This window comes from Vipera ursinii (genome assembly GCF_947247035.1).
Source record: "Vipera ursinii genome assembly, chromosome: Z".
NCBI lineage: Eukaryota > Metazoa > Chordata > Lepidosauria > Squamata > Viperidae > Vipera > Vipera ursinii.
Genome location: NC_139517.1, coordinates 79,893,922 through 80,038,100, shown reverse-complemented (window position 1 = coordinate 80,038,100; position 144,179 = coordinate 79,893,922). Strand labels below are relative to the sequence as shown.

The 144,179-nt window shown below is 37.8% G+C and overlaps 1 protein-coding gene across 3 annotated transcripts; it reads left to right on the top strand.

The window, feature by feature from the left end:
• Positions 1 to 80,460: 80,460 nt before the first annotated feature.
• STT3B (STT3 oligosaccharyltransferase complex catalytic subunit B) lies at positions 80,461 to 143,277 on the top strand. Of its 3 annotated transcripts, none has more exons than XM_083376135.1 (16): positions 80,463 to 81,053; positions 101,169 to 101,277; positions 114,279 to 114,566; positions 114,889 to 114,954; positions 119,828 to 119,927; positions 126,096 to 126,194; positions 129,510 to 129,656; positions 130,826 to 130,874; positions 131,626 to 131,780; positions 135,297 to 135,508; positions 136,195 to 136,382; positions 136,503 to 136,674; positions 139,281 to 139,454; positions 140,428 to 140,541; positions 141,363 to 141,575; positions 142,848 to 143,277. In XM_083376135.1, the coding sequence occupies exons 1-16, from the start codon at positions 80,767 to 80,769 to the stop codon at positions 142,926 to 142,928; spliced, it is 2,454 nt and encodes an 817-aa protein (XP_083232261.1). In that variant the 5' UTR covers positions 80,463 to 80,766; the 3' UTR covers positions 142,929 to 143,277. The 3 variants fall into 3 exon arrangements, with proteins under 3 accessions (XP_083232262.1, XP_083232261.1, XP_083232263.1); XM_083376137.1 differs by lacking the exon at positions 80,463 to 81,053 and adding an exon at positions 92,322 to 92,583; XM_083376136.1 differs by lacking the exon at positions 139,281 to 139,454 and having other exon boundaries at positions 80,461 to 81,053.
• The last annotated feature ends 902 nt before the right edge of the window (positions 143,278 to 144,179 follow it).

Here is a 144,179-nt window from a genome sequence, read left to right as displayed (position 1 = left end):
TTGGAAAAAGGAAATTTGTCTAAGGCATCGTATGTCAAGTATAATGCAACACTCAATCCAATGTCATAATTCTGATCAGTTTCAGGTAGATGGGAGGAATTACTGCTAAGCTTGTAAGCTGCCCTGAGTCTTCGGAGAAGGGCGGGATATAAATGGAATTAAAATAAATAAAATAAATAAATAAATTTCTTTCCTATGAAACTGTACACAGAAGAATTACAGAGGAAATAACATAATTATAAGAATAATGTCCTTTCATAAGCTTTTCTTCTTTTTTTCTAAATGAAAAAGACATCTTAAAATAAAACTATCCTTTTCTTAGAGATGGAAGCAATGTGCATAATATTGAAGGATAAAGCACGTCAATTATTCTTATTCTTATGTCTAGTACTGCAATTCTCCCTTAATTATTGTCCTTGGTGTTCTGATGGTATCATTATTTTAAATGAGAACTTTATCTGGAAATTCAGCAATTTGCTATTATAGAACATGACTATAATTTCAGCAAATATACCATCATGAGGCTCGTGTTCAAAGTCCGAGTCCACCTCTCATTCCAAATCCTATGTATTTCTGAGGAGACAATGATTGTTGGCTGTTGAGAAAGAAAGCAGTGCCAAGAGCCAGATGAAAAAAGAATGAGATAAAAAGGCAATTTCAGATATTGTGAGAATATTCTTGTTAATGCAGTAATGACTTCTCTGCATCTATTAAATGGAGACTACAACAAGGATTGCTGTTAAAGCCCTAGGACAGGGGTAGGCAACCTCGGCTCTTTTATGACTCATGGACTTCAACTCCCAGAATTCCTGAGCCAGCATGGCTGGCTCAGGAATTCTGGGAGTTGAAATCCATGAGTCATAAAAGAGCCGCAGCTGCCTACCTCTGCCCTAGGAGCTTAAATCAATTCTAAGGTCATGAAACTGGAAAGAACACTGGAGTTTTTGGAATTATAAACATTTGTACAGTGTTAAAATTAACATATCTGGGCTGTACTAATCTGTATAACTACTATGAGGCAGAAAATGGAATGTCTAAGTATATATACATTACCATCACATTTTTCTCTTTTGGACTAAGCAATTTATGTAAAGCACCAAAAAGGAGTGTGAGATGATAAACCAAAGAAACCAGGACATTTCCTGGTGTTGCTGGTCCAAAAGCATTGTGCTGTCTTTTCCTCCTTAAAAAAATACTCTATAAAGAAAAAGACAGGCTAATAGCATCACCTGTACCTTTGTAAAATTCTTTGAATGATGAAATTTAATTGTGCTTAAAGGCTACATCTAGAAGCATTCTGGGTGCAAAATCTTTCTTAGACATAGCTTAGAAAGCAATAGCTATTACAACCCCAGATTAGTAACTCTCTTTTATAGTAAGGAAAAGCATGGTCTCTTCTGTAACTTGTTCCCCTAATACTCTTAAATGACAATCTGCAGAGGAGCATGAAAGAATCTTTTTCAAATCTTTCTGTTTAATTTATCTAGTAATCCTATATTAAGTTTCATCATTCTTGTAATACTTCAGACATGAAGCACCTGCTAAAAGACAACCATGGAATAGTATTGCCACAACATTATAGCACTCCCGTGGAGAATAATAGAAATACTGCAGTGTGAGGAATAATAATGAAAGTGCTGCTGCTTAAAAGGAGAAATTGTATTAATCTGCAAGCCAAGCAATTGCTAAATGCAAAGACCACCTACAAAAACCAACCTAACATTTCTTAAAGATTAGAGCTTTCTGTTTGCACTATTGGTTCTTTTTAGTGTCAAAATGCAATAATAAATTGACAACTACTCTAAACGCAACCCTAACAAATTTTGTTCAACCATCAGGCTTCCTTCTACTAAGGTACAAATAATTAATTGATTATAACTGTGCAAAACACTAAATATTGGACAATGTTTAAGGTATATTCATGGAGAATTGGTCAGAAAGCATGATATTTAACAGAATCTCAGTGTTTAAAAGAATTCAGCTGGAGACACCCTGCAAGGAAGAATAAGCCTTATAAGCCTTTTTTGCCACATATATGAAGGTTTGGAAATAGCTTATAAACTGGGTGGACTTTTTTCACTATAAACTTTTTTAAAAAACAACACAATATTTAATCTTAAAGAAAAAACAAAATTAAAGGTACAAACTAAAAATGCAAAGTAAAAAGAGAAAAATGGGAAATAATCATATTATATTTATCAATAGTCATTAATTAATTCACTGCTATAATATGAACAATGCAAGGTATTATTGCAAGATATCATGGAATCTGTACCATAGTAACACATATTGCTGCATCCTTTGATTAGTAGTGAATACTGTCTTTCAAAACAGATAAACCATTCCTTGACATCACAATTTCTTAATATAATTCTTTTGGCAATCCCCATGCTTGATACAACCATAATTCCTGAAAAATTCCAAAGCTTTGGTATATAATTCAAAATTTCCCTAACATCTTCAACATGTAAAGTTTTTTCCCATAAATCTGCAAATACACATTAGCATACTAATAAAGATATTAAAAGATTGCAGGACTTTTCCTTCTAGTTGCCATCCTTATCCAGGCAGGCTTTTGTGTTCTTCTGCTTTCAGATCAAGTCCCAGTCATGCTGTCTGGTAAGAGCCCAATGCTGGCCTTAACCATATGGTTCCTATCTGTCAGTTCTTTAGTGCTTACCATTCTCTTGATTTTTTTTTCGCCAGGGAATGACACTGAAAATTGATAGTGGGTGAATGAAAGTGCAGACATTAATTTGGAAATTATAAGTTAGTTATAAGCGAACCAAATTCCATATTTAAGTTCAGCAGATATGGTAACTGGCTTAGCAGTTCCTTAGCTTTTGCCTACTGCAAAACTTACTTTCAATAGAGAGAAGGAAAATCAATAGCAGAGAAGAGTGAGGATAACAAAAGGCATATCTTGGGTTGCCAAAGTTCTGATAATATGAAACCATTTCTGAGCATGCAGTCAATTCTGTCCACATTGTCTTCCATATTGCTTCAGTGTGAATCTACTTCCTACGCTTCGCATGCATGGATGCCAAAAGTCCAGGACGGACAGTCAAAGACTGCAGATCCTAAAGCATCCGTCACAGTGGCAATTTCCTGCTCTGAAAGACCAGAGAGAGAACCAAAGGTATCACTCTTGTAATGATGAGCACAAAGAATTGAAATGAGGCAAAATGTGTAAAAATAATTGAAAATCAGAATCCAATTGAAAGTAACTTTTAAAATCATACATGTTTCTTATTCTGAACAAAATAGCTTAATGATTAAATATTACAGCCTTAAACACAAAATACTTAAAATTCGTTAAATTTTCATCTGACTTAAATGACATTCAGTGTTGTTTCCAGGATTATGGTTACGTCCTATTAACTGCAGTGCCAAATGCTTTGTTAATCCTTTTTAGAAGACACCCTCATAGATCCAACACTGGACAAGCAATGGTTTTTATTTTATTTTATTTTTTAAAAAGGGTTTTACAGTATTTTAAAAGAGCATTAGAATGTTCTTTAAAAAATAAGACTGAACCTGTAATCTATTGCAATCAAGACAGGCGCCAGATTCTTTCATTAGTGACTTCAAAAGAGTTTGCTGTTTCCTCTGCTGACAAGTGGTTTCATGTGCCTACATGTTTTGTATCTATTACTTTGCAGAGTTACTAGTTTGCCTACTTCTGTGCAATTCTGCATACTGCACGGGTTACTTCCCTGTGCTGCCAGCCACTGCCAACAGTGCCATTCTCTTTCAGAATTTTCTGATTGTTCCCACCCATATCAGCTAATTAATTAATTAATAGATTGCACATTTTATACAGGAAGTGAAGAAGTGGAGGGACAGAGTGAACAGAGACAACTAGGTTCAGGCACCTGGTCAACTCCATCCTCTTTGGGGCCTCTCCCTTTAGCACATCTGCAACCTTTCAGTTGGGCTAAATTTGAAGTAGGTTTCCTGCTATACTCTTTCAAAAATAACTTAATTGATAGGTCCCTAGTATAGAGCAATTCTATACCTGTGACTCATGCTATGGCAAGTGGCTAAACCTTCATTCCAGATACTGTGCTACTTTCATTCAAACCTGCACATCCTTTAGAGAGAGAAAATAGTGATTATTTTTTCTCCAACTCATTAAAAGGAAAAGCAAGAGTAGGAAATTTATCCTATTGCTTTTCTTAAATTGTCCTACATTAAAATTCTGGGACAATACCACTCATTGGTCTTGTTACTGAGGCAGATTGGTGGTCAGCCATTAAAGCAGCACAATTTATACTTTTGTGTCTAGCAAATGTAAATTAACATGGCCACGAGGAAGAGTGCTTTTGGTCTCTCCCCATTACTCAGTGAAATACTATCCACCTATCTTTGAATGAGAGGAAAACAGCATCAGGATGAAATTTCCTGTTCATGCTTCTGATTCCTATCCTTCTCTCTTGGTTCTATTTTAAATCCCCAAAGTCACCAGATTTCTCCTTAGAGATAAAACTGATAAGCTTTGGAGTAGCCCTTGAATGATGTCAGAATAAAGGGGGAAAACATTACCTTAACATCAATTCTGCTAAAGAAAATGTGAGTCAGTCTCATTCATGAACTTGGTGTGAAATGCTGATGTCATGGGGACATGGCAGGGGGGGGGAAACACAAGTTGCTATGATACATATGTGCTATGATTATGTACAAGTGGAAAAAGTCCTTCTGTGAATATAAAAGGCAAATCTGCTTCAGGAAAGCAATGCATACTCCCAAAACGTACAGTTTTATCCCTGAGGAAATTTTTCTTGGAATGTATTTACCATATATGCTTACAAATAAGCATTTTACAACTAAGATTTTATGTGTCAAAATATACCAGCTCAAAATAGGTTAGGCTTATTCATCAGTATATATGATAATTTTTTACAGTGCCAGTAAAACCCATATATACTTCCTTATAAGCCCATCCACCTATATGCTGACTCTTATTTTTTTAACCAAAACAAGCCAGTTGTGAAAACTAAAATATACAACCATTTTGAAGGTCAGTGTATCCAGCAATGAACCTATACTCAAGCATGTGTGATAAAATAATTATTGATATCAGAGTTTCAGATCACAAAAATTCTCCTTAACTGATTAAGTCTAACAATAGATAAAAAGAATAGTATTTAGAATTGAGAAAAATCTGAACACAAAGAGCAGTGAAAGTTAAAAGCTAAGTTACAGCTCTGCGTCCTTGAGAAACTGAACAATGCCACAATACTGCAAATATTTCATGAGAAGCCTATTGTATGTTGTTGTTGTTGTTACTATTAACTTCTCTGTTTTAAAACAGAAAGTTTTTTCTTTGCTGCTTGCATTTCAGTTCTCCTTACTTTTCTATTGCTTATTCTTTGAACACCTACTTCATCCTATTTTAGAACAGAACTTTTTTTTTCAATTATAGTCATTGATCCAAATACAATTTTATGAGTTTCAACCTGGTTTCTGGTAGATTTATAATCTTCTTAAGGACTGATTGCTCTTTCTTAAATGGAAATTCTGAAGCCATGACATCATGAGGAAACTGTGGTTTGAGTTGCAATACCAACCGTCATAAAGGAAAAACAGCATATATTAATGTGAGTGGGAAAGTTCTTTATTATCAAGTCTTACAGGAGGGCTAGATTCCATGCTGAAGAAAATTACTTCAAAATAGTTTTGGCTTCACTGCCCACAGCATTCATTAAATTCACTGAGCACTGCTCCAATGCTAAATTTAGTGAAATGGTGCTTTCAGTCAGCCTAATAAACATCGCAGCTCTGAAGAAGGTGCGTGCTGACGTTTCTTTTCTTTGATATTCCTTTTTTTTTTTTGCTCTTCCATTCACTTAGACTCAGTCAAAACTTCCAAGCTTATTGCTAGGAATTTGAACAGGATTAATTGAAGATATTGCAGTGCCTGAGGTAAAGGACAAACAGACTTCAGGGCAGATTGACTAATATCTACACATCTGTTTCCCCCCCCCCCCACACACACACACATGAGTAAATTTGTTTTAACCTGATTACTCAGAGAACTAGACTTCAATCTAGTCTGAAATTTGCCTACTTTATGTATGAGGACAGCTAGATAGAACTGCAAGACTGGAATAGATCTTTCACAGACCCTGGTGCAAGAGATACTGTTATTCTTGATTCCAACTATCCTGACTAGTCTCTATTCTTTACCTCATAGTACAGTACAGCACTCTTATTTTTTGTTTTTTGGTTCTTATCTTCTGTATTAGGAACATTCTCATATGAGAACTTTTATAAAGTTTAGTTGGTATCAAAGCACTGCTATGCAACTTGCAGCCAAAAATGTTAGTGCAGAAGGCCCCTAATCAAGTTTCTAACCAAGCAACAATACTATTGTTCAGAATTCTCCATTCTATCTATTCTGCCCCTCCCCAATTTTCTAGTAACAATTAGCACCCCATAATTGTGAAAATATTCAGCCCTTAATCAGTTGGTCTCTGAGTTTTTCCTCTTTTTTCAGTTTCCCTTAGTTTGTATGCACCTCTGCCTGAGATGAAGGGCATGTTTACACACACATGGGTACCCACAGATAGATGTCCCTCTTGAACCAGATAGTGCTGTCTGGCTACATGAGAACTGGTACACAGATAACTGTTAGCAGATTTCTAGATTAGCAATAGTTCAGTTTGGGATAGTAAGCATTTCAGTGAGCATTTTATCTGCTGCATGTGAAAACAAAATGCTTTTTCTATGGCAGTTTTTCAGCCTCAGGATTTCAAGACTCCTGGGCATCTTCAAGCTGCTAAGTTTGAGAAACAGTGCTTTAGAGGCTCTGCTTAAGGGTTTTTCCACAACACCTATACTGGTTAACTGAAATCATACAAAATATTTTCTTACTCGTTAATCTTCTATTTTTGTACATTAAGAAATGTACAAAATGTAGAATGGGTGGGCATGACCTGCATGTGATGCATCCAGCCCATGGACCACCAGTTTGACACACCTGTTCTAGAATATACAATGTTAATGGTTATATTGCTTTAGTCACTTACGTTTATACTGTATAGACAGTAAAGAGGTACCAAGATGCAGAACTCATTTACTATATTTCTCGTGAAGGATTTGAATACTATCACACTGTAACACTTTAGAATACATATAGGTCCTGAAAGAGCTGCACGTAGTTTATATTCACTCTTTTAACCCTTTTCTAATTAGACTAGCATAAATATAGTTATTAATAGTTTTAATTTCACTATGAAAAATGTTTTCTGATTCAATTACTCCTAAATATTTGTAGCTTTCTTCTAAGGCAAAGATTTTATGACATAAACATTTTTAATTGTAAAACTTTATCTTGTTCCATTTTTCCTTTCTTTATCCTGAATTATATAAATCCGTCAAATCTAAATTCCATTTTTATGTTATCACTACATATCTCTACGATAAGGATTCAGTTTCAGTTTTTGTTTTTTCATAAACATATATTTTACCACTTTGTTTTCATAGATCACATCCTTTTTATTCAAGATATGTGTGAAGTACATCAGTGAAATAGTAAAAAGCAACTGAATCAATGAGTCCTCTTGATTTAAATCGCCTGATGCTTACATATCAAATTTCTTCACTATTTACTAACAAGTTATTTTCCATTTTTATATCTTCTTTTTTGGTAGTATTTGGCCTTCCTGCCAAATACTACTAAACATTTCTGTATCCAATTGTGTGGAAGAGATTCAAATACCCTTTTATACCAGCCCATTTATAAGATAGGTTTTTCTGCTTGGATGATGATGACGATGATGATGATGATGACGACGATGACAATGATGATAACTTTATTTCCAGGGAGCTTCAAAAAGCCTGTCCGACTACCTAATTTGAGGATGACCAAAACTTTACTCTGACACTTTAGTTCATGAATTCCCTGCATATCAGAAAAATATTTTTAAAAAGAAAAAAAATATTGACTTCATGCTAGTTGGGTTATTGAGCCAAATAAACTAAATCTATTAGTTTACCTTATTGACCTTCTTCAGGTTTGCCATTCAAAACATATTTTTTTAAAAAAAAACTCATATTTTTATTGTGATGTATAACAATTCTGAGCAGCTTTCAGGGCTTCCAGAAAATAAATGGCAGACCACCCCATAAAAAGTAGAGCTAATAACTGCAGTAAAGAATGAGTAGTCTGGATCTTTGATCCTCTCAGGACAAGGAGAGGATGGAAAATTAACCTTCACATGGTTGTTTCCTCATGAGCAGATTGCAAGTCAGTGGTGTCTGGCAGGTTTTAAGCCTTGGGAAAGAAGGGTTGCTACAACTTGCTCAAACTGTGGTTTTACTTTAAAAAGGACACTCAGTTTGCATATTTCCTTTTCAAATCACATTTGAAAATAGCTTGCTAGTTATTTTTCAACTATTTAAGATTTTGATTCAGCAAGTCTGCAAACACTAGGTGAGTCTGCCCTCAATCCTTAATGAAAATTTTAATTAAAGGATAAACCTGATTAACAGGCTGCCATCCAGTCAATTGGCTTGAGATGGACAGTTATAGAAATTAATTAATTAATTAAATGCTACAGAACTACAATGCCTTTACAATACAATGCCTACAATGCCTTTACAATAGCATTGAAATCTCCAATCATACATATGCTTTTGAATTCCAATTCTATTATTTTCTGGTGTAATTTTGAATAGAAGTTTTCTTGGTTTTCATTTGGGGCATAAATCACTAACAATAAAGTTTTTTTTACAATTCATAATTACTTCCACCATTAAAATTTGCCCTTCTTCATCTGAATATAACAATTTGGTTTGTATCGCTTTTTGAATATATAATACCACACCTCGTTTACTCTGATCTGTGAGTGAGGTATATAATTCTCCCAATTTTGGATATTCTTATAGATTTTTATGTTGTTTCCTAATGTGAACTTCTTGTAAGCAAATTATGTCCATTTTTAATTTCCCCAATTTATTTAGTGTTCTTTTTCTTTTTATAGCCAAATTTAGTCCATTTACATTTATCGAAATTGCTTTTATCTTTTCTTCCATGATTATTTATTTGAAGTTTTAGTTGCTCTCGTTATTCTCATCTCTCTTTGCTCTTTTGCCTCTTTTGCTCTTGTCCCTTCTCTCAACACCCTTTCTTCCTGTTCTGTGCTATACTTACTCCGTTGCTTCTCTGTCTCATCTCCTTGCTGTCTGATTACTCTTTCACCTTGTCAGCCTTTCTTCTTCTTGCTGCCCAAAGTATTGATCATAGAAAAGTTCTGCTTTCTCTAATGTGTCCAGTCTATGTCTCTGTTCTTGCCAGTTTATCATTACTCCTTCTGGTATTAACCATCTAAAATTTATCCCTTTTTTAATTAAGCATTTCGTCAGAAATTGATACTCCTTTCTCAGGTCTCTCACTCTTCTTGGGATCTGTTTTAACATCACTATCTCTCTTCCTTTGTATTTTATTTTAACATTTCTCAGCTTCTGTAGTATATCTGCCCTTAATGCTTTTTTTTAGTAAATCTTATATGCACCTCTCTGGAGAGAGTATTTCTCATTGCATATCTAGTATGTATTTTAAATATCTCATCTATATCATTCATTACCTTTTCCTTGCTTTCCTCCAATGTTTCTGCTAATATTCCCGCCATTACATCTACTAGGTTCTCTCCCTTTTCTTATTCAACATTTTGGGATCTTAAATAATAATCAGATCTATCCATCTCTAAAGCAATAATCATTTTTTCCTGATTCCTGTCTGTTAATGTAAGTCGGTTATCAATCTCCTCTAGTCTCTTATCTGTTAATTCAATTCTTTCTTCAGCTTGTTGCAGTCTTTGTTCATTTTTTCCATTCTTTGACCTCTTTTAGGTCCTCTTCTAGTTTGCCAGTCCCTTCTTTGAAGTCTGTGTGTAGAGCCAGTATCATATTTTTCAATTCCATGTTAGATCTATCTTGCTGCGTTATAGTGTCCAGTGTTTTTTATGCCACCGGACTCTGTGATATTGTTGCTGGGTGTGTTGTAGTCTTCTTCATTTCCTCCAGTAGTTTGTAATCCAAATATCGATAGGATATTATAATCCAAATGTGCTCCAACGAAAGATAAATCAATAAATAATAATAATAATAAAAAGTACAAAAAATTTCAGTGACAAGAAAAGGTGAGAACAAAGGGAAAAGGAATGAAAAAGAGAAGGAAAAAGCCAAATATCCTTATATCTAAAAAAAAGAGAAAAAAAAATAATCCATACAAGTTACACTCTTTGTTCATTTCAGAATCTCCGTGCCTTAGTCCAAAGGAAGAGAAAATCAAAAATATGGTCTCCAAAGTAGAAAAACAATCCACCGTTCTGCAAACTAAAAAACAGACTCTGTAAACTTCTTATCAGTGAGTCCAGCAGATGTCATTCAAGGTCACTTACTCTCCCTTATTTTTTTTCATAAGCTTCAAGAGTATTTTCATCCAAGATACTTGATTCATTGCCTTCTTTTGCCTTCCATTGTTGTCCGCCCCTGCAGTTCTGGAAGAGGAGCTTAAAAGTCTGGTCCCCCCCCACTTCTCCACAGCTTCAAATTCTTCTTATTCCCCCCACACACACTCACACACACACAATTTCCAGCATTTAAGGTCTCTCAATCATCTCACCCAGGCAGTCCTCCAAACTTACTTTCCAGATCTTCCAAGTGGCTGCCCTGGTTTGTGACAGCTCGCAATGGCCGTCTGACAGCTGCTGGTCCGGGAAGCTTCTGTTGGCTCTCCAGGAGGTTGCGATCCCTCCTGTGCTGCCAAACTGTACCTCCCCTCTTCACCACTCAAATTTGAAATGCAGTTGGTGCTAGAAAACATTGGCTTGTTTATTAAATGGAAATCCTCTAGCTATTTAGAACAAACACGTCATTTTGCTCAAGCAATGCACAGTGCTGTAGATCTTTGACAAGCCATAAAGTGCTCTTCCTTGAATATCTTAACTCATGGTCTAACTTTGTATATTATCCTTGGTTTAACAATGCCATCAGTAGTGTACAAGGCAAAGCATGTTTTGGTACCACTACTAAAATAAATAGGATTTAAGTCTATTGATTTTGGTTTGATTGGATTTCACTCTTTAACTCTTTAAATTTTAAAGTATCACAGTTCAATGAGTTGTTCTAACCATCAGCCAAATTCATTTATGAAGCAGTAGTTAGGATCCCCATTACCCATTTTAAGGTATATCATTCGTGATAAATTCTATATCATTCATACCTGAAAGTAGCTCACACTTTATCAAGTTCTAATTATAATTTCATTTTACAAGATTTTTTTAATGTGAGTGTCAGTATGTCATTAAACAGGTGGTAATTTGACATGATGAAGACCAATTGGTTTGCTGTTTTTAGTAGATCGAAACTGATTAACAATTTGAAGCCTGCAAATGTTGATGCTTCTTAATTACAATTTGCTATCAACTGCAGATTCAGTTTCTGCTTAATGATGAGCTGCAATTTAATTCTTGTCTTCTCAGTCTTAATAGTGGTCAGATCTGCGTAGGTCCTATATTCTATCAGTATCTTGGCTGCTTCATTCTTGGAACACACGACCCGACCCGTTGTATTATTGACTATATTATATGTTTCAAGGCTGCACTGATGTCAGTTTGTCTTGTGGGATAGTCCCCAGAACAGATGTATATTAAAAGGAAAAAAAGAAAAGAAACCCTAATATTTTCTTTAGGCATTATGAAACTGATAAGAAAGGCTTACAATCCACTTCATTGATAAAACTGGCTTTTGAAGTTCACTACAGAACACTAAGGAAAGAATAAAACAAAAAGAAACATTACCATCAGAGAAAATGAAATTCTCATGATCCCTGGAATGCATTACTACTACAAATCCCAGCAGACATCATGTTAAGTATTTTGACACCTCCACTATTCCCCACCTGCAGGTACTACTGTTTTGGTATCTGAGATAGCCTAATTTCCCCTAAGTCTTGGGTTTGATTGAGTTCAAGGAGAAAAATAATTCTTCTGAACCTGCACCTTTGAACACTTGATTTCCTAAATCTCTCAAGCTGCCAAAATGGTAACATGAAAAACAGCAAAGAAGAGCATAGGATGGGCTTCTTGGCAGTAAAGAATTACTCAGAAATCAGATGAATTTAACTGAATTTCTCTGTGTTCAATGCATTAAGCATGTCGGAAAATTACTGAGGGTAATTCCCAATAATTTCCCAATTTAGTCTGCACTCAGTAGACTCCCAGTTAATCCCTATACCCACTTCAGAATAAGCTAGCAAATATATGAATTAAATATATTTGAATACATTAAATATAACCTAAACATTAGGCACTATAAAAAACTAGCAAAATGAGATAAAATGCAGGGAGGGAGGGAAAGAATGGGAAAATACAGAAGTATTTACATTATATTTATTTATTTATTTATTTATTTATTTATTTATTTATTTATTTATTTATTTATTTATTTATTTGGTTTCTTTACCGCCCTATTCCCGAAGGACTCAGGGCGGTTTACAGGGCAATATTTAAAAGGCAATATAAATTAAGATAAAAATAGAATTAAAAAGAATTAAATTAATAATAGCCCAACAATAAAACAATGTTAAAATTTAAAACTAAACCCCCCCTCAGTCCAGGCCGGATAAATCAAAAAGCCAGGTTTTCAGGTCCCGGCAAAATGAGCGCAGGTCGGGGGCAGTCCGGAGTTCCACAGGTAAATCATTCCAAAGGGCAGGCGCGCCCACAGAGAATGCCCTCCCTCTGGGGATCACCCGCCGGCATTCTCTGACCAGTGGCACCCTAAGGAGGCCCTCTCTATGGGAGCGCACAGGATGATGGGAAGTTGATGCCAGCAGCAGGTGTTCCTTTAGATATATAACTATATCTGTGTTAAAAGAATACAAAATGTATAAGTTGGAAGGTGGGGACTACCAAACTTTTTGGAACCATAAACTCACAGCTCTTCTCCTACAATGCCAGCCGGATATCAAATATCTCTATTTTTAAAAATTTTATTGCTAAGCTTGTGTACAGTAGAAACCTTGAATTGACAATGCTTCCTGTTCTGTCTATTGAATGTTGACTACTAATAAAGAATTTTGTGTATTCTAAAGCTTAAATTTGGACTAAGACTTTGCCAATAAATTCCACTGTGTCTCTTCTATTGTTGACCATGTTAATGATTTTGTTAAACCCTTCAGATCAGAATGTTCTTTTCCTGATTTATGTATGTAGATATTTTTCTTTTTTGTTTTCACATCTCAGCAGATATTACATTTTGTTAATGCTTCTTCCACAAAAAAGTTCTAATATAAATTCTATCAAGTACATATTCAACTAGGAACCACAGATGTTCTATTTGTGATCCATTTTGAAAGCTCCTGGAGTGCTTTTTCATAAAAAGAAAACTATAACCAAGATGTTAGGAAAGATCTTTGTCATAACAATTAATTTTCTCATATAATTGGGCTTGGATTAAAATATTTCTTATGGTTATGTTTCCTTGTTTTTTGTTTCAAGAAAGAACATATTCCATGTATGCTTAAAATAACCAGATACTAATGACTTGTAATTATTTATTAATTCCACACTCTTCATCTTGGTATTGATTCTGTACTTGAAACTTCATGATGGAAGTTCACAACTCCTGCTTTTTGTAATTTATTTTTGAATGAAAAGTTCCTGAAAATTTAATTTTAATTTAATTTATTAATATTTCTATACCGCCCTTCTCCCGAAGGACTCAGGGCGGTGTACAGGGCAAGAATAAAACACAAAGTTACAAAAATTAAAAAGTAATTAAATACATGCCCATAAAAACAATAAATACATTAATAAAACCCCAATAAAATGATAATAAAAAACCCCACCAATCCCCCCTCAGGCCAGGCCAGCTTGTTCGAACAGGTATGTTTTCAGATCGCAGCGAAAGAAGCGAAGATCGGGCGCCATCCGGAGCTCAACCGGTAACTCAATAGATTTCTTTGTACATTTTTTTGTTCCTAGGAAATCAGTTATGAATTTTGGATTGGGAGGAGGGCTCTGAAGAGATGGACATTGCATGTTTTGAATTACCTGGATTTGTGGTACACTTTTATGTTTCCCAAAAATTATGAATATTTAATACATAGAAAATTTTGTAATTATAATTTTTGATGAGGGAAACAAAACTTTACCAAAATAGGGAGGGATGAAAGGGATATGTACCTACAATAATAACATTTTTTTTCTTGTGGATTAACTCTTATGTCTGGGTTAAATGAATAGTATTGATGTATGCATACCTCCCACCCTTCCCCAAAAATATTCTTAACGGAATTGCGTTATTGTTGTCCCAAAAAGCTTAGATCCTTATACCTGGCATGCAAGCCCAATGAATTGCATCATATAGATGGAAAGTAAAATAAAACTTTTATTTGCAAATAAAAGAATTATCTGGAAGGAAGTTCCAAATGGCCATTCTTCCCCCAGCTTTGAGTGGACCATCTTTTATGCAGTTTTGAACAGCATACATTGTCATGAGCCGATTATGGAAACTTACATTACAAACCAATCATTAACAGTAACATCATGCATACATCGTTAGTAGCTATAAAACACAATTCAGCCAGAGATTACAGAGTAGGTTAAGACTTTTGTCTTATTAATTAACATTCCCTTTTACTAAAAAAAAAAATTCCTAAGCAACCTTGTATCAGATTGCAGATGATTTTGCTCAAGTTGGTGTCATTTCTGTTATCAAAGCAGTTCAGCCTTATACCGATAGATATAAGGCACCATGGCTTATTCCATGTGCTAAATAATGTGCTAAATAATAAGTAATACTTCAATATATGAGCAACAACTAGTTTATCAATACACAAATAAAACTGGGTAAGGGGAAATGACTCACAATGACATAATTGCTGGATCTGAAGCAAAAATGTTTGAATTACTGATGACTCAGTATTGAATTTCAAAGCAAAGTGAAGTTTGTGATTTTTGCATTTTGAGAGCCTGGAGCCAGCAAGGATGGAAGCAAGAGCCTGACAAGAGCCAAGAGGGTTATCAAAACACAGTGCAGGTGCCCTCCATATTCAAGGCCAAGAGAGGAGAAGCTGGAAATTTTCTTGCCACATAAGGGTGGGAGAGAGGCTCAAGATTTACACTGTGGAACTGTTATAGAAAGATTGGTGCTATAATACTGATTGCCTTGATTAAGAAGGTTGTGTCTCTTTGCAGTAAAAGCAACATATCTCTAATTCTTGATTTTTGACACTTTGCTGTTCCTAAGTGTAGAATTCAGTAAGGAATTTACTGAATTTACTGAAGAGCCTGACAGTAATGCCTTTCTTTTTTTGGTACACTAATTTTATTAAAGTTTAAAAATAGAAAGAAAAACAACTAATGCAAGCCAAGAAAAATATTTAAAAAAAAAGAAAAAAGAAAAAGAAATATAAAGAAATGACTTCATTCATTTTAATCAAAAACATGTACACGCAATTTCATAACTTATCTTCTCCAACATTTCAAGAAAAGATCTTTTCTTCCCACATCTCATCTCTTATCTATTCTATGAGCAAATTATAAGGCCTCCTCATTCAGTCCCAATGAGCAGAAGTCCACTAAAAGTTATCAGAAATAACAATGTACAGTATGTTTTAATCTTAATGAATAAATCACTTTCATTGTCCTTTACTTCACTTTTAACACAGTAACTTACCATTTTCTCTAAAAATACAACCCAAACATCTTCTTCCCATATTTTATCTTTTATCTATTATTTGTTGTTGTTGTTGTTGTTAGTTGCGAAATCGTGTCCGATGCATCGCGACCCCATGTACAACTTTCCTCCAAGCCTTCCTGTTCTCTACCATCTTCTGGAGTCCATTTAAGCTCACACCTACTGCTTCAGTGAGTCCATCCCGCCACCTCATTCTCTGTCATCCCCTTCTTCGCTTGCCCTCAACCTTTCATAGCATTAGGCTCTTCTCCAGTGAGTCCTTCCTTCTCATTAGGTGGCCAAAGTATTTGAGTTTCAACTTCAGGATTTGGCCTTCTAAAGAGCAGTCAGGGTTGATCTCCTGTAGGACTGACCGGTTTGATTGCCTTGCACTCCAAGGGACTCATAGGAGTCTTCTCCAGAACCATAGTTCAAAGTCCTCAATTCTTATGGTTCAACTTTCACAGCCATATATTGCAACTGGGAAGACCATAGCCTTGACTATACGCACTTTTGTTGGAAGGGTGATGTCTCTGCTTTTTTAGTGTGCTGTCTAGATTTGCCATGGCTTTCCTCCCAAGGAGCAAGCATCTTTTAATTTGTTGGCTGCAGTCCCTATCTGCGGTGATTTTGGAGCCCAGGAAAATAAAATCTGTCACTACCTCCATTTCTTCCCCATCTATTTGCCAGGAATTGAGAGGGCCAGATGCCATGATCTTGGTTTTCTTAATGTTAAATTTCAACCCAACTTTTGCATTCTCCTTCTTCACCCGCAACAAGAGGCTCTTTGGTTCCTCTTCACTTTCTGCCATTAGAGTGGTATTATCTGCATATCTTAGGTTGTTGATATTTCTCCTGGCAATCTTAATTCCAACTTTTGATTCATCTAGCCCTGCCTTTCTCATGATGTGCTCTGCATATAAGTTAAATAGGCAGGGCAACAGTATACAGCCTTGCCGGACTCCTTTCCCAATTTTGAACCAATCAGTGGTTCCATGTCCAGTTCTCACTGTTGCTTCTTGACCCACATATAGATTTCTCAAGAAACAAATAAGATGGTCTGGTACTTCCATCTCTTTAAGAACTTGCTACAGTTTGTTGTGATCCACACAATAAAATGCTTTAGCATAGTCAATGAAGCAGAAGTAGATGTTTTTCTGGAACTCCCTAGCTTTCTCCATGATCCAGCATATGTTGGCAATTTGATCTCTAGTTCCTCTGCCTCTTCAAAAACCTGCCTGTACTTCTGGTAGTTCTCGATTCACATATTGCTTGAGTCTAGCTTGTAGGATTTTAAGCATCATTTTACTAGCATGTGAAATGAGTGCAATAGTACGATAGTTTGAACTTTATTGGCACTGCCTTTCTTTGGAATTGGAATGTAAACTGATCTTTTCCAATCCTATGGCCACTGTTGAGTTTTCCAAATTTGCTGGCAAATTGAGTGTAGCACTTTTACTGCATCATCTTTTAACATTTTGAATAGCTCAGCTGGAAAACTGTCACCTCCACTAGCTTTGTTGTTACTCAAATTTCCTAAGCCCACTTCACTTCACATTCTAGGATGTCTGGCTCGAGGTCAGTAACCACCTCATCATGGTTATCAGGGACGTTAAGCTCGTTCTTGTATAGTTCTTCTGTGTAGTTTTGCCACCTCTTCTTAATCTCTTCTGCCTCTGTTAGGTCCCTGCCATTTTGGTTCTTTATCATGCCCAATTTTGCATGAAACGTTCCCTTCATCTCTCCAATTTTCTTGAAGAGATCTCTAGTCCTCCCTATTCTATTGTTTTCTTCTATTTATTTGCACTGTTCATTTAAGAAGGCTTTCTTATCTCTTCTAGCTATTCTCTGGAATTCTGCATTCAACTGGGTGTATCTTTTTCTCCCTTGCCTTTCACTTCCCTCCTTTCCTCAGCTATTTGCAAAGCTTCCTCAGACAGCCATTTTGCTTTCTTCCATTTCTTTTTCTTTGGGATGGTTTTAGTTGCTGCCTCTTGTACAGTGTTGTGAACCTCTGTCCATAGTTCTTCAGGCACTCTATCAGATCTAATTCCTTAAATCTATTTGTCACCTCTACTGTATATTCATCAGGGATATGATTTAGTTCATATCTGAGTGGCCTAGTGCTTTTCCCTACTTTCTTCAGTTTAAGCCTACATTTTGCAATGAGAAGCTCATGGTCTGAGCCAAAGTCAGCTCCTGGTCTTGTTTTTACTGACTGTATAGAGCTTCTCCATCTTTGGCTGCAGAGCACATAGTCAATCTGATTTCTGTGTTGACCGTCTGGTGATGTCCATGTGTAGAGCTGTCTCTTGGGTTGTTGGAAAAGAGTGTTTGCTATGACCATCATATTCTCTTGACAAAATTCTATCGGCCTTTGCCCTGCTTCATTTTGTACTCCAAGGCCAAACTTGCCTGTTATTTTGGTTATCTTTTGGCTTCCTACTTTAGCATTCCAATCCCCCATGATGATAAGGACGTCATTTTTTGGTGTTAGTTCTATAAGGTGCTGTAGAACTGGTCGTTTTCATTCTCTTCAGCACTGGTGGTTGGGGCATAGATCTGGACTACTGTGATATTGAATGGTTTGCCTTAGATTCGAACTGAGATCATTCTGTCATTTTGGGGATTGTATCCCAGTATTGCTTTTCCTATTCTTTTATTGACTATGAAGACTACTCCATTTCTTCTGAGGATTCTTGCCCGCAGTTGTATATCTTATGGTCATCTGAATTAAATTCACCCATTCCTGTCCATTTTAGTTCACTAATTCCTAAAATGTCAATGTTCAGCCTTGTCATCTCTTGTTTGACCACGTCCAGCTTGCCTTGATTCATGGATCTTACATTCCAGGTTCCTATGGAGAAAAAATCTTTACAGCATCGGACTTTCCTTTCACCACCAGATACATCCATAGCTGAGCGTCCTTTCGGCTTTGGCCCAGTCGCTTCATTCTTTCTGGCGCTACTAGTACTAGCCCTCTGCTCTTCCCCAGTAGCATATTGGATGCCTTCTGACCCGAGGGGCTCATCTTCCAGTGTCATATCTTTTTTTTCTTTTGGTACTGTCCATGGGGTTTTCATGGCAAAGATACTGGAGTGGGTTGCCATTTCCTTCTCCAGTGGATCACGTTTTGTCAGTACTCTCTGCTATGACCTGTGTGTCTTCGGTGGCCCTGCATAGCATAGCTCATAGCTTCATTGAATTACGAAAGCCCCTTCACCACGACAAGGCAGTAATCCATGAATGGGTCTTATCTATAAACAAATATAAAGGCTTGTCATTAAGACTCAGTCAAAAAAATCCATTAAGAATTACCAGAAACAATAATATATTAATAGTCTTGATTTTTAATCCCTTCAAAGAAATGCTCACAGTGCAAAGATGTCTGCATGTCTATTAATGCACCTAATTATAAGGATTTTCTTATAATGTGCATGTTTCATTTAAGCATTCTCAAGAGGGTTGGTTAGCACACAAAAATATATCCTTTTCTCAATTTAAATAAATCTGCACATATTTCTAAAAAGACAGCTTGACTGGATCTTGATAGGATATCTACATTGAAATTAACTCTGGGAAAGAAGAACATTTCAAAAGAAATCTTAAACTGCACAAGAGAAATTGCCAGGTTTTCCCCCCCCCCCCAATTATTTTGCTCAAATTACTTGCCCAGCAGTAAACTGAAAACAAGAAGCAGGTTTTGTTTAAAAAAAAAGAAAAATAGTTGTATTACTGAATGTACTATATATTGTGATCCATTTACAAAAATAACAAAACATTTTCCTGTACTTGATGCCCTCCTCCTATTTCAATGCTAGTTGGGAAATCTAAGTGGTATAGTGCCAACATCTCTGGAACGTGTCAGCAGGGGGGTGTTTCCAGAGGCCATCAAAGGACATATTAATATGGGATGATGGATTGGCTGCACTGCCACCTTCACTACTTACTCCAGACCCTGCCAATGTGTCTGCATGTAACTGTTCAAACATAGAAAAAAAAGATGTTCATGAATATATGCATTCTATAATATTTGTTCTGGAATCATTTTTTAAGAATGACAACTGTTGTTATTTCAGGGATGCAGTTGTCCTGTACTAAATTTCTGTTGAATTAGCTGCTTTAGAATACAGGTACAGTACAGATTCAGATCACAGTCGTCAAAAAAGTTACCTAGTGGAACTATCTAATATACATGCTAGCCTGCCAATTGAGCCATTCTTCCAGATATAGAATAAGAAAATGAAAAGATATATTTAAAGAACTCACTTATATTAGGAGAAATGCAATTCTTTTTTTAATACAAACCCATGTAGACATAGAATAACATGGAAAAGTTAAAAGAATATTCTCCATCTTTAAAAAATATAAAAGAATATTCTTCATCTTTGAAAAATATCAAGGAATATTCTCCATCTTTAATTCTACCTCTCAAACCAAATAGTCAGAAGAGCCATGGTGGCTCAGTGGTTAGAATGCAGGACTGCAGGCTAACTCACTGCTCACTCCAGGAGTTGGATCCTGACTGGCTCAAGGTTGACTCAGCCTTCCATCCTTCCAAGGTCAGTAAAATGAGGACCCAGGTTGTTGGGGCCATTTGCTGACTCTGTAAACTGCTTAGAGAGTGCTGTAAAGCACCATGAAGCAGTATATAAGTCTAAGTGCTATTGCAATTGTGGGAGGAGTCCACAATATCAGGCACATCACATCTCATTTCCAAACCTGGAAATAAAAAGCTATCCATATGAATAGCTAGTGTGGAGGTGGGTAAGAGGAGTTGAGGAGAAGGAAACATGATATCCCTTCTGCACTATGATGAGCATATGAAAGGCAACTAACTCATCATGAAGAAAAGGGCAAAAAGGGTGCTTTACATATAGACAGAGAACTTTACAAAAATAATCTGTTTTCCACCTCTATAGGTGAACCTGGGGACATTCCTAACATATCTCTGCTGACCAAGTGTTTCTGTCTCAGAACTCTAGCCTCAGGCTGAAAGGTCATAAGACATATTGTTCAAAGGAGAAAAGAAAGTTGGTAGCAGATGCTGCAAAGTGTTCCTGTTTGTTACTGTTCAGTGTCATACTGTGGTATATTAAAAATGGATCAGCCTTGTACTAAGACCGGAATGGGTAATCATTTAATACCATATGCCTTTCTTGTCTACGTCTTTTTCCTTTAATTAATGAAGCAATGATATAACAGTAGGTGAGGCTGGTTGTGGTGTGCCGGGGGGTGTCACTGTTTTCCTATTTAAATGTTATACCTATTGTTGGGTTCTGCAACAATTCTATGTGATTTTATGTTCTCTTTGCCAAGAAATGATTTTAAAATGCTATTAGTTTTCAGCAATTATATATGAGATTCTAGGGGCTGCAAAGAAGAGGTTGCAAAAACCAGCATTTAAGATTTCTCCTTGTGCTTGCTTTCATTTAGACATTCCCTTGATTTCTGTTTCTCAGTTTTTGCCATTGTGCTGAATGACAATAGCTGAAAAGGAGAAATAAATGTTAATTCTTGGCTGGATATATGAGCCATAATATGGGCATTCATTTGTTCATTTTCCAGCTTTACTGCTCATTTTCAGATCTTAAGATTTCCTTACTTTTTATATAAATTCATTTACTGATGATTATTGGAGCAGGGAAGCTGTGTGAAAATCTGATCTACTTATTCTATGAATATACCGGTATATGTTATGTTTTACCAATATATGCCTCTGCATTCTTGGCTTTAGGAGCTGCCAGTGCTCCATAAAGAAAAGTCGTAGCATTATAATGGGCATCCATTCTTCTCCTTTCATAAATTTGTTCATAGTATCATCAGTCACAGCCAAATATTGGCCCATGAAGCAAAGGATGATAATACCTCTCTTCCGCCGCTACTTCCTAGCACACAATTTTGGAGGTAACAAATGGTTATGAAGTTTAGGAGCCACAATCAATTCCTCCTGAATTTGTCCTAGCTTTTCTGAGTTGGTGTACATTCCCACATTAGGTTGTAGCAAATCCTTTGTTCAACTATGTACTGAATGAAGTGTTTTCTTTTATTAGTCCTTAGTTGACCCACATTTAATTTTAATGAATCAATGTATGTTCATTCAAGGCTCTATCCGCAGCACTCTTGATATATGAGTGGTTGCTGTGGTTTTGTTTTGTTTTGTTTCAACAATGTCCTGTGATTATCTGCCTTTTCCCATCCCTTTTCCTGACTCCTGGGCTAAGCATGTATCAGACATATTGCCACTTTTCTATTGGTATAGCAGTGGTATATAATGTAAAACTGAATGCTGGGTGGTTCTTTACCTCTTCCAGTATTCTAGGATTTATTCATAAGTAAACCTGAGCAGAACTGAACTGTCAAGCAAATAAAGTTTGCTGCACATTTTTTAAAAAAATATCCCTGGTTCTCTTTCATTTTACCTGTATGGTGTTTCTCCGAAGGAAACTCACTCTATAGTAGCTGTTTCAAATTTCACACTGCGTGAAGAAGGAAGATCATTATAAGCATCTTTATTTTCTGGTTTCTTGACTCTTGAAATCAAGCTTCATTTTTGCTAATTCACAGAGTATGGTTTCTTGATGTTTCTAAAGTCCCTAGAGAGATGCCAAGTATGTTAAAAGCTGATATTCTTGAAAATAAATGTCTCTCCAGTGTTAGGGTGGTGGGCATGCAGCAAAAAATTGAAGTAGATATGTCTTGATTGCTTTCGTGTTAAATGAACTGAATATTGGACTGATTTCCCAACAGCCAGAAGATTTCCCAGTAAGCTTGATTTGTCCTTTGCTATGACAATTTTCATTTATGAGTCCCCGGAGAAAAGAAATCAACAATTGATAATTCTCAAAGAGCTGAAGTAATATTTTATTATAGTATTTGGTCCTTCCAAGCTTCAGGTTCAGTCCAACTAAAGTTAGTGATGATTGTTCTATTGAAACCAACAGAAGTTAATAACTCAGACCTTCTGCTTTCCAGTAAGGAATTCAGTATGAAATTCTGCTATGTGCTGCTTGTTATGAATTGTCATTCATATGTCATCCTGTTATGAATGTTTCCTTTCGTAACAAGAACCTATCCAAACATCTCCTGTCAATTTTGTAATTTTGTTTCAGGGTTTTCCAAATTTTTCAGCACTTGCACCAAAGGGAAGACTACGCTTCCGTGAAAGCTAGCCTATTGCTTTTGTGTTTTTAACTTTTTGGTACTTTAGTATTATTCTTAGGTACTAAGAAGGTACCCAATATCACACAATATTTGGAAAGGGAAGCTATTTTTCATAGATATTTAACTATTGTTATTAATGTCTTCACTGAGCAACTTCTTCAATAAAAACTATCTTAGGAACCTTATTAAGAATTTAAAAAAAAACCTAACAGGAAAATTAGGAAGATTACCCTACTATACCATCTCCAGTTGAAAAACCTTTACATTTTATTTTCTTTGTTTAGAGATGAGAGATACATAGCTCCTATCTAATATTGGAGCTCCTAGATCAGACATGTCAAACACAAGGCCCGGGGGCCGGATGCGGCCCGCGAAGTGGTTTCATGTGGCCCGCGAAACCATCCTGGAAACAGTGAGGGAACAGCCCCCACTGCCTTGGCCCTGGCCCTGAGACCCTCCTTCCGCCAGGGACCCTCAGATCTGTCCGCTCCTGCCCAGGCCCCCATAGGCACCCTTGATGCGAACGATGTAGAGCTGGCCACGCCCACCCAGTAGGCCATACACACTCTAGCCACACCCACCCAGTAGGCCACGCCCACCCAGGCCACGCCCACCCGGCCCCCTGAGGGCAACCGCAATGCTGATGCGGCCCTCAATGAAATTGAGTTTGACACCCCTGTCCTAGATGCACTTGGTTTACATTACCAAAAATTCAAGAACAATCAACAGAGTGCAGTTTCTGGTTCTTGTTTTTTTAATAATGAGTAAAACAGATGCATTAAATCTCAAATACTGCGGCATACCTATTTTAGTCAAAGGAATCTTATCAAATCCCCCAGTCGCCCAGTTAATAAAGGAACCAAAGATTTTAGTTAGTGATATCATTATATCACAATAATATCTCCTACAGCTCCTGGAGAGAGAGAGAAATAGGCAAAGCATTCAGTGTATAGTTTCTGGAATTGATTTTGACCTTTTTACTAGCATTGGCCTTAAGACTTACCTATATTTTCTACTGTCTGACAAAGTAACATGTTGTATATGTGTATCTCTGTACTTTCTCTCAAGAACTAATCAGGGTGTTTCTATACATTGCCCATATCTGGGTGTCTGTGTCTTTGTACATATAGCTAATCAAGAGGGTATTCTCTGCTTTCCTAAAAGGCAACTCATGTTATTTCTGGGTGTATTTCTGTTCTACTCTATTATTTATTTATTTGTTAAATTTATTTGACTCCCATCTTGCCATGGAGCAGCTTACAACAGTAAAACAGGAAAAAAAATGATAACAGTGTAAACAAAACAATACTAAAGAAACAAGCAATAAAAATAAACAGTGGAAATGCAACAACGTGAAATTTTTTAAAATGAGCAGAGGGAGGTCAAGACGTGCAGCCGAGAGATGGAGGTAGTTAGTCCAGAAGGCACCTCCAGTGACATACTTCCCTTTTGAGTCCCCAGGCCAACCAACAAAGCCAGATCTTCAAGCCCTTGTGGAAGGATAGCAGGGTGGGAGCAAATCTTACCCCAAGGGTAAGCAGAATGTTCCGGAAGACGGGCACTACAGTAGAGAAGGCTCATCTTTAGTGGATCCTGTCAGCCAGAGTTCCATGACCAGTGTGATTTGAAGTAGGCCCCCTCTACCAGCATGAGTAGTATTGTGTAGCTGATTCTTTGCAGACAATAAGCGAGATGGAAACTTGCAAACAGGAACATGCTTTATTGAGGCAAACAGGAACAGAACTGAAACAGGGGCTGCTGCGCAGCTACTTTTAAGGTTGACCACTAGGCAGCGGCCAATAGGTTTAAAGGAACCCATTCCCGCCCCAAATCAACCAATGATCTTCTTGGAGACAGCAAGTCTGGCTTAGTCATTGAACATTACACAGACACACCATTGAGCAACCTTTAAGCAGCATTCAAACAGACACGTGAATCAGTACAAGTAAAAATCCCAATACATTACCCCCTTCCCCCCCAGAATGTACACACATTATTTAATAACATAATCTTGAAGATATTTTGGTGGTCTATGCAACCACTCAGAACACCTGCGGGTCCCGGGCAACTCCCGGTCTACCAGTTTGCCCGCTGGGCTGGGTAGACCAGGACTCTTGGGTTCACGTGAGTCAAATTGACTTGAGTCCCTTTGGCTGGTCATTCCTGGTCGGCCCAAATCAAAGTCCAATGTGGTTGCTGGGTCAGTGGAGCTGCTGCCTTGTTTGGGTTGTCCTTCCCTGCCTGGAGACCCATATTGTACTCCCAGACTGTGTCCATCTACGACCACCTCCCCGTTGTAATGACTGAATGAGTGAACTGCTCTGTTAGGCTGCCGGCTAATGGCTCTTGTTGTGGACCCGCTGAAAGGTCCTTGTTTAGTGGCTGTTCCGCAAAATGCCGTCGCAGCTGATCAATATGTCAGTGAATGATTCGCCTCCCCCCCCATCCAGGACCACCTCGTAGGACAGGCATCCTGAGACCTTAACAATTTTACCTGTCACTCACAAGATCCCATGCCCGTAGTTCCGGGCCCACACCCAATCACCCACTTGCAATCCCCTTGGAATCAGTTGCCGGTTGAGCTCCGGACGGCGCCTGACCTTCGCTCCTTCCAACGCGATCTGAAGACCTATTTATTTGAACAAGCCGGCCTGGCCTGATGGGGGATGTGTTGGGGTTTTTATTGCGGTTTTTTATACTATTATTTATTGTTTTAGCTCGGGCTTATATTTAATTCTCTTTTAACTTTTGTACTTTGTATTTTATATGTGCCCTGCTCACCGCCCTGAGTCCTTCGGGAGAAGGGTGGTACACAAATATAATAAACTTAAACTTAAACTTACTTGGGCCTCGATAGCCTTATCTAAACCTGGCCACCAAAGGTAGCTCCGTGCCAGTGCCTTCATCCAGACTATGCCTGGATGGCCCTCATGCAGAGACTGGAGCACACATTGCCTTAATGAACTGGGGACAATAACCCTACTCTCTCATAGAATGCAGCCTTTGTGAGCTGAAAGCTCATGTCTACTTGTGAAGTAGGTCTGGAACTCTGGTCCCGGGCTATTTTCCAGCCACCCTGTGTGAACCCATGACAACACCCTGCTTAAAATTCTGTCTGCGGCAGTTTCCACAGCTACATCCCCAGCATGGAGGGGAAGTTCAGGCAAATCTTGAATTGACAAGATGCATGCTGCTGGAGCCGGATCTACTGCTAAGCTTGTAAGCCGCCCTGAGTCTTCGGAGAAGGGCGGGATATAAATGGAATTAAAATAAAATAAAAATAAAAATCTACGTGTGGCAATGGCAACCTGCTAAGGCCGTCTGCGTGGCCCATGTCTTTGCCAGGTTTGTGAATCAGCCTGTAACTGTAGGCTGACATAAAAATGGACCACCTTGACATTCTGGGGGAAAGTATTTGAGGCATCTGCCTATCTGTGGTAAATAACCCCAACAAAGGCTTGTGGTTGGTGAAGACCGTGAATTTCCGGCCATACAAATAATCATGGAATTTTTTAACCCTTGCCCTTGATGGCCACTCGTGAATTCTGGAAGTCAGTTAGAATGATGTCGGACAGCCTAAGCTTGGCCCATCTCTTGCTGCAGTTGCACATGAACCAGAAAGTCTCAAGTGAAATAATGGATACAGCTGAACCAATGTCCAGTTCCATCCTGCAAGGAACACCTTGCAGCTCAACTTGAAGCCGAAGTTTTTGTTTAAGGGGATGGTGAGCTCCCATGCGCAGACACTCCTGAGGCTGGAGCAGAACCCTACTCTATGCTGCCCCGGGGCCCCAGTACCTCTCCTGAATGGCTCATCTGGTTGACGGTCCTTCTGGCGACCTCTACAGATGGTTGCGATGTGGCCAGATTTTCCACAGGCCCGACACGTGGCTCTCCTGAATCTGCAGTCTGCTCATTGGTGGCAGCTGCCACAGCCCAAGCACGAAAGGAAGGGAACTGCCTTATAAGGGGCCTCTGTTCCTTGTCTTGGTGTCGTTGTATCTTGTCAACTTCATGGACAGAGTCAACATCTTCTCATTGTTTGGTGTCCTCGTGGTGGATGGCTTCTTTGTGTGGAGTGCTTTTAGCAGGCGGCAATGCCTTTACGGCCCCGCCAGCAGCTTTTTCTGCCATAACTTCTTTTAAAGCTTCTTGGAGCAAGAGAGTCTCCTTCGTGAAAAATTTTGTTGGGGCTCGCTACTCCTGAGTCCACAGATGAGACAATCTCAAAGCCTTTCTTCCAAGTCCGTGAACTGGCAAAGACATAATGCTTATCTCAATGCCGCAATGAACTCTGTGGCCATCTCACTGGGTTGTTCTCGCTGTTCGAAAGCATGCTTCCATGCGATCACCGACAACTTCAGTTGAACATGGTCACCATTTCTTCAGGTCCACATAAGTGACGGACTCCAGCTGTGCCAGTGTGACTAAGTTCTCAGAGATGTCGAACGTCGCAGGCCTGCAGACACAAAGAAGTGTTGCGGCCTTCAGGCCATCTTTGGCAACTTGATTTGCTCGGAGGTAGTTCTCCACTCTTGAGATGTAGGACAGCCATCTTTCCGGGTGCGTGACATCGAATTCTTCAAGCTTTCCAACCTTCGACATGGTGAGAAGTCTTCGCAGCTAGTGTCTTGTGTTGCCTCATGCTGCTTGCTTCTTTGTAGGCCCTGGGACTGGTCCTCAGGGCTGGGTGGTCTCCAGAATGGCTTGCTAGGCAGACCGAGGGGGTGGAACGCTGTCCCTACCAGGCACTGTGCTGGTCTCATTCCCTAGTGACTTCCGGCTCTTACAAAGAAGCAACATCCCACCTTCGTTGCCAGTGTTGTGTAGCCGGTTCTTTGCAGGCAATAAGTGAGATGGAAGGTTACAAACAGGAACATGCTTTATTGAGGCAAACAGGAACAGAACTGAAACAGTGGCTGCTGCGCAGCTAGTTATACAATTGGTCACTAGGCGGTGGTCAATAGGTTTAAAGGAACCCATTCCTGCCCCAAATCAACCAATGATCTTCTTGGAGACAGCAAGTCTGTCTTAGTCATTGACTGTTACACAGACACACCATTGAGCAACCTTTAAGCAGCATTCAAACAGACACGTGAATCACCTTAAGTAAAAATCCCAATACATTACAAGTAGGATGGGCTTTTCCTGGTGGGATGAGGCAGTTCATAAGGTACTCTGGATCTACACCACAGAACCCTTTAAAGGTCATAAATCAACACCTTGAATTGCATCTGGAAGCAAACCTGCAGCCAATGCAGCTCACTAAGCAGTGATGTAACATGGGCCATTCTATGGGCCCCAAAGACTGCTTGTGCTGCCACACCTTATACCAGTTGAAGCTTCCAAATGCATTTCAAGGCTATCCCCATATAAAGCTCATTGCAGTAATCCAGATGAGAAATTATTAGGGCTTGTGTAACTGAGCAAAGGGAGTTCTAACCCAGGAAAAACAGCAGCTGGTATACTAACTGAAGCTCTGCAAAAGCTCCTAGACACAACCGCCACCTGATCTTTGAACAAAAGTTGCAAGTCCTGGATAATCCCTAAGTTGTGAACTGGATCTGAACAGGGTAGTGCAACTCTTCCCAGAACTAAAGATGTCAAAGACCTAGATCTTGAAGCTCCATGCACCCAAAGCCACTTGGTCTTGCCAGGGTTCAGTCATAGCCCCTTGTTCCCATCCTGGCCCCTATAGCCTCCAGGCATTGTCAGATGATAGTGACAGCATCACTCAGGTCATCAAATATGGAGATTTAAGTTCAATATCACCATCGTAATGATGATATTTCAACTCATGATGACAGATGTTCTCACCCAACAGCTTCATGTAGCTATTAAACAGGAGTGGAGATAGTACCAAGCTCTGTAGTACACCATAAGAGAGTGGCCAGGGGCTGGATCTCTCACACTCATTCAACACCAATTGGAAACAGGAGCTAAACCAACACAGAACTGTGCTGCTCAGTCCTAAACTCCATAGCTGGTGCAAAAGGATACCATTGTCAATGGTATTGAAAGCTGCTAAGAGGTCAAGGAGATCCGTAACAGTTGCACTATCCCCATCCCATTCTCACCAGAGATCATCCATAAGTGCGACCAATGTCATTTCTGTTTAATAGCTAGGCCTGAAACCTGACTGATAGGGGTTTAGGAAATTTGTTTTATCCAGGATCCTCTGAAGCTGGCAAGCAAACACTTTTATTTTATTTATTTATTTATTTTATTTATTAATGGGACTTATATCCCGCCCTATCTCCCGAAGGACTCAGGGCGGCTAACAACAACAAAAATTAAAGGTCTCTGTACAGTAAATTAAAATTAAAAATTGAAATAAATTAAAGATTAGAGTTAAAATTGTAAACATAATTAAAATCCCTGTCAGTCCAGGTCAGCCAGGTGGAAAAGGAGTGTTTTGAGGCCGCGGCGAAAGGACTGGAGATCTTGGGCCATCCGAAGCTCAAGGGGGAGCTGGTTCCACAGGGCTGGCGCTCCCACAGAGAAGGCTCTTCCCCTGGGGGTCGCAAGCCGACATTGTCTAGCCGATGGTACCCTGAGGAGGCCTTCTCTGTGTGAGCGTACTGGGTGATGGGAATTCGTTCCCGGCAGCAGATAATCCTGCAAGTATCCCGGGCCTAAGCCATGTAGGGCTTTAAAGGTAAGTACCAGCACCTTAAATCTCACCTGGAGGGCAACCGGTAGCCAATGCAGCTCACGCAGGAGGGGTGTAATATGGGAGTATCGGGGTGCTCCCATCACTACCCGTGCAGCTGCACTCTGCACCAGTCGAAGCCTCCAGGTGGTCTTCAAGGGCAGCCCCATGTAGAGAGCATTGCAGTAGTCTATACAGGAGGTAACGAGTGCATGGGTGACTGTACGTAGGGCATCTCGGTCCAGAAATGGGCGCAACTGGTGTACCAGGTGAATCTGGGCAAATGCCCCCTTAGCCACGACTCCAATATGATCTTCAAAACTGAGTCGTGAATCCAGGAGGACACCCAGATTGCGTGCTCTATCAATAGGAGGTAACATCTCTCCTCCTGTACTCAAAGATGGAACCTCTTGGACTAAACGAGATGTCGGTACGTAAAGCCACTCAGTCTTGGCCGGATTTTTTTTACAACTGCCTAATGTACACAAATATGAGCTGTCACTACTGTGACCACTGCCTGTGGATGGCCTTGGGTTAGGCTGAAATAGGAAATAAGATTTGTCCCATGTTTGGGGCCTAGCAAGGTAATCTAAATACTTAACAAACATTTAACACATATCCCCCTTGCTTCTCAGCTAACAAAGTGAGAAAGAGCCTGTGGCCTAGAGGTTAAAACAACTGCCTAATGTGCCATCAGCCCAGGTTCAAATCTCAGAAGGGTATGGCTGACTGATGAGAACAAATAAGTTTGAAATGCATATCAGTCTCCCTTAATTCTTTGTTAGCAATCCAAAAAAAATTTTTTTTTACACAAATATGAGCTGTCACTACTGTGACCACTGCCTGTGGATGGCTTTGGGTTAGGCTGAAACAGGAAATAAGATTTGTCCCATGTTTGGGGCCTAGCAAGGTAATCTAAATATTTAACAAACATTTTCTTTTCCTGAGGGAATGGGGCAGAAATTCCCCTTCCCTCTCTCATTGGGGGGAGTGCTTTGCCCCCCCTGCAAACAACAAGGGTGCTTTGCCCCAACTGCAAATAACAAGGGTCCCCTTCTTGCTTGCCGCCTCTATGGGACAACTTTCGATCCTTTCCAGGGTCCCCCAGCGGGGTGAAATCAAACACGGAAGTCAGAGTCCTGTCTTCCTGCATCCATTCTGACGTGATGTCAAAACCGGAAGCCGCTGTGTTTCTATTATGTTCTCTCCTCAGCAATTATCCAGATGATCAACAGGTAAGTCCTATGTTTCTCAGCCTTGATAACTTGAAGATGCATACTGGGTGGGGAATTTTGGGAGTTAAAGTCTACGCATCTTCAAGTTGACAAATTTGAATAACACTGAAGTAAACAAATAGACTCTCTCCATTTCACAATTTCTTTCCTACAACTTGTTAAGTGGGAATATATAAGCAAGGAACTAATACAATTCCTTCACCCCAACCCCCGGGCCACAAAAAATGTATGTGCTTCTATTTTAATCTATTTCAGTACCTAATGTCTCTGTTAATTCTTTTTGTAGTTGTAGTCTTAAAAAAAAATAATAAAAAGAAAGGAAAGGTGGGGGAAGGCAGGAGTATAATTATTTCCATGAAGCAAGGCAATCCCTCAGCTTCTGAACAATGATGAGAATGAATTTAAATGTAACTGCTGCTCATATTAATTGATTATCTTGTTAATCCTTTATTCTGTTTGCCCATGCCTCCCCTCCCCCCAATTAATTTAAGAATATTTTTACACCAATGCTAGAATCAGTTTAGAGACATTATGTGGATGTCTTTTTAATTCCCTTTTTCAGAAATGTTGGCTCATAACCTGATAGCGAAGTAATATTCAAAGCCAAATATACATTCCAATGGTTGCCTCACTTGATTTTTCTAGCTAATATAGAATAGCCTTGTTGTAGTACTCAAGATGTTTCCTCTGGGGTTTTATTTTTCAAAGATAATCACCCAGATCAGAAAATTGCCTAAAAACTGATTCTCTTACTACTTAATAACTGTTAGGCTCTTTTCTTCTGTTTTCTCTTATGTTCTTTACTTTTTGTTTCTTTCCTTCCTATGAGTTGTTCCTCTGCTTTTTTTTCTTCTCCTAAGGCAAAACATAACCAATGTTGTTTCTAGCCTTGTTACAATTTGGGAAATCTAGAGAAAAGATTAGCAACAATATTTATGGGTGTCCAATTCTACAGACACATTTAAATATTCATTTGATTCATTTGAGCACTTGTAAGCAGCAATTTCTCTGTACTTGCAAAGACAGCTGCAAATCCTGAACCCTTAACCCTGGTTTTAAGCCAGCAGTTCAATTTTCCATGGAATTTGGTCTTCTTTTGGTGCTGATCTTTCTAGCAGAAGTAACATAAGACACTTTGGTATCTGAGGCAAAAAAACAATGCTCAGAAGCTGACTGGTCTACAGCTGAAAGTATGCATGACATTCCCCACCACGTGTGAGACAGTACCCTAATTTAGAGACCTTCATCCAGGACAATAGGCTGCAACAACAAAAAAGTTAGGATGGCAGCCTTGGCTGTGTGATTGAAGTCTTGTTTTAAAGAAGGAACGGGCCTTGGATTGTACTGCCACACTTGCCATCTTTTTTTTAATAATATTTTATTAATTTTCCAATTTTACATTTGAGTATTTAAAAAGCAACATGGTGACTGGGTTAATCAATAGTTCAATAACAAAATCTTTAGTGCAAATCTCAGGTTACATGCTGGTCATCTTGAGCCCATCCCACCTTTCATAGATACCCTTGGGCTCCAGAGAAATCATGTGGCATAGATAGTTTTGCCTTCAAACAAACAAAAAGCTCAGGGCAAATTAGTTATTGAGACAATCATTTTACTCTGTCTAGTAATAGGGCTGTTCCTGCCTATTAGTACATTTAGATTACAAATAGTCCTCACTTAATGGCCACAACTGGGGCAGGCTACTCCATCACTAAGCAATATAGTCAGTAAGTGAAATATCACAAGACTGTCATAAGTTCAAACAATAACTGAATGAGGCAATCACTAACCAAAGATTACCGTGTAGAGGTAATCTAGAAAGGAAACATTGTAATGAATTTCTGACTTATTTACAGCCTTCAAAGGCATTAGAAATGCTGGGGAAAATGTCAAATTTAAAATTTCCAAGGCATAGTTGTGATAATATTTTCAGTAAAGACTTTCTTCCTTGTATGTGTTTCAGGTAGAGAAATGGGAATTTTAAGAATAGCAGAACCTATGCTAAAATAGAAAGAGTGGAATGTCCATCACCATTAGCTTGCTTTTGGTGTATCTTTGACTTTCTTTTGCAATTTGTTTTTTTAGTCATTAGTGTTCTGTGTTCCTCAATTACTGAATCCATTGTTTAAATACTTAACTGTTCATAAAACAGGGTAATTATTTATTTGTTTATTTGTTCGCTCCCATCTTCGTCCCAGGAGTTGAAGGTGATGTACATAGTACTCCCTTGTTTTTTTATCTCTGCTACAACAAACTATGAAATTATTGGACTGAGCAAATAATTAGTTCAATGTAATCCATGAAATTCTGTTGTTTAGGATGGACTTAAACCTGGCTCTCCCCAGCCCTAGTCCAACACCATAAAATCCCTGTATCACAACAGCATCTCATTTGTTCCTGCACACCCTTCTTACTCTTTTCCATAGCACCTTTTCTAAAGAATCAGAAGGCAAGACAACAAGCAATGGATGGGAAATAGTGAAGGAGAGAAACAACCTAGAACTAAGGAGAAATTTCCAAACACTGAGAATAATAAACCAGTAGAACAGCTTACTTTCAGAAGTTGTGGATGCTCCAGCACTGGAGGCTTTTAAGAAGACACTGGACAGCCATTTGTCTGAAGTGGTATAGGGCCTCCAGCTTGAGCAGGGGGTTGCAATAAAAGATGTCCAGGTCCCTTCCAACTCTATTATTCTATGTTAAAAACTCTAATTTCTGAGAAATATTGCAAAATCCAGTAGCAGTAAGTAAACAAATACTTCCCTTTAGATTGATGTAGATTGTAATAATATCTTAAGCAAATCATTCATATATTCTAATATGTAGAATGAGTTTCACCAGTTTAACAATATAGGTAACTTGTGTTATATGTAGTTCTGTCTGATGATTGAAGCAACACTGAAATTGCAAGAAAAACAAATATCCAGATGATAAGATGTGCAGGTTATTATTAGCTTCACATTTGGTTTGGATTCCTTCCAATGTGGGTTGGCATTGATTGAATGGATTGGGGGGAAAATCAGTTTCCCATAATGTTAGTTATTGCATTTGTAAAAGAAAAAGAAAAAAGCTCTGAAAGCATTTCTAAAAAATTTGCTTAATAAGGACAATAAAGAATGTTGTGTGTCAATTTTTTTTCTAATGTGTGTTTGCACTGAATACAATACATTCCATATTTACTTATTCTTCTCCAGGAATAAGGACACCTGGAATATAGGCTGTATATAAATGACAAGATTATTTCAAATTCACATTTAAACAATTAACATAAAGTTCTGGGACTATAAATTAAGCACACTGACTGGATCTGTCCAAAAATCTAGGCTAAAATGTTGTTGGCTAGCTTGTAGTTTGGTATAATATTTAATAAAGCAGTCAGATGCAATTCTGAAAAAAATCTACACAAAATTGAACAGTTAAAAAAATATTGAGAATAGTTATTCTCAAAGGAATTTATCCCCTTCATGGATTACTGCCTTGTCGTGGCAAAGAGGCTTGCGTAATTCAATGAAGCTATGAGCTATGCCGTGCAGGGCCACCTAAGACACACAGGTCATAGCAGAGAGTTCTGACAAAATGTGATCCACTGGAGAAGGAAATGGCAACCCACTCCAGTATCTTTCCCATGAAAACCCCATGGACAGTACCAAAAGGCAAAACAATATGACACTGGAAGATGAGCCCCTCAGGTCGGAAGGTATCCAATATGCTACTGGGGAAGAGCAGAGGACTAGTACTAGTAGTGCCAGAAAGAATGAAGTGACTGGGCCAAAGCGGAAAGGACGCTCAGCTGTGGATGTATCTGGTGGTGAAAGGAAAGTCCGATGCTGTAAAGATTTTTTCTCCATAGGAACCTGGAATGTAAGATCCATGAATCAAGGAAAGCTGGACGTGGTCAAAACAGAGATGACAAGGCTGAACATCGACATCTTAGGAATCAGCGAACTAAAATGGACAGGAATGAGTGAATTTAATTCAGATGACCATCAGGTATACTACTGCGGGCAAGAATCCCTCAGAAGAAATGTAGTAGCCTTCATAGTCAATAAAAGAGTAGGAAAAGCAATACTGGGATACAATACCCAAAATAACAGAATGATCTCAGTTCGAATCCAAGGCAAACCATTCAATATGACAGTAGTCCAAGTCCATTCCCCAACCACCAGTGCTGAAGAGGATGAAATTGACCGGTTCTATGAAGCCCTACAGCATCTTATAGAACTAACACCAAAAAATGATGTCCTTATCATCATGGGGGATTGGAATCATAAAGTAGGAAGCCAAAAGATAACCAGAATAACAGGTAAGTTTGGCCTTGGAGTACAAAATGAAGCAGAGCATAGGCTGATAGAATTTTGTCAAGAGAATACGATGGTCATAGCAAACACTCTTTTCCAACAACCCAAGAGATGGCTCTACACATGGACATCAACAGAGGGTCAACACAGAAATCAGATTGACTATATGCTCTGCAGCCAAAGATGGAGAAGCTCTATACAGTCGGTAAAAACAAGACCAAAAGCTGATTGTGGCTCAGACCATGAGCTTCTCGTTGCAAAATTTAAGCTTAAACTGAAGAAAGTAGGGGAAAGCACTAGGCCAGTCAGGTATGAGTTAAATCATATCCCTGATGAATATACAGTACAGGTGACAAATAGATTTAAGGAATTAGATCTGATAGACACAGTCCCTGAAGAACTATGGACGGAGGTTTGCAACATTGTAGAACACGTAGCAACCAAAACCATCCCAAAGAAAAAGAAATGCAAGAAAGCAAAATGGCTGTCTGAGGAAGCTTTGCAAATAGCTGGGAACAGGAGAGAAGTAAAAGGCAAGGGAGAAAAAGAAAGATACACCCAATTGAATGCAGAATTCCAGAGAATAGCTAGAAGAGATAAGAATGCCATCTTAAATGAACACTGCAAAGAAATAGAAGAAAACAATAGAATAGGGTGGACTAGAGATCTTTTCAAGAAAATTGGAGAGATGAGGGGAACGTTTTATGCAAAAATGGGCATGATAAAGGACCAAAATGGCAGGGACCTAACAGAGGCAGAAGAGATTAAGAAGAGATGGCAAAATTACACAGAAGAACTATACAAGAACGAGCTTAACATCCCTGATATTCACAATGAGGTGGTCACTGACCTCGAGCCAGACATCCTAGAATGTGAAGTGAAGTGGGCCTTAGAAAAGCTGAGCAACAACAAAGCTAGTGGAGGTGACAGTATTCCAGCTGAGCTATTCAAAATCTTAAAAGACGATGCAGTAAAAGTGCTACACTCAATTTGCCAGCAAATTTGGAAAACTCAACAGTGGCCACAGGATTGGAAAAGATCAGTTTACATTCCAATTCCAAAGAAAGGCAGTGCCAAAGAATGTTCAAACTATCGCACCATTGCACTCATTTCTCATGCTAGTAAAGTTATGCTTAAAATCCTACAAGCTAGACTTCAGCAGTATGTGGATCGAGAACTACCAGAAGTGCAGGCAGGATTTCGAAGAGGCAGAGGAACTAGAGATCAAATTGCCAACATACGCTGGATCATGGAGAAAGCTAGAGAGTTCCAGAAAAACATCTACTTCTGCTTCATTGACTATGCTAAAGCCTTTGATTGTGTGGATCATAACAAACTGACAAGTCCTTAAAGAGATGGGCATACCTGATCATCTTATTTGTCTCTTGAGAAACCTATATGCGGGCCAAGAAGCAACAGTGAGAACTGGACATGGAACCACTGATTGGTTCAAAATTGGGAAAGGGGTCCGGCAAGGCTGTATACTGTCGCCTTGCCTATTTAACTTATATGCAGAGCACATCATGAGAAAGGCAGGGCTAGATGAATCAAAACTTGGAATTAAGATTGCTGGAAGAAATATCAACAACCTAAGATATGCAGATGATACCACTCTTATGGCAGAAAGTGAAGAGGAACTGAAGAGCCTCTTGTTGCAAGTGAAGAAGGAGAGTGCAAAAGTTGGGTTGAAACTAAATATTAAGAAAACCAAGATCATGGCATCTGGCCCTCTCAATTCCTGGCAAATAGATGGGGAAGAAATGGAGGTAGTGACAGATTTTATTTTCCTGGGCTCCAAGATCACTGCAGATGGGGACTGTAGCCAAGAAATTAAAAGACACTTGCTCCTCAGGAGGAAAGCCATGGCAAATCTAGACAGCAGACAAAAAAGCAGAGACATCACCCTGTCAACAAAAGTGTGTATAGTCAAGGCTATGGTCTTCCCAGTTGCAATGTATGGCAGTGAAAGTTGGACCATAAAAAAGGCTGAGCACCAAAGAATTGAGGCCTTTGAACTCTGGTGCTGGAGAAGACTCCTGCGAGTCCCTTGGACTGCAAGGTGATCAAACCAGTCAGTCCTAGAGGAGATCAACCCTGACTGCTCTTTAGAAGGCCAGATCCTGAAGCTAAAACTCAAATACTTTGGCCACCTAGTGTTAAGGAAGGACTCACTGGAGAAGAGCCTAATGCTGGGAAAGATTGAGGGCAATAGAAGAAGGGGACGACAGAGAATGAGGTGGCTGGATGGAGTTACTGAAGCAGTAGGCGTGAGCTTAAATGGACTCCAGAAGATGGTAGAGGACAGGAAAGCCTGGAGGAACGTTGTCCATAGGGTCGCGATGGGTCGGACACGACTTTGCAACTAACAACAACATTCATTTCAATAATATCTTTTTAAAGCAATCCATTTCTACAATTAATAGTGATTAGATAAAATAATTTGACAGGGAATGTAATGTTTCTAAATATAAAATAATTTAAAGTTGCATTCTAAGTAGTATTTCAGAAATGTGCATCCATGTAATTTTTAAGTATTTTTTCTAGTGACTAGAAACGATCAAAATAATTTATTTTCCTGCCTAGATAAGGAGAATGCTTAACACTTAACAGAAACACAAAGGACAAATTAGGAAATTGTATAATTGGTTAAATATATTCATTCTTCATCAACAACAAAATTCTGAACAGAATACTCCAAATGTGGTTGAAGATTTTTGGCACAAGTGTTAATTCATAAATTAAAGAGGTTTGCCACATACAAATGGAGAAGTGCAACTTCATTAAAACCAAGGCAGTGAGAAACAATCTATTACTTCATATAGCATGTTCGTTCATGTGAATCTTGTTCAAATAATTTAGTACTCTTCTGATATTGCAATGACAATTGCACAACATTAAAGTGTCTTTTATCCCTTTTTGTAATAAAATAGACACCTGATTTAGAGATGATATATGCAATATTAAAATATATCTTTTATTTCAGTCACAACTGCACTTTTCCCACATGCTTATTCATGTTATGAAAGCAGGCTTGGATGCTGTTAGTATGAAATGGTATGAAAGGCCTTATACATTTCACAGAAGTATTTTAGTAAAAATTATGAGCTACATTTTTAAATATTCAGAGGAATAATTCCAATAGGACTTTTTAGAGATAGAAAGTTGTCAGTCCTTAAGGATAAGTCAGATTAGGAGTTCAATGTCATGTGAATTACTTTTGCTTTAAAGCAATGCCAACAGAATCCTGAATATGCTTTCCCCAAAACAGGAAGCATCTTGCCTTAGAGATTAACATTCCTGCCCCAGACTCAAGACTGTTTTATTTAATTATTATCTTGGTAATAGCTACTTGTCCTCAAGGATATTCATAATTTATAAAATTCCTTGACATCTTTTGAGGAAGGGCTCTACTTTAATCCATCCACTTAATCCTACCCAACAAGGAAGATGATTCAAATTTTACGTTTTTAATTGGTATATAAGACCACAAGATGCATTTCAACCAATTTAAATATTCATTAAGTGTAATATTGCAAAACCTCCTCTCACATTCCATTTCCCAATTAAGAAATACATAAATGTGATTTACATAATAGTATATCAGTGAAATGAAGCATAAGTCTGGTTAATTTATTAAAATACAGCAAGGTAGGACAAAAGTCGAGAATGTGAGTCCCAGAAGTTGTGATCAGAGGTGGTGGTTTACAAGCTCAGATAGGCAATAAAAATATTTTCTGATGTGAGCTTGATGGATGTTGCTGTTTCAGCACCATTGAGAATTTGGCTCTTGACCTTGAGACCAATGCAAAGAGTTGCTAAGGAGTAGCACTTATTGTACCATATCAAATGATAGAGTAAAATGAGGAACTGAAATATTGAAATCATTTTAATCTTAATAACAGATATAGTCTTTAGGACTCCTCTAACTAACAGGGGGGGAAGCTAGAGAGGAAGGGAGAAGCAGCGAATCTAGTCCTCAAAAGTTAATGGGTTTCTGAAAACTCCACAGGTTTGACCTTGTCTTTCACAATTTTTTTGGAGTCCCTCTGATACTCCACAATGTAATTGTGTTGAGTTTGCAACAAACACTTATAATACTCCTGAGATTGTGGCTGATCTTTAGTAATGTACTTCTATCTCAACTAAAATAAAAAAGACCTTACATGAAAGACACAGCAGCTCACTCCTATTCTCACCATTTAATATTCTGCTTTCACGGTATACTGAATTTGATGACCACTAGCAATAGCTTAAAGAAATAGCTGCTCATCTGTGACTGGGTTAATAATAATTTCCCTCTCTTGCATTAGAAAAAAGTGCATTAGTTAAATGTGTGAGAATGTAGGGCTGCTGGAACTTATGCTACACACTGGAACTTATGCTACACACTCTTTCGAAGGATAGCATACTTTTCCTTCCCTATCTAAAATTCATGGCTTTCTCTAATTATCAGCAAGGAAAATCCAAAAATTCACATTTGTATGGCTACTAATTTGGCATAGTTTGTCTGTTTGGTGATCCTTCTGACTCCTTTATGAGGTGGGTATGTATTAATTAGGCAGGTCCAGCTTGCTGCTAGGAATGAGTATAAGACCTATGTGGGAAGTACATTATGTACAGATTGTGTTCTAAATTTTTCCTAAGAATATTAGCCTTCCTTGTGGAGACTGAACTGAAAAACTAGAATGATATTATAATAGACATACTCTTGCTTAACTGTAAACAAACAAAAACTGATGACAATAAGAAAATGCATTTATTACTGCCATTTTATAAGATCATGCGATCCTGGGAGGTGTTTTTTCTGTTGTAAAGTAGATAACTGGTTTTTACTACTTTCCTTTATGTCATATCATCTTTCTATATGGTTAAAGATTATGACTTTGTTTGCTTTCAAATAAACATTCTTGACACCTTTCTTCAAGGACTATAAAACAATTCCATGCAGGGATTGTACCACATAGATTCCCCATTTTCAAGTATGAAAATATATTAGAATATATTAGGCACTTTAACATTATACTAATACTCTAAGCAGTAACTGAACCAAACACAGAAAATATTTAATGAAATCATCTCCTAATCAAGTCATGTGCTATTAGCCAAAATGGAAACATGAGTAAGGCAGAAAAATACCATTTATGTCATCATATGCATTACTTGGGAAAAAGTAGAAAACCAGTGTTAATCAAATATTAACTTCTTAAATTATGCATTTTATAAGTCCAAATATTAACTTCTTAAATTATGCATTTTATAAGTCCAAGAATGCAAAACTATGCAGTTAAGAATTTCATTTTTTTAATGGATTAACACATTGTGTTGTAGATCATAAAGGACACTAATCAAAAAGTGAATTATTGCTGTTGGATTCTTTCAAAAATACAGGATACAACAAATTGAATTATATCATGTCTGAAGGAGTTGTGACATGCTAAAAATATTTTTGCTTTAGCCATTGAAATAAAAACAACTGAACTTTATGTGTCAACATTGATACATGATGTTGCATACTAAGTAATTGCAACTGGAAAATCTAAGGAGATTGCAAGTTTGGGCATTTCATTACAAATCTTTTATAATACCTACAATTATTAATAGTCACTGATCATTTAAACAATAGGACAGACTACTAAAATTAGCACATAAAGAGATGGAATTCTTTTCTTCTTCTGCAAAAGATATGATATAGAAAGAGACATAACATATAGAGATGTTACTCAGTACAGCACATAGAGAGACCCAGAATAGTGTAATATCAAAAGATGTTGGTCTAGGAATTAGTAGACTTCAGAATAAACCTTTCCTTGGGCAGAGAAACTAGTTGGGTGTCTTAGGCTAGCTAGTAAGTCCTAGAATTTTTTTCTAAGTCCTAGAATGGAAAGGTGAAAAACATCTTGAAACTGTCAAATTGTTTCTTTAAAAAAATGCCAAGAAAACTGTTCAAAGTGAACAAACCTGTTTATATAATCACCAGGAGCCAATGTTAACCTAAAGTATTAAATCACATATGACATACCCATATTGCATAATAAAATTATAGAAATTTTTAAAAAGAAACATGGGTAGTCCTCAAATTATGAGCATAATTGAGTCTAAAATTTCTCTTGCTAAGTATTGCCACAGTTCTTCAGTGAATCACAGCAGTTGTTAAGTTAGTAACAGGGTTGTTAAGTGGATCTGGATTCGCCATTGACTTTGTTTTTCAGAAGGCTGCAAAAGGAGATCACATGATCCTGGAACACTGTAATCATCATAAATATGAACCAGTAGCCAAACATCCAAATTGTAATCACATGACTGTGCAAATGCTGCAATGGTCATTAAGTGTGAAAAACAGCCCTAAGTCATCTTTTTCAATGCTGTTACAACTTTGAATGGTTACTAAATAAATAATTTTAAGTCGAGAACTACTTGTATACTATCTAATTAGTATATATAAGGAAAAGGTGGAGTTGGTCTGGTAATGATGGTTAGCAATGTATTTCCATAAAATGTTATGTCTGTAAAATGTGACAAATGGCAAGAACCCAGTAAATTAAGACAGATAATTAAACTGCTAATGCCTTTCTTAGTATCACTGGGCAATAATCTGGAACTTTTATGTTGATATTGTAAAAGTATTTTCCAAAGGAAAAAAGTCCAGTAACATATTGATTCTTGCTTTTACAATTGATGATAACAAATGAAGAAGTCTAAAGAGACAATACCCCCCCCCCCACACACACACATCATTGTAGCATGGTATTAACACTTCGCATGATCTTGATTAATGCAGCCTAGCACTGTGTTGGCTTTTTTGGCAGCTGCAACACATTGCTGGCTCATATTTAAGTGATTGTCCACTAGGAATCCAAGATCCCTCTCACAGTTGTTACTATTAAGCAAGGTACCACCTATATTATACCTGTGCATTTGGTTTTTCTTGCCTAAATGTAGAACCTTACTTTTTCCACCATTGAATTTCATTTTATTAGATAGTGCCCAATGTTCACGTCTGTCAAGATCCTTCTGTATCTTAAGCCTATATTCTGGAGTGTTGGCTATTCCTGCCAGGTTGGTGTTATCTGAAAATTTGATGAGTTCCCCATCTATCCCTTCATCCAAATCATTCATGAAGATGTTGAAGACCACTGGACCCAGAACAGAGCCCTTGGGCACCCCATTACACACTTCCCTCCATGTAGATGCAGTTCCATTGAGGACCACACACTGAGTACAGCCGGTCAGCCAGCTATGAATCCACGTGGTGGTGATGCTGTCTAACCCACACTTTCTATCTTATCAAGTAGTAGGCTGTGATCTACTTTATCAAATGCCTTACTGAAGTCCAAGTAAATTATATCCATAGCATTCCTCTGGTCCACTAATTTTGTCACCTGGTCAAAGAATGCAATAAGATTTGTCTGGCATGATCTATTTTTGACAAACCCATGTTGGCTTCTGACTATGACTTTGTTTGCCTCTAGGTTTTCACAGATTTGTTGCTTTTCCAGATTCTTCACAGGTATTGAGGTCAGGCTGATAGGTCTGTAGTTTCTGGGATCCATTTTTTTTCCTTTTTTGAAGATGGGAGCTACATCAGCTCTTTTCCAGTCCTTTGGTAGTTCCCCAGTGCTCCAGGATCTTTAAAATATATAGTTCAGTGGTTCTGAGATCACATCTACCACTTCCTTCAGAACCTTGGGATGTAGTCCATCTGGTTCTGGTGATTTGAACTCAGCTATGGTGGACAGATGCTCACTTACCATTTTCTTGCCTATCTTAACTTGTGTTTCTAATCTGTTTTTTATGGTACTGTTTTTGATAGGTTGGACTGTTTTTCCCCTTTGTGTAAATACAGATGCAAAAAATGAGTTGAGTAGTTCTGCTTTCTTCCTGTTGCTTGTCACCTTCTTGCCACTTTCTCCCACTAATCTACCAATCATTTCCTTAACTTTTTTCTTGTTTTTTACATGTTGAAAGGAATCAAACTGAAATAACCATTTAAGATTAACTTTAACAACAAAAATTGAATAATTACTAGCCATTTACTGAATAACTACTATTTAAACCATTTCCTCTTCGTGTCTCCTTCACTCTTTAGAATTTCCTCTATAAGAAAGCAAGGAAAAAAAGTGTAATGCCAATCCAAAATGCAGTCAGGTATGTAGAAGTCAGGATTTCAATGGTTAACTGTTTTCAGTATACCTCTGAAAAAAAATTCTAGGTTGTCTGTTGGTCTGTCTTGGTCTGCATGTCAGGGATTCATAAAAGGTACAGCTGCAAAACTTTCAGCTCTGCATTCCCAAGCAGATATAAGATTAGATAAGTACTTTTATTACAAATAATTATGAAGCCTTGCATACAGTATTATGTTTCTAACAGCACACAAGAAACCTGAAATGTATATGGGTACTATGGGTATCAGTCCCAAGACTTTCTTCTGTGTTTTTACATAATAGATTTCTAGACTAAATAAACTTTTTTTGGCCTTCTGAGTCTCTGCCATCTCCCTCTTGTTTACCTGACTCTTTCTATATGAGAAGAAGGAGTTGCTACGTCTCCAACTTCAGTTATTACATTGTATTCTGTAATTCTGATCATAGACCTGGTCTAGACAATTTGATTCTTTACTATGTGCTCTTTGCCAGAAATGCTCTGTTCAAAATCTAAGAGATCTGAAACTTCCCTCCCACATAACTGCTATTTATGGATCTTGTACTTCCCATGAACCTTTATAGCATCTGCAATAATTAATACTTTCTCCAGTATCTATGGTATTCCTTTGTGACAGGTGTAAATAGCCATCCATCCCTCATAGCTTGCTGCTTTCTCTAGCAATTTCATTAAGCCTAGCTAGAATTGGTTGATTTCCCAATGCAGATGTAGCTGAGAACTTCCTCCGGTGACCATCTTATACTTGACGCACTACAACAACCATTTTTAACTACAGAATTCTCCTTCTAAATGTCATCATGTCAGCTTTGTCTGCTAATGAAAGGAAAAAGAAAAGAGAAGGAAGGGAAAGGGAAAGGGAAATGAAAAGGGAAAGGGAAAGGAAGAATGCACTGTGCATAATATGTATCCTCTCTTCGAATGAAATCCTTCATAGGTAGACATTCATTAAAATGTTGCCTTGCATTTGGCTGTTAACAAAGCAATCCTATCCTTGGCCAATGCTTTCCATTTATTGTACAGCTTATTGGGTCCTTTGTGGAAAGTGGCATTGGGGACCCCAATTTTTGTTGTTGTTAGTTGCAAAGTCGTGTCCGACTCATCACGACCCTATGGACAATATTCCTCCAGGCCTTCCTGTCCTCTACCATCTTCTGGAGTCCATTTAAGCTCACACCTACTGCTTCAGTGACTCCATCCAGCCACCTCATTCTCTGTCATCCCCTTCTTCTCTTGCCCTCAATCTTTCCCAGCATTAGGCTCTTCTCCAGTGAGTCCTTCCTTCTCATTAGGTGGCCAAAGTATTTGAGTTTTAGCTTCAGGATCTGGCCTTCTAAAGAGCAGTCAGGGTTGATCTCCTCTAGGACTGACCGGTTTGATCGCCTTGCAGTCCAAGGGACTCGCAGGAGTCTTCTCCAGCACCAGAGTTCAAAGGCCTCAATTCTTTGGCGCTCAGCCTTTCTTATGGTCCAACTTTCACTGCCATACATTGCAACTGGGAAGACCATAGCCTTGACTATACACACTTTTGTTGACAGGGTGATGTCTCTGCTTTTTAGTGTGCTGTCTAGATTTGCCATGGCTTTCCTCCCAAGGAGCAAGCGTCTTTTAATTTCTTGGCTACAGTCCCCATCTGCAGTGATCTTGGAGCCCAGGAAAATAAAATCTGTCACTACCTCCATTTCTTCCCCATCTATTTGCCAGGAATTGAGAGGGCCGGATGCCATGATCTTGGTTTTCTTAATGTTTAGTTTCAACCCAACTTTTGCACTCTCCTTCTTCACTCGCAACAAGAGACTCTTCAGTTCCTCTTCACTTTCTGCCATAAGAGTGGTATCATCTGCATATCTTAGGTTGTTGATATTTCTTCCAGCAATCTTAATTCCAAGTTTTGATTCATCTAGCCCTGCCTTTCTCATGATGTGCTCTGCATATAAGTTAAATAGGCAAGGCGACAGTATACAGCCTTGCCGGACTCCTTTCCCAAATTTGAACCAATCAGTGGTTCCGTGTCCAGTTCTCACTGTTGCTTCTTGGCCCGCATATAGGTTTCTCAAGAGACAAATAAGATGGTCTGGTACTCCCATCTCTTTAAGGACTTGCCACAGTTTGTTATAATCCACACAATCAAAGGCTTTAGCATAGTCAATGAAGCAGAAGTAGATGTTTTTCTGGAACTCTCTAGCTTTCTCCATGAATCAGCATATGTTAGCAATTTGATCTCTAGTTCCTCTGCCTCTTCGAAATCCTGCCTGTACTTCTGGTAGTTCTCGATCCACATACTGCTGGAGTCAAGCTTGTAGAATTTTAAGCATAACTTTACTAGCGTGAGAAATGAGTGCAATGGTGTGATAGTTTGAACATTCTTTGGCACTGCCTTTCTTTGGAATTGGAATGTAAACTGATCTTTTCCAATCCTGTGGCCACTGTTGAGTTTTCCAAATTTGCTGGCAAATGAAGTGTAGCAATTTTACTGCATCGTCTTTTAAGATTTTGAATAGCTCAGCTGGAATACTGTCACCTCCACTAGCTTTGTTGTTGCTCAGCTTTTCTAAGGCCCACTTCACTTCACATTCTAGGATGTCTGGCTCGAGGTCAGTTACCAACTCATTGTGATTATCAGGGACATTAAGCTCATTCTTGTATAGTTCTTCTGTGTAATTTTGCCACCTCTTCTTAATCTCTTCTGCCTCTGTTAGGTCCCTGCCATTTTGGTCCTTTATCATGCCCATTTTTGCATGAAACATTCCCTTCATCTCTCCAATTTTCTTGAAAAGATCTCTGGTCCTCCCTATTCTATTGTTTTCTTCTATTTCTTTGCATTGTTCATTTAAGATGGCATACTTATCTCTTCTAGCTATTCTTTGGAATTCTGCATTTAATTGGGCATATCTTTCTTTTTCTCCCTTGCCTTTCGCTTCCCTCCTTTCCTCAGCTATTTGCAAAGCTTCCTCAGACAGCCATTTTGCTTTCTTGCATTTCTTTTTCTTTGGGATGGTTTTGGTTGCTACCTGTTGTACAATGTTGTGAACCTCTGTCCATAGTTCTTCAGGCACTCTGTCTATCAGATCTAATTCCTTAAATCTATTTGTCACCTCTACTGTATATTGAACAGGGATATGATTTAATTCATACCTGACTGGCCTAGCGCTTTTCCCTACTTTCTTTAATTTAAGCCTAAACTTTGCAACAAGAAGCTCATGGTCTGAGCCACAGTCAGCTCCTGGTCTTGTTTTTACTGACTGTATAGAGCTTCTCCATCTTTGGCTGTAGAGCATATAGTCAATCTGATTTCTGTGTTGACCGTCTGGTGATGTCCATGTGTAAAGCCGTCTCTTGGGTTGTTGGAAAAGAGTGTTTGCTATGACCATCGTATTCTCTTGACAAAATTCTATCAGCCTATGCTCTGCTTCATTTTGTACTCCAAGGCCAAACTTGCCTGTTATTCCAGTTATCTTTTGGCTTCCTACTTTAGCATTCCAATCTCCCATGATGATAAGGACATCATTTTTGGGTGTTAGTTCTATAAGGTGCTGTAGGGCTTCATAGAACCGGTCAATTTCATCCTCTTCAGCACTGGTGGTTGAGGCATAGACTTGGACTACTGTGATATTGAATGGTTTGCCTTGGATTCGAACTGACATCATTCTGTCATTTTGGGGATTGTATCCCAGTATTGCTTTTCCTACTCTTTTATTGACTATGAAGGCTACTCCATTTCTTCTGAGGGATTCTTGCCCGCAGTAGTATACCTGATGGTCATCTGAATTAAATTCACCCATTCCTGTCCATTTTAGTTCGCTGATACCTAAGATGTCGATGTTTAGTCTTGTCATCTCTTGTTTGACCACGTCCAGCTTTCCTTGATTCATGGATCTTACATTCCAGGTTCCTATGGAGAAAAAATCTTTACAGCATTGGACTTTCCTTCCCTCCTTTCCTCAGCTATTTGCAAAGCTTCCTCAGACAGCCATTTTGTTTTCTTGCATTTCTTTTTTTTTTGAATGGTTTTAGTTGCTATTTCTTGTACAATATTGCGAACCTCTGTCCATCGTTCTTCAGGCACTCTGTCTATCAGATATAATTCCTTAAATCTATTTGTTACTCTACTGTATATTCATCAGGGATATGATTCAGTTCATACCTGCGTGCCCTAGTGCTTTTCCCTACTTTCTTCAGTTTAAGCCTAAATTTTGCAACAAGAAGCTCATGGTCTGAGCCACAGTCAGCTCCTGGTCTTGTTTTTACTGACTGTATAGAGCTTCTCCATCTTTGGCTGCAGAGCACATAATCAATCTGATTTCTGTGTTGACCATCTGGTGATGTCCATGTGTAGAGCCGTCTCTTGGGTTGTTGGAAAAGAGTGTTTGCTATCACCATCGTATTCTCTTGACAAAATTCTATCACCCATTCCTGTCCATTTTAATTTGCTGATTCCTAAGATGTCAATGTTCAGTCTTGTCATCTCTTGTTTGACCACATCCAGCTTTCCTTGATTCATGGATCTTACATTCCAGGTTCCTAAGGAGAAAAAATCTTTACAGCATCAGACTTTCCTTTCACCACCAGACACACCCACAGCTGAGCGTCCTTTTGGCTTTGGCCCAGTCGCTTCATTCTTTCTGGCGCTACTAGTACTAGCCCTCTGCTCTTCCCCAGTAGCATATTGGACGCCTTCCGACCTGAGGGGCTCATCTTCCAGCGTCATATCGTTTTGCCTTTTGGTACTGTCCATAGGGTTTTCATGGCAAAGATACTGGAGTGGGTTGCCATTTCTTTTTCCAGTGGATCACATTTTGTCAGAACTCTCTGCTATGACCTGTGTGTCTTGGGTGGCCCTGCACGGCATAGCTCATAGCTTCATTGAATTACGCAAGCCCCTTCGCCACGACAAGGCAGCAATCCATGAAGGGGTAGCAACCTATATGGAGCTCCAAATAGATTCCTGCCCAGAACTTTCCGTCCCAGAGAAAATAATATCTAGATCTATGCTATCAACAATTCTTTATACTGCTTTGATCTTTGATCTCATCATTGGGACCAAGAGAATTATATACTATTTTTAATATTCAGTCACATACAAGTTGACCTCTGTAATATCTTATTCTCTTTGTTCACAAGGAAATCCAAATAGCTTTATACTGCTGTGTTTCATATTTGCAGAACAGAGAATTGTGTAACTTTATTGAATACCTGTTCATGTCAATAAAGAATCAAGGAATCAATTTGTTATAAAATAAAACAACACAATATAGAAAATATTGGTCACATCAGTTCAAAAGAAACATTCTTATTTCATGATTTCATCAATTCTTGAGTTGAAGAAGGGTGTGGAATGGAATCTCAATGCCAGGCAAGAAAAAAAATCTGATTGCACAAGCTATGTATATCACAGAATGAGAGAGTGAAGGACTCCCCACTACTTCTTCCCTAAATCTGATCAGAAGTAAAATAAATTCTCTGCAACCATAACATCCAGACAAAATATCTGCTTCCAGAATTGATGTTACTGTTAAGTCCTATTGTTGTTTACTTGCCACTTTTTGTAGGTTAGACGCATATTCCATTTGGGAATGACATATTATGTTCTAGGACACAGGTCTGCAACCCGCGGCTCCAGAGCCGCATGCGGCTCTTTCAGCCGTCTCCTGCGGCTCCCAGTCCTCTGCCATGTGCAGTCCTAAAAAAAAAGTGAGACTAAAAAAGTTCAACCAATCAATTCAAATATGCAGGGTAGGTGCATATCTCGCCTTGGCTCCACTCTTCAGTCAAACCCTGTTCTGCGCATGTGCGCATGCGCACACATTTTTTGCGGCTCCCAGCTTTTCCTTTTGTGAGGGAACCAGTTCCGAGTGGCTCTTTCACTGTTTCAGGTTGCTGACCCCTGTTCTAGGACAACATGTGAAAGATAAGCTTTACAAAATATTTGGATATAGCTATAACAGTCATCTCCTCAGCAATAAGAAATCATTGGTTGAGGTTTATTCATTTGTGTGTGTGATATGATTCAGTTCTTCTGCATAGATTTTTAGTTTTAGTTGAGGTTCAAAGTTAGAAGCTAAATGAAAGTTCATATTACATCAAGTTTTAGTTTCAAGCTGAATCATATCTGAATTCATTTTCTGTATAGTTAAGCAATTCTTATATTTTTATTTATTGTAAATTAAAATTATATTTTCTTGGCACCTAATTTTCAGATTTCTATTCTAGTTAATAATTATTTATATACAAGTGATATTTCATACAGCTTTGATGCATTCATTAATATGGCAGAGTTCATTAGTGGAATGTCAAAAAGTAGCTAGAAAACCCCAAGACAGTCCATACTATTCCAAATTGCTAGTTACTAAATGCTTTGAAAATAATATCAGGTACAATAAATTTGCATTGCAAACATTTAGTCTACAAAATTCTTAGGGAAAGAATTGAAGAAAGCTTGAAGATGTATTTTTCAGGCATGAACAATTTTTTTACTAACATTAACTATGCATGATATTCTGAATTTTTTTCTTCCTGAGTTACTTACTGTTCTAAAGATATTCTGCCAGTGAGCTAGTAAATTTTGCTAAGCTAGCAGGCCATGTTTTATCAACCAAAGTAAAATAAAAGTTTTACATTTTGACAAGTTTAGTTCTATATGTATTTAAGAGTTACCTGATTTCTGTGGCAATCTATGAAGTGTGCATTCACAGTAGCATTCTGGATAATTCAGTAGAACAGAATCCTGACTAAGCCAGCCTTTTCTAATCCGTGATTACATATCATCATTATTCCAGTCAGCTTAGTATATATTAAATAAAAAGAAATGTAGGGCACCTAGCAAGAACAACTGTATGGATTCTTTTGCTCATATATGTTTACCTCATATATGTTTACCTAAAACTGCCCTGCTAAAGTTTCTGTGTTATTATTCCAAAATTTGATAGGATTGAGCATTCAACAATTAGCATGCCAATTTGTTCTGTATCTGAATTAATTTCAATCTTTTTAGTTAAACTGCCCTAAGACCCAGTCTGAATAGTTAACTGATACTCATAAACCAAAATATCAGGTCATCTAGGTTGTATATCATTGACAGGTATTTCTTGGTCAAAATCAATGCAGTGTAATAGACTCAGGTACTGAAGGTATATTAGCTAAGTTCCAGATGTAGGCAGAGCAAATTCAATGAAATCAGTTGGATTCAAGTTTAGTACATTAGCAGGTATTAATTCAATTGATAGTTCATACAGTGAGATCAATGAAAGAAGAGAAAGTACAATATATGGGGTAAGATGTTGCTCAGTCCAAAACATATATGGACTACTGCAATGTGCATTACATATGTTGCCTGGAGGTGGTCCAGGTTTGGATGGGGAGAAACAGGCTTCGTCTCAATCCTGCCAAGACTGAGTGGCTGTGCATACCGGCATCTCGGGTTAGCCAGGCTGTTCCATCATTAATGATGGGGGGTGAGGTGTTACCCCCTGTTGATAGGGCTCGCAATTTGGGCGTCCTCTTGGATTCACGGCTCAGTTTTGAAGACCATATAGGAGCCGTGACCAGGGGGGCTTTTGCCTAGGTTCGCCTGGTGTGCCAGTTGCGTCCCTATCTGGACCGAAATGCCCTACGCACAGTAACCCATGCGCTCGTGACCTCCCAGCTAGACTACTGCAACGCTTTCTACATGGGGCTGCCCTTGAGGATCACTCGGAGGCTTCAACTGGTGCAGAAGGTAGCCGTGCGAGTTGTGATGGGAGTTTCCCCATACTCCCGTGTAACACCTCTTCTCCGCGAGCTGCATTGGCTTCCAGTTGCCCTCTGGATGAGATTCAAGGTGCTGGTAATGACCTATGAAGCCCTAAGTGGCTTGGGTCCAGATTATCTAAGGGAACACCTGCTGCCGGCATCAACTTCCCATTGTCCTGTGCGCTCCCACAGGGAGGGCCTTCTCAGGATACCGCCGGTTAAGGAATGCCGGCGGGTTATTCCCAGGGGAAGAGCGTTCTCTGTGGGCGCACCGGCCCTATGGGACCAACTTCCCACGAAACTTAGGACTGCCCCCAACCTTTGTTCATTTCGCCAGGACCTTAAAACTTGGCTCTTTGAGCTGTCTGGCCCAGACTGAGGGGTTTAATTTTAATTGGGTTTTAGTTTTAAATTTCGGGGACTTGAATTAATTAATTGTTTTAACTGATTTTAATTTTTGTATGTTATGCTTTTAATTTTCCCTGTAAACCGCCCTGAGTCCTACAGGAATAGGACGGTATATAAATTTAATAAAATAAATAAATAAAATAGAGCTATCCTTGAAAAGTACCTGGAAGCTTCAGCTGGTACAGGATGTGGCTGCACAAGCCATCTTGGATGCCCAAAGAATAGTGCATGTAACACCTTTGCTTTCCAAGCTACTTTGGATGCCAGTTTGCTTCTAGGTCCAATTCAAGGATGGTTATGACCTTTAAAGCTCTAAATGGCATGGGGCCACGTTACCTATGAAATTATCTTCATCCCAGGCAGGGAAGGCATTTTGCAGACCCTCCTCCTCTGGTGGAGTCCAAGAAGACAGCCTTCTCTGCCATTGCCCCCACCCTTGAAAACATTCTCTCCCCCAAAAGCGAGGGGGGGCATCACTCTCTTGGCCTTTCATAAAGGTTAGAAAACATGGTTCTTCCATCTTGCTTGGAACCCAAACAGGAGCATGCAGCCATTCTAATGGTACAGCTGATGAAAACTCTCCACCTTTTAATTAACTTTTAACATTGAATTTCTAATTGTCCTTGCCTGTTTTTGAATTTTATATAATATTGTTTGGTTAGTATTTGAAAGATCTTCAATATAGAAACTGGCTAATAATATACAGATTTCTAATGTGTATTTTGTTCAGAGATCCTTATCTTACAGCTTCCAAGCTTTGTTTGGGTAGAGTTGAAGTCTAATTTTTTTATGCCAAAGATGAAAAAGATATCCATTCAGAAAGGTATACTATTAACTGTTTAATTAACTCAAATGTTTCATTTGGAATATTGTTCTTAAGAAGCTACTCTGAGCTTAAGGGTGAGCCTTTATCTAAAAAGGTTGTGCAGTCCTGTGTTGTGTAAACATTCAACCTTCACATGAGAAAGTTAAAAAGCTAATGAGTATGCATAGAAGCGTTCTCTAATATTCATGTACAAACTACTTCAGTTTCCTATTTACTGTATGCACAGTGAGCAATAGCATCTGAAATGAGACTCATGATCAAGCAAAGGGTTGGGTTATAATGAATAGATTAGATTGGAACCAGAGAGACTGAAGTTCAAATACTCACTTGACTATGAAACACTATAGGTCCCCACTGAAACTCAAAAAGTCAAGTTGATTGTGACCACACAAATAAAAGCCCCACCCATTTACTATGTGTGTATCAATCCACACACCAAAGTTACAGGGTTTCAATTGTATAGTTGAGACTGCCATCCTGACTTCTTCTGTTCTTTTTTTATTCTTTTTCTTTTATACTCACCAAATCTACCCATGACTGGGCAAATCATTCTTTCTGAGACCTATTAAATTCATTAGTTAACTGTTCTAAAGAAGTAATGAGGAGAGATTTCCCAATAGAGGTTATAATTGAGATAAGACTGTAATGGAGCCTGCCCATTTTGTTTGCATGTTGTAATGGCTGTTAACTGAAATGACTTTGCTTAACGATCCCCACCTCCTGTTCTCCCTGATACAACCATTAAACAAATATGCAAGTCATTAAATGTAGAGTGACTTGGGGAGGCCCTGGGAGGCCTAGCACAGACCCAGGCCCACCTGCCCTGGGCCACTTAAGGCCTCCCCCACCCCACCTAAGGCACCCTGGGCTCCACCTCCTACAGCGTGAGTTCTCACAGACTTTTTTCTGGGTTCCTCACAGGCCGTAGGCCTGATTGTCATTCCACGGGAATGGATCACTTCATTGTGCAGATATGTATTGTGATTCCAGAAGCAGTAATATTTACAACTACTAGGATGCAGTTCGATTGCTGAAAACATGGTGGCCACTTCTGGAATCATGCCATGTAGTCAAAGGACAAACTCTTCCATTTTGCTACCTTAACACAGTGTGCATAGCACTTGAGAAAGCTGCTGAAAGCTTCTTCATTGCTGTGAAAACCACGTTAAAGTTAGCAAAACAGAGCAGATTTTGTCCCATGCACAAAATATTAGTCATTTTAGGTCACTGCCATGTGGTGCAGGGATACATGGCCTGCATACATGGCCTGGATACATGTTCTGCAAGGAGAGGAGCAGGCCATGTATGAGATCTTCAGATCTTCCAAACATAAGTGTATGATTGTCACTGGTGTGTGGGGGGGCAGATGAAGTGCTGTGAGTGGGATGGAGGAGAGAGGAGGGCCACTGCAGTTTTCCTGTGGTCAGTCATAAGGCCAAAGGGCTGTAAGGGTGCTACAGAAGGCATCATTTCAAAACAGAGTTGTATGTAGCTTTTGGGGGAGAGATGTGTCATAATTTTGGATGGTTTTTAAGTGACCATTCATATCTTGAGACCAACCTGCATATGCTGCCTTAAGTTCACTGGGAAAAGGCAGGATCTGACTACAATACACAAATCAAATTTCCCTTCAGACCATGCTGCTCAAAATGTAGCAAAAGTACTGTCTCCTGATAAATACATATATAAAACTGGTTTGCTGCTGCCTTCTTTCAGGGTTTATTTATACTTCACAATCTAATGTATATCCATGGGATTTGCTTTTACTCTCCTATTCAAATCTGATCTGACACAGCTATGTTTTTTCAAACTAGACCAAGCTTAGTTATGGGCTACCAGCTACTGTGAGCTGCTCAGCTTTCCTTAGGATGTAAATACAGACATTAGGAATATAATTTGTGCTTGCGTGCTTCCTACTTTTATGCTCATGAATTTTATATCTCAGTCAATTAATTAACAAACAAATATATGCAGACTAGGTTTTATAAAATCCATAATATTACAGGATTATATTTTTAAATACAGAGTAATAAAAACACAAAACTGAACCTTTGATCTACACATTATGATAAAAATTGAGAAGCAGGTTCCCACCACAAGTATATATTATTAGTACCAATTCAGATCAATGCACTGCAGGATGAAAGGCTCTTTTCTTTAAAGTTACAGACCCAAATTTAGCACACTGGTACAATACAGGTTAATAGATGTTCCATTTTCCCAGTCTAGTGCTAAATAACAGAGATTGAACCAAAGTCATCCAGCTGGCTTCCATGCATGTATAAAGGAAGACTAGTACCTACTTCTTCTTGCTCCCATTTCAGTGTCTTAACTGCTATACTAGACCAGTTCTCTTTCTATAATATTTTAACATATATCTGTTAATATATATTGCAGTATTTAAAACATCTAAAAAGAGCGTAATAGAAACATTTCAGAATTCCACAGTTTTCCTATCCAGTTTTGTTCTCAATTGAAAAACACAGTAACACATTCATTTTCAAGTCATATCTGTCAACAGAAATATATATTTCACTTGCTAAAGGATGGTCTCAATGAACCTATCAGTATTTTTCAGTTGTAACTACTTCACTCCAAGAAATCTGCTACATTTCCAGATTGAAACGTGATCAATCACATGGTTTATAAAGTCTAATATAATCAGGGCTTTTTTTCTAAAAAAAAAAGGTGCCTGAACTCTCATCTTGTTAATCTTTTATTTATGTAATTTTATTTATATATTTATTTATATAATTAAACTGAACACTCCAGAAGGTAGAGATCAAGCAGTAATTTATTGTGATCTAATGTGCTGGGCAGCGGCTCTTTGTGGTCAAGTAAAAGGCTGTGTGAGGAACAGAAGGGTGGGACGATGGAAAGGGATCAACCTGCACTGCTGAGCAAGGCAAGAACTAGTTTGTTTTTCACTGTCTTCTTGACCTTGGAAAGTAGAAATTGGGACCCACATTCTGCGGCTCACTTGCTGCCAGCTGCTCCATCCGAGGGACCTCTAGAGGCTCTCTAGTCAGGCCCTCCCCGACGAGCGGGAAGATGTTTGTGGGCTTCTATACCCCAGAGGCGCCTGCCAGCGGGTGGTTAGCAGGCCCATTCCTGCCAGCCATAGCCCCGCCACCGCCCTGGACAGCCCAGCCAGAGAAGGTGAAGCGGCCCATGAATGCCTTCATGGTCTCATTGTGTGTGCAGCAGTGGCAGATCATGCAAGAGCAGTCCCAGCTGCACAACTCAGAGCTCTCCAAGTGGCTGGGCGTCACCTGGCAGCACCTCGACGATGCCCAGAAGCAGCCCTTCATCGACGACGCCAAGCGGCTCCGGGTGCACCACATGCTCAATTACCCGGACTACAAGTAGCGGCCAGGGTGGAAGAGCCGGGCCAGTGGGGAGCCCAGTGGACACTCCCCCGCTTGCCTGCCAGGGCCGTCAGCACCCCTCGGATGGACACCCGCCTGTGCTGGGTAGACCAATGCACTCCACGGGACCACCAGCTGGGCGGGGCTGGCCCTGGGCAGCAGCTGCATGATAGGGGATGCGGCAGCACCCTGCAGCAGCCTGGTCTACAGCACACCAATCCCCCTGCCTTCGCCACCATGCCAAGGAAGCTGGACAATGGCTTTCACACCCGCTGGGGGACTTCCCGGACATTGTGGCTATTTATGGGCTGCAGGGCTGCAAGGTGTCTGACACAGCCACCCTGGGCTGCCTCCCTGAGCCCCCTCCCCAGCCCCTGGGGTTCAGCTGCACTGCCCACTTGGCTCCCCTCTAGCAACAATGCCAGCTGCAGTTCCATGTCTGGGTTTCATTACACAAGGAAGGCACAGCGGGGAAAGACCAATGTGGATGTAGTTCGGAGACGCATGCTAACCACCCCCAGGTCCAGCACTGGGTAGGCTACCAGCCTGGCTGACAGGTGAACCCACCTCCCACTCCTTGCCCTCTCTTACTTACCTAGTTGAAATGGTGTAGTTGGGCAGAAGGGAGAGTGCAAAGTTCCTGACAAGTAGCCTTTGCTGCAGACAACTTGCCTGTGCAAAGTTTCCTGGCTGGGTCTTTTGGTGGGCTCAACAGCAATTCTGGGAGAGGTGCAAAGTTCCTGACAACTAGCTTTCACTGCAGACAACTTGCCTGTGCAAAGTTTGTTGACCGGGTCTTTTGGTGGGCTCAGCAGCAATTCCTATTGGCTTTCAAAAGCCAATAGAGCTCCCTCTATTGCCTTTCAAAAGCCAATAGAAATTGCTGCACAGCTTGTTGAAAAGCTTCTTCCCCCCCGCCCCCCAAAAAGGTGCCGGAACGCCATTCTGAGCGTTCTATGAGGAAAAAAGCCCTGAATATAATATATAATATAATATAATTAATCTCAGAACAAAATTTGAACAGCATACAGATCCTACCAAATTTTACAGTAAATGTTAAAGATGTAAAAGAAGATTTGTATAAACTAAACCAAAGACCTTTCTTTGCCAACATTTTCTTTCTAAAGAGATAAACTTTTAGGTAAGTCCACAATGAGGACAAGAAGACAACAGCATCTTAAAAATTATGTCGCTAATAACTAGTAACATAGACATTGCTTAAAAGATATATAGCTTTGGCCTGCACTAAAATCTCTTCCTTTAAAGTTCTCCAAGATGGTAATAATACTTACTTGATGTAACTTATGGACACTTAACTTGCTAAATTCCAGTTGCTTATTATTTGGTTTTTAGATCAGCGTGAAAGAGAATTGTGATGGGAATGCAATTTTAGTTCAATTAAAATAGTCCTATTACTTAAGAGAATCAAAAGCCTGATGATTAAGCAATGTCAAAGAAGTAACAGTTAATTTTCCCCCCAAACATTGACAAGAATAAAGTACTATATTTGTCAGGTCTCAAAATATCAAAATAATTATTACGTTGCTTGTAAAATGAGTTAAACTTACAAACAAAAATTCTTCTTGGCTTTTTGTTGATCAGAGGTACACTGTTAAGGTTTACTGCAATAGTTTTGCTTCTGTTTTAAAGGACTACATTTTTTTCTTTCAATTCCATTATAGTTTGGAAAGCTACTATAACTGATCAATATGAAACATCATTTTTAAGAATTGAGCATCTCATGAGGAACATGGCAGCTAGATGTTCAAACTATTTCACTATAACAGCAATAAGGAGGAAGATATTTGGGCAGAGCATCAGTGAAGAAAAGATACCTGATATAGATAAGTACATTATCATTTATAATAAGCCTTTAATAGGGTTTACTTTTCAGGATGTTCCCAAATTTAGATATGACTTTATTTTCTTCCACTTAATCTCAGAATAAACTCATACTCTAGGAACTAAATTAAAAATATTCTGCCTATATCAACAACCTCCAATTTATTTTAGCTATGTGAAGCACCTAGCTTCTGAAAGATATGGTTCCTTCTGAATCTATGTTAATGGATCCGGTAATTAAAAATTAAACTGGAACTTTAGTGGCATATCTAATATGCCTTTTTCTATTAAAATTATCTTTAACACCTAATATAAAATCATTATTATTATAAAGATAAAATTTTGACATGAACTGGAAAATTACATGCTAAATTCCTTAAAGTAGGGTTTTGTTTAAGGAGTTCTTTAAATGTTCCTAGGATTTGAAGAAAACTCTTTAGCAACTATAGACAGATAGTACCACCAAATGTCTTTTAACCTGCATTATTTACTTTGTGAGAAGAGGACATTCCACATTATATGTTCTGTTATTTATAAAAATAATTAAAATAAATTGTGACAGTACATTCTGCAAGATTAAGTGCACTGATCCAAAAGCAGAAATTAGTTTCTCTTACAAATTGGAATAAGGAGACTTCTTGTACAGTGACTCTTTTGCCTTCTATGCAGATTGTTGCTTAGTGCTGGTTAATATCATACATTTGGTAATTTATGGAATTCTTTTGGATGTATTTGTTTACTGCCCAATTGTCTTATTTCTTTGTTGTTGTTGTTATTTGAGTTGATTGATTGGTCCAAGGTCAAAATAAACTGATTTAGGTTGTGTAACTACTATTATCATCTGTAGACAAAAAGGTCTTTCTTCTCTCTCTCATTAATGTATTGAAGAATGCTGACATGTGAAATATTTTTTTTCTGTACACGCATGTCAAAATACACAGCAACTGTCAGACTTGCTGGATGAGATCTTGGTGCAAATGTTGTGGTTCCGATAGATGAAACCCATCAAAAGAATTTCAAGGCAAAAATTCTTCCTCAAAGAACATTTTATTCAGGAAACAAAGTATTGAACCCATCTGGAGCCTTCTGTAGTCCAAATGGCATAACTTTGAACTGATAGATACCCATGGGACAGTTAAAAGCTGTCTTCCATTCATCTCTTTTTGTTATTCTCACTTGGTAATATACCTCTCTTAGATCCAATGTAGTGAAGATGCACCCCTTTGCTAGATGGGTTAGTAGGTCCTTCAGGAGGGGGAAGAGGTACTTATTTTCTATACTCAGAGCATTTAACCGCTTATAGTCCATGCAGAGACAAAGCAACCCATCTTTTTTCTCTTTAAATAACACTGGAGCCCCCACCTGAGATTTTGCCGGCTGAATGAATCCTCTTGCTATGTTCTTTTTTAAAAAATTTTTATTAAATATACGTTTAAAAACAAAAGTGGACATGATTCAACTTCCCTAGCTACAACACTACTATTAGTATTATCTTATCTTACAGAAAGAAATAGCAAAAACCTAAAATACAATCTATAACAGGACAGAGTATAAAAAACTGTACATATAAGATCAATCCTCAGTGTTATATTTACATATCTTTCAGTTATGCCCATTATATAGATGCTAATAAAAAATCCTTACATTATCAACCAATCAAACAATGTTCATCTCAGCGATCCTCCTTAACTCTAACCAATTGTACAAATTTTGCCAAATTTCTTTTTTTTATTAAGTTTATTGTTTAAAAACATTGGACACAGTACCAGCGGGCTGACAAGCCTTCTTGTCTACAATGTTCAAATATATATATATACATGTATATATGTACATCAAAAATACACTTAAATACACTTAAATTACAAATCAGTGAAATAACACAATATTTAAAACAATGAGCTAGTCTGTAAAACCTAATAGAGACCTTTCTTTTTATCCCTCCAAAGATACAATTTGTTCCAAATTCTATAATAATCTGATTGATCTTTATTCTTTAGTTCCAAAGTTAGTTTGTCCATTTCTGCGCAATCCCAAATTTTCCTAATAACCTCTTTTTCTCCTGGGATCTCATTCTTTTTCCATTTTTGCGCAAATGACATTCTAGCTGCTGTGATAATATGGATCATCAAATATAGCACATCTTTAGGATATTTCTCTTTCGTAATTCCCAACAAGAAAAGTTCTGGACTAAACTCAATATCTTGTTTTAGTATTTCTTTCAGCCAAATCCAAATCATTTTCCAAAATTTTTGTGTTTTACTGCAAGACCACCACGTATGGAAATATGTGCCTATCTCTTCAGAGCACTTCCAACATTTGGGAGATGCTGTTGTATACATTTTTGCTAGACGGGCTGGGGGAAGATGCCATCGATAAAACATTTTAAATAAATTTTCTTTATAAGATGAGGCCAGTGTTATCCTTTTATTTCTGTCCCAAATTGTTTGCCAAGTACCTAAATCAATGTTATGTCCTAAATTGTTAGCCCAAATCAACATGGGATCCTTCACTTGCTCTTCAAACAGCTTATATTCCAAAAGCAATTTGTATAATTTCTTTATCTGTTTGGAGTCTGGGCCCAATAATATTTTATCCAATGCTGTTTCAGAGGTATATATCCCCCATTCTTTTTTATCCTTCCTAAATCTTGATTGGATTTGTAAGTAGGCCCACCAATCGAGTTTTATACCTTGTGATTCTAGTTCATTCCTAAGTTTCAATTCCCCCTCCTCATTCATAATATCCTTGTATGAAATTATGCTACCCACATCAAATAGATTTGGGTAAACAATCTCTTCAAGGGTGGATAGCCAGACCGGTACTTTAGTGTAATTGTGAGATCTAATTTTTTTCCAGGTATTAAGTAACGCTTGCCTAATCCGATGTTTTTGAAAGTGTGAGAAAAGACCTTGTTTCTCCGTCCATAGAAAAGCATGCCAGCCATATTGCAAATCGTGACCCTCTAGAGTTAATAGTTTTCTATTTTTCAAAATTACCCATTCTCTAATCCAACTCAGAGCCGCGGCGTGGTAATATAATTCCCAGTCTGGCAATCCAAAACCCCCATTTTCCTTTGTGTCCTGTAAATATTTCAATTTAATTCTTGATTTTTTCCCCTGCCAAACAAAATTTAATGATAATTTATTCAAATTTCGAAAAAACTTAGAATCGAGTTGTATTGGGATATTCTGGAACAGAAACAGAATTTTGGGCAGGATATTCATCTTGATGACAGCGATTCTTCCCAATAATGAGAGTTTTAGGTTTCCCCATCTTTCCAGATCAGCTTTTATTTGATTCACTACATTATCATAATTATCTTTTTTGAGTGAGGTGCATCTAGCCATAATATTGATCCCTAGATATTTTATTTTCTTGACTATTTCTATATCCATGATTCCAGCCAAATTTTCTTTTTGTTTATTAGTCATGTTTTTAACAATCATCTTGGTCTTATTTCTGTTTATTCGCAGTCCGGCAACCTCACCATATTTAGATAGTTCTTCCAATAGATTTGGTCCCGTCTGATATGGATCCTCCATAATAAAAACCAGATCGTCCGCAAATGCTTGAAGTTTAAAGGTTTCCTTTTTAATAGTTAATCCTTTTATCTTTGGGTCATTTCTTATAATTCTCGTTAATACTTCAAGTGTCAATATAAACAGCAATGGTGATAAGGGGCAACCTTGCCGTGTTCCTTTTTGAATTTGAAACTTCCTAGAAGCTTCCCCATTAATAATTATTTTTGCTTCCTGGTTATCATAAATTGCCCTAATTATATTTATAAATTTTTCACCCATATCCATGAAGCTAAGTTGTTGATGCAAAAATGACCATTTAACATTGTCAAATGCCTTTTGGGCGTCTAAAAAAAGTAATGCCATCTGTTGTCCACTATGCAATTCATAATACTCCAACGTATCCAATATTATTCTAATGTTGTGCTTGGTGTGTCTCTTAGCGAGAAAGCCATTCTGGTCTACGTGTATGAAATCATTCAGAAATCGTTTCAGTCGTTCCGCTATAATTGATGTAAATATCTTATAGTCCGAATTAAGAAGTGATATGGGTCTATAATTTTGGATTAATGTATGGTCCGTATTATCTTTCGGGATGAGGGCTATGTTTGCCTCAGACCAAGATTTAGGCGTTCTTGCGCCTTCTAATACTGCGTTAAATACCTCCACTAGGGGTTGTGCTAAGATATTTTGTAGTTCTTTATAGATTTCTGACGGAAGACCGTCAGGGCCCGATGCTTTATTATTCTTTTGTGCATTAATAGCTTTTATCACCTCAGATAGCCGAATTTCCTCGTTTAGCATATTTCTGGTATCTTCTGTAACCTTGGGTAGTTTGGCTTTTTGAAAATATTCCTCCATTTTCTCCACACTTGCCTGACTATCTTCTTTGTATAAACGCTCATAAAATTCCTGGGCTATAATTTTTTTCTCCTCTTCCTGGTGGAATATTCTCCCTTCCTCATCTCATAGTTCACGAATCCAGTTTTTTTCCTTTTGTTTTTTCAATTTATATGCAAGCCAACGGCCCGGTTTGTTTGCATTTTCAAAAAAGTTTTGTTTCGTGCTTCTCAATTGTTGTGCTAATTTCTCTTTGTCTAAGATATTAAGCTTGTGTTTAATCAAGTCCATAGATTGTTTGATATTCTCTTTTTGTGGATCTTGTTGGAGTATAACTTCTAAACTCTTATATTCCCCTTCTAAACTTTCCCGTTGTTGTCTTTTCCCCTTGTTCTTGTTTATCATATATGCCCTCGCTACCCCTCTCATTATTGCCTTGGCTGTATCCCAATTATTTTGTACTGAGGTGTCTATAGCTTTATTTTCCTTAAAGAAAAGACTTAGTTCTCTCTCCATCTTGGATTTAAATTCGTCTTCTTTTAAAATTGCTCTTTGTAACGTCCATCTGGATATTTTTTTGGAGCCTTTCCAGCTAAATTTAATAGGATTGTGGTCTGCCCAAGTACCTGTCGCTATATGCACCTCGTCTATTTCAGAACTAATTTCTTTCGTCATCCATACCATGTCTATTCTAGACCATGAGTTGTGTCGATTGGAGTAGTATGTATATTGTCTAGCCTTACGATTTCTTTCCCTCCAGACATCTTGAATATTTAGGTCATTAGCCAAGTTGAGAAAAGATCTCGGTAGAGTTCTTCTTTTCTTTTTCCTAATCGTCTTACCCATATAATCCAAATTTATATCTAGGATAGCATTAAAATCTCCTATTAAGCAGATCTCCTCATAATCAATGCTACATATCTTATTGTGAAGTGTTTTGAAAAACTGTTCTTGGTTATGATTTGGAGCATATATCTCTACCATCATGACCTTCCTATGATTTATTACAACCTCAACTATCAGTATTCTACCCTCTTTGTCGTTATAGATTTGTTTTGCTATCAATTTTGGGTTTACATATAATGCCACTCCTCTCTTTTTCTTGTGTCGGTCTAAGGAAACGAATAAATTCCCTATTTTTGGTTGTACTAACAAATATTTTTGTTGTTCCTTTATGTGGACTTCTTGTATTGCAACGATATCCAATTGTTGATGAATAAGCCTATTAAAAAATTTCCGCCTTTTCACTGGCGAGTTCAGTCCATTAATATTTACAGACATAATACTACACTCACCTCCCTTCGTCTTACTTATTTCTGGTTTTTGTAGATCTCATGATTCGGGGCTCTCTCTCTTCCTTGTCTCTGGCTCCATGTTTTTCTGTTAACTCTCCAGATTTATTCCTTCTATCCTCTGTTGCTAAGACCTTCCCATCCATTGCTACTCGTATTGTATCTCTTTCTCTTACCTCCCTTCCATCTTGATCTTCTGATTCTGCTTCCTCTTGGCTATGAAAGTGGAGTTTGTAAAAATCTTCTGCCTTCTCTATCGTGTCCAGTCTATGCCTTCTATCCTGCCATGTGACTAGAATACCCTCTGGAGTTAGCCATCTAAAGTTTATATTTTCCCTAATTAATTTAGATGTTAAGAATTGGTAGCCACGTCTCAGATCCCTCATCCTTTTAGGTATCTGTTTAAGGATAGTAATTGGTTGACCCCGAAATTCTAATGGTTCCTCTCTAGATCTATGCAAAAGCTCATCCCGAATTGATTTTTTAACTAGCCTTACATGTACTTCTTTTGGGAGGTTGTGCCTTCTCGCATAATTAGTTTGAACCCTTTATGTTTCATCAATTTCCGCCAACATTTCCTCCTTCCCTACACCGAGTGCCTTTGCCATTAGTTCTGCCATCATAACCAACAAATCTTCCCCTCTTTTTTCTTGAACATTTTGGAAGCGTAGATAATGAGCAGCCTTTTCTGCTTCCAGAAAAATGACTGTTGTCTCTAACTCCTTATTAGCCTGAAGAAGTGTTTCATTTAAATCATCTACTCTCTTTTCCTCTTTTTCCATTCTAGCTTCCATATCTTGAAGTCATTGTTCATTTTTAACTAATTGTTGTTGAATCCCTTCAAATTTATCATCTATCGCTTGGATTTTCCCCTTAAGTTCACCAGTATCGTTTCTTATTTGGCCTATTTCTCTCTTCATCTCCTCATGGTTTTTGGCCATTGCCTCGTGTAAGTTTTGCAAAAGGGCATGTAGGTCTTTAAAAGAATTTGAGTTAGATCTTTCCCTTTGCAGCATATCCTCTATAGATTTCTGATTGGAGGGACTTGAGGACATCCCTTGTCCCTGTGTTGCCGCCTTTTTGCCAGCGCTAGGCTTAGTTACTCCCGAAATACTTGTCATGTTTTCCCGGTTGTAACACGCATTTTATCAATATGCTTATATGAACCTTTTAACTCTATGACAAAAAGTATGTATAACAGTTACAACCAGATACTTATTACCAACTAAGCAATTTATATAATAGAATTCTATAATATATATGTCTGAATATATTCAAAGTCACGTCCTTTTTTTTTTACCCCGTTTCCGGCGCAGAAATTAACACCTTTTCCGTCTTCCTCTACTGTCAAAGACCAGTAGGTGTCCCACTAAACAGACCTCCAATTACTAAATTGCTATGTCAAATGGCCACCCGCAACATGTAGAGTAAAATTTCAAAAGTTTCAAAAGTTCAAAATTTACCAGGATAGACCAGGATAAACCAGGCTGATCACTTTTCACGCCCGATATTCAAGAGTTCAGTCTCCAAGGCTCCAAGATCAGACTTTGACCTGTTGTATTTTATCCCCAGCTAGAATGCAGTCATATGGTCTTCGGGTTTCCTTTTCTTTCTGTTCTTGCCAAACGCCTCCCTCGGGGCTTCTATCGCCGCTTGTACCCTCTCCGTGAGGCACCCACTTCAAACCAGTACCTCTTTCTCAAGCGCTTCCTATTGTTTCCAAATGTAAATATTCGGATATACTCTCCGTCAGCTCCGCTCTACCGTTATCCCGCTAAGTTCGTGCTAGCTCCGTCCCTCTGTCAGATCTTCATGTCGGCCATTACTGGCCTCCTCCTCCCCGGTTCGCTCGCATCAGACTTTCTCTGGATCTCCAACACGAACCGCCGCTCATGAAGGTTCTCCGGGCTGCCTGCAACTTCGGATGTCCCTACAGGACCTCCTGAAGCTCCGAAAAGCCCCCACGAACACTGGATGAGAGGTTGTGCGTGGAGAGAACTCCGTTCACACAGCCGCCCGCTCTGACAGCTGGCTCCGCCCCCCCAGCAGGCTCAGTTCTTGATAGCACTGGACCAAATTTTGCCAAATTTCATAATACTCCGTTTTGTTCTTATTTTTGATCTCCTGTCCATTTCAGCGCAGGATAAAATTTTATCTATTATTTCTTCTTCAGTGGGTGTTTCCTTTCTTTTCCATTTTTGGGCATATGCCAATCTTGCTGCGGTTAAGATATGTACTAATAAGTAGAGAGATGGTTTACTGAGATTATCGTTAATAGTCCCTAATAAAAAGATTTCTGGTTTTAAATCAATTTTTTGTCGTAATATTTCTTCCAACCGATTTTTAATCGACTGCCCAAAAATTTTCGCTTCTGAACATTCCCACCACATGTGATAATAAGTCCCTGGAAGCCTTCTGCATTTCCAGAATATTGGTGAGATTTTTTAATCTATTTTTGCTAACCTTGTAGGGGAAGATGCCATCTATAAAACATCTTGTAGAAGTTCTCTTTATAGGAGGTGGCTAGCGTTAACCTCCTATTTCTATCCCATAATAGTTGCCAATTATCTAAGTCAGACATGTCAAACACAAGGCCCGAGGGCCGGATCTGGCCCGCGAAGTGGTTTCATGTGGCCCGCAAAGCCATCCTGGAAACAGTGAGGGAATGGCCCCCACTGCCTTGGCCCTGGCCCAGAGACCCTCAGATCTGTCCCACTCCTGCCCAGGCTCCCATAGGCACCCTTGATGTGAATGATGTAGAGTTGGCCATGCCCACCCAGTAGGCCATACGCACCTGTAGCCACGCCCACCCAGTAGGCCAGGCCCACCCGGCCCCCTGAGGGCAACCGCAATGCTGATGCGGCCCTCAATGAAATTGAGTTTGACACCCCTGATCTAAGTCAATATTATAACCAAAATTTTTACTCCAGGTTAACATTGTTTCTTTTACCTGTTCTAATAAATCCTGTTCTAATAAATATTGATATATCTTTTTTATCAATCGATCTTCTGTTCCTAGAAGAATTTTATCTAATTGTGTATGCTCTAATTTTATCCCTGGTTCTTTTTTATCTTCTCTGTATCGTGACTGTATTTGTAAGTATGCCCACCATTCCAACTCTACACCATCTTCTGATAATCTTTTTCTTGTTTTCAGGTCTCCATTTTCATCTAAGAGATCTTTATATGTAATTACACTTCCTAGATTTATAAATTTGGGGTGCACAAAAATCTCTAATATAGATAGCCAATTGGGAATTTCTATATAGTTATTTTTTTTAATTTTTATCCACACATCTAATAGTGCCCGTCTAATATGATGATTCTGAAAATACTGATGAGCCCTATATTTTCCATCCCACATTACAGCATGCCACCCAATTTGCATGTCATGACCTTCTAAGGCTAGTAGTCTTCTATTCCTTAAATGTATCCAATCCTTTATCCATACCACTATTGCTGCTTGATAATATTTTTCCCAATCTGGGAGGCCGAGCCCTCCTCTTTCCTTTGCATCCTGTAATAATTTTAACTTGATTCTCGGTTTTTTACCTTGCCAAATAAATTTAGATGTAACTCTATTTAAATTTAAAAAAAAATCCTTAACTAATTTAATTGGTACACATTGGAATAAAGAGTAATTTGGGCAGTATATTCATCTTGATTGTCACTATTTTTCCCATAAAAGAGAGCTGCAAGTTTTTCCATCTATCTAGGTCTACTATAATTTGGTCCATTGACTTATCATAATTTTCTCTTTTAAGTGTAGTGCATCTTGCTGATAGTTGGATCCCCAAATACTTTACTCTTTTAGATGTCTGGATGTCAATTTTTTCTACTAACTCAGTCTCTTGTAAGTTGGACATATTTTTAACGAGCATTTTAGTTTTTTCTTTGTTCATTTTTAATCCCGCAACATCTCCATAATTTTCCAGCACCTGTAATAATCTTGTTCCAGATTCTAAAGGGTCTTCCAAGATGAAAACTAAATCATCCGCATAAGCCTGTAGTTTAAATGTCTCTTTTCTGATTTCTAATCCTTTAATCATCTTATCTTTTCGGATTATTCTTGTGAGTACTTCTAAAGAAAGAATGAATAATAAAAGAGATAGTGGGCAGCCTTGTCTCGTACCTTTTTGTATTTGAATGCTATTTGTTAATTCTCTGTTTATGACTACTTTTGCCTCTTGCTTAGAATATATTGCTTTAAACATATTTATAAATTTTTCTCCGAATTCCATCTGTTTGAGTTGAGTCAACATAAAATTCCATTTGACATTATCAAAGGCTTTCTGAGCATCAACAAAAATTAATGCCACTTGTTTTTCGCTATGAAATTCATAGTATTCTAAGATGTCTAGTATGATCCTGACATTATGTCTAATTTGTCTTTTAGGCAAGAAGCTCTTTTCGTCAGTATGAATAAATTCCGCTAAATATTTTTTTAATCTTTCTGCCATTATAGTCGTGAAAATCTTGTAATCCATGATCAGTAAAGAAATGGGTCTATAATTTTTAATACAGGTCAAATCAGAGTTTTCTTTAGGGATTAGTGAGATGATTGCTTCTTTCCATGAGTTTGGAATTTTTGCTGTGTTTAGTACCTCATTAAATAAATCCAATAGTGTTGGGACCAAAAGTTCTTGGAGGTTTTTATATATTTCGGACGGTAGTCCATCAGGGCCAGGTGTTTTATTACTTTTTTGTTTTTTAATAGCTTCCATAATTTCCTGAACTGTTATATCTTTATTTAATATATTTTGAAATTCTTCTGAAACCTTCGGTAGGTCTGCTTTCATAAGATATTGTGATATTCTTTCCTCAGTGATCATTTCCTCCTCTTTATAAAGATTTTTATAAAATTCATACATCACCCATTTTTTCCCATCATTTTGATATACTATCTCCCCTGCTTGATTACATAATTTACTAATCCATATATTATCTTTTTGTTTTTTCAATCTTTAGGCCAGCCATCTCCCAGGTTTATTTGCCTGCTCAAAAAATTTTTGTCTAATGTTTTTTATTTTTTTGTGCCAATTCTCCCTTTTCTATAATATTCAATTTATGCTTTTTTAAATTCAACTGTTGTTTTAAATCTCTACATTGTGGGGTTTTTTTGTAGTTCCAATTCTAATTTTTTATGTTCATCCTCTAAACTTTTTCGATATTGCCTTTTCTTTTTATATTCATTGGCCATATACGCAATTGCAGTTCCTCTCATAACTGCTTTGGCCGTATCCCATAAATTTTGAATGCTAGTCTCCTCTTTCTTATTTATCTGGAAGAATGTCCGTATTTGTTCCTCCATCTTATGCTTAAATTCTGTTTGGTTTAGGATTGCCTTTTTAAGAGTCCACCTCCTTGTTGTTGTCTTCTGTTCTTTCCATTTAATTACAATGGGATTATGATCTGCCCAAGTATTAATATCTATTATTATATCATCAATATCTGAATTTAGTTCTTTCATTGTCCAGACCATATCAATTCTAGACCATGTTTGATGCTGCCCTGAATAGTATGTAAACTGCTTTTAATTCAAATTTCTCTCCCTCCAACTATCTTGAACATTTAATTCCTCTACCATTTTAAAAAAAGTACCGGGTAATATTTTCCTGGTTCGTTTCCTAACTTCCTCACTCTTATAATCTAATTCTCTGTCTATAATTGCATTAAAATTGCCAATTATACAAATGTTTTCATAATCCATATCAGCAATATGCCCTTGAAGACCACCTGGAGGCTCCAGCTGGTGCAGAATGCAGCCGCGCGGGTTGTGATGGGAGCATCCCGATACTCCTATATTACACCCCTCCATTGGTTACCGGTTGTCCTCCGGGTGAGATTTAAGGTGCTGGTTCTTACCTATAAAGCCCTACATGGCTTAGGCCGGGGATGTTTGCAGGACCGTCTGCTGCCAGGAACGACCTCCCATCACCCGGTGCGCCTACACAGGGAGGGCCTCCTCAGGATGCCGTCGGCTAGACAATGTCGGCTGGCGACCCCCAGGGGAGGGCCTTCTCTGTGGAAGCGCCAGCCCTGTGGAATCAACTTCCCCTTGAGCTCCGGATGGCCCCGGATCTCCGGTCCTTTCGTCGCGACCTTAAAACATTTCTCTTCCATCAGGCTGACCTGGACTGACAATAGGAATTTTTTAAATAGAATATTTTTAATATTTTATCATTTTATCATTGGGGCTTGTTAGTTTAATCTTTTTTAACATTTGTATTATTGTGTTTTATTGTTGTTAGCCGCCCTGAGTCCTTCGGGAGATAGGGCGGCATATAAGTCCCAAAAATAAATAAATAACCTTATGCAATTTCTTATAAAATTGTCTTTGTTTTTCATTGGAGGCATAAATTCCTACCAGGGTGACTTTTTTTTGTTCAAGGAAATTTCAATAATCAATATTCTACCTTCCTCATCAAAATAAATTTGTCTTGCTGGGATTCTTTCTTTAACATATATCACAATTCCTCCTTTCTTCTGTTGTGAAAGCGATACAAATTTAATTCCTAACTTAGGTTAGTTTAATAGATCCTGATCTTGAGTCTTTATATGTGTTTCTTGTAGAATTGTTATATCTAAATTTTTCTTACTGAGCTTATTCAAAATTATATTTCTCTTAGCTGGGGAGTTTAGTCCATTCACATTTAATGATAATACTGTTAATATTTCTATATTACTGCCTCTGTTTTGATCTTGTTGCCCTTGTCAGTCTATCTTTCTTACTTCTTTGTGTCTACACTCATCATTGTTGTCATGGTGGAGCAGTGGGCTAATGCCTCCTTAAGTAACACCAGCTGCCTGCAATTAATGCAGGTTCGCATCCCACCAGGCTCAAGGTTGACTCAGCCTTCCATCCTTCCGAGATAGGTAAAATGAGGACCCAGATTGTTGGGGGCAATTAAGCTGACTTTGTAAATAATGCCGCTGGGGTGTGTGTGAAAGCCCTAATAAGCAGGCATATACATAGAATGAAGGCTACTGCTAAGCTTGTAAGCCGCCCTGAGTCTTCGGAGAAGGGCGGCATATAAATGGAATTAAAATAAAAAATAAAAAATGGTGCATTCTCATTTTTTTCTCTTCTCTCTGTTTCTTGTTCTTTGTCTTGTGATTCCCGTGTCTTTCTATTATATCTCTCTGCATTGTTCCCTTCTTTTAACTCTCTTTCTTCTAGTTCATCTTATCCAAGGAGGTACATATCAGATTTGTGAAGAAGTCAATTAGGGATGAGATTTTGCACAGAACAAGGGACGATCCAATAGAATATAGAGGTAAACAACTAATTGTCCTCAAATAAGTCCCTAAGAGGGTAAGAGATCTGAGAAGGCCCTACCAACATATTACATCAAAATTAATAAGACAAAATATTAATTTTAGGTGGCTGATGCCGGAAGGGATTGTGATGACCTGGCAAGAAAAAAGATATAGGTTAGATTCGATTGATAAAGCAGAAGAGTTTTTCCAGCAGCATCTAGGCAATGAAGATGAACTCTTGCTAGGTTCTTGTTCTCATATTGCTGTAGTTCATCCATTTTGAGGGGGGCCATGGCGTACATCCTCGGCTGTGGGAGTTTAGCTCCCAGTAACAGTTCAATGATGCAGTAATTGGGTGGCAGGATGTCACATTCTTTCTCACTAAATGCCTCTGCTAGATCCCGGTACTCACTGGGGATAAGTGGCTCACCTGGATGTGGCAAAATAGCTAGCTCTCTTTTCTAACTCAGTAGATGGCCTAGTCTCTCTAGTAATGTCGGATGAATTAAGAGGGGGTTTGGGTCCTATAGGTAATCGCACAATCCTCATCCCCTTTTCTCACCAAATGAAAGGTTTCCCTTTGTCTAACTAGGCTAGACCTAGAATCACAGCCTCAGTCATCCTCGGAGCCACCATGAAGGGAATCAACTCCCAATGTTCACCTATTTCTAAGCGTATTGCCTCTGTCAATTGTGTGACTAAAGTTTTTCCTGTTAAAGAGCCATTGGTTTCACGGGCTTGAAGAGCAACCTTGCCTGTATGCCCATTCTAAGGGCAAGTGGCAAGCTAATAATACACCAGGAGCACCCTGAGTTCACTAGCACTTTGAAATCCACTTGTACACCCGTCTTAGGGACTATGAGTTTGGCAGTGAGAGAAAAAGATGGAACAGGTCAACTCACCATCGGGCTGTTCTCTCCTTCATCGTTGCTGTTGTAGGAGGGCAGAGTGGTGGGAAGCCCAGCTTGGGACTCGGTGCTCTCCTGCGTGGGTGACGTGACCTGGGCAATGGGTTCTTATGTGATCCAGTTTGATTTTTTCTTTCGCCGGCTGCTGGGTTGGTTTCTTCCTCACCAGTGGCCCCGATCTACTTCCCTGTTGGGGGTACGGGATCAGGCAACTCACTGCTTGGTGCCCCTGTTGTCCACACCTGAAGCATTTGATTGGTGGACTGGCAGGTGGCTTGGGGGATTCCATGGCCACGCTGGCTGGGAATTTTCGGGGAGGAGTCCGCCTGGTTTGCTCTGGTTTTGGCCCGGCTTCTGGAGTTGGTGGCTTCTTGTAGCAAGAAAGCTCAGCATCCAACCATACTGCCACCTGATACCACTCCTGCAATTGATTAGGGACAGCCCAATAGACACAGGCCTGGGAAAGATGAACATCTAGCCCCTTCTTGAAGTGATGCACCAGGGACTGCTCAGGCCACCTTTCTATCTGACCTGCCATCTTGTGAAACTCTCATACATATTCCAGTGCAGGTCTACTGTCTTGCTTTATCTTGTGAATTTATTTCTCCGCTTTGAGGGCTATGGATGGGTCCTTGAACCTGGCTTTTAACCCAAGGAGGAAGAGATGGAGATCCCCCAGTTTTGGCACTTGCACATTGTACAGGTTGTTTAGCCACTCAGATGCTTCCTCTTCCAGATGGCTGCAACGTTGACCGTAGCAGCTGGATTTGGGTAGAAATAAGCATTGTGATTCATGCAGGAACATACTTGATTAAGGAAGAAGATCAGCTTCTCCACATCATCATCAAAAGTCACTCTAAGGGGTGGAGCCATCATGGGCTGCTGCCCCCCCATTGCAGCTGCATTCCCAGCGGTTGTTGGCCTCCCAATGTCTGCTGACCTCTCAATGGTGGCTGCAGCATCCCCAATTGCTGCAGACCCCCCCTGTGGTTGTTGCACATTCAGGGGCTGTTGCCACCTCCACTACTGCTGTGTTCCCACTGTCTGCTGACCTCCCAGCAGTGGTGGCCATGGCATACACAATTGCTGCAGGGTCCCCAATGGTTGTGGCACTCTGACCTATTGCTGCTTGGCCAACAGGTCACACAGCTGTTGTACTAAACCTTGTTGAACGCTCACATCTGGGTCTCTTCCCTGTTTAGGCCTCAGGCTTGGGTGGTGCCAATGGTGATGCCCCAGGCTGTGTGACTGATAGTAGAGACAGTCGGGGCTCTCACAGTACTGGTGACGATCTGGACTTTGGCTGCCCCGGTGTTGGCTCGGGCTTCAGTAGTGTGTGTGCCTGTCAAGGGATCGCGACAACTGATGCTGACCAGGGCTTCTCTGGTGGCTGGGGCTCTTGTGATTGGCGCTCTGGAGTCTTGGAGGAATGGCAACGACTCAGACTGCCATTTTTAGAGTGGCAGCTGGGACTCTCCTTTCCCGCAGGGCTGGAGGTCAATGCTGGTGGTTTTGAGGCCAGAGAAACCACCCGTGCTCCATTGGCAGGGCTGGGGCTTCTCTTAGGCACAGTGTGATGTCAGCCCCACTGATCATCATGTTCACTGACATGCAAAGTGAGAAAGTTGTTCCCCGCTCCTCACCTCCAGCCCTTCAAATCTCTCCACCAACTTCTCCACCGATTGGCTACAGACTGCAGACAGGGTCCTCAGTGGTCACCAATTTTTTGGCTCCCCTATGGTCTGGGGAAGGAAATGGCAACCCACTCCAGTATCTTTGCCATGAAAACCCTATGGACAGTACCAAAAGGCAAAACGATATGACGCTGGAAGATGAGCCCCTCAGGTCGGAAGGCGTCCAACATGCTACTGGGGAAGAGCAGAGGGCTAGTACTAGTAGCGCCAGAAAGAATGAAGCGACTGGGCCAAAGCCGAAAGGACGCTCAGCTGTGGATATGTCTGGTGGTGAAAGGAAAGTCCGATGCTGTAAAGATTTTTTCTCCATAGGAACCTGGAATGTAAGATCCATGAATCAAGGAAAGCTGGACGTGGTCAAACAAGAGATGACAACACTAAACATTGACATCTTAGGTATCAGCGAACTAAAATGGACAGGAATGGGTGAATTTAATTCAGATGACCATCAGGTATACTACTGTGGGCAAGAATCCCTCAGAAGAAATGGAGTAGCCTTCATAGTCAATAAAAGAGTAGGAAAAGCAATACTGGGATACAATCCTCAAAATGACAGAATGATCTCAGTTCGAATCCAAGGCAAACCATTCAATATCACAGTAGTCCAAGTCTATGCCCCAACCACCAGTGCTGAAGAGGAAGAAATTGACCGGTTCTATGAAGCCCTACAGCACCTTATAGAACTAACACCCAGAAATGATGTCCTTATCATCATGGGGGATTGGAATGCTAAAGTAGGAAGCCAAAAGATAACTGGAATAACAGGCAAGTTTGGCCTTGGAGTACAAAATGAAGCAGGGCACAGGCTGATAGAATTTTGTCAACAGAATACGATGGTCATAGCAAACACTCTTTTCCAACAACCCAAGAGACGGCTTTACACATGGACATCACCAGACGGTCAACACAGAAATCAGATTGACTATATGCTCTGCAGCCAAAGATGGAGAAGCTCTATACAGTCAGTAAAAACAAGACCAGGAGCTGACTGTGGCTCAGACCATGAGCTTCTCCTTGCAAAGTTTAGGCTTAAATTAAAGAAAGTAGGGAAAAGCGCTAGGCCAGTCAGGTATGAATTAAATCATATTCCTGTTGAATATACAGTAGAGGTGACAAATAGATTTAAGGAATTAGATCTGATAGACAGAGTGCCTGAAGAACTATGGACAGAGGTTCGCAACATTGTACAACAGGTAGCAACCAAAACCATCCCAAAGAAAAAGAAATGCAAGAAAGCAAAATGGCTGTCTGAGGAAGCTTTGCAAATAGCTGAGGAAAGGAGGGAAGTGAAAGACAAGGGAGAAAAAGAAAGATATGCCCAATTGAATGCAGAATTCCAAAGAATAGCTAGAAGAGATAAGAATGCCTTCTTAAATGAACAATGCAAAGAAATAGAAGAAAACAATAGAATAGGGAGGACCAGAGATCTTTTCAAGAAAATTGGAGAGATGAAAGGAACGTTTCATGCAAAAATGGGCATGATAAAGGACCAAAATGGCAGGGACCTAACAGAGGCAGAAGAGATTAAGAAGAGGTGGCAAAATTACACAGAAGAATTATACAAGAATGAGCTTAACATCCCTGATAATCACAATGAGGTGGTCACTGACCTCGAGCCAGACATCCTAGAATGTGAAGTGAAGTGGGCCTTAGAAAAGCTGAGCAACAACAAAGCTAGTGGAGGTGACAGTATTCCAGCTGAGCTATTCAAAATCTTAAAAGACGATGCAGTAAAAGTGCTACACTCAATTTGCCAGCAAATTTGGAAAACTCAACAGTGGCCACAGGATTGGAAAAGATCAGTTTACATTCCAATTCCAAAGAAAGGCAGTGCCAAAGAATGTTCAAACTATCGCACCATTGCACTCATTTCTCATGCTAGTAAAGTTATGCTTAAAATTCTACAAGCTAGACTCCAGCAGTATGTGGATCGAGAACTACCAGAAGTACAGGCAGGATTTCGAAGAGGCAGAGGAACTAGAGATCAAATTGCTAACATACGCTGGATCATGGAGAAAGCTAGAGAGTTCCAGAAAAACATCTACTTCTGCTTCATTGACTATGCTAAAGCCTTTGATTGTGTGGATCATAACAAACTGTGGCAAGTCCTTAAAGAGATGGGCATACCAGACCATCTTATTTGTCTCTTGAGAAATCTATATGCGGGCCAAGAAGCAACAGTGAGAACTGGACACGGAACCACTGATTGGTTCAAAATTGGGAAAGGAGTCCGGCAAGGCTGTATACTGTCGCCTTGCCTATTTAACTTATATGCAGAGCACATCATGAGAAAGGCAGGGCTAGATGAATCAAAAGTTGGAATTAAGATTGCCGGAAGAAACATCAACAACCTAAGATATGCAGATGATACCACTCTAATGGCAGAAAGTGAAGAAGAACTAAAGAGCCTGGTGTTGCGGGTGAAGAAGGAGAGTGCAAAACTTGGGTTGAAACTAAACATTAAGAAAACCAAGATCATGGCATCTGGCCCTCTCAATTCCTGGCAAATAGATGGGGAAGAAATGGAGGTAGTGACAGATTTTATTTTCCTTGGCTCCAAGATCACTGCAGATGGGGACTGTAGCCAAGAAATTAAAAGACGCTTGCTCCTTGGGAGGAAAGCCATGGCAAATCTAGACAGCACACTAAAAAGCAGAGACATCACCCTGTCAACAAAAATCCGTATAGTCAAGGCTATTGTCTTCCCAGTTGCAATGTATGGCAGTGAAAGCTGGACCATAAGAAAGGCTGAGCGCCAAAGAATTGAAGCCTTTGAACTATGGTGCTGGAGAAGACTCCTGCGAGTTCCTTGGACTGCAAGGCGATCAAACCGGTCAGTCCTAGAGGAGATCAACCCTGACTGCTCTTTAGAAGGCCAGATCCTGAAGCTAAAACTCAAATACTTTGGCCACCTAATGAGAAGGAAGGACTCACTGGAGAAGAGCCTAATGCTGGGAAAGATTGAGGGCAATAGAAGAAGGGGACGACAGAGAATGAGGTGGCTGGATGGAGTCACTGAAGCAGTAGGCGTGAGCTTAGATGGACTCCAGAAGATGGTAGAGGACAGGAAGGCCTGGAGGAACATTGTCCATAGGGTCGCGATGGGTCGGACACGACTTCGCAACTAACAACAACAACAACATGGTCTGGGGAGCATGATCAAGAGGCTCCTGCCTGCAAGTCGGCTTCAGACGCTTTTGAAGAACTTGCCTTTGGCAGGGTTGCCTCGAGGTGCTTGGAGTCTCCACTGGGCAGGGTCCACTCCAATGACCATATCAGGTGTCGCATCTTTGGTCTCGCCCCCTGCTTTAAGGCATCAAATGTTTCTTTCTCTGCCGTTGTACTGGCTTGCGCTCCCACTGCTGAAGCAGCAGCCATGGCTGGGGTGCTGGTTACAGGTGCTTCTTCCTTCTCCATGCTGAGATCTTCCCTGAGTCTTTGTCAGCCTATTCCCCGACTTAGGGAAGGTAACTGGAGCTCAGGACCCCAAGGGGGTTAGGGTAGAAAGGTGAGTTTTTGGGTTAATGTCATGGTTCTGATAGATGAAACCCATCAAAAGAACTTTGAGGCAAAAATTCTTCCTCAAAGAACATTTTATTCAGGAAATAAAGTATTGGCACTACATAGTTGAATCCAAAAACTAAATTCCCTTCCCCCAGATACAAAGTAACAAAGTGCAATTCCCACCCCAAATAAGCTGTCATAAATCACATTCTCCAATTAGCCTAAAACGTGGCCTTTCTCCCTAGCTTCTCAGCCCGCCAAAACGTTATCAGCTCATCCTTGGGTTCCCACAAAGCAGCATTATTGTTATGGCTAACTGAGCTCAAGCTTTCATCCCATCCATCCACCCACCTCTTCTGCACCTGATTTCTAAATATTGGAAAAAGCATGTAAAAATCAAAGAGAAAATGGCTGTAATTTTCATCAGTTGTCAGAGCGGGGACATCCAATGTTTGCAGCATTGACAGAATATTTTTAGTTAGTATTATTACTCTCTGTACACAACAATATCAAGTCACAGCGGTTAGTTCATTAGCTGTTACTGACCTTCATACACATCAAGTTTTTTCCTAGAACCTAGCATATCATAATGTATCACATAGCATATGTGTGGATTCAGGCACTGTGGCCTTTTGTAACTGACTGATAAACATTTTGTCAAAATGCAGATTTCCTAAATACTATCCAAAATGTTTTGGAATGCCACAATATGCCAATAATCACTGGGACTACCACAGCCCTAATTTTTCAATTTCAATTTTCAGATTTTGATACTTTATGATCAAGTATTTGTCTTCTACTCTATTATCTCCTAAGGTATTGTCACATAAATTATCCATGCTTTCTCCTTATCAACTACAGTTATATCTGGTATCTTATGAGTCAAAACTTTATCCATTTTTGTTTGGAAATCCAACAATATTTTAACTTGCTCACTTTTTACTTCTTTTTCAACTATACGATCTCAGCAATTTTTTATTACCAGTACATGAAAATTTGTGCAGTAGTAACAGTGGATCATTTTGTAAACTGTGTTATGCTGTTTATAATCAACTTGTGACTTTCTTGAATGAGCTGAGTATGAGGAGATGTAGACTGTCAGACCTTCCATTTAGGAAATAAAATCCTCCTGGGAAGAATAACACAATTCAATTAATATTAATGGGTGTTGTGACTATCCAAAATGTGAAATGTGTTATCTTTGATCTTGATAACCTGAAACAATGTTCATCTACACCTTAAACTGGAATAGAGTTTTAATACTATAGGGGTGAAATGCTGCATCCCTATTACTAAATCTTTCAAAAACCTCTGAACCCAATATCATGTGTAAGTTATTTGTATAAATTGTTGCCTTATTTGAAATCTGCAGTTCTGATCCCTGCTACCATGCTTCTATTTCTCTTTTCTAATTTACCAGATTTGCTGTGAGTGCACTTTAAACCTCTCCCTCAAAAAATAAACTCTATAGGAAAGAATAAAAATGACTTTGCTGTTTATACAGACACCTGTCTTATTTGCAATTATATTTTCACCTACCCCCATCAGCTAAGTTGGAGGCTATAGCTTTCTACTTACTCCTTCCAGATATACTACCCACCAGTCATAATAACTGCTTTGCTTTTGCCAAGTATGCCAATTGGTAAACTTCAGTTCAAGGTAGAATGAAAGATTTGAGCCAGCCAGCTTATCTGGCAGCAATTCTGTAATCACAGGAAAGTTCATACGATGTAGTGTTGTGTATGCATCTGACTTCATAACATGAGTTGGGTTGTTTCCAAAATAAGATCTTGAAAATCTTATATGGGTATAAAATATATGTTTCACAAGACACAAGTGAGTCTCAGGAAACTATCATTTTGTAGAATTTGGCAAGATAACAACAGAGGTTATGGTGGAAAAAGTTATAAACAATACATTAGTTTGGAGAAATTAGGCCAATATAACATTTTATTAAAAAAAATGGCTTTACCTTGGATTTATCTTTATTGCACATAGGAAGTTAGGAATTCAGTTTGATTCCAATAATATTAGAATAAAAAAATTCAGGAAGCCTTTATGTTACTCATTAGCAAGAAGATTTAAGATTACATTAAGATTTCCATTGATATCTGATGCCACTACTAGTCATTATTACCAATTTTGCTGAAAATCACTTATTGTGCCCACTTTGTACTGCACCTATCAGGGCAAACTCTTCCTTTGTCATTATAAAATAGGTAATTTCAAGCTAGTGAACATTTTACAGATACAGATTTCTCCCTCACCTACCCCCCACCCTCACCCCCAATTCTGAGAATGGCATTATTGTCATTTCTGTGCTATGTCCAAAAGATATTACCAGCCAAGGCTTAACTTACACCAGTCGCAGCTGAGAGAAAAACAGATTGGTTATAATCTGGTTATACTGTATCCTATTTAGGTTACCAGTATGTGTTTAATGCACAGCTATTATTGAAAAGTATTTGAAAATATTAATGGCAGCAGCTGTCACTAAGGTTTCATGAGCTTTACATTCTGCTTTGGGTATTTATGTAATTCTAACCACAATTCAAAGTTTTAGTTCTATCTTAAAAGCCCTTGAATGGCATATGGTCTGGCCATTTTAAGATGTCCAGAGAAAAGGCTTTGTATGATTTGTTACCTAGTTACAGAATCCTTTCTCAATCTTCCAGAGAAAATTGTCAGACACCAAAGTACTTATCTTCCTTCCTAGCAAAGATATGTGATTAGTTCATACTCACCAGCTGTATGTCTTTAATTCAACTACTGGTATAAGCAACCACTGATTTAAATATTCCTTAATGTTTCATTTATTAGAATTAATTTCTATGGTATTCTTTTCTCTTAAGAATAGAATATTGTCTTACTAAATGAACAGCTACATACTGGGTGAATGGGAAACTATTATTGTAGTGTAAGAATAAAACAGCTGTCTGTCAGTACTTCCTGTACACTGAAAAGAATCCTATGCCTCAGTTTAAATATTAAATATTAAATATTATTACATGGGCAGCAGCTATTGTATCCAGTCTCATTTTTTTCTTTATCCTTCGAGGTGGCTGTTTAGAATAGTGCTTCCCATTTTAACAAATCTGGGATACAATGTGGATTTCTATTCCCAGAATTCTCAGCAACAATCCTGCCAAGAAGTTGACAGGATTTGGAAAGATCAGTATTAGTTACCCAAGCTTTCTGTCTCTAGCTCTAGTTGCCCTAAATATCTATGTACCTGCAAGTGTGTGATTCGGTGTGATTTTTTAAAAGTTGCATTATGCATTGAGCATGGCAGTACTATTAGCGTTATAATAACTTCTGTGTAGTATTTCAGGGTTTTTTATAGCCTTAGAAAACAAATGTGCAGATTTTGATGGGTGTATCCTCAAAGTTTACCATAACAACGGGGGTAAGCAGAACGTTTGACAGATCCAAAGCAACAATGCCTAGAAACTACAAGCCCCAATATGCCTCGGGCTTCCTAACTGGGAATACAGTATTGCATCTACCGCAGCTCCGTCAACTCAAGGGGCTGGCTCAAAACGTCAGCGCTTAATTTATCTCACGTGACAAAGAAAAAAAAAGGCAACTTTACTCTGTCACCGGTAAACGTGTCAGCCAATCAAACGATTCCACTTAGCACAGCTTTTTATAATTTGTGAAAAATGATAAAGTCACCGCCCTGCTGTAGCCGCGCCCTACGGTTGTCGATCCTAATTGGCTACCGCTTTGTCCTTTTGAAGTACCTGTCGCTCTCTGACAGGTTAATAGGATGATCTTGACGAAAACGGGAGGAGAAGGCTCGTCGCCGGCTCCTCCCCACTGAGTGTCACAGCGATCACTCGGGCCTCAAGCCTTAATTAGCCGTCTTAGCTTCTTCCCCGCCTCTTCTCACGCGCCGCCCAACGGCTGTCCACAGTCCCGCGCTTTATTTCTCCTCCCATTTCATTTTTCCTCGACCTCAATCTTGAGCCAATTCATTTTCACGCGGAAGCAACTTTCACTATCTTCGTTTCGAATCTCCGCCTCTTCTCTGTCTGTCGCTCCTCTTATTCTCATATCCACGCCTTATTTCTCTGCTTCCCCCCCCCACACACACACACACCATCTCTCGTGCGCGCGCTGCTTCAGTCTCGCGCCCGTTCTCTGGCGCCGCATTGGGATGTTGGCGGCGGCCGCATCGGGCAGTATTTCCTGGGTCGCTCGAGAAGAGGCGGCGGCAGGGAAGTGCTTCCCCAGCCAGTGAAAAGGAGCGCGGAAGAAGACAGTGATTTCAGCCGCTTTCCCCGTCTTCTTTTGCAAAGCGTGCTGAGGGAACGAGGCAGATTCTGCTCCTCCTTCGCCGCGCGTTAGGCGGAGGAAAAGCGAGGAGCCCGGGGACCAACATGGCGGAACACTCAGCCCCCGATCAGAAGCACAAGTCCGGTGCCGCTGCCTCGTCGTCATCTTCAAATTCCCAAGCGCTGGCTAACACCCGAGGAGGTTCACTGGCGGCGACCGGCCCCGGCGCCCCAGCGGGAGGAGGCGGCCTGTCGGGGGGCCTGTCGCAACCGGCAGGCTGGCAGTCGCTGCTCTCCTTCACAATCCTTTTCCTGGCCTGGCTGGCTGGTTTCAGTTCCAGGCTCTTCGCCGTCATCCGCTTCGAGAGCATCATACACGAGTTCGACCCTTGGTAAGAATTAGAGACGCCTGAAACGGACTCAGGTGCTGCTCCATGCGGCGGTGGACGACCAAGCGACCGGGGTTAAACCGAGGAATAGGGAAGCGGGTTAATGAGAGAGCTGCCTGTGGTCCTTGAGAAGATGGGAAACCCAGACCAAACGAGAGTTTTTGAAATGCAGATGAGGGAAAATTATGGGAGTATTTGGTGAGAGACAGATGTGGTGCAAATGGAAGGGGGCAGGGAGGGAGAGGTGACATGTGGAAAAGGTGACCCGGAGTTGTTTGTGAGGGTGCCAGGTGAGAGAGTGGAAAAGCTAACGAATACTATGATAGCGATAGGCGTTTTAGTCTTAAACTGTCTTGCAACTCCGTGCCAAAACACCCGAGAAAGTCTTGCTCTAAGCTTACGACTTGAATGCGATCTGGTGTTGGATCAAGAGGCCCCAATTCGTTTTCATTTGTTCATTGGTTAAAACTTGTGCAGCGTTGTTGTAATCCTCGCTGCGGCATAGTCGAGCGTGCGTTTGCGTTTCTGTATGGAAGAGAGAACGGAAAGGGCAAAAGAACACTGGTTAAAAAAGCATTGGACGCTGAAGGAGCGGGACCTTTTGCAATAAACTATCGGGAGGTGAGCAGAGGAACCTGTGGGGGGCATACTATGTACAAATGGATCCTGTTCATATGAGGTTTAGTAGTTATGCACTCGACAGCCAAATTTCTAAAGCAATTGGGTAATGAAGTCAGTATAATTTCTTACAGAAGCTGTCAGGCTTTAACTTTATTCTTCACCACCCTGCATATTGTAAACCGTACTGTATCAGCAACATAAGATTGGGGACAGAAAGGTAATTGGCAAGTTGTAGTTACATCTTGCTACTAATAATATTGCAGTGAATTTGAAAAGAAAATGAGTAGGACTTTCATTTTAAGTAGATACATGTTTTTTTATTCATTATTTTTGTGATCATGTCCTTTATGTAACTGAATTTAAAGGTACAATTTCCATTTTATGTAGTATGATTTTACATGCCCTTATGACAGTTATAGAAAATATTACTTCGATGCACAAAGATGGAAAGGTCTGGCCTTATCTGCAAGGGAAGAATGGTAGGTGAAAATGATGGAACTTGTTAAGATAACTAAGTTAACTTACATAATAAGAGAAAAGACAATATCTACATTTATAGCTAACTGGAAACCCCTTATAGACTTCTTATGTGAAACACGATGAAAAGAATTTGATTAATAGTTTTGAGGAATAGGCAGAAAGGATTATAGAAAGATATGTTGTAACCATAGAGTAAGAGGTAAAGTTATAATTGGCCTTATAACTGCCATAAATAAAATGGGAAACTATTTCTCTATATTTTTCTTTTCTATTTATCTTTTACATTTAGCTTTCTCTGATTTTATTTCTTTTTCTTACTTTATATTAATTTGTATTTTCTTTTTAAAAAAACCTTTGATAAAATTTGATTCATTGTACGTCAGATCTTGGCCATAGTAGATTACACCAATTTTATGTAACTTTCTCCAGTAATGTTGTTATATATGAGGATACTATTCTGCATTATTTGCCCAAGACATTTTCTTGACACAGATCAGAATTTAATTTTTGAATGTTATGAGCTGCAAGCTTATAGGATTATTTCTTATAAATAAGTTTCTGTTTTTCTGATTCTGTAGTTTAATTACCAAACTGGAAATAGTTGCTCCATTTTCCCCATCTTGCCCCTATAATAGATTGCATCATTATTTTTTATCGCATTATTCACCTGCCATATGGACTGTACATTAGGGCAGACTGCATTGAATTTGAAGTATTGAAACTGCTGCAGCATTATTGTACATACATGTAAAAATATACTTTTTACTTACATTTTACAAAAACTGTAATGTAGTTTTTGCTGGTTTGGGGGGTCCAAAATCTTTGAATTTTGTACTTGGATGGGAATCAGTGTTTGTATCTTTACTCCTGGGACTATTCCAGTTAGATCAGTGTGGAAAATGGCCTGTAGAAAAATATTTTTGAGAATAGGTGTAATGTTAGAAGAGTTGGCTGAGGTGAGAAATTATTTATTACCATTCTGTTCAAACAAATTATGCTGCAGCAAACTTTAAACTCCCATTTTAACATTATAGCATAATAAAGTTGACAATCCTGTTCTTGGTTTAATTTGGCATTTCAATTGAAAGGCAGTTATCTTACATCTTACAAAGCTGTTAATCAGAGTTTTCACTATTAAAGAGGTGTGTAATTGCTTTATTATTTTTCAGAAAATACTTTCTACAGATCTATAATATTTCAAGTAAGTATGTCAAAGTAAATATGTCAAATAGTTCCCTGAGTACTGAGGATTACAAGCAGGAAAGATAGTACTGAATAAATTAAAGGATACAAGTCATTGCATTAATTTATTTCCAAATACTTTGATGTCTTTTTTTTTCTCCCAGCCTACTGCTTTGGTTGGAAGCATTAAAGTTTGGGTGCTATTTCTCAACATGCTAAAATAATTAGTGACATGAAAATTCTAATTCTGAGTTGTATGGGGAAAGATTTATAGGATTTTTTAAAAAAAATATTTGACAAAATGTTATTACATTATATTATTATGTAATCAAATATTTGATGTTTGACAATATTTTAATAGGCAAGAACAGTTGAAACAGAAGATGATACAGAGCTTATTTACAGAGATAAACAAATTACATTTCAAAGCAAGCAGTTACTATGCCTGCTTTTTGCCATAAGATTCTTCACATATTAGACAAATAATTAGCAAAGTTCCTCACAGAAAATAAGGTATTTCAGAAGTCATATATGATATGATATGATATGATATGATATGATATAATATAATATGGCAGTGGAACTTCACAGTGCTTTACAGCCCTCTCTAAGCAGTTTATAAAGTCAGCATATGGCCTCCAAAAATCTCAGTCCTCCTCATTTTACCAACCTCAGAAGGATGGAAGGCTGAATCAACCTTGAGCTGTTGGCAGTCAGCAGAATTAGCCTGCAATACTGTATTCTAACCACTGCTCTTGTAATATCCTTTTTTACAACCCTGTAATCCCTTAATTTGGGATAGAGTCAGGGCAACTGGCTAGAGCTGGGCATTTATTGGCTGGGTATTCTTCCTGATGCTACACAATTCACAGCAGATATTTTTTCTTTGCGCCCTAGGAGAGAAACATCTGCTGCTACCTAGGATTGAACTCACAACCTTCCACAATGTTCCCTTTGGGAGGTGAGAGTCTTCACCACCAGGCCACCAAGTTGCATATAACAATACAATACCATACCATACCATACCATACTCAATCTGACTATGCCACAAACCATAGTAATATAGGAGACATGCTAATAAATTGGTATGACATGCCCATAAGAGACTTGGTATGGTATAATGTGAAAATATTTAAACTAGGATGACCATCTTTAGCTTCACTGGGCATTTTTGAACAAACCACACACTCAGTTTACCCAGGTTCAAGTTCACCCTTAGCTTCAGTGGGGATCTTTGGACCTGTCACATTGTCAGTTCCACTTATCTCAATTTTTTTTCCTTTGGAGGAGGAAGTATTTACTACTATGAGTAGTATATTACATTCATATAATTGAATTATTTAGATATATTGCCTGAATGATTCAGTTGCTCAATAGTTTAGGGTTCCATAACTAAAATGTGGATTATCAAAATTAGAAGGTAAAAAAGCTAAGGACCTTCACTAATTAAAATATAGCCATTGTACAGTACCGTATTTTCCGGCGTATAAGACAACCCCCTACATTTCCTGTTAAATTATACGGTTTGGGCTATACTCGTCGTATAAGACTACCCCTCTTCCAACGCACACCAAATAAAAATTAAAAAACATCAGATTTGATTTTAATATGGTAATTTTAATTCAAATGCTTATGACATGCAGGTGCTTAGTAGGAAAACTCACTTATAAACATAAGGCTGTTTGTCATCAAACATGTAAACATAAAACAGTGCAAGTGGATTAAACTGTAATAATAATAATAAGAAGTTTGAGGGGACCTTGGAGGTCATCTAGTCCAACCCCCTGCTAAGGCAGGAAACCCTATACCATTTCAGACAAATGGCTGTCCAGTCTCTTCTTAAAAACTTCCAGTGTTGGAGCATTCACCACTTCTGGAGGCAGGTTGTTCCACTGGTTAATTGTTCTAACTGTCAGGAAGTTTCTCCTTAGTTCTAGGTTGCTTCTCTCCTTGACTAGTTTCCATCCATTGCTTCTTGTCCTGCTTTCAGGTGCTTTGGAGAATAGCTTGGCTCCCTCTGCTTTGTGGCAGCCCCTGAGATATTGGATCACTGCTATCATGTCACCCCTCACCCTTCTCTTCGTTAAACTACACATACCCAATTCCAGCAACCGTTCCCTATTTTCCTAATTCACTTTTTCACTTTTCCTAATTCACTCTAAAGCTTTCCTTGCACAGAGCCTAAAGTAACACCAGCTGCCTGCAATTAGTGCAGGTTCGCATCCCACCAGGCTCAAGGTTGACTCAGCTTTCCATCCTTCCAAGGTAGGTAAAATGAGGACCCAGATTGTTGGGGGCAATAAGCTGACTTTGTAATAATGCTGTTGGGGGGGTGAAAGCCCTAATAAACAGGCATATACACAGAATGAAGGCTATTGCTAAGCACATTGATTTGTGCTTTAAATTGTAAGCCACCCTGAGTCTTCGGAGAAGGGCAGGATATAAATGGGATTTTTTTTTTAAAAAAAAAAAGACCAAATGGGAGATCCGCTCCAGGTTTTCCAGCCAGCCCGCCCAGTTCCTGAGTCAAATGTGTCCTTAGAGCTAAGCCGCTGCTCTGGCTGCTGCCTTCCCCACCTGCCTTTCAAGTTGGGATATACTACAGCTGCTCTTCAACTTTAGAAGGAAAGACGCCCAGACCCCAGCCTGTAAAAAATCACAGACTGCAGCTTCTTCTCCGATTGGTCCCGCTTTCCCTGCGCAGACTAAATGGGAGATCCGCTCCAGGTTTTCCAGCCAGCCCTGTCCCTAAATTTTCAGCACCCGGCGTATAAGACGACCCCTGACTTTTGAGAAGATTTTCATGGGTTAAAAAGTAGTCTTATATGCCGGAAAATACGGTAAGTTATGTTGCTACTTGTTTATGGTTAAAATAAACTACTGCAACACAAGCAGTGTATTCAGAGTAGAGTTCTGCTATTTCAGAGTTTTCATACCATAATCAAAATTTTCAAGAAATGTTTCTATTTGTCAATGTAATTCATCTGATATACTAGTAGCTACATTATCCTATAAATGGATTGTAACACCAAGTATTGATATCTTCCTTAAATTCTACAGATTAAGTATATAATTTGAAGTATGCAGCCCATTAAAGCTAAACGATCACTGATAAGCCCCCAAGGTTCTACAGGACTCTGCTATATGTCTCTATTTTAGTATTTATAAAATACAATTTGTTAAGTTAGAATTAAAAATATTTTCCACAATTTCCTATATTCAGGTACAGATAGTACTACATTTTGTTTCTACATTATATTATTTTGTATTTCTGTATCAGAAATATTATGTTAATGGTTCATTCCTGCCCAGTCATTATTCTTAGCAATGGTTTGATAAATCATGGTTTATTGAAAATACATTTATGGATTGGCATAACACATTAAACCATAAATCATAGCTAACAGAATGATAGGTAGATTAAGAGTTCACACGCTAGGTAATTTGTAACATCTGAGAAAAATGCAATGTAAAAATTAAATTTGATTCCAAAATGTTTCTATACTTTAATTTTGTGTAGGAGTTATCCAGCACTACAATCTTAAATATATGGAGATTTCTAGATTTTTAAAAAATGTTTCTTTAACCATTTTTCCCTGTAATCATTTTAAATAATTAAAGACCAATTCCATGCAACTTCCCAAATGAAGGCATTTTATGAGTCATTTGAAAGTTTTGGGGTGCCATACATTGCCAAGGTCCTGATTTATATGACTGGATACTTTCTTGGTTACCCATTGTGAACTTTGATATTACATTCCTGACATTTATTAATTGGAGTCATCTCATAATGCAGTCGGTGGACCAGTTCTAAGGAAAATGTACTTTCATAGGTATTGGGGATGCATCAGGGAGTAGACTTAACTATAGTTAGCCATAACAGTTAAGATATATGTTGATGGATTCTTTTCAGTAAACAATTCAATTTTAAGTAGAGATAGAACATTAACAGTGGGAAGACAGTCTAAGTTCCTATTACAGGAAACCTGATATACTAGAGATATTAGAAGAGCATCTCTTGTTCATCTCATTGTCCGTATCTGAGAAAGTAATAGGTTGTTCAACATTGTTTCAAGAGCTAAAGAATAGTGTATTCATAAATATTTTGGTCTTAAATCTTGTAGAGTGTTTTATATATCTGTAGGAAAAACAATCACAATGGAAAAAGAATCGAATAATAAGTAATTAGCATTTAGGTTAGCAATTCACAATTCTTTTCAGGTTAAGGGCTGACTGTCTCACTTGCTAAAAGCCACATTCCAAAAACAGATGGACCAAAACATACCCAAATTTAGTTTCATTTCATTTATTTTTCATAACATTGATTTAATACATTGAATATGATTTCTTTTGTATTTAACAATTTTTACTGTTCATTAAATTAAAATTGCAACTTCTGGAACTTTTCAGGACTACAAGATTTTTGAAGTCAGCAATTTGGCCTACAAGTCTGTGTATCTCCATAAAAAGCAAAGAGGAAACTATTCAGTTCTACCTATTTGAATTTTGATATTAGATAATATTATTTGTATTTAGAATAAAAAAAGTGTCACATGGAGTTCTCGACTGAGATACAGATTTTAAAATGTTCTGATCAAATTCAGTTTCTCCTAAGAATAACCAGTTTGTTCACAGTTTCAATTTGGAGGAAACAATAACTAATTTATATAAAAAAAATTAAAAGTGTTTCATTCTAGACCCCGCCTCCCCCAGATAGAACAAAACAAGCATCTAGGATCACAATAAATATATTCATGTTTAATTATTTTGATTGATAATGGGTAAGTTTGTCTTTGTAATTTGTTGTACAAGGAGAGTATTAGGTAGCTTCTATTTATTTTTAAAGTGAAAATGTTGAAAAGTTAACTATATTTTTATAATTAAGACTTGTTTCCTTTATAGTATAAATAAATAAACTTGTAACTATAAAATTCTTTTTTTTTTAATTTTCTTTCCCCAAAGCTGATCTCTATCTGCACTTCTGATTTTGAAATTTGATCTTAGTTTCTCTTTACATTTGCTATATGTTTGTGCCTGTGATGGTTGTTCTGAATAATTTAGATCAGTTATTTATTCTTAAGTAGGTGAATGTATCTTAAGCGAAGCTCCTGCCATTGATTCTTTTGTATTTCTTTTGTTACCATTCCATAATGGTTGCTTTTGAATGTGTCATAAATCATGATCACATTACAAGAAGGAATTTACTTATACTTTGACTAATCATAGTTTATGAAGTTTCCTAAGCAGCAACTGAATTAAGTTGGTTTGCTAATTGCAAATAACTTCAAACCATAGTTTATGAAGCTGACTTTTTAATTAAGTTAACTACTTCAGTTTCAGAGATAAGGTAGCCTGTGGTTAATTCAAATAGAAAATTTCTAAAAAAAACTCTTGGATATACTTAATAAGGCAGTTGAGCAAACTGAACCTGAACTGGAGCATTTTCCTATGAAGATGAACTTCCATGTTTAAAAATAGTAGTTCATTCAGTTTTCAAAATAGCTGGTTTTGTAGAAACTGTTAATCAAATAAATAGTTAAAAGTAAGATGTTTCCATTGTCTTATCTTTTTTTTAAAAAAATCTATGAGATACATCTTAATAGTAATGGAAACTTTACTGATTGTTGCATCTCTATATAAGTCAATCTACACGCGAATATACTTGACTACATCATGTCAAGTAATAAAACCATATTGTGCAATTGTACTGTCATCAGTTGTTTTATGGAAGTGACCATAGAATGTTATGAGCTAGTGAAGATAGTCAAAAAGAGTGTATGAAAATGATAAAAGACATCACAAAAAACAAAAATAAAGAGTGATAAGCTATTAGAGGAGAATAGCAATTTTGACAATCTATCAGATCACTTTACTGAAAGATTTGGAAGAGATGAATATTACCAACCAAAATAAACAAATAGTCAAAAATGTCCTTGAATATGCTACATCTATAGCACCACCAGAAAAACACTTTGTACAGTCAAAAATCTCTGATGAAATTATTGATTTAATGAAAAAATGACGGACAGTGAAGAATAGAAGAAGTTTCACTAATAAACTGGACTACATTGAACTTTGCAAGACGATAAAACATATCCAAGAAGAAACACATCAGTTTAACATGAAGCTTGTAAAAAAGGCAATTGAATAAAACAAAGGGATTAATGGAGCAAAATGCAAGCTTATAAATAGAAGAAAGAAGGTGCATTAAAGCTTGAAAATGGTTCTGTGTATAGAATAGACAGTAAATATAATAAATTATTGGAAAATTCTATTCAGAGCTATACAAAGATCAAGATCATTTAAAAGTAACAACACCCACAAAAGAAAAAATGCCAGATATCCTAATGGAGGAAGTATTAATGAAAAATGGCAAAGCTTCAGGAAATAACTGTGTTATAGTTGAAATGCTGAAGGCTGGTGGCCACAGTTTACACAAGATATTAGCAAAACTATTCTCAAGATGTCTCGGAGAATTAAAAATAGCCAATGCATGGGAAAATGCTGACGTGATTCTTATACACAAGAAAGAGGCCCAAGATAATTTAAAGAACTATTGCCCAGTAAGGCTTCCTTCAGTCATCTACAAGATTTTCACCAAGATAATAGCAAACAGAATATTGAGAAATTAAATGATGCACAGCCAAAGGAGCAGGCAGGGTTCAGAAGTGGCTACAATACAATGGATTACATCCAAGTTCAGTAAGTCATTAGAAGGCACAAAAAGTGCACTATGCCTCTGTGCATGGCTTTCACTGACTACAAAATGATTCAGTATTCCAGCAAGCAATAATTAAGGCATTGTTCAACCAAGGCATAGATAATGCTTACATAAACTTACTACAATTGCTATATGAAAAAACAGCGGCAACCATTTTCCTTAATGATCTTAAAGTGGAAATCAACATAGAACAAGGTGTACGACAAGGCAATACAGTATCACCTATTCTTTTCTCAGCCTGCCTTGAAGAAGTATTTCACAAACTAGACTGGGCAAAAATCAGTGGCGCCTATTTAAATCATTTAAAATTTGCAGATGATGTTCTCTTCTCACAACCCAGAAGAGCTACAAAGACTTGAGAGCTGCACAAAGCAGGAGAACCATTTGGCTTAAAAATAAACCTGAAAAAGAGCCAGGTTATTTGTAATAAATTCAGCAAAGAAGGAAACAAATATATCTGGAGAAGAATTAGACCTAGACTACTACATATGCCTTGGCCAATGGATCTCAGTGAAAAGTGATACAGTAAAAGAAATTGAAAGGTGTGTTAAATGTGGTTGGCGAGTATTCAGCAAGCTAAGCATAACTTTCAAAAACAACCTCCCTCTGTGCCTGAAGAGAAAAGGTTTCAATCACTGTGTGCTACCTGCTCTAACATGCTGGTGAAACATGTACATTAATCTCACAATTGATACAAAAGCTACAAGTGGTGCAAAGAGCCATGGAAAGATTACATGCTTAGCATTATAAGACAAGACAGAAAGACCTGCACATGGATTAAAGAACAAACGAAAGTATATGATATCAGGAGAGTAAAAGAATTGAAATGGAAATGGGCTGGTCACATAGCAAGAAGGAGTGATGGCAGGTGGACCAAGGCAGTCATAGAATAGATCCCACTTGATAAAAAGAATCGACAAAAGAGACTTAAAATAAGTTGGATCGACAGCAAGCATTGCAGGCCCAATTAGCAAAAGAAAACTCAGGACCGTATTGGTTGGAAACATGCAGAAGAGGCCTTCATCCTGCAGTGGATAGACAGTGGTTAAAATGATGATGATGATGTGAGCACCTATTTAGAATTGATCCCTTGATAGACCAGTTTCTAGTTAGCGATTACCTAAATTGTAAAGTTAATGAAATTAACATAATGTAACATTCAATTCTTCCATTATCCACATTTCACTAATATTTTGTAAATATAGAATAGACTGTCTTATTTATAGTGTTATATGTAATATAACTGGACTGGATTTGTTCAGAAGAGATTATGAATACTGTACTTCTAACAGTCATGTAGAACCTATTCTTAAGGTAGTTAATATTCTCTGAAACAATAGGGTGATTCTTACATTAACATTATTATGCTATAGATATGGATATTAAAAGCATATTACTACATGAAGTTAAAAGAGCTTGATTAAAATGTATAGAGGTAATTTTTGAGTTATGACAGTCATGGAGCCTGCGCAATACTGTCAGAAGTCAGAATGATTGTTAAGTGAATTGCCTTATTAACCATCCCCTCTATCCCTGTTCTCTCCAATGCATTTGCTGAACTAACACACAAATTGTAAAGTAGAGCATGAGTTACCTTGATTAGGGCAGACTCTAAGATGCCTAATCCAGCTACAACCTACTGCATTGCACCTCCCAAGGCCTCTCCCTACTCCCCGAGATACCCATGCTCTGCCTCCTGCCTCTAGGAGTACTCACAGCCCTTTTGGCCTCCTTCATACCCACACTGTCAGAGTCACATATCTACCTTTCAAAGTGCTCAGAACTCAGGAGGTCAGGGTAGGGAAGTTGAACAGGCCATTCTGTTGCTGGGCCATGTTGAAGAGAATTGAAGAGAAGAAATCCTGGCAGTTTTCTTTTCACCATTAGGTTTACCTTCCCTAACATTAGCTGTACTAGTGTAAAGCTGAGAGAGCTAAGACTAGCAAGAAAAGGGAAAATGACAGGATTGTGCTACATGGCCCAGCAACAGAGAAGACTACCCTACCCCAACTTTATGGATCCTTTAAAAGGAAAGCAAGTGATTGGGGGTAGGGAGGAGTATTTGGAACCTGCTTATCAGACCATGGTGGGGGAGAAATAGGTGAGTGGGCGTGCTGTAGCATATCTACAGTTGGTCATAAGAGTAAATGACTGCAGGCATAACTTTGAAATGAGATCTTATGTAGCTTTGGGGGAAGGTTTGTAATTTTGAATGGTTGTTAGATGACCTGTCATACCTCAAGGAATGTATATGATTAGAAATAACTTGTTGGTTTCCCCAATTCATATTTTTACTATTATGATTTGATTGTTTATGTCAGTTTGTACAATAACAGAACATTGCCATTTTTTTCCAGAATCCTCATTGCAGTTGATAATTTGTTGCTTCTTGAATTTGAAGTTCAATTTCAAACACAGGTAGCTTAAATGTGTTACGGTAAGACAAAAGCAGATACTGGCAACTGAAATCAATCACCCATCAAATTCTGCAGCTGTGACGAAAAGAATGCAAAGACCAATTTGATGATGGTAATATAAAACCGTATCCAGATTAAATTGTGTCCTCTTGATCATGTATGATGTAATTTTGAGAAAAATATTGAAGTTTCTTCCCACTTTCAAATTGTAGATGTTTTATACAAGTTGACAGAACTTACCGTATTTTTCGGACCATAAGACGCACTTTTTTTCCAAAAAGTGGGGGGGGGAAAACGAGGGTGCGTCTTATGGTCCGAAGGTGATCCGTATGGCCAGCCCCAATCTCCGCAAGTGGAAAGTAAGGGAGATTGCCAGGAGCACGAATTGGCACATGCTGAGAAACGCCGATCTCACACTCCTGCACTCTCTCCCTCGCTCGGTTTCAGCTTCCCTTGCTACAAGAGAAAGCAGGCTGAAACCGAAAGAGGCAGATTGCCAGGAATGCGAATCGGCTGATCTCGTGCTGCTGCAATCTGCCTCGTTTCAGCCTGCTTTCTCTTGTAGCAAGGGAAGCTGAAACCGAGCGAGGGAGTTTGCAGGAGCGCGAGATCGGCCGATTCGCATTTCTGGCAATCTCCCTCACTCCGTTTCACACACGGACCATTTCCTATTGCACAAAGACCAGCATGGTGAGTGGCTCAGATTTTCAGTGGGAAAACGAGTGAAAGCAAACAGGGCCAGCTGCATTTCTGAGAAGAGATCCCGTTTAACATCTGGTAAACAATCTGGAACTGCAATTCAGAGAGAAGGAAGTCTGCACATCACAAGGAGCCACAAGTTTAAGTGACAAGCAAAACAAATGAGCCTCAGTAAGTTGGGTCTGACTGGTAAAAAGTTCCCAAACTGTCCCTAATCTAGTTATCTAAGTTTCATGTTCTTTTCTCTGCTGGGAAGAGTATGGAAGGAAGCCGTCAACCAAGTGAACTTTAAAAAGGGATCCATGGTTTTGTTTTGTTTCTTTAATTCCAGACAAAGTGAAAATTCTCAGGTTACATCTGCAATGGTGACAAACCATAAGCCATGCTTGCTTATAAACGTGTTAGCGGCCCAGCCATAGTTTTTGTCTCTACAAGACCCCCGCTGCAATCCTCTCTCGTAATTTCTCTGGGATGCAAAATAAAGAGTTGCTGGTACCCCAGCTTGCGGGATTAGTGAAGGATAATTCAAACAATAACCCATGTAAAGTATTTCGAGTAACGCTCAGCATTGCCTGAAGTCCAATCCATTTAAATGCGACTGGAAGGAAGGAAGGAAGGCTCAATGGGAGAGGGAGGGAGAGAAAGAGAGGGAGAGAGAGAGAAGAAGAAAGAATTTTTTTTCTTGTTTTCCTGCTCTAAAAACTGGGTGCGTCTTATGGTCCGAAAAATACGGTATTCTCTTTTTTTAAAAAAGGTTTTATTGGTTTTTATAAGGATGGGGAGGAAAAAAGGGGGGTGGGGATTGGGGTTGGAATACAGGGAAGGTTGGGCTAGGGGTTAGGGTTTCCCCCGATAACATTCAATGTTTGGTAAACAGCATATTGTCTGGTTACATGTATATAAATGAGAATATTAGAGTTAATGATTGATAGCAATAATAAATATAGTAAATTGTAATAAAAAATATTAAGTTTTCAATCCATAATATTTTTCTTAGTAAAATACATTCAGAAATACATATCACTTTCCTTTCTCTCTAATTTGGTTATCTAGCCATTGATAAAATTTAGTCCAAGTTCCAGGGCTTTTTTTCTCATAGAACGCTCAGAACGGAGTTCCAGCACCTTTTTTGGATGGAACCTTGTAGAGTAGGCAAGGCGGGTTGTATGACATGTGTGAGTTCCAGCACCTTTTTCTTTTATAAAAAAAGCACTGCCAAGTTCTATAATAAACTGAATCCTCTTTCTCATTAATCTCTAAAGTTTATTCATTCCTGCACAATCTAGTATTTTCTTTATTAATACTTCTTCAGATGGTAAATTTTCATTTTTCCAGTATTGGGCAAAAATAATTCTCACTGCTGTTAATACATGTAATATTAAATAACCGCTCTCCTTGTCATAGGACCTATCATTCCTAGCAAGAACAATTCTGGTTTAAATTCTATTTGTTTTTTAATCATCTTCTCCAACCATAAATGTATCTTAAACCAAAATCTTTTAGCTTTAGGACATGTCCACCAGATATGGTAATAAGTACCAGGTCTTTGACTACATTTCCAAGAAACATTTGAGGTGTTTTTAAACATTTTCGTTAATCTCACTGGTGTCATGTGCCATCTATAGAACATTTTATACAAATTTTCTTTATATGATACAGCTTTAGTTAGTCTAATATTTCTGTACCATAATTTTTCCCATTCTTCAAGCTCCATAGAATGTCAGACATTTTTTGCCCAAGTTATCATTGTTTCTTTGACTTGTTCTTCCTCCATCTTTAAATTAAGTAAAAATCTATAGAGTTTTTTGATCAGCTTTTCATCTGTTTTTAACAATATAAGATCCAGTTCTGTCTGTTCCTTGTAAACGCTGTTATTTTCATGTCTTTTTCATATCTTGTTTGAATTTGTAGGTATGGCCACCATGCTAGGTTAATACCTTGTTGCTGTAGATCTTGTCTAGATTTCAATTTTCCTTCATTGTCCAATAAGTCTTTGTATGTTACAAGTTTCTCATAGTTAATCAAATTTGGGTAAGCGAAGGCTTCCATTGTTGAAAGCCATTCAGATATCTGTTTTGTTCTTTTATTTTTTCCCATTCTAAAAGAAGGGCATTTCTTATAACGTGGTTCTGGAAGTATCTGTGTGCTTTGTTCTTCCCATACCATAGGAAGGCATGCCAGCCAATCTGTTAAGTCATGCCCCTCCCGTATAATAGTCTTTTATTTCCACATTAAAATAGCTGCTTGGTAACTTCCAATCTGGGAGTCTAAATGCTCCCCTTTCTCTAATGTCTTGTAGCATTTTCACTTTAATTCGTGCTTTTTTTCCTTGCCAAATAAATTTTAATACTGTAGTATTTAGTTTATTTATTTATTTATTTATTTATTTATTTTATTACATTTATATACCGCCCTTTCCCAAAAAGCCAAAGAAGGCTTTTTCTAATTTTACCGGGATGGTTTGAAATAGAAAAAGTAATTTTGGTAAAATATTCATTTTAAATGTAGCTATTCTCCCCAGCATTGACAGTTGGATATTTTTCCACTTTTCTAAATCCAGTTTTATTTGTTTTAATAACTTTATATAGTTATCCTCTTGTAGTTATACACCTTGCTGTTAGATAAATTCCCAAATACTTAACTTTTTTAACTATTTGAAGATTTGTTTTTCTTGTAAGTTGTGTTTTCTGTTTTTCTATTAAGTTCTTTGTCAAAACTTTAGTCTTTTCTCTATTTATCATCAGGCCTGCGACGTCTCCATATTGTTCTATTGTATCCAACAATTTTGTGCTTGTTTCCAAAGGTTCTAATATAAAAACCAAGTCATCCGCAAATGCTTGCAATTTGTAGTTTTCACCCTTAATCTCTAATCCTTTAATCTCACAGACCTGTCTAATATTTCTATTCAGTACTTCCAAGGTTAATATGAATAATAGTGAGGATAGGGGACATCCCTGTCTTGTGCCCTTTTTGATACTGAAATTTTCTGTATAGCCTCCATTTACAATTATTTTGGCAGTCTGTTTATCATAAATCACATGAATTGCATTCATAAAGTTTTCCCCAAAGTCCATTTCAATGAGCTGCTGAAACATAAATTGCCAATTTAGATTACCAAATGCTTTTTGTGCATCAAGAAATATCAATGCCACCTGCTTCCCTGGGTGAGCTTCGTAGTACTCTAAAACATCCAGAATTGTTCTTAAGTTATTTTTATGTGTCTTTTTGGTAAAAACCCATTTTGGTCTGTTTGTATAAATTCATTCAAAAATTTCTTAGTTCTTTCTGCCATTATCGAAGCAAAGATTTTATAATTTACATTTAATAATGATATTGGTCTGTAATTTTTTATGTGTGTCAACTCTGTATCTTCTTTGGGTATTAAGGTAATATTAGCTTTAGTCCATGTCTTTGGTATTTTGGTTTCCAGGAGAATTTCATTGCAAAGATCTTTCAAGGTTGGAGTTAAGACATCTTAACTTAAAAAAAAAAAATCTTGTAACGCAGTGTAAAATTCTGCAGGTAGTCCTTCTGGCCCTGGAGTCTTATCTCTTTTTTTTTGCCTTTTTATAGCTTCTGTAATCTCTATCATTGATATTGGTTCATTTAATATATTGCAAATACTCTGGGGGATTTTTGGCAGGTTTGCTTTTTTTAAGTACTGCTGTATTCAGATACTTCCTTTGCCCTGTAAAGTCTCATAATATTCTTTAACAATTTTTTTCATTGCATCATTTTGAAACTGTATTTCTCCTTTTGTATCATTTCTTTATCATTTTCTTTTCTTTTTCTTTTTTTCAGTCTATATGCTAACCATCTGCCTGGTTTATTAGCGTTTTCAAAGAAGTTCTGTTTGGCCCGTTTAATCTGTTCGGCCATTGGTTCCATCTGAACTAGGTTTAGTTTATGCTTTATTATTTCCATTTGTTTTATGAGTGTTACTTTATCTGGATCTATTTGTAGATCTGATTCTAGATTTCTAATTCCTCAAAGTTAATTGTAGTTGTTTCTTTTCTTTATTCTTCTTAGCAATATAAGTTATAACCAGGCCTCTAAAGTATGCTTTAGCAGTGTCCAAAACATTTTGGAGTGATTTTTCTTCCTTCTTGTTTATTTTGAAGAAAAATTCCATTTCCTTTGTCGCTAGTTGTAGAAATTCTTTTTCCTTCAATATCGATTTGTTGAGAGACCATCTAGGTTTCTTCTTAATTTCTTTCCAAGTTATTTTTATTGGATTATGGTTTGCCCAGTCATTAGTTTCAATTTCCACCTGTTGAATCATCAGTTTCAGGTCCAACGAAATCCATATCATGTCAATTCTTGACCATGATTTATGTCTATTTGAGTAAAATGTATATTGTAATTTCTCTGGGTTTTTCCTCTCGCCATATGTCTAAAATCTTGAATTCTTCTATAATTTTTGAAAATGCTCTAGGTAACAGATTTCCTCTTTTCCTTCCTTGCTTAGCACTTTTATAGTCCAAAGTTCCATCCACTATTGTGTTAAAATCTCCCATTATACAGAAGTTTTGGTAGTTTAGATCTAATATTTTCTTGTGGAGTTAGATAAAATTGTTCTTGTTTGTCATTTGGTGCATATATTCCAATCATTAATATCTGCTTTTGGTCCATCATAATTTCCATCCTTAAGATTTTCCCCTCTTCATCAGTGTAGATTTGTTTGGGAGTCGTCTTTTCTTTTATATAAAAAGTGACTCCTCTTTTCTTTTGAGATGCCGATGCAAAGAAAAGTTTGCCAGTTTTTGGTTGCTTTAGAATTTTAATATGTTGCCTCTTAATATGCGTTTCTTGAAGACAAATTATATCCATGTTTAATTTTTGTAAAATTAAATTTTTGTAAAAAAAATTCTCCTTTTTGAGGGAGAGTTTAAACCAGGGGTCAGCAACCTGAAACAGTGAAAGAGCCACTCGGAACCGGTTCCCTCACAAAAGGAAAAACTGGGAGCCGCAAAAAATATGTGTGCATGTGCGTACATGCGCGCATGCACAGAACAGGGGTTGACTGAAGAGTGGAGCCAAGGCAAGATATGCAACTACCCTGCATATTTGAATTGATTGGTTGAACTTTTTTAGTCCCACTGTTGTTGTTTTTTTGGACTGCACACGGTAGAGGACCGGGAGCCGCAGGAGACGGCTGAAAGAGCCGCATGCGGCTCCAGAGCCGCGGGTTGCAGACCTGTGGTTTAAACCATTAATATTTATTGATAGTATCCCAGTCTCCTCCATCTTTTTCAATTATATCTAGGTCTTAATCTCCTAGTAGATCTTATCTGTCTCTTGGTCTTGCTCCTTCTTCTGAATAGGAGGCTTATTCTCCTGAACAGGAACTTATTCTCTCTTAAAAGCCATATTGGTAGTTCTCACTTAATCCTACTTGGATTGGAATTTCCATTCATAAGCAAAGTGGTCATTAAGTGAGACATCACTTTGTTTAGTGATGACAGTTCCAGTACCCTCAGTTACAATCATTAAGCCAGAACCATGTTATTGTTAGGCCATGATCTCAATAACACGCATGCTTGCAGCACCGCTTGCCGAACTAGACATGGCCTCCAACGGCCCTTCCAAGGCCTCCAACAACTTGCTTGCATGGTAGCCTCATGCTCATTGCCTTGGACTCCCGTCCCTTCCCACATAACCTATGTGCTCTGAGGTTTAAGAGAAACTGGGACTGCCAGGATTGCTATTGCTAAGTAATGATAATGATAAAGAAATGATAATTGTGTTGCTTAGTGATAGCAATCTTCATCCCAGTTGCTGTTTAACCTGAAGTTTACATGCAAACATAAATTCCTTTCTTGTTTGCGGAACCAGTTGCAGTTTCATTAAAGTTGCAGGCCATTAAACTAGTTTTGTAAACTCAGAATCTTTTCTGTCAATTTGACCTATAAGAATCAGTGTCTAGCTTCTAGAACAGGGGTGTCAACTCGCAACATCACATGATGTATCTTGACATATCACAACTTTCTTGCCATTGCCGGCAGTGGGATGGGGGTGGTTTTGCTATGATGCATCCGGCACGCAGTTTGACACCTCTGTTCTAGAACAATTCTCGTTGAAATCACTTTGGAATTTGGCAGAGTTAAATCCTCCCTGACAATGTGTATAATGCTTTTAAATTTTCTGCTGCAATTCAATTAATTGGATATAAAGTTTCCAAGTATTTAGCTGTATTTTGCCTCAGCATAATGTTTTTGTTGAAAGTATTAATATTTGATAGTTGCTTATGAGCATGATGATGGGTTGTTTAATTTACATGTGTCAGAAATGTTTTTATATACATATCATTGTCACGTGAACTTTAAAAATATATTATCACCTTTTCTTCTAGCAAAAAGCGATATTTTTAAACAAACTGGGATTTACACAAATCTGTCTCTCCATCTACATATATACATAAATATATACAAATATACATACATATATAGACGATGCCTCAATGTTGGCATGAATTGTTTGAAAATAGAGGTTAATAAACTAAGGTAGAATGAATGAACAGCATATCAGAGCTTGCATACTTGTAAAGGAAGATGCTTACAATAATCCAACTAGCTCTATGAGACCGTTGCTATAAAGAAGGACTTTCAAAAGAAGTTTGATATGTCTGGTTTTCAAAGAATGAAAAAAGGCTAGAATTCCCTTGGGTATTCCTTAAATCTTGTTCTTAGGCATTCTATGTAAATTTTGAAATCAATTGTTTCCCATTTCATTTCGTGTTATCTTTAGAATAAGTCTTAGCTTTATTTTTACAAATTTATTTTTTGTTAAGAGAGAGACCGCTTTTGGATTAAGGTTTTCCTTTGTCTAGCTTTTCATACATCAATATTTTCTGTGAAGTAAGGTTTACACTCACTAGTGTGGCATGTTTCCTTTGAGCCAAGTGTAAGCTAGAATTTCAGTAATAGTTGATTTGATGTTACTTTGTAATTATATTAAAATCTTGTCATTCTTTACTGAGAACCATGTTATTCCTTCTATATACTTTCAAATTGGCAGCTTCTGCCTATTAAAATTAAGCAGTATCGTTATCCAGATGTTTGCATTATAATTCCCATTATGCCATGCTTCCTTAGAATGTTAGTTGCAATCCATCATGCTAAGGGGTTATCAAGTTTGGAAGATTCATCTTTAATAGCCATTCCATATTCACTGTCATAAAAGCATCCATACTGAAAAGTACAGTCTATAATTCTATTCGGGCAAACTAATATTTTTTGGTAGTGAATAAAATCTAAGAATCCTATATACTTGAAGTCTTCCGTGAATATCTTGATTATTTATAATCAGATTTGATTTTTAATTGTTAAAAAATCTAACCTTCATTATATAAATCTGTAAAAAATTCCATAAATATTAATTAATTGCAAATAGTAATTCTAAATTTATCATACATTTTAAAAGTGAATTAGACTTATAGCATTCCCTTTTCCCTAATAATAATCATCATACAAACTGATATTTGTAGGTTAAATATAAAGTTATATATAAAATCAAAACATAGTTGCATATTCATTCCTCTTTAATGTCATGAAGCATATAGATATTTTAGAGTTGGAAGCAAAAAAAATGATGAAATAGCAATTTTTTTCCTTTTCCCATTTAGTAAAACAAAGTAAAGATTCTGGAGCTCTTCTTTAAAATTGAATGGAATATTTATTCATATATACGTATACAAGAGTGTCTATACGGGTGCCAATAGCAATTCAGTCATACTAATAAATACTGCCTTTTCTTTTCCTTTGACTCAGTATTGATCCTGATAAACTGCCTGTGCAAAACCCTTAAGCTTTCTTGAGAAGATTTTGGAAGTGGTTTGCCATTGCCTGCTTCTAGGCTTGGGAAAGAGTAACTGGCCATATTTTATTTTGATATTAGAAATTCCAAGCATTAGCTCCCCAAAGAGCATTATATGAATTTGAACATTTACCTGAAGTTAATTAGTAGGGGTTTTTTTAACATCTGATCTACTTTTTCTAGGTTTAACTACAGATCAACACATCATCTTGCATCACATGGATTTTATGAATTCTTAAATTGGTTTGATGAAAGAGCATGGTATCCGCTAGGAAGAATAGTTGGTGGAACTGTGAGTATCAGAAAAAATATTCAAGTTCTTGACATAAATCTCTAATTAAACTTTTTATATTACTATTTCAATTTCTAGTTTGCAGTCAAGAAGTATATATGATACTCAGTTTTGATTTTTTGTAATTAAATCAGATATGGACTCAAATGTCATCCATAACAAATATTCCTTTAAAATGAATTTTAAATTTTTTATAAAGATGTTAAAAATTTTGCTCTTACCTCCTAGTTCACTTGTTATTATCTATTCTATCAGATCTGTTAAGACATCAAACAAAGTACAACATTCCTTCAATGTAGATGGTAACAATACTTCAAACATTTAAAGATTTAAATATTAGATATTTCTTAACATTGCTATAAAAGGATGATTTGGCTACAGTATCTCTCACCTGACTAAACAGCACAGTTGATTGATTTAGTTGATCAGGCTAGTTAGGCCAGGGCTTTTCAACCTTTTCACTGATTGTACCACTTTTAGGATATGGCAACATATGAGTACCACCAGTCGCCTAGCTAGGTGTCAAAAACTTGGATGACCAAAAAAAAGGAAAAAAAGTGATGAAGTACAGGTAGTCCTCAACTTACAACAGTTCGCTTATTGACTGTTCGAAGTTACAATGACACTGAAAAAAGTGCCCCCCAAGCCACAGCAGAGCAAGACACCTGCCTGCCCGCCCGGCGGCGCTCTTCCTCCTGTCTGAGGTTTCATTGTTGTGAGCATTTCTGTTGAGGATTGGCAGCAGGGGTGGGGTGGGGGGGTGTTTGGTTTTTATTCTCTCCTCCCCCCCATCTGCTAGGTGGTTGCAGCAGGTTTTGATCACTTCACATGACCCTGGGACACTGTGACCATCAAATATGAATTAGTTGCCAAGCATCTGAATGTAAATCACAAGACCCTGGAGATGCTGCAATATTCCAGCTGATCGGCGCTTCTTCTGGGCTCAGAAGCGCCAGAATCAGCGCCGAGCTCCAGCTGAAGCGCTTCCACTGAGCCCTGACAGCCCTGCAGCTCCAGCCATCTCTTGTTTAGGCTTGTGTGGTGCTGCCACCGGTTCAGCTCATTCCCCTCCCCCGCTACCACTTTTCTAGGATGGTCGCATACCACCTGCCAGATGCCAATGTACCACAGGTGGTACCTGTACCACTGGTTGAAAAGCCCTGAGTTAGACAAAAATACCTTCCATCCTTACATTAAATATACATTTCTGATAAAGTTGCATGCTTTATGGAAAAAAGCAACCACATCAAATGGAAGAAGTATACTGTTTCTCAGACTGAATAGTAATATAGTTTATCAACTACAGTAATTACAGCAACTCAGTCTTTAACTGAAGTGGTTACCAAGTAAAATTGTGACTGCTTATGACCTTATTTCAATTTTCTATAGATATGTGGTCATAAATGCAAGGATTGGTCAGGAAGCTCCTTTTTATCATCCTACTAACTATGAACATTTACTAAATGAGGACTACCTATACTAATAGTAATCACTAGTTTACTAACATATTTCACAAAATTCAAATACTATTTACAGGATCCTTTTATGGACTGCATTATATTCATAAATTTCTTAATTTAATTTCTTGAATCATGAAATTGTTTTTGGAGATAATTCAGATAAATATCTTAATTTAATATAATCTGTCAAATAGATCATGTGGGTTGTTTTCCTCTGAAATTACATCAGAGGGTTTTAACTTCTGGAGCCTTTTACAACATATGGCTATACAATATAATGTTGTCGACAGAGTCCCCATGTATTTCTAACAAAAAGACAGTGTTCGCAGCAATCAAGCTGAATTATTTTATTCCAGATGTCCAGTGAGTGCAGTGAATGTAAAACCTCCATTTGCATCTTGTCATCTTAATTCAGTTTCATGTATGGATGCTGCTCCTGGACTATGGAAAAGCTTTTAAAATTAGGCTGAAGTCTTCAGGGAAGAAAATTAAGTTGATGTTTCAGTCTCCCTAGTCCATTTTTAGTATTAGTTTTAGTATTATTATTACAACCCATGAAGTATATTCCCCAAATATCAAACGCCTAAATAAGGAGTATTTATAATATCCTTAGGTAGAGCTCCATCTGCTTCTGTCATTGCAGTTTGACCACATAAAAACAGTCCTGATTTGGGCCAGACTTGGCTCTTCTGCAAATTAGGCCCAAAACAATACTCTTCTCTTTCAAGTTTACAAGTTATCAATTTTTCCTGACATGGGATTAAAGTACATATCAAAATTAGGTACCAAGCTCTAGCTCCAGTAATAGGAATAGCTGTTGGTTCCCAGAACCTGTGTGCCATTGGGCCTTTTGATGTCGGAAATATTGAAACAAAGCTACAGTGTCTGTATTTGGATTGGTCATTACACCTTTTTCTTCTCAACAATGAACATCTTTCCTTAAATTTGAATCCAAATGATTGCTAAGTGAACACATGACTGAAAAAGAGAGATGCTGCCAGAATCACTATTTACTATATATGATTTACATAAAGTTCTGTTTAATGTCCTGAGCCAGCCCCTTCACACCACCACATTATTTTTGCCCCCTTGCAAAGTGGAGAGATTCCTTAAAACGAACTACCATGTCTCCGTTTTTCTCCACAGTACACGGTTTTCCTAAAAGTGCTAATCATGTTAACAAAGTTAGCATCTAGACTTTAATTAGTTAATTAGAACACTTTGGCCCCTCCAGCTGCTATCTGAAACTGACTAGATTTTAAACAATTCCATTGTGAAGGTTTTTGCTATCAGGTACATGAAATTTGTTTTTAAACGCATGCATTGGTTGGAAAATGCTTTTATTTTTTAATTTACATTATATTTGCAAACAGTCACTAAATGAGAAATGGTTGTAGAATATTTTTCTGTGCAAACTACTTGTCTGTTACAATCAGTAATATTTGTTAATATAGTCATGCGTTCTGAAGTGTTTAGACATAAAGTATAATCAAAACATTTTTGCAAACTGCCATATTTTTTTCTGACAGTATGTTTGATGAGGTATAATATTAATTCTGAAGGAAGAAGTGGAAATAAACTAGAGCTCAGAAGGATTTATAACATTTTCATTTATCATTGTGTTCATGAAGAGGAAAGTAGATTAAAAGAACAAAACAATCTTACAGCTGGGAAATATTTTCTTTAGCAAGAGAATGAAAAACCTTAACTCTGTGGCACATTGAAACAAAACTTAAATTGCTTAATAGAATGCTTAATAGAAAAACAAAGAAATTTGCACATAAATACGCTCTGTGTGTGTGTGTGTGTGTGTGTGTGTGTGTGCATATGCGTGTACCCACACTTTTTTAGATTTTGTGCTTGAGACTGCATTGAGAGTTCCAACAAGCAATGATGCAGCATTTGAATATTTAACATCTTATTTAACATCTCTTATTTAACATCTCTTATATTATTACTATAGAGATTGTCAGTGCTATATAAAAGTGTGTGTGTGTGTGTGTGTGTGTGTGTGTATTTAATGTCACAAATTCATTAATAGACTAGAATAAAACTTGTATTAAATTTTACAGCATTGAAAATAATTACATGCCAATTGCCAACCATCCAAATTTTAATCACATGACCATGGGGATGCTGTAAGAGTGATAAGTGTGACATATGATTATAAATCTTTTTTTTCAATGGAGTTGTAACTTCAAATGGTCACTAAACAAATGGTTGTAAGTTGAGGACTACCTGAATCTAAAAACATAATCCAAAAATATTGAACTATTTCTTCAGCCATTAGGAGATCCATGCAAAGAAAGAAATGGTAAAGGTAAAGGTTCCCCCGCACATGCGTGCTAGTCGTTTCCAACTCTAGGGGCCGGTGCTCATCTCCATTTCAAAGCCGAAGAGCCAGCGCTTGTCCGAGAATGTCTCCATGGTCATGTGGCCGGCATGACTAGACACCAAAGGCGCACGGAACGCTGTTACCTTCCCACCATAGTGGTCCCTATTTTTCTACTTGCATTTTTACGTGCTTTCGAACTGCTAGGTTGGCAGAAGCTGGGACGAGTAACAGGCACTCACTCTGTTACGCGGCACTCGGGATTCGACCCGCCAAACTGCTGACCTTCTGATCGACAAGCTCAGCGTCCTAACCCACTGAGCCACCGCGTCCCTAAACCCACTACTACCAGTATGGTAATATATTCCCACACTGGAGGGAGATCAGTGATGAAATTTAGAAAAAGGTATCCTACAATCCAGCCACTTATCAGGGATTTTTGATCTCTAACATATAGGCCAAAAAGAAACAATCCCTAATTTATCTGTGGATGCAGGGCCACCAAAATTTTCTCAGGGCTCTTAATTGAGTACTGAATATACCCCCATCTCCTACTGTTTTGTGATATATTTCATGGTATAGCTGTGCTAGCCCCTCCCTTAAAGGCACATATAAATGGTGCAATAGCTGCCCCCCCCCCGCGCGCTATTGTGAAAGGCAAATCTGTACCTTGGAGTTCCTTGAGTTTATCCATCAGGTCCTAGCACAGGGGTGTCAAACTGCGGGCCCACGGGCCAGATGTATCATGCCAAAACGGCACCCACCCCTTTGCCAGCAGTGGAAAAGAAAGTCATGTCACAACATGTCATGTGACGTTGCAAGTTTGACATCCCTGCCCTAGCATCTGTGTTACTATAGGATTTAAGGTAGCTTAGTTGCAGTTGTGTTGCTGGGCGGGGGGGAGAGGGAATGTGACTGAGGAATCTCATGCTCCATTTATGTGAGAGGGCATCTGGAAGCTTGTTCTGGGAACCTGGAATATATGAGATGTCAAATTAGGAGAAAAAAATGTCCAGCTGATTTGCTGAGGTCTGAATTGGTGTTTTGCAGCAACTCTTTTTATGGTCTGTATGAATTTGCTTAGGATGGGCTGCTATTTCCAGCAGGTGTCCTTATAGTTGAAAGGCAATTTTTACTGCCAATAGCTTTTTATTGATAATGTCATAATTTAATTCTGAGTGCTCTCAAGCAAAATGCACATAGACATAACTACCTCTCCTTCTTTCTCTAAATTGCCACATCTGATGCATCTCTCTGCACACCAAAGGGATGAGAGGGGTCAGGATGATTAGGGGAGGAGTTGAGAAACAAAGAGCTGTTTAAACTCTTGAAATGTCACTTATTCTTGGGTTGAGCAGGAGAATTGCCAGCCTTTTCTCAGAAATTATAATGTGGTTTTGCAAGCTCAGCAAAATTAGGGATGAATCTCCTGCAGAAGTTAGCAAAGTTTAGAAAGCCCCATATATCCTTTGTATTACATGGGTGTGCCATGATAGAATAGACTAGTCCTTTGCTGGATCAATTTGTATGCCTTTTGGGGATATTCTGTAACCAAAATAGTACAAGCGAATCAGATTAAATGCACATTTTTCTAATTTAGCAAAAAGCTTGATAATCTGTAATTTTTGCAATACGCTTCTGGCATGGATTACATGCAAGAGGGATCTTTAGAATAAATTAACATGTCACCCAAATAGATAATGTATGTATCAAAACATCTTTTGAAAGTGTCATTCATAAATCTAGAAAAAAACAGCCTCACAGTTAACTTGGCTGAAATGGAGCATTGTATGTTCAATCTTTCCATATCTTATATCAGTGATGGCGAACCTTTTAGAGACCAAGTGCCCAAACTGCAACCCAAACCCCAAAACTTATTTATCGTTGGGTGCCGGGTGGGCGTGGCCCAGTGGGTGGGCATGACCACTGGGTGGGCGTGGCTGCAATGGTCATGGCAGACTGGGTGTGGGTGTTGCTCGATGTTGCTCATGGGGGGGACGCCTGTGGGGGCCGGGCAGTGTTGGAGATCCAGGGGGTCTCTGGCAGATGGGACAGTGGGCAGGAGGCTCGTCCTGCGGGATGAGGTGAGACCAGACGGGGTAGGGCAGGGGTGCCATTTCTGCAGGGCAAGGCAGGGACCAGGGTGGCTACTGCCTGACACCATCAGCCCCTGCACACAGCGAGCGCATGGAGGCCAAATGTGTCCATCAGTAGCCACAGCCTGCCACCCCCTTGACTGGCGCACTCTCAGGCTCTGCAGCCCACTGCAAATACTGGGCCAGCCCTCCAGCAACAGACGGAGTAGGGAAGGAGAGATCTGGTATACCAGTTTCTTACTGACGCCCGGCTTGTTCTGCGGCCTCATGGCATTGCGCAGGAGGCAGCAAACAGCCGATTTTGGCGTGGCATGGCATGGCATTTGCCACCTCGCGTATTGCACCCAATGCCTCTGCAATGTGGCTCGGCTGAAAGTGGCCGTGGAACAAGTGGGGCAGGTTCCCCCCTCACCTGCCCATTCAGCTACAGTTTTTGTGGCTCTGTCAGAGAAGAGAACTTTGCAGCTCTGCTTACAGAGCCACCAAAGTAGCAGGTGAATTGCCAGAGGTTCAGGGAAAGAGGGAGGGTGCTGAGTGGGCGGTCAGGCCATTGGCAAGAGCAATGCGGTTGAATGGAAAGCGGCCTCAGAACAAGTGGAGCAGGTAAGGAAAGAAATCCTCGCTCCCCCCAGAAATTGCCTTTCTTTCCTTACCTGACTCACGATCTGCCGCCACCCCTTGCAAGAAAAAAGGAAAGTTTTTTTGGGGGGGAAGGTCAATCAATCAGTTCCAACTTCTCGTGAAAGATTGCAAAGTTGGAATTCATTGATTGACCTTTTTTTCCCCCCAAAAAAAATTTCCTTTGTTTCCTTGCACGCTTCAGCACCATCTCTCTCCGAGCCTCCAGCACTCCACCTGCTGCTTTGGTCAGTCTGCCAGCCCCCACCTCAACGCCCTGCCAACATGTAGCACGGCCACCCCAGGGCTGCAGGGGCTGACCTAGCATGGGATGGGCACATGCCCCACCCTCTTGCCACCATGCAAGGTTGCCACTCCCACCCCCAGATGCCCTCGTCTCCCCCAAGCATTTTTTTTACTAACCTACCTTTCAGCTTCATTAAGTTTCTCCATTCGCTTCTTAGCCTTTGCCATGTGTTTGTGGGACTTGGTAAAAAAAAAAAGTTCTATCAGACTTTCTAACTTCTCACGAGATCTCGGCAACCTTACCCTGTGTGGCTTTGGCAGATGTCTGGCAGGGGGAGGGAAGCAACTGGTCTACCACCATGCTAGCACCACCGTGTTGCTTCTCTACTCCATGTACAGGCCCCGCCCCACCCCTCACATGGAGCACCCTGCTCCCACCACTCCCCCCACCCCCACGTGGCATCTTTTTTCCAGCTCCAACACATCACTTCCTCCGCCGCTATGTGGGATTAAAAATAAAGTTCAATGAATTTCAACTTTGTGAGGTTTTTTCCCCCGTAAGATGTTGAAATTGATTGATTGAACTGTTGTTGGTTTTTTTGTACACGGCGGCAGAGGCCTAAAGCGAAAAGGTTTTATAAAACCCAGCTTAAAAAGCTACTTGCCCAGGGAGATTTTGATGCAGGTTGCTCATGGATGGGACTTAAGGCCTTGGACTGGGCAACGGCACGCGTGCCTGCAGAGAGAGCTCTGCGTGCCACCTGTGGCACGCGTGCCATAGGTTCGCCGCCACGACTTTATCAAAGGCTGTTAAATATTGTGACCTTTCGTTCTGATTAGATTGTAAGCTTAAGTCTACTTTTGTACGGATGTGTGCTTATTGTAATAAGTCTAATAGATCTCAGCAGTGCTGTTGTTTCCCATTTTGGGGGGACAAACAGGGTGTTAATACCAGTGAATTGGAAAGAGGGATGAATCCCTTTTTGAAGTTGGCCTCCAGATATTTTCCTGAGGATGGTTGACTCACAAGTAGACCTGGGATTTGGGCTCCTGACTTGATAATACAGTCATACATCTGACAGCCTCTTCTTCTCCAAACACACCTTCAAAATCATCTCACTTTTCTGACAGCACTGATTCTCCTTTCTTCTGTGATAGTGGGGAGGGTCAGCTTTCATTGCTTGTAAGCAATTTTATTGCCATTTAAGGGAGGGAAATGAGAGTGTCTCCTGCTCCCAAGTTGTATTAGGGTCATGCATCTAAACCACTTTATTCCTAAAATTATGGATGCTTGCAAGGATAAAGTTACATAAAACTGTATGAATTCTGCAATCTTTGATTGTCAGTTGCAAATAAACTGCAGTGTAGGACCACTCCTGTCTTTAACAGCTACCTGTCAATAGTTTCAACAGTCATTGGGCATTCTAGAGTTTGAATAGGCAATATTATTTTCTCTACTGTTCTATATGAATGAAATTAGTAATTCCCCAGAGGGCTGGAGTTTCTTTTAAGTCCAATTACACCTGTATTATCAATAATAAATTTAATATTAAAATGCTGCTGTACTACATGGTCTGTGCTCTTCTTCCTAACAGAGCTATCAACAACATCCCTTGGAACATTTCTTAATTTTATAAATCATGTATCAATCTTATAAACCTTATCAGTTTCTGTCTTGGTGTAATTCTCTTTCCAATCCAGGAAATTAGACAGTTTAACGATCTTTTCTCTGATATATTATCCGTATACTTCTAATTGCTGTTAGTATTAAATAAAATTCTTTTTCCCTCAATTCCAGTTATGCCAAGCATCTATTTATAATTTCTGATTTACTTTCAAAACTTCTACTTAGTCTATAATTCGCTTTAGATCTCCAGCCAATTTTTCTACAGATTATTCAGACTTCTAAACTTCTTTCATATCTTTTTGTTTATTTGTTCCAGCATATCCTCCTTCCATTTACTTTTTAAAAGCTTTCAAACTATTAGCAACCAGTGCAGTCACTTTTTACCAAATGCCTCAAACATTTCTGCAATAAATCTAGTAAAATGCCCTTACCTGTAAATTGTCTTAGCAAACTTCTCCTTCCTTCTCCAAATCTTGCAGCCTTCCTTGTGTTTGCCAGAAATTTAAAATATGTCAATTACCACAATAATGTAAAAGGAAGCTTCTCCTTTTTTCCTATTTTGCTTTTCTCTATTTTAATACTTAGTCTCAATTATATTCATACAGCCTGCCTCATAATACCTTTGTCATCTTATTTTGTAAAATCCATTAATAATAATAATAATAATAAACAATCTGTCACTGCTGTTAATATTGGGTGTTCTTGCTTTGATAACAGATGGAAATGCAGCCATTTTCTCTGTTGCTTTTAGAATTAGTTGATGCTGGGTGGGGGAATAGAGTCCAGCTAGTGATAACAATAATAACTTAGCCATAAGTCCTGAAGGACTTACTAACCCACCTGGCAAAGGGGAGTGTCTTCACTAAGTTGGACTTGAGAAAGGCATATTACCTGAGGATAAAAGAGGGACTGTCCCATGGGGAGCTACCAATTTAAAGTCATGACTTTTTGACTACAGGGGGCTCCAGCTGTCTTCATGCAGCTGGTCAATCAGGTACTACATGACCATTTATACAAAGGGGTTTTGATGTATCTTGATGACAGCCTGATATATTCAGCACAAATATGACTGACCACGTAAAACTAGTGAGAGAAGTGCTAAAGAAACTGTTGAATGCCTATGTTAAGCTAAGTGTGAGTTTCACCAGACCCAACTAGATTATCTTGGCTACAGAATTTCCAGCAAGGGCATTGAAATGGACCCAACCAAAGTGAAAGCCGTAATTGAATGGCAGCCCCCAAAGACTCACAAACATCTACAGAGCTTTCTGAGATTCGCCAACTTCTACCGCCAGTTCATCCCCTCCTTTGCTGAAATTGCCCTGCCCCTTATGGAATTACTAAAAACAGCCAAAGGGGGAGGAAAGCCGCATCCGGGACAACCAGGAGCATGGACTATGAACTGTGAATTTTAAAAGGCTATTGGTGGTCGAACCAGTTTTAAAGCATCCTTGCCCAGGGAAACCTTTTGTGATTCAAGCCGATGCCAGCGACATGGCCATCGGAGCTATGTTATTGCAAAAGAATCAGAGTGGGACCCTACAACCCTGCGCCTACAACTTGAAAAAATTCACTGAGTGCAAGAGGAAGTGGACTGTGTGGGAGAAGGAAGACTTTGCGATCCGTTGGACTTTATTAAACTGGCAACACTATCTAGAAGGGAGCAAGGTGCCTTTCGAGGTATGGACTGATCACAAAAATCTAGAAGCACTGAAAACTCCCTGAAACAAATTGTCCCCGAAACAAGTATGATGGGTGCAATACTTTAACCAGTTTAATTTCACCCTAAAGCACATACCGGGGGGGGATGTACTATTTAGCTGATGCTTTATCCAGACTGCCCCAGTACAAGAGCCAGCATGGAGAGGTTAATGAAGCAATTATCTCCACTCCACAAACTGCTTCTTAACTCACGTCGTGCAGAGTCCCACCTTCAAGAGCCCCAAACCCCGATGACCCTGGGGCAAAGAAAATAAAACAAGAACTCCTCACCAACCAATGGTTCAAGGACAATCAAACCTCCCTAATTTTCAGGGATGATTTGGCTTACAAAGGGGGAAAGCTGTACTTGCCCAAGACCCTCCACCTTAACGCACCATGATGTAAAACAGGCTGGACACTTTGGATATTTAAAAACACTACACATCATCCGTCGGCAATTTTGGTGGCTGGGATTGAAACAGGACGTAGAAAACTACGTCCGGAGTTGTGCTGTATATGCCACCATGAAAAGAATTCTGGAGAAAACCCCTGAGTTATTACAACTGGTGGTGGACCCTTCCCAACCATGGGAAGAAATTGCTCTGGATTTTTATGGTAGACCTACCTGAAAGTAGGGAAAATATGGTTATCTGGACTGTGATAGATCTGTTTTCAAAGCAGGCTCACTTTATTGCCTGCAAAGGGCTCCCATCCGTCCAGTGACTTACCAAGATGTTCCTGAAATACATCTACAGACTGCATGGCACACCAAAACAAATAATCTCTGATGGGGGTGCAGTTTACAGCTAGGTTTTGGAGGAGTTTTCTTAAACTAATTGGCTCATCTCAAGGACTATTGTCGGCCTTTCACCTGTCTACCAATGGAGTGACTGAATCTGCGAACTCAGTGGTGGAACAGTATCTCCAATGCTATGTGGATTATCAACAAACAAAGTGGACTGACCTCCCTTTCGCAGAGGTGGTTTACAATAACTCTGTTCACAGCAGCACCGGCTTCATGCCTTTTAAAGTGGCCACAGGAAAAGGGTTCAGCCCGATATCTGAATGTCCTCAGGTACTCTCCGCTTCCCAAACTCTTGATCAATGGGTGAGGGGTGGGAAGAAGTCTGGAAAACCACAAAAACTGCTTTGAAAAAGGCTTCCAAGACATACAAAAAACAGACAGATAAAATAAGTTGGGGAAAAGGCTTATTTGTCCACAAAACATTTACTGCTTAAGTTACCTAGTAAGAAGTTAGAACTGAAGTACTTAGGACCCTTCCCCATTGTAAAGATTATTAACCCGGCCACGGTGGAATTAGCCTGTTGAAATCTTTTCAAGATTCCACCTTAATACCTCCCCCTAAGAAGGCACCTGGACCTCTCGTAGTAGCAGGACAGACTCACTATGAAGTGAAGCGTATTCTTGATTCTAGAACTTTTAAATGGAAATTGCAGTACTTAGTGCAATGGAAGGGGTATCCATTGTCTGAGGCCACCTGGGTGAAATCTAGCGATGTAAAAGCTGACAGACTCATTAATAGGTTATATAAGAAACACCCTAACAAACCAAGAGGCAACCCCTAATCTGTGCTTTTGTTTGCATTACAAGATTTGTCCTTTTTGTAAGGGGGGCCAGATATCAACACTACTAACATCAGATGTTCTTGCTTTGACAACAGATGGAAATGCAGCCATTTTATCTATTGCTTTTAGAATTAGTTGATGCTGGGAGGGGGAATATGGATGAAAGGGCCAAGGCAGTGGGGGCCGTTCCCTCACTGTTTCCAGAATGGGTTTGCGGGCCACATGAAACCACTTCACAGGCCGCATCCAGCCCCCGGGCCTTGTGTTTGACATGTCTGATGTAGTGGATACTTTGTTTCTCTAATAAAAGATTCTTTAAGGTAAACAATGTCTCGAAGTTCTTTTGAAGAGTTTCATCTGTCAGAACCATGCACAATCATCATTCACACAAAAGTCTGGACTCTTTGTCTAATTAATGTTATGATTTTGAAAAGCGCTTTCATCAACAAATCTATTTTCCAAAATTACTGTTTAATTCCAGAAAGAAGACAACTCCCCCAAAATCTTTGTTCTTCTCTGCCATTTTGAATTTCTCTCTTCAGTTACAAAATAATAATATGCAAATGAGTTTCAGAAAGTAAGGTTTTTGCCATCATATGTCCATGAAGGCTGTGGAGCAGCAGTTTAGGGGACATTGATATGCCCAGTGGCTTCCAAGGCTCTCAGTCAGCATGAGAAGCTCATTTACTGTACTTTGATTATGAGGAGCAGCTATCCAGAGCATAAATGGGCGATCCTCTGCTCATTCCTTTTCATCAGCCAGTTGAAATATCTAACTTGCCATAGACAAGGAGTGTCTGCAGGCTGGATGAATCATGCGCAGGCCATGCCCACCCCAGCTCCGCAAAGGCAAAAAAAGTCATAATACGTCACATATTGCAATACTTTCTATTTTGCTGCTCAGTCAGCTAAGTTTCATATTTTCTGTATGCTTTTATCTATTATCTTTGCACATTAACTTATGCCCATTTGAACTTCTAAATATATCTATAGATAAAACTGGGGAAAAAGTCTTCTCAACTGAAAATGTTTTTTAATCTAGATATAAAGTTAACATGCATTATGTTCTTGATATTGAGAATAATGCAGCTATTTAAACATTGATGTCTTGTTCTTTGATACATATACTGTTTTGCAATAGTGCTAAACAAGTTGTTTGACTTCAGTTTTAGATGGACTGATAAAATTACTACTTGAGGGAGTTTATTATTTTTATAGTATAAATTTATGTTTGTGTGTGTGTGTGTTCTCCTTACTATTTAAAGAAGTTTCCTGTTTAATGTCAATTGTGAGTGTTTATGTATTATAAGTTGTTTTTCTCTCTGCTTTTCTAGGTATACCCAGGACTAATGGTGACCGCTGGCCTTATACATTGGATTTTGAATATGCTGAATATAACTGTCCATATAAGAGATGTATGTGTGTTCCTTGCACCAGTTTTTAGCGGCCTTACATCAATTTCTACTTTCCTGCTTACCAGAGAATTGTGGAACCAGGGTGCAGGGCTTCTAGCTGCCTGTTTTATTGCTATTGTACCAGGTTACATATCACGATCAGTTGCAGGATCTTTTGACAATGAAGGGATAGCTATATTTGCACTGCAGTTCACATATTACTTGTGGGTAAGTACTGTTATATAAATTCTTCTTACTGTTCTTAAAATCTGAATGTGCGCAATAGTTTCAATTTGTTCTAATAGTCACTAGAAATAAATATAGCTAATACAGCTTTTCTACTGTCATTTGCTTTTCCTTTCAAAATAAAATAAATGTACATGTCTTTAAGATACAGCACAAATATTTTTGTTGCATGTTCAGCTAATTTTATAAGGTCTTTTTCTGATCTAGAAAAAATGGTAAATTTAAAAAACCATTCAAATAGAATATTTTATATTTGCATGATTTGTCTTTTCTGTTATAATTAAAACTCAGACAACTTTCTTAGGTGAAGTCAGTGAAAACTGGATCTGTTTTCTGGACCATTTGCTGCTGCTTATCCTACTTTTACATGGTAAGTGGTAGAATATGAATGTATAATGGTCACATTTTAATTAGTACACTGTTTTTATGAATAAATTAAGCATTAGCACAAGTATTTTAACTTGTTGAAAATTCAGATTTCATTTAATTTGAACTGAATGCTTCAAAATTTTATGGTAAATTAGAAAAGTCTACTTAATGCAGAGATTAGTATTTCTTTTCCTAAGGTCTCTTTATTATTTCAAACATAATGTGTTAGAAGTTGCATGATAGTTGTGTGCAAGGTAAAAATTAAAAGTAAGTAATACTACTATCCTCTTCCTTTTCACCACCCGGCTTTGTAGAGGGCAGAGATATTGAAGATATAAAGTAGACTAATGGTAGCATAAATGGACACATTTTTCTGAAATACAACTTTAGCTTAGAAAACTGGTATGCTTTTATATTATCGTGACTGCTTTTCTATACCTGAATTAGCATTCTCAGCAGAAATATGAATTGATAAGTTTTTATAAGAGGTCTCTGCAAATTAATTAATGACAGATCTCTGTAGTGGGGTTGATCAATAGTGAAACAAGCAGTGAGATGACCTTACAATAGTTGATTTTCTTCAGGAATTTTAGAAAATTATTAAAGGTCAACAATGAATTGATAATAACTTGGTATTATTAACCACTTTCTTCCCCTTTGACTTGTTAGTTACATTTGTTGAATTGTTAAAAGGAGAAAGTTTTCAGTTCTTGTTCCATGTTATTTCATGTTGTTGTTAGCTGCGAAGTCGTGTCTGACCCATCACGACCCAATGGACAATGTTCCTCCAGGCCTTCCTGTCCTCTACCATCTTCTGGAGTCCATTTAAGCTCACACTTACTGCTTCAGTGACTCCATCCAGCCACCTCATTCTCTGTCGTCCCCTTCTTCTATTGCCCTCAATCTTTCCCAGCGTTAGGCTCTTCTCCAATAAGTCCTTCCTTCTCATTAGATGGCCAAAGTATTTGAGTTTCAACTTCAGGATCTGGCCTTCTAAAGAGCAGTCAGGGTTGATCTCCTCTAGGACTGACCGGTTTGATCGCCTTGCAGTCCAAGGGAAAGGGCCGGATGCCATGATCTTGGTTTTCTTAATGTTGAGTTTCAAGCCAACTTTTGCACTCTCCTTCTTCACCCGCAACAAGAGGCTCTTTAGTTCTTCTTCACTTTCTGCCATTAGAATGGTATCATCTGCATATCTTAGATTGTTGATATTTCTCCCGGCAATCTTAATTCCAATTTTGATTCATCTAGCCCCGCCTTTCTCATGATGTGCTCTGCATATAGGTTAAATAAGCAAGGTGACAGTATACAGCCTTGCCAGACTCCTTTCCCAATTTTGAACCAATCAGTGGTTCCATGTCCAGTTCTCACTGTTGCTTCTTGACCCGCATATAAGTTTCTCAAGAGACAAATAAGATGGTCTGGTACTCCCATCTCTTTAAGAACTTGCCACAGTTTGTTGTGATCCACACAATCAAATGCTTTAGCATAGTCAATGAAGCAGAAGTAGATGTTTCTCTGTAACTCTCTAGCTTTCTCCATGATCCAGCGTATGTTGCCAATTTGGTCTCTAGTTCCTCTGCCTGTTCGAAATCCTGCCTGTACTTCTGGTAGTTCTTGATCCACATACTGCTGGAGTCTAGCTTGTAGGATTTAAAGTATAACTTTACTAGCATGTGAAATGAGTGCAATGGTGCAATAGTTTGAACATTCTTTGCCACTGCCTTTCTTTGGAATTGTAATGTAAACTGATCTTTTCCAATCCTGTGGCCACTGTTGAGTTTTCCAAATTTGCTGACAAATTGAGTGTAGCACTTTTACTGCATTGTCTTTTAAGATTTTGAATAGATCAGTTGGAATACTGTCATCTCCACTAGCTTTATTGTTGTTCAGTTTTTCTAAGGCCCACTTCACTTCAAATTCTAGGATGTCTGGCTCGAGGTCAGTGACCACCTCATCGTGGTTATCAGGGATGTTAATCTCATTCTTATATAGTTCTGTGTTATTTTGCCACCTCTTCTTAATCTCTTCTGCCTCTTGTTATGTCCCTGCCATTTTTGTCCTTTATCATGCCCATTTTTGCATGAAACGTTCCCTTCATCTCTCCAATTTTCTTAAAGAAATCTCTAGTCCTCCCTATTCTGTTGTTTTCTTCTATTTCTTTGCACTGTTCATTTAAGAAGGCATTCTTATCTCTTCTAGCTATTCTTTGGAATTCTGCATTCAATTGGACTTATCTTTCTTTTTCTTCCTTGCCTTTTGCTTCCCTCCTTTCCTCAGCTATTTGCAAAGCTTCCTCAGACAGCCATTTTGCTTTCTTGCATTTCTTTTTCTTTGGGATGGTTTTAGTTGCTACCTCTTGTACAATGTTGCAAACCTCTGTCCATAGTTCTTTAGGCACTCTATCAGATCTAATTCCTTATATCTATTTGTCACCTCTAATGTATATTCAACAGGGATATGATTTAATTCATACCTGAGTGGCCTAGTGCTTTTCCCTACTTTCTTCAGTTTAAGCCTAAAGTATGCAACGAGAAGCTCATGGTCTGAGCCACAGCCATCTCCTGGTCTTGTTTTTACTGACTGTATAGAGCTTCTCCATTTTTGGCTGCAGAGCACATAATCAATCTGATTTCTGTGTTGACTGTCTGGTGATGTCCATGTGTAGAGCCGTCTCTTGGGTTGTTGGAACAGAGTGTTTGCTATGACCGTTGTATTCTCTTGACAAAATTCTATCAGCCTATGCCCTGCTTCATTTTGTACTCCAAGTCCAAACTTGCCTGTTATTCCAGTTATCTTTTGGCTTCCTACTTTAGCATTCCAATCCCCCATGATGATAAGGACATCATTTTTTGGTGTTAATTTTATAAGGTGCTGTAGGGCTTCATAGAACCAGTCAATTCCATCCTCTTCAGCACCAGTGGTTGGGGCATAGACGTGGACTACTGTGATATTGAATGGTTTGCCTTGGATTCGAACTGACATCATTCTGTCATTTTGGGGATTGTATCCCAGTATTGCTTTTCCTACTCTTTTATTGACTATGAAGGCTACTCCATTTCTTCTGAGGGATTCTTGCCCGCAGTAGTATACCTAATGGTCATCTGAATTAAATTCACCCATTCCTGTCCATTTTAGTTCGCTGATTCCTAAGATGTCGATGATCAGTCTTGTCATCTCTTGTTTGACCACGTCCAGCTTTCCTTGATTTATGGATCTTACATTCCAGGTTCCTATGGAGAAAAAATCTTTATAGCATCGGACTTTTCTTTCACCACCAGATGCATCCACAGCTGAGCGTCCTTTCGGCTTTGGCCCAGCCACTTCATTCTTTCTGGCACTACTAGTACTAGCCCTCTGCTCTTCCCCAGTAGCATATTGGACGCTTTCCGACCTGAGGGGCTCATCTTCCAGTGTCATATCATTTTGCCTTTTGGTACTGTCCATAGGGTTTTCATGGGAAAGATAGTGGAGTGGGTTGCCATTTCCTTCTCCAGTGGATCACGTTTTGTCAGAACTCTCTGCTATGACCTGTGTGTCTTGGGTGGCCCTGCACGGCATAGCTCATAGCTTCATTGAATTACGCAAGCCCCTTTGCCACGACAAGGCAGTAATCCATGAAGAGATTACTATGTTATTTCATAGAGCAATATTTAAATTATACTGTTCTGTATTGAACCTACACTATTAAGATATAGTAAAAAAAAAGTTTTAGTGAAGACAATGATAACCTTTAGAAACCTTTTAACTATTTTAAAAAGTGGTTATCAATCTTTTCTTCACCACCTCCTTTAAATACCTTTTGTGATCATGGACCATGGGCTCGGACCCCCAAGACTTAATTCAAGATTTAAATGATAACTATTCTTCAATTCTTCGCGGACCCCCTGTGACCACAGATTAAGAACCACTGATTTAAAGCAAGTTTACCACAACAATTGCTATTTGTGCTGCCGTTATACTGTTTTACTGATTATACAACTGAAGTATTTGAAATAAAAAATCATTAAAATAATAAATAATTGTAATAAAATGCTAATTGCATTGAATAAATGTTGAGCCTTAGTTTTTCTTAAAAATTACTTTGCTAAGAAGATTTCAGTTGCAAGAGACCACTGCTTTTCTATTGTGAGATGCTTGTAAATATATAATTTAACAAATAAAACATAATAATGCAAATAGAGATAAAATGAGAATAGATATGGGCACCATTACTTTGCTACAAACTTGTTCTTATAGTAACTGGAATAAATAATTGGAGTTACATCTGGATCTAAAATAGTATGTCTTCAGTCAAACTAGTCATGCTTATCGTATCTCTCTATATTCTGTTGTAATAATACTATCACTGTGTTAGGGAAAATTGGCAATGTAGTAAAATGGAGAGTTTTATTCCAGAATATTTTGGAAACAAAAGATAAACATAAAAAATAGTAATATTGTGAATTTATTTATGAAGCAGTATTAATTAAATTTATAGAGTGCTGTAAACTGCACACAGAATAGAATAAAAACTGTGTCAGAAGATTGAAATATATCAATTTATGCCATACTTTTGTTTCCAAACATTTCGTTACCAGGCTAAGTAACAACTGAAGATGTTACCTAGCCTGGTAAAGAAACGTTCAGAAACCAATCCACAAGCTCAGAAAACAAAACTTCATCGCCAGATATTTGCCACTATTGCAATACTTTTGAATTAACCTATTTTATATATTATTTAATCTGTTTTCTTCAATTTGTAAGTTCTTCCTGTGGCTTAAAATACCTTTTCATCATATATAGCTTGAATTCTCAGTTTTTAGTGATTCATGTTTATCAAGATAACATTGTAAACATGAACTAAATCTTAATGCTTACTGTATTTTTCACAGGTTTCTGCATGGGGTGGTTATGTTTTCATAATCAACCTTATCCCACTGCATGTGTTTGTGTTACTGTTAATGCAAAGATACAGCAGGAGGGTCTATATAGGTGAGTATTTCAACACAATGATATTGGATGAAAAGTGATTTTTCAGTTTCAACTTTACTAGTCTTTCAAATTATGATTTAAACACATTTGAATATATTAATCACAGAACAGCAATTTGCTGTTATTTCTTTTGGTTTTTGTTATAAATAATATATTTTTAAATAAAATCATTATTAAATAAAAGAATATCATAAAAATTACCCAGAGAGTTTTTAAAAAGAAGATAAAAGAAAAAGTGCAAGAAATAGCATAGATAAAAGAAAGAAAAAGATAAGTGACTTCTGATCTTCTTCACAAACATATTCACTTTCTTTCCTCTAAGGTTACATTACATAATTTCCATTCTTCCCATGTTCAGTTCTTTTTAATTGGCAAATCCAAAAAATCACTAATTTATTATTTTTCATTTTAAGCAAAAAGTTTGTAAAGATTTCCCATTTTTTTATAAAACTGGTTTTTTATCCCTGATCAAACAGATCAATTTTGCCATTGCTGCAAATTTTGCAATCTTTATAATCCATTCCTCCATTATGGATATTTCAATATTTTTCCATTTTTGTGCATATAAAACCCACACTACAGTTATCATATACCAAACTAATCTTCCATAAATCTTTTCTAATTGGCTGTTCAGAAGTCCTAATAAAAAACATTTCTGCTTTCATCTGAATGTTATTTTTTTCAAATTAATTAAGTCATCGTATATATGTTTTGCTTTCTATGCTTTCCAAAGTTAACTAAAAGTGCCTTTTTACCTCCTAGACCTAGATGATATCTCTGGTGATATACAGTATATATCAGTGGTAAATTACTTTATAGAAATGCTTTCTTAAATTATAACACAATATAATTTTAGTCCTTGTAACCATATTTTCTCTGATTGGTCTCCCTGTATATTATAACTAAAATTCTTAGCCCATTTTATCATGCAACTTTTAACTTGTTCTTCCATTTTAAATCTCAACAAAAGTTTATACATTTTAGCAGTCACATGTTCTTCATTTGTACTTAATTCAATTTTGATTTATCTATTCCAGTTACCTTTTTATCTGTCTTAAATCTCTTAATTGTTAATATCAAAACCATTCAAAACTAAATCCCTTTTGAGTCAACTTCATCTTAAATTCTTCCATGTTCTGTTACTGTCTTGATATTTTAAACATTTCTCTTTGAGGCGTTATAAAGTGCCTCATGCTGGAGCTAACAAGGATATTTGGGGTCACAGTCTGGATTTGTATCTGTCCCATATTCTGAATCTACATTAACTTTATTTTTATCATACCATAAGAAATTATTCCAATCATATCTCAGGTTGTGTCCTGGTATATCCAAACAATTATTTCTACAATTTGCTCAACTTTTCTTAATGGTATATAACCAAAGGTATGGATTCCTAAAGATACCATCCTGTAGATAGTCTGTCAGGTCTACTCTCATAGAGAGAATTTCTAGGTTCAGCTAGTAATGAAATATACTTTTCTAGTAATATAATTATGGGAATTTCCACACTGAAAGGAATAATTATACAATTGTTTTTTATTCTATACTTAGCTAAAGTTGTTCTTCCCAATGTAACAGTTATCCTCATAGATTGAACTCTAAATATTGGATTTAGTAACTATAATAACATGTATTGTGTTATTGAAACAAGGAGGATGTACTCTTTGTTTTGCTGGAATCAGTAACTGACTGACTAAATTTTCTATATTCTCTGCAATGTGTTCATATAATTGTTGGTGTATTCCATTAACCTAATGGGATATGATTGATAATTTAAAGTTAAACATTCATCTGCAAAGCCCATTGAAAAAAAATAAAACAAAGTTTCAGCAGAATGCTTTTACACTTTGTCAATCTAAGAAGGCCAACTCAGATGAAACTGATCCTGGAATTTTCCCACCCACACATTCCATAGATGTGTGTATATATAATTTTGTGCATGTTTGTGTGTCTGCCCTAAGACATATACTAAAAATAAAAAGAGATGTTGAAACAAAATGAGCATTAACATGTTAAATTAACTACTGATTAAAAATATTTTTTAAAATCCCATTTATATCCCGCCCTTCTCCGAAGACTCAGGGCGGCTTACAATCTAAAGCACAAATCAATGTGCTTAGCAATTGCCCATAAAGTTCAATTTGTAAATTAATTGCTCACCTACATATATGAATATGCACACTCTCAACAAATATACAGGCACGTGGAAATAAAGACTTGTAAATATAACCTTCTCCTTATAGAATGGGTGTCAAACTTGCAACGTCACGTGATGTGTCGTGATGTATCATGACTTTTTTTTCCATTGCCGACAATGGGGTGGGTGCGGCTTCAGCATGACGCATCCGGCCTGCAGGCCAGGAGTTTGAAACCCCTGTTATAGAAGAAACAACCAAACAGAAAAGGTTCAAAATGGTTGAAGGGAAGGGATAGCTACACTCTAAAGAAAAAGAAAGATTGGTAAAACTTGGATAGGGATAGGGCTAAAGAACAGATAAAATCAGGAGGCTGTAATTTCAATGAAATAGTATTGCCAACAAATAGTAGATACTATTAAATACTATATCTTGTAGAATTATAATTTTCACCTTTTTGTGGTTTAATTTAAAAAAATATTTTGAGAATTATAGTTAAATTCAAATCATATGAGTTTTATTTTTTTATCTAGCTCAGGAAAACATTCCCAATTTCCTGATTTTTAGTTTGTCCTTATATATTTCCCCCACCCCAAATTTTTTATTGTCAACATGGCAATAATCTTGGTACACTCAATTCTCATTATCCACTTGGTACACTCAATTCTCATTATCTGTTCAAAACTCACAGAAATAAACCTTGGTTATTGAAGTGTGAGAATATATAACTTATTATTGAACCATATGGTGACCTATTAATGCAATAAACACTGCAAGAAAAAGAACATAGTTTCCCTTGTAGCTCGCAGACTTTTTTCCTTACTGCATGTTGCTATGTATAGCCTGAAACTGTGTTTGATGGGTTACAGTTTTATAGAAGTGCATAAGAAATTTGCAGAAACAGATTATGAAACAAATGAAGATTAAAGGTACTACTATTTCCAAAGCAGATAGATCAGGCTCCACAAATGCTTAAAAGAGATCCTGGTTTGCCACAATATTTTGAGTGACTTTCACTAGAAAAAAGCATAAGAGATATCATGGTCTTTAATTTTCTACAGCAATACCAAGATCATTACAGAAAGATTTAGACCAGATTCACTTTAAGCAAATTGTAATAACCATTTTGATGTATAGCTAAACCTGCTACTAAAATTATTTATCAAAACTTGCTTCCCTTCTAGTCCCTAGTTAGGGGAAACAGTTTTTTCATGTTGGAGAATTCATCATTTCCTGTACTTAAACTAGAATCTTCAGAAAAGTACTAAGTTGGTAATGCTCACTGCTCTCAGTACTGAGAGATGCCAGTTATGCAGACAAAACAACTTTAAGCTAAAGTTTGTTCTGTGCCTCCTTGTAGAGTGTAGAAAATCAGAGAGAAATAGAGGCGTTGTCAGTTACACTCCCAATAATTGATGAGCCAAAGTTTGGAACCATACTCCTAATTATGCAAAACTTTCTACTGAGGAATTTTCATTTTTAACAAATTTGTAACTCAGAAAATGCTTGTTGCCCTATTAAAATTATGTAAAGTTTAAATTATTAAATCTGAGGAAGGCTCAATGCCCATTTTGCAATTTAGTCAACTATCATTGGGATCAACTGTTCATTCTAAACAATAGTATTATTTTTAAATGCATCTAAACATAATGAAAAGGGTTTTAATGTTTTTCTTAAATGAGTTATCAAAATAGGAATTTACCTAATTAAATGCCTAAAAAGAAAGATTTGTTTGATTAGTTTTTAATTTTTCTGATATTATTTGGGATTTATTTGTGACATTTTAGAGCAAAACTCAGCATGAATATTTATATAATAATTATCCTATTTTTTCCATTATGTGAATTTTAAGAAATGTCCTGTATGTGTTTTTGTTTTTAATCATAGATAACCTATATATTTTTCCAACTGTATTTATTTGGAAAACTATATCATATATTTTGAAAAAGATTGCAGTTATTGTAAGAAAATTGCGTTTCTTTCATATACAGTTCTAAGCAATGCACTTTTGAAAATGTCACATTAAAATATGAAATAAATAAATTTTCTCCCTGACATATTAAAATATCATTTGATAGAAAAATTCTGAGAGACTCCTTAAACACTTATTCCTTACTTAATATTTTTTTTTTCCTCTAGTGTAAGTTTGAAACAATATTTTGGTCAAGTAGAAAAAGCAGGAATTTTGAAAAGAAAGGAGAAATGAGTTTTAAAAAGAGATCAATATGCGCAAACTAGAGGACAGAAGTAACAGTAGGATCAGTAATTAAACAATCTGGTTTGCTTTACTTCCCATATTTTAAAGTTAGATTTTGATATATCCTTTGTAAGTAATCACTTCTTTTAAACGATGGAGGTTTTTAATGAGCCATGTGAAAAATAATTATTGGAGGGAATTTTGAAGTATTTAAGAATAAGATGGAATAGAGAAACAAGAAATCTATTAGTATTTTAATACGAACAAATACTAATTTGACTAAAAGTCAAATTCTAATCTTTCAAATAGGAGCAAATTCTTTGATCTTTTTAAATTACTAAAACACAATAGTACTCAAGTAGTCATAGAAACCTATTACTGTTAAACACCACAAGATGGCAATGTTGCAGTTACTATATTCAATTGCATTTTGAATTGCAAACTTTGTATTAATTATCAAACTTTACATTAAGATGTAAATAATTTTCATTATTCGAACTGGAAATTAGGTAAAATTCGGTGTTGCTGTATGTATTGGCTCCAGATTCTATTAGGTATACTGTCACCTGTGCCAGTTCTTAGAGAATAATCAGAAAGCCTTTTCATTTGCACTATGTCATTGCAACCCTCAGCTGTCTTCAACGGCAAATATAAAGAGATACCATTGGCTGAAAGACTCTGTACCTGTGTTTCTGGAGAGATGAAAACCTCTGGACATATACTTCTTCACTGCTCTTTTCATAGAGACATTAAAACAAAAAATATTTTCCTGATAATTAATAGACATCCTGGCCATTCCAATACTAGATTTTTTCAGAATATGATAATGGTTAACTTCAGTATAATAATGGTCAACTTCAAGGCTACCTGACTCCATTCAGGAATGAGTAAAGCATGAGCGACTATGAGCAGAATCTCCCAGTCTATAAATAATTGTAATTGATACTTACATTAAGCTGTGCAAAGCTGTCCTGGCCACTGTTGCCACTTGCTCCTGTCCTGGGGTCTTGACTGATAAATACCCGAATCTCAATGGGCAAATCTCCAAGAGGGGTATCACTGCCATCCTAGCCCATACATGTCTGGTTACTCCTCTCATCTGTGATCAAATCATGGTTGAGGATGACCTTATTTCAGATAGACCTGGTATTCACTGGCAGCAAGCAAAAGCCAGGCCCTTTAAAGATTTGCTAATTGGGATCCCTAGGTTGAGATTAGGAGACTGGAACACATCACAGAAATTACATACTGAGGATGCATTCCCTGAGAGTGACCAACCCTCTGTCTTCCTTCATATCTCCCTGTGTGTGTCACTACAGTGATACTCTGGTTGCCCCGAACTTTTAGAAACTCCTTCTTAATTAAGGAACCAAAATGTCAATGTGCCACTCTATTTTTTTTTATTTTTTTATTTTAATTCCATTTATATCCCGCCCTTCTCCGAAGACTCAGGGCGGCTTACAAGCTTAGCAGTAGCCTTCATTCTATGTATATGCCTGCTTATTAGGGCTTTCACACACACCCCAAGCGGCATTATTACAAAGTCAGCTTAATTGCCCCCAACAATCTGGGTCCTCATTTTACCTACCTCGGAAGGATGGAAGGCTGAGTCAACCTTGAGCCTGGTGGGATGCGAACCTGCACTAATTGCAGGCAGCTGGTGTTACTTAAGGAGGCATTAGCCCACTGCTCCACCAAGGCTCTACTTGATAATATAAATTTATATTATAGAAATGGCCTTCAAATTTTCTGACAAATCCTAAAAATATAAGTGTACCAATTTTAAAAATTAACTTTTTTATTTTATAGTAATCTGACATTTTTTTTCATTCACAGCATACAGCACTTTCTATATTGTTGGGTTAATATTATCCATGCAGATACCTTTTGTTGGATTTCAGCCAATTAGGACAAGTGAGCACATGGCAGCTGCAGGTAAGAAAAAAAATAATGTATTGAAAATATTCACAATGAAGTTGTTCTAATTTTTTCAATAAAGAATTTAATAAAACTAAAAACTAATATTTAGAATACAGAAAAGAAGAAAGAAAATAAAAAGAAAGCCAAAAGTGTACAAAAGGAAGAAAAAAAATATAACTTCTGATTTTGTTTATAGCACTTACCGTATGTAATTTTATCTTTTCTATTGTTACAGCATAAACATGATTAGGAAAAAAATAGTTCAAAAGTTATAATTTTCTAACATGATATCCAGAAATCTCTATTTGGATTGGTATATATGCTGCTTGGATATTCTAAAATAAAGGTAGAATGTAAATCAAAAAAACAAAAATAAGCCTTGTAAAATGGAAATTCTTATATAGCATAACTGAACAATTTTGCCTAACTACTATAGATACTTATATGTAGTCCTCAAGCTACAACTGTAGTTGGGACAAGGATTGCTATGGCTAAATGACCTGGTCATAAAGCACAACATCAGGCAATTGCTTTGCTTAGCTACCACAATCCAGGTCATTGTCCTAACCCAAGACTTATTAAATAGCTTGGAGGGAATCCCAGGTAAAGAGCATGGAGGTGCTACACTGAGGTGGGGGACCACCAGCGCAGGGCACACACACAGATTGAAAGAGGAGGGTGCTGTAATACAGCACAAGCTTAAGAAGACCAAGGAAGGAGAGTGCGGGATGCCTGCTTGTGTACAGTCACAGGGAGACCATTGAAAGAGGGCGTAGAATGCATGTGTGCGATTGCAAGGATCCTATGCAAAGAGGGTGTGGGGTGCATGCCATCTCAGGGAGCCCATGGAAGGAGAATATAAGATGAAGGAAATTACAGGAACCCCAGGAAAAGAGGGCATAGGATGTGTGTGAGAAGAGGGGAAAGATAGTGCTGTGCATGCAAGTGGAGAGAAAATGGGAAGAAGACTCACCTGAATGACTTACAGCCTTCCTTGACAGCTTCTTGACTTTGCTTGTGGGAAGCCAGTAGGGAATGTTGCAAATGGCGATCACATGACAGCAGGCACATGCAATTGGTCATTATTAAAGCTGGTTGCCAGGTATCCAAATTTTGTTCTAAGGGCCAGAATTTCAAGTACATGTAGTTCTCAACTTACAACCATTTATTTAATGACCATTCAAAATTTCAACGGGATTGAAAATGTGACATGACCATTTTTCACACTTATGAACATTACAGCTTCCCCATGGTCACATGATCAAAATTTGGGTGCTTGGTAACTGGTTCATATTTATGATGGTTACAGTGTCCCGGGGTCATCATGTGATCGCCTTTTACAACTTTCTGAGAAGCAAAAACAATGGGGAAAAGAGATTCACTTAGCAAATATGTTACTAACTTAACAACTGCAGTGATTCATTTAAAACTCTGGCAAGAAAGGTCATAAAATGGAGAAAACTCACTTTAACAACTCTCTCATTTAGCAATAGAAATTTTGGGATCAATTGTGAAGATAGGTTGAGAACTACCTGTATTGATTGTAAGTCCCTTAGTTCAGAACAACTGCAGCTTTGAATAGTTGCTGAAGAAATGGTCATAACTCAAGACTTATTTGTGGCCAGATTTATTTTACACATATTCGTCTTAAATGTTACACAAATTTTCCCAGTATTAATCCTGTGCTGATTGTGTCATCATTCACTAACCTTGTTGATGACCAAATTATATATAAGATTATCAGTAATTATTTTGAAAGGCAAAATATGCAAAGGCAAAATATGCAAAGATTGCTAACTAACTTAGTAGCATAAAAGCACTTAGCATTAGCACTTGAACTTGTATACCATCCATAGTACATTATAGCACTCTCTAAGCAGTTTACAGAGTCAGCGTATTGTTCCCAACAATCTGGGTTCTCATTTTACTGACCTTGGAAGGATGGAAGACTGAGTCAACCTTGAACCAGTCAGGATCAAAGGAATTGAACTCCTAGCAGTGAACAGAGTTAGCCTATAATACTGTATTCTAACTACTGCGCCACCATGCAGATATTCTACCAATTAGTAATGAATAAAGAGCAGTAGTAGGAATAAATTAGTAACTTTTATTAAAAAAAATTATAATTTTTTTATAAAATTTATAAATTTTTATAAAATAAAAATTTGATAAAATTTTTTATAAATTTTATAAAAAAATTATAAATCGGTTTTAACTTTTTAATATGTACTAATTTATTCATGGGCACTGTTGTTTAATCGCTTTTAATTTTTGTATCTTGTTTTTTAATATGTATTGATTGCCCTGTTCACCGCCCTGAGTCCTTCGGGAGAAGGGCGGTATACAAATTAAATTAATAAATAAATAAATAAAATAAACTTTATGTTTGGAAAGATGTTCCAAGTAGCTGTTGCATTTGCTGATCAAAAAGGAAATATGAAGGAGAATATGTACAAGGATATCTACAAATTGGTGAATGGCTCTTAGAATGGCAAAATGCAGCCAGTATAAAATGATATGCATTGGTGCAAAGAATCCTCCAAACCTTCACATATATATTAATGGGTTCTGAGCTGACAAGATTGATCAGGAAGAAATGTTGATAAGTTGTAGCTGAATGAAAGTGTAAACTATTATATGAGGACTATTGATAAGCTTACCTTGTGCCCATTGGGAATATTAAGAGGGAGATTGAAAATAACATTGTCAATGTATGGTGGATTTATATAAATCTGTGATAAGGTTTTATTTGAAGTATTCTGTACTGCTCTGATAATTACACCTGAATAAGACACTGCAAAGTAGGAAAAGATACAAAAATGGGATAATATTAAAAACAATCAGGTTAGAGCAGGTTTTACAAGGAAAGATTACAGGTTCTAATGATAGAAATGGTTCAGAATTTGATGTTTTATCATTACTGTAATTCAGGATTGTATTTTGTCTGAAAGTATTTTAATTCTTTTTTCAACTTGTTTCATGGAAATAAGTAGTTGAAAAAATAAAATTAAGGATAAAAATTCTACTGAATTGACATGTTAAATAATTCAGTGAGTAATAAAAAAGAAAAATGAACATCCAATGGGGAAAAAATAAGATAGCTACAGAAAAATTAAAAGAATATTACAGATAATGAATATATGTATATTAGGAAAATATGAGCATCTTAAAATACAATGATCATACATATGACAGCATACACATCAATCCACATGTCTGTAAATACATAAAATAAATAAAAGAAATATGCATAATGTGAACAAAATTAGCATTTATTTAGAACAAGGACTGTTTGTTAAACAACACAACTGTATCTTTTCATTTTAATAGGTGTATTTGCTCTTCTACAAGCCTATGCCTTCCTGCAGTATATGAGAGACAGACTAACAAAGCAAGAATTTCAGACATTATTCTTCTTAGGTATATCTTTGGCTGCTGGAATTGTATTCCTGAGCGTTATCTATTTAACATATACAGGTAAGTAATATCCCAATAAATATTTCCTGTTGTCAGTCTGTGGCCAGATACAATACGCTTGTTTCAGATATTTTTTGTTTCTGTGCATGAAATAATATGGAGCTTTTTTATTTGATTTTTTAAAAAAGGAGTAGGAGAAAAGGCAATGACTTCAACAGATTGAGGGAAGATGATGGCAAATGGCTCTTTGGGCAGGCCAGTAGCCTATGCCATGCTTTAGTCAGCAGCCACGGGGAAGAAACGAAGGTTCTGGGAAGGTGGGAGGCAGTCAGGCCTGTGATACATGTTATGCTGGGACATTGGTGAAGGGTGGGGAAAAAAGATGCTGGGAATGTGGAGAGCATTGGGTCAGTGGGTATGCTATACTGAGAACTTGTGTGGGGAGAGATGGGGATGATGTGAGTGAGCCTTGCCCTGTTCGCTCTCCCTAAATTTTGTTCTATCCAGAACTAAAATAAATGTTAAATGTTTACTTTCTGCCAAACTATGTGTAGCCTGAAACAGTTTGACAAAATATCAAGAATATGATAGAATATGCTCCTGGAGTCAAAACTGTATTTTATGCCTGCCTCTATTCATATAATAAATAATCATTTCAGATAATATGGTGTCTTTGGAATTGTAGATGCTTCATAAGAATATACATTTTATTGCATAGAAGCAGAGTGTTAACATGTCTTAAAGGATTGGAAACAAGGTTCATGTAGAACAGAAAGTCCTATCTGCCTTTTAAATTTGTTCTTATTTTCTGCTGTAGACTCTGTAATGTCTTCCATTCTGATTGTGTGTGTGTGTGTGTGTGTGTGTGTGTGTGTGTGTATCCTACTATTAAATACAGTACATTGTGTTGTTTAAATGTTCCCTTTATTTTTTTGAGATACACACACACACACACACACTCACACACTGCTCCTAACAGACGTTCTAGCTTTTATTGTTAGAGACTTCCTTAATAGGTTGTGCAGCTAAGGTTCAGACAGTCAGTAAAGATAATTATCAATACATGAAGAAGGAACAGTTTAAAGGGGGCACTAAGGGAATTAATTTAAAAGTAAGATTGGAGAGAAATATTTTTTTTAATATAGATTGAGAGAACAGTTCATTTTGAAGGTTTGAAAGTAAATGTACTTATACATGGTAGCTTCTAAGTTACTGTAATGTCTTTTCAGGTTATATTGCACCATGGAGTGGCAGATTCTACTCATTGTGGGATACCGGGTATGTATGAATATAACGTAAAATTACATAATCTTTGACTTGTTAATGGAAAACAGCCACCAACCATCACTCTGTCTCTCTCCCTGCAAGAAAAAAAATATCGAGTATAAATAATAGCTTTTACTATCTACACTAAAGTAATTTAAAATTTTTATTAGTGTCAATATATATTTTCTTTTGATATTATAGTACAACAACTGTTTTTTATTTAATTTCTTATTTTTCATCTTTGGATTCATCTATAATTTATTCATGATTAATATTGAATTTATATTTAATATTCTGTATTGTCAGCTTTTTATGATTCATTGTGTTAATATACACACTTTAAAGGAGAAGATAATGTTACTTCATTGAACAGAATATGAATATGTTTTACCTTGTTATATAACAATAGTATAATTTATAGAATGCAAAAGAATATTTTGATATTTATGACATGCCATTTTTTTCATTCTTTGAATAAATGGCTACATTTGATCATATCATTTGGGTTTTAGCAAGGTACCAAAGGTAGTTTGAGAATCACTTTTTCTCAATTTCTAAAATTTAATTGAAGCAATATGTAGGACATATACCCACTCCAAAAAAATAAACTTATACAAACCTTTAAAAGATAAGAATATACTGGTATTTAAAGACATAGTGTATTTGATTTGAAAATTTTCAGTAATCTGTAGCTGTACTATTTTTTATCATTTTTAGAGTTTCATCACTTTAAAATAATTTGAATTTATTTCTTTTAAACAAGGTATGCAAAAATTCACATCCCGATCATTGCCTCAGTGTCTGAGCATCAGCCTACAACTTGGGTTTCCTTCTTTTTTGATCTACATATTCTCGTCTGTACTTTCCCAGCAGGCCTGTGGTTCTGCATCAAAAATATCAATGATGAAAGAGTCTTTGGTAAGAAGAAATATCTTTTCAAAATGAAACTAAATTGAATTGCTAGCATTCTTTTTTTTAAAACAAAAACAAATTTTATTGAATGTTCAATTAAAAACAAAAGTGGACATGTTACAGCTTCCCTGGCTTCAACATTGTTATTAGTATTACCTTATGTAAAGAAAAAAAGGAAAAAAAGAAAGTTACATTGTAACAAAATGTGCATATAATATCTGAGTTTTCTAGTGAACATTCTTTCATTCGTCTACAATGTAATTAAGTAACTTTCAATTCTGTCTTGTAAAAGGTTTCTGAACTATCAACTAATCAGTCGGTATTCATCCCAGCGTTTCTCCTTAACTCTGGCCATTTGTACACATTGTTCCAAATTTCATAAATATTCCTTTTCAGTTTTGTTTTTGATCTCTAATGTTAACCTATCCATTTCAGTGCAGGATAGGATTTTGCTTATTAATTCTTCAGTAGTGGTTTCTTTCCTTTTCCATTTTTGAGCATAAGCCAATCTTGATGCAGTCAAAATATGCAGTATTAAGTATAAAGATCATTTGCTGAATTTATCATTAATTGTCCCTAGTAGGAAGGTTTCGGGTCTTAGTTCAATTTTTTGTGGTGTTATCTCTTCAAGCCAATTTTTTATCAGGTGCCAAAATTTTGAGCTTTTAGACATTCCTACCACATGTGATAATAGGTCCCTGATAACTACATTTCTAGCATGTCAGTGAGGTTTTTTTTATCCATGTTTCCTAGCCTTATGGGGGGAAGGTGCCACCTATAAAACATCTTGTATAAATTTTCTTTTCAAGTGGTGACTAGCGTTAGCCTCCTGTTCCTGTCCCATAGTGATTGCCGATTGACTAGATCAATGGTACAGCCAAAGTTTTTGTTCCAGATTAGCATTGTATCTTTAACCTGTTCTTCTAACATGTCTTGTTCTAATAAATATTGATATATCATTTTTATCATTTTGTCTTCTGTTCCTAATAGGATTTTATCTAATTCTGTGTCCTCTAATTTTATCCCGGGTTCTTTTTTATCTTTTCTGTATCATGTCTGTATTTACAAATAAGCCCACCGTTCCAGCTCTATACCATCTGCTAATAATGTTTTCCTTGTTTTCACCTCTCTGTTCTTATGTAGAATATCTTTGTATGTAATTACTCTTCCTAAGTTCATTAATTTTGGGTGCATAAATATCTCCAATGTCGATATCCAGTTGAGAATTTCTATAAAATTGATTTTTTAAATTTTAGTCCACACCTCTGTTAGTGCCCGTCTAATGTAGTGTTTCTGAAAGTACTGGTGTGCCTTGTGTTTCCCCTCCCACAGTATTGCATGCCACCCTATCTGCATGTCATGGCCTTCTGATGCTAACAATCTTCTGTTCTTAGATTTATCCAGTCCTTTATCCACACAGATGCTGCCGCCTGATAATATTTTTCCCAATTCGGGAAGCCAGGCCCTCCTCTTTCCCCCTGTCTCTTTATCTGACGGGGGGGGTAGTTTTCGCTCTGGGGTTTCCCTTCTTTTTTTCTTCGGAGTTCTCTGGAATGATTTTATGCTCCGGAGCACTTGCAAGGATTTGCTAGGTACTCACGGCACCAGGTTAGTTGTAACGGTGTTCCGCTGATTCACTGCTGTTTCTGTCCAGCTGACAGCTGTCATTTCTTTGTGGCTGCCATTTTGGGCCGTCTCCTTCTCCTGGGCGACTTCTCCGAGACTTTCCTGCTTTTTATGATTCGGACCGCCGTCCAGAATCGTTCAGCTGGGCGCCTCTTTATCCAATCTCCCTCCGATAGATCTGAGGCTTTAAAAAACCCGCCGGGCACAGAGAGGTGGCTATGGAATCAGCGCGCTCATTCAGAGCGGCGTTTCAACACAGCCATTTTGTTTGACAGCTGGCTCCGCCTCAAATTCTTATTGTGTTTATTGGAACATATTTCTCAGAAATTAAAAACGATAATATATTTTTATTTAGGTTTATTAACTTTATGATCAATGTCATTTCATATTTTTATTTTTATAATAGACAACCCATGACCTGCTGAGTCATTCTTCTTTCCACATATAATATAGGTTTGCACTGTTTATCCTCCCCTCACTATCTTCAAGAATGTCCAGTGAAGCTGCCACCTCCTCCTTCCCCTTCCACCACCTTCTTCTTGGCTTGCCCACAGAACTGCCTGCCACTTTGCTGGGAGGGAGAAGGGAGAACCAAGGGAGTTGTCGATCACGAGGAAAATTTCATCCTCATCTTCAAGAGCTGCCTTCCTCTAGCGAGGAAGAGGGCTCACTCTTTCACTGTTGGTGCCCTCAACCACTGTTTTCTCTCTCACTATTCTTCACTGTTTGGATGATATTGGGCAGGTGATAAGTGGTACCTGGTTTCCTCCAGACATAACATTTAGAATTGAGACCAAAAGTTCATTCTTGGTTTTATCAGACCAGAGAATCTTGTTCCTCAAAATATGAGAGTCCTTCCGTTGCTTTTTTTTTTTTTTTTGCAAAGTTCAAGTGTGTTTTCATGTGTTTAGGACTGCAGAGATGCTTCTGTCTAGCCACTCTGCCATAAAGCCCAGATCAGTGCAGGGCTGCAGTGATGGTTGTTCTTCTGGAACTCTGTCCCATCTCCATACAGGATCTCTGGAGCTCAGTCAGAGTGACCATTGGTTCTGTCTTACTAAGGTGCTTCTCCCCCAATTGCTCAGTTTGACAGGCGACCAGCTCTGGTTGTGCCAAACTTGTTCTGTTAGAGAATTATGGAGGCCACTGTGCTCTTAGGAACCTTCATCGTAGCAGAAATTTTATTATAGCCTTCCTCAGATCTGTGTCTTGCAGTAATCCTGCCTCTTAGCTCTGCAGACAGTTCCTTGGCTTTTGCTCTGCTACAGTATGTCAGCCTTCTATAGAGAGGTGTGTGCCTTTCCAGATCATGTCCAATCGATTTAATTTACCACAGGTCAACTGCAATTAAGGTGTGGAAACATGTCAGCAGCGATCAAGAGAAATGGAAGGCACCTAAGCTAAATTGCAAGTGTTGTTGCAAAGGCTCTGAATACTTATGCCAATGTGATATTTCAGTTTTTTTCTTTGTTAATAAATTTACAGACATTTCTAAAATTCTGTTTTCACTTTGTCATCATGGGGTACTGAGTATAAATTAATGAGAAAAAAATGAATTTCAACAGTAGAATCAGGCTGTAGCATAACCAAATTGACAAAAGTGAAGGAGGTCTGAATACTTTCCTAATGCACTGTATGTAATGCTGTATTTGGCAAAAATTACTCCGGTCATTTACAGCATGAAAACATAAGAACAGATTGAAAATATCGAAGCCGATATGATGGCAAAAGCTGACCACTAGAACAATAGGGTTAGGGTTAGGGTTGATGATAAAGTTTGATCATGAACTTCTGGGAAATAAGCATTCAAGCTTTAATTCAAGCTTCTTGTGCATTTGAAAAATTGCATTTGTGATGAACCTAATATTAAAATTGAATGTTTGTATGTCTTTGCAGTGGCTTTGTATGCAATCAGTGCTGTTTATTTTGCTGGAGTGATGGTTCGCCTGATGCTAACTTTGACTCCAGTGGTTTGTATGTTGTCAGCCATTGCATTCTCAAATGTTTTTGAACATTATTTGGGTGATGATATGAAGAGAGAAAATCCTCCAGTAGAAGATAGTAGTGATGAAGATGATAAAAGAAATCCAGGAAACCTTTATGATAAGGTGAGCCTTGAAAAGTTTGATATTTGTCTAAATTAATTTAAAAAAATGTTTAATATAGGTGAAAATCATGTAAGTGGAAATAATGTTATTCAGTGGTCCCCAATTACACCACCTTGACGGCCCGGCGCAGGGAGAGCATGTGAGTGGCAAGTACATGGATACATGCACAACCCTATTGCTGCAAGCAGCAGGGATGTGCACCCACCACTTGTGCAAATGTATCTTTGTGCATGAGCAGAGGGTGCTGATGTGAGTGAAGCTTCGTGCATAAGGACAAGGGCCCACCACTTGCATGAGTAGAGCTGCATGCGCACTTGCCTGCTGCTCACATGGCCCGGTTTCAAAAAGGCTGCAGCCCTCTAATTGGCCACAGCACAGGGGTTGGGGACCCATGTTGTTTATGATCTCTGCATACTTCATCAAACTATTCATTTTTTTTCCTTCTTTCATCATGATTTTACCATTTTAGTGTCCAAAACATGGTTGAATATACTTAAGGCAGATTTAGATTATTAGTATCCCTTCATACATTCCATTTTGAAAAATTCTTTTCACCTGAAATATTTCAATTCTTAAAGTACTTTTTAAAATCAGAAATGGTGAGACTCATTACTGAAAGCAGGATTTTTTAAAAACTGAAATCTGATAGATTAAAAGGAAAAATTTAATTTGTTTTCTTTGCTCAGGCAGGTAAAGTGAGGAAACATATATCTGAGCAGGAAAAAACTGAAGAAGGTCTTGGGCCCAATATAAAGAGCATTGTCACAATGTTGATGCTAATGCTGTTGATGATGTTCGCTGTTCACTGTACATGGGTAACCAGCAATGCCTACTCCAGTCCAAGTGTTGTCTTAGCCTCTTACAATCATGATGGGTAAGATTCACTATTTTATATATATATCCATTATTTACAATACATTGTTACTATTCAAAGCATTGTTAATATGAAGTGATAATTATTTTGACACGATCTTAACTTTTATTTCTCTAATAGGACACGGAACATTTTGGATGACTTTAGGGAAGCATATTATTGGCTAAGACAAAATACAGATGAACATGCAAGAGTAATGTCTTGGTGGGATTATGGCTATCAGATAGCTGGAATGGCAAATCGAACTACTCTAGTTGATAATAACACTTGGAATAACAGCCACATAGCTCTGGTATGTAGTGATTATTGATCACAGCTGTCACTATACATATTGGTTTCATTGTAGCATATTATACATATTGCATTATGCTTATCAAAGCTTAATTCTAAAAAGAACAGTTTATGAGACAAGAATGTGCCAGGATTATAGTACAATTTTTATAGTTCACACTTAATATAATATATGTAGATTGATTTCAGTACCTGTACCTGTATTTTATGTTTCCAACACTGGAATTTTAACAAATGTTATTGCTATTTTAAACTGCATGTTTTCTTGCATGTGAACTTTGCAAGGCATTCCAAATGAAGCTAGCATATAATAAGAACTAGTTATTTATCCGAATAGCAATGTTTTTCTCTCACAAATCTCAGCTGAGTTCATTTTTCTTGTTATATAATTTATTCATTGCAAGAGTGGACATCCTGTGAGCCATTTGCATCTGCAGTCCTAAATATGTGTTGCTTGGAGCTCCTAAGAATCTATTTTTTTTTTTTAAAAAAACTGCAATGAAGGTTAAACATGAGAGGGTTGAAATGCTGGTAACCTTAATAAATATATTTTGTAAAAGAAAATATATAATAAACCTTACCAAAAGTGAATTCCTAAACTGATCCTACTATATTGCAATAGATGAACTATCTCAGCATGTCATATCAGCTTTATTATGGTACTTTAAACTTATAACTTTTTTTGTACTTTTGCTAGATTTTTTTTATATTAGTAACAAGATTACTCTAATTTAAAATATAGTTGAGAAATATGCTGAAGTTACATTATATTGATAACTGCTATGACATAAATGCTTACACCTGGCAGGAAGATGCAAGTTCCAGACCTGCAGACAGATAAGTGACTGTTGGGTAGGGGATGGTGGAAGGGGGCACAGGGGAGGTACAGCAGAGTACAAGAAGTGCAGTAAGGGTGGGGGTTGTTATGAAGGGGTACATGAGGCACAGGTCAGGGAGGGTGCATGAGAGATGAGGGTTGGGAGAGATGCGTGAGAGTGCATCATGGGTGGGGGGAGGAATGCAGGGCGTGACATGGATCAAGAAGGGTGTATAAGCATGCAGCATGAGTTGGGGAGAGTATGCAGAGGTGTGATACAAGTTCAAGAAGAAGAAGCACGTACTGGGAGAGATGGTGGTGCCAGTAACTGGCATAGTGTGTGCACAGAGGGCTGGAAAAAGAGGTGGGGGAGACTTTGTACAACTTGCAGTTCTGGATTTTTCTGGAATTAATATACCTATGTATATTAGCATCATGAAAGGGCAGTTTTGAAACAATGAATTGAAAAATAAGTCACCACAGTATTAGCACCTATCAAAAAGTAGTGATAATTTCTTCTTTCCAAACTATTGTCATCTTGGCAGGTAACATAGAGATTTGGATAGAAAATAGAACTTTTTGAAAGGACAGGGTTGGTTCTTAGAAAGTTTGAATTTGGATATAAATTTTTTGTTATGTTGTGTGACATAGAGGACTACTAAATTTATCTTTTAATTCAACAAGATTCTAAATTGGATTGGATTTATTTCATAAGAGATTAATAACTTGTTCGGGTAGGTTGGGCTAATCTTGTGATTTGATAGTAAAAATTGTTTTTTCAGTAGAAGTAAATAAAATTCTTTTCTGCTCATATCGGTTTCACGTATATTCAATTTACAGGTAGTCCTTAGGTTACAACCATTTGTTCAACAACAGTTCACAATTACAGTGGCCTTCAACAAATGGCACTTACACCTGGTCCCCAAAGTCATGGCTGTTACAGCTCCCTTGTGGTCATGTGATAAAAATTGGTTGTTTAGCAACTTGTGTGCATTTATGAGCATGAAGCAAATTTCTCTGGTCCACATATCTTCTCCCCCCCTCCCCATATTTCCATTTGGCCACCCTACACAGTGGCACTAAGTGACAGCATTTGGGTTGTCATCTACTTCAGCCACAGGGCAACCTCAGCCAAGAAGTGATGCCTCAAGTCCCACAGTACAGCCAGATAAGTGCTGCAGTGCAAAGCTCCAGCTGTAAGCACCTCCCTATGCATCATAGACCCTGCTGCTTCCAGCTGACCTTCACTGTCTTCCTCCCACTGCTGACAAGGTGTACCTGGCCTGAATCTATGTCACGCAGCTACTAGCCATGCCTTTTTGATGCTATTTGTACCATTCTCCAAATCACACTTATGCCCACTTTCCCTGGCCTCCTGCACTTGCACCACAGCAGTGCTTTCTCCAACTCTTACATCACCTGTGCTAGTTCTCCCCCATCCCCATGTGACACTCCTGCACTCCTTACTTAGTACTCTCAGTCTTCTTGCCTAACAACCTGCACATCTTGGATTACAATGACAACCACTACTAGTCACTTAGCAATGACAATCCTGGCCTCAAATTGCTATAGTAACTCCAGGACTACCTATACATGTACTTTTTCTGATGTAACTTTGGAACTGAAAATCAAGTTGCTAAATTTCAAATTCACAGCTGGAAACTGTGTCTGTTAAACTTGAAAATGCTAGAGTGGTTTATTTAAAAAACATGCAGACTTAGCCAAATTCAAAATACCTAGAGTTAAGGTAAATTTAAGGAGAATATATTTAAAAATATTTTTTATTCTAGGTAGGAAAAGCTATGTCATCAAATGAGACAGCAGCCTATGAGATCATGAAAAGTCTAGATGTGGATTATGTCTTAATAATCTTTGGAGGTGTAATTGGCTATTCTGGTGATGATATCAACAAATTTTTGTGGATGGTAAGGATAGCGGAAGGAGAACACCCTAAAGATATTAGGGTAAGTCAGAAGAGCTTTTAAAATGTATACTTAGCACATGCAGTTTTTCTGCCTTAGCCTTTTTGTTTAGTCTAACAAGATCTTATATGTAATGCTTTCATCTTTCTGTAAAAGAAATTATCCCAAATTTGTTAGATATTTCTATGGACACTTATAAACATTGGCTAGAATTACAGTGTCCCAATTAATTAGCATATTAAGTAGTAGTAGTAGTTACTTTTGATGTTTTGATGTTTTGATACAATATAGCCAAAAGTGAAGATGAAATGAAAACATATTATCACTTAGTCTTATAGCAATAAGACAAAAATTAAAACAAGGAATTACAAAATGAATATTTAAAAATGAATTAGTAATCAAATCATTTTTACACTTGAATTGCCCACTCTTTTTTTAACAATTCTTGAAGCACTATACAGGTCATCCTTGACTGACAATCTGCCACCTAGTGAATTTTCAAAGTTGCAACAGACCTTTCGGGGGGGTATTTATGATCCAGTTTGTGACCACGTGTTGGGTGCTCAGCAAGCAGCCACATTGTGGCCCTTTGCAGGATCCAAGGATCATATGACCATATTTTATGATATCTATCAAAAATCAGCATTTACTTCTGGTTTTTTTACTCAGAGTGATCCATTAGTTCTTTTTTAACAACTGCCACATTCACTTCACCACCACTGCAAAAAAAAGTCATCAAATCAAGTTGGTCACGTGAGTGATTTGATTTATGATCATCATGACTTGCAACTGTGGTGGATAGCTCCATTATTGTCTTAAGTGGAAAACTACTTGTACATTTCTTACCATTGTATGCATCTTAGAATAAAAATACAATCTGTGAAAAAATTAGAACTACTTTGAATCACTCTGGGTTTTTTCAGTGATTATTTGTTTAAAATAACTGATGGTTGTATTTTTATTCTGTTTTATCCTGTTTTTCTAATCTGGCTTCATTTCTTTCTTTTTCTTAAAGGAAAGTGACTATTTCACTCCACAAGGAGAGTTTAGAGTTGATAAAGCAGGATCTCCAACCTTGCTGAACTGTCTTATGTATAAAATGTCATATTACAGATTTGGAGAAATGCAGGTTAGTCCTGTGTGTTTGGGTGCACCTTAATAGTAATGTTTCCTTACATTCCTATGTATATCCCAGACAGTACACTTCACAATTATTGTGATTTCATAAAATCATCATTTCTAGGCCTTTCTATAATATGATAAAAGTGAAATAATGTTAAGTAATCCTAAAAAGGAAAAGAAAGGAAATTTTTCCTTGTAATGATGGATAAGCATGCAGGGTCACAAAATATTTTCTATATCAATCCTTTACCAACTTGTACTAGTTACCATTTGTTACTGAGTTCAATTCAAAGTTGGTTTTTACCTCTCAAAATTCAAGGTTAGAAATTTTACTGTGCCTTTATATTTCCTTGTCAACTAAGTTATAACAAATGGAGACTAGTTAAAAGTTAGCCTTAATGGCATTTACCGTAATTCTCACTGATAATCTTTTAGAGGAACAGCATTTAATTTTATTTCAAAAGCATTCTTCTGGTCTGCTTATTACTGATAATGCATGAACTGCATTTATAACTTTTATATATTATGATTATTAGTTTATGAGATTTCTTTGGTCATAATTTGAAATAGAAAATAAGGATTACTTATAGGGGAAGGATTCTGCTGAAATTCTTGATATTTTCTCCCTTTTTTACTGAAACTGCTTACTTATTTTACATTTAATTTGTATAGTTTAATACTGGACTTTAATCATGCTTTGTTCAACATTATATAAAAAGCTGTATGAATAACATTTTCAGATCTGTTGCCCATGTTTTCAAGATAATGTATATACCGTTGTAGTACCATGTTTAGAATTTAATATACCTGTTTGCATTAATTTTGTAGCTGGATTTTCGGACTCCCCCAGGATTTGATCGAACCCGCAATGCTGAAATTGGCAACAAGGACATTAAGTTTAAACATTTGGAAGAAGCCTTTACTTCAGAGCACTGGCTTGTTAGAATATATAAAGTGAAAAAGTTAGACAACAGAGAAACATTGGACCACAAGCCTAGACTTACCAGCATTTTACCAAAACAGAAGTATTTGTCAAAAAAGGTGGGTTCTTAGTGAAATTTTCGAAGGAAATTTTAAATACTATACTAGTTTTACCAGATACTATTAGGCCTTTCTATTAGCCACATAAATGGACACTTTTGTTTCCAATAAAAGTACAGCTGAAATAATAATGGTTAACATTTGATTAATAAAGCATGTGGGATTATATTTATCATTTGTACTCATAGGCAGACTACGCCCCCAAAATCCCAGCTAAATGTAATAAAATTGATTATCTAAAATACATTAATAGTATTCTAGTTATTATGTTGGTTCACTTAGTAAATGTGAAAATATCTTTCTGAAAAATGATGCTTAGACATTTCAGAATGACTTATTTTGTAAAATAATTAAACCTGAACTTGTTGTTGACAGCTCAAGTGTCTGCCTTTTTCCTGTTTTAAAATCATCTCATTTGAATACATTTTTTCACCATTATTGTGTGGTCATCTAGTCTATTGGACAATCAAGTCTTCAGGAATTAAAATAAAATCCTCTTCAAACAGAAAAGTTTTACCTGATTTTTTTTATAAGAAAGTAGTCTATTGTAAACATTCAAGCAACAATTCTGATTTTGCATGTTTTAAATGTGAAAGAAAGAAAATAGAACTTTGTGTGGATAATTGTGTGTGTGTGTGTGTGTGTGTGTGTGTGCGCAAAATAATTACATTTGACAATATTAACATTGCAACACAATTTATTTTAGAAATATCTGGAACACGGTAGAACTGTTTTTATCTATAGTCCATAGAAATTAAAATGTAAACCTTGGAGCATTCTTTTTAAATAATAATCACAATAACTCTTTTAAAGGAATTAGAGCTTATGAGTGCAGTTTTTGAAATACTACTTCTTGTGTTGAATGCTATAAGTTACGGTGGCATTAGCAGAAAGCAAACAGCATTGAGAAATATTTTTTCTTGCTACAGGACAATATGTTAAATAACTGTCATTCAACTTAAATAGCAGTGTTTGCTGCAAACAAGTGTAATCTGAAACCTAAAACCTTAGGTTTCATTGAAAACAGCGACAATGACTAAAGAAAAACATTCATAGAACAACATTCTTAAATTTGGGGTGAGGGATTTGGGGAACAGGCTACATGTCAGTAGTAACTAGTACACATTCTAAAGTACCTGCATATGCTACTTCCTACCTTTCTAGCCTTGACTTAAAACATAATAATTAAGGATTCTGGAGCAATTCAAAAACATGAGCATTGTCGCTAGAGCATTATAAATAACTAATGCACTATTCTGTTTTTCTTTTTAGACTGCCAAAAGGAAGCGTGGCTACATTAAGAATAAACTAATTTTAAAGAAAGGCAAGAGACCCAACAGGAAGACAGTTTAAAAAACACTGTACTGATTGCTAATATTGAAGCAGTTGTCCTTGAGATAACCAGTCTTTGCCTTTAGCTCAAGTCATGTTTCACAACAACATGAGGGTACAGAACCACCTTTGGTCCAGATTATTGTACAAAAACTTTCAGGCAATGTCTGACTTAAATTTTGGCTTATTGAGAACAGCTGTTTTAGATTTGTATTGTGGAGCAAGACAGGGCTGCTGTCCAGGTCTTAGCGGCAGATTTTTTTAAATGGGTACATATTATCCTTCACATTAATTGAATTTGAACTGATTGCACCAAAGAGCCCTTTAATTCGGTCCTTGGCACATGCATACTTGTCAGTTTTTTTTAAAATCTTCTGTTGAACAGCAATATCTCAACTGGAATGATAAAATGTGAATTGGTTAGCCTCATTGTGATACTTGCAACAGTGTGGCTAGTTTGACATTTAGAACAACTCCTTTGAGGTATTTGTTTTATGAGACAACTCATTGTTGCAGTATGTTGTGTTCAAGACTGTATATCTAGCTTCAGTTTCACTAATCATGGCACAGATTACGTGCTTGGATGAGGCCATTTATTTTGAGAAGAAGTGGTCTTTGCTGCCCTTCAAGGGTGTGTAGTAGATCTTGCATCGAAGAGGTAAATACAAGGGCTACATTTGAACCTTATATCTGATACGACAATAATGAATGCTATTGAGCACCATAGCACCTGGTGTTCTCAAAACTACCTTGTTTAACCAGAAGTTTATATTATACAATATTTTGGCCTGTTAGGAGAAAAATTGACAAGTATCCAGACTTGTTTCCTGCATCTATTACAGGCAGAAGGGTTTATAAGTCTGCCTGCTTATCTGTCTTTTTTCATGGGGTTGGGTTTCTGGAAGTAACTACGTTTTTCTCCATATTTTTATTTAGTGCTTCAGTTGATGGAATTTCTGCTTTGAATATGCGTTGTCTTTTATAGTTTATGAAAAAGATTTTATCAAGTGCACTAAATCATAAATGGAGACTGAACATGTTCAATTTCCAACTATACAAACTTGAACATTATTTGTTATTTTATTAAAAAATGTATATGGGTAGGATTCATTGATGGCCACAGGATATAATTTTGATATAAAAAACAGCTTATGCCAGCTTTGTTAATGTAAAGCAGAATAGTATGTACCTTCCCAAAAATATCATTTGATCAGTGAGAAAGTTACTGCTGACATTACAGATGTATAATTTTATTTGTATTTTTTTTTCCTT

Bases quoted from the DNA above. Each gene is read 5' to 3' on its own strand.
- STT3B (XM_083376135.1), top strand. From the start codon at position 80,767: ATGGCGGAACACTCAGCCCCCGATCAGAAGCACAAGTCCGGTGCCGCT. The intron at 114,567-114,888 runs GTAAGTACTGTT...CAACTTTCTTAG, and splicing joins AGTTCACATATTACTTGTGG to GTGAAGTCAGTGAAAACTGG. The intron at 129,657-130,825 runs GTAAGTAATATC...ATGTCTTTTCAG, and splicing joins TATCTATTTAACATATACAG to GTTATATTGCACCATGGAGT.